Source organism: Anarhichas minor, unplaced genomic scaffold (assembly GCF_050575085.1).
Source record: "Anarhichas minor isolate MPS153535 unplaced genomic scaffold, ASM5057508v1 ptg000003l, whole genome shotgun sequence".
Taxonomy (NCBI): domain Eukaryota; kingdom Metazoa; phylum Chordata; class Actinopteri; order Perciformes; family Anarhichadidae; genus Anarhichas; species Anarhichas minor.
This window is the reverse complement of record NW_027466449.1, coordinates 15,889,954-16,032,598: the sequence shown is the minus strand read 5'-3', so window position 1 is coordinate 16,032,598 and position 142,645 is coordinate 15,889,954. Positions and strand designations below refer to the sequence as shown.

The 142,645-nt window shown below is 43.2% G+C and overlaps 9 protein-coding genes across 13 annotated transcripts; 5 read left to right on the top strand and 4 right to left on the bottom strand.

The window, feature by feature from the left end:
• Positions 1–9,771: 9,771 nt before the first annotated feature.
• Positions 9,772–12,943, top strand: tnnc1a (troponin C type 1a (slow)). Of its 2 annotated transcripts, XM_076092144.1 has the most exons (6): positions 9,772–9,795; positions 11,082–11,112; positions 11,304–11,450; positions 11,995–12,109; positions 12,605–12,741; positions 12,912–12,943. In XM_076092144.1, exons 1-6 carry the CDS (start codon positions 9,772–9,774, stop codon positions 12,941–12,943), a joined length of 486 nt encoding a protein of 161 aa, XP_075948259.1. The 2 variants fall into 2 exon arrangements, with proteins under 2 accessions (XP_075948259.1, XP_075948258.1); XM_076092143.1 differs by lacking the exons at positions 9,772–9,795; positions 11,082–11,112 and adding an exon at positions 11,018–11,081.
• An 8,711-nt stretch (positions 12,944–21,654) lies between these two features.
• Positions 21,655–25,474, bottom strand: LOC142958508 (dual specificity protein phosphatase 7-like). Its single transcript, XM_076099801.1, has 3 exons — positions 24,715–25,474; positions 23,828–24,256; positions 21,655–23,296 (listed from the first exon to the last, which is right to left on the bottom strand). The coding sequence occupies exons 1-3, from the start codon at positions 25,082–25,084 to the stop codon at positions 22,986–22,988; spliced, it is 1,110 nt and encodes a 369-aa protein (XP_075955916.1). The 5' UTR covers positions 25,085–25,474; the 3' UTR covers positions 21,655–22,985.
• A 3,528-nt stretch (positions 25,475–29,002) lies between these two features.
• Positions 29,003–32,832, bottom strand: LOC142950527 (5-aminolevulinate synthase, non-specific, mitochondrial-like). The gene is made up of 11 exons (XM_076092142.1): positions 32,762–32,832; positions 32,298–32,503; positions 32,009–32,185; positions 31,719–31,844; positions 31,400–31,619; positions 31,113–31,297; positions 30,797–30,976; positions 30,499–30,663; positions 30,144–30,412; positions 29,872–30,034; positions 29,003–29,535 (listed from the first exon to the last, which is right to left on the bottom strand). The coding sequence occupies exons 1-11, from the start codon at positions 32,815–32,817 to the stop codon at positions 29,375–29,377; spliced, it is 1,908 nt and encodes a 635-aa protein (XP_075948257.1). The 5' UTR covers positions 32,818–32,832; the 3' UTR covers positions 29,003–29,374.
• A 2,511-nt stretch (positions 32,833–35,343) lies between these two features.
• Positions 35,344–40,677, bottom strand: spo11 (SPO11 initiator of meiotic double stranded breaks). The gene is given in 14 exon segments (XM_076092141.1): positions 35,344–35,463; positions 35,953–36,064; positions 36,452–36,528; positions 36,863–36,900; positions 37,280–37,379; positions 37,453–37,562; positions 37,719–37,755; positions 37,910–37,996; positions 38,316–38,424; positions 38,539–38,605; positions 38,945–39,033; positions 39,590–39,703; positions 40,510–40,629; positions 40,631–40,677. Coding segments are annotated over 14 exon segments (1,227 nt in total).
• A 6,941-nt stretch (positions 40,678–47,618) lies between these two features.
• Positions 47,619–67,934, top strand: LOC142950495 (bone morphogenetic protein 7-like). Its single transcript, XM_076092140.1, has 8 exons — positions 47,619–48,018; positions 61,254–61,446; positions 62,387–62,389; positions 63,227–63,375; positions 65,410–65,563; positions 66,646–66,727; positions 67,366–67,476; positions 67,785–67,934. The coding sequence occupies exons 1-8, from the start codon at positions 47,619–47,621 to the stop codon at positions 67,932–67,934; spliced, it is 1,242 nt and encodes a 413-aa protein (XP_075948255.1).
• A 2,497-nt stretch (positions 67,935–70,431) lies between these two features.
• irf10 (interferon regulatory factor 10) lies at positions 70,432–75,790 on the top strand. 2 transcript variants are annotated; one of them, XM_076099799.1, is made up of 8 exons: positions 70,433–70,877; positions 72,169–72,364; positions 72,514–72,587; positions 73,044–73,101; positions 73,829–73,933; positions 74,022–74,408; positions 74,587–74,705; positions 75,378–75,790. In XM_076099799.1, exons 1-8 carry the CDS (start codon positions 70,713–70,715, stop codon positions 75,480–75,482), a joined length of 1,209 nt encoding a protein of 402 aa, XP_075955914.1. In that variant the 5' UTR covers positions 70,433–70,712; the 3' UTR covers positions 75,483–75,790. The 2 variants fall into 2 exon arrangements, with proteins under 2 accessions (XP_075955915.1, XP_075955914.1); XM_076099800.1 differs by lacking the exon at positions 73,829–73,933 and having other exon boundaries at positions 70,432–70,877.
• A 1,912-nt stretch (positions 75,791–77,702) lies between these two features.
• Positions 77,703–94,799, bottom strand: LOC142958445 (uncharacterized). 3 transcript variants are annotated; one of them, XM_076099798.1, is made up of 3 exons: positions 94,574–94,799; positions 79,737–81,473; positions 77,703–79,462 (listed from the first exon to the last, which is right to left on the bottom strand). In XM_076099798.1, exons 2-3 carry the CDS (start codon positions 81,312–81,314, stop codon positions 78,989–78,991), a joined length of 2,052 nt encoding a protein of 683 aa, XP_075955913.1. In that variant the 5' UTR covers positions 81,315–81,473; positions 94,574–94,799; the 3' UTR covers positions 77,703–78,988. The 3 variants fall into 3 exon arrangements, with proteins under 3 accessions (XP_075955913.1, XP_075955912.1, XP_075955911.1); XM_076099797.1 differs by lacking the exon at positions 94,574–94,799 and adding an exon at positions 84,212–84,452; XM_076099796.1 differs by lacking the exon at positions 94,574–94,799 and having other exon boundaries at positions 79,737–81,805.
• Positions 94,800–108,205: 13,406 nt separating this feature from the next.
• On the top strand, positions 108,206–115,520 carry LOC142948341 (dysbindin). The gene is made up of 4 exons (XM_076090318.1): positions 108,206–108,248; positions 114,274–114,423; positions 114,652–114,801; positions 115,222–115,520. The coding sequence occupies exons 1-4, from the start codon at positions 108,206–108,208 to the stop codon at positions 115,518–115,520; spliced, it is 642 nt and encodes a 213-aa protein (XP_075946433.1).
• A 6,758-nt stretch (positions 115,521–122,278) lies between these two features.
• cdh26.1 (cadherin 26, tandem duplicate 1) lies at positions 122,279–141,849 on the top strand. Its single transcript, XM_076090306.1, has 32 exons — positions 122,279–122,305; positions 124,307–124,366; positions 124,469–124,561; positions 124,661–124,816; positions 124,907–125,051; positions 125,148–125,317; positions 125,436–125,564; positions 125,655–125,840; positions 125,926–126,182; positions 126,335–126,480; positions 126,591–126,821; positions 126,914–127,135; positions 127,899–128,023; positions 128,138–128,212; positions 128,902–128,967; positions 129,197–129,271; positions 130,141–130,212; positions 130,526–130,660; positions 130,961–131,152; positions 134,977–135,087; positions 135,434–135,553; positions 135,643–135,789; positions 135,924–136,068; positions 136,166–136,335; positions 136,481–136,612; positions 136,703–136,885; positions 137,707–138,014; positions 138,098–138,240; positions 138,339–138,563; positions 138,689–138,913; positions 139,870–139,982; positions 141,631–141,849. The coding sequence occupies exons 1-32, from the start codon at positions 122,279–122,281 to the stop codon at positions 141,847–141,849; spliced, it is 4,803 nt and encodes a 1,600-aa protein (XP_075946421.1).
• Positions 141,850–142,645: the final 796 nt, after the last annotated feature.

Sequence of the window (142,645 nt, the reverse complement as noted above, 5' to 3'; positions counted from 1 at the left end):
GAGATACTTTTACAGGTTAAGGGAGAACTTTAAACTGCTGGTGGCACTAGGTGAAAAGTCAGAGTATTACCGAAGCCATAAGGATTCATCTTCTGGGGACCATGGATGTCAACACGTGATTTCATGGCAATCCATTCCATAGTTGTTGAGATATGTGGACCAAAGTGGTGGATTAACTGGAACTGCTATTCCTGAATCTATGGTCTTGAGTACTCATTTTTTGTATTTTGCTCACTTGATGTGGATTTGCAAATAGGGACTCTAAATAATTTCCCAAGGCCACAATAACATTTCTCTCCACAAATATTATACAAAATACAGGGCACATTACAAAATATAGGAAACCTGTGAGGCCTTATAATACGCACACACTGCAGGAGACAAGCAGGCCTATAATTTGATCAATTTTAGAACAATCCTCCACCTTTGCAGGCACCTCCAGCTGAGTATCATCGGCGTAGTGGTGGAAATCAATACCAGCATTGCATCCAATAGGCCTTTTTCACAGAAGAAACAATAGTGCTGCAGGGATGATGTATTTTTGACGTTAGCATTGCACTGGTTCCTTCGACAAAAAGCCAATGGGATTTTTCCATTTGGATTGTTGCAGAAAATTAGGATTATGATACTTACGCATTTATGATCGTAAAGATAATCTTCCCAAATGAACACCGCTTTTATGATTGTTGAAGCGTGAATGCAATCGTCGGGAGTAAAAAGCTATCGTCAGGATAAATTAACTACACCACGGTCACATGAGTGTGAGTATACACAACAAGGCTGTGAAGGCGGACTAGTTGTTGTGATGATATTTTGTAGTCTCGTTTAGCCACTTTGTAGCAACCGCCTTTTTTAACTTCAAAATTCACAAGAGGGGTAATTACTGATATACATTCATTCATCTGATTTGATTTCAGGTTCCTGGTTTTGTACATACTGCCTCGCTCTCGCTAATGAGAACAGAGCCATCGTTGGTGTTATTAGTAACACCTGTGTTTCTCCTACTATGACAAATCAGAATGGCTGCTGTGAGAAAGGTCTATTTGGCCAACAGCTGACATATATTGAGAGAAAAGCAGAAGCCCAAGAACAGATCCCTGAGGTACTCCATATTTCACATAAAAAAATGTTGATATATTATTACTATAAGAAGCACACTGTGGTCTTTCAGATAAGTAAGACTTTAACAACGCGACAGCCAGGCCACATTTGTTTTCCAGTTGGTCGAGGAGTACACAGTGAGGTAATCTCACATCCCTACTTTTTACAGTTCTTTGACTTTCCATCAAGAAATGTTAATGACAGTTATTTCAGAGGCTCTGCCTGTCCAGAGACGCTGGCTGTTAGATTTGTCACCCCTCAGCCTCCACAGGGGAGACCCATGACTTACCAGTCTTGCTTGTGTGCAGTCGCGACTAGTTTTATCACTCATTCCCTCCATGAGCTCCCATGTCTTCCCATGGCACTGTAAACTGTGTAAAGTAAACCGCATTTTATTTTGAAAGCATCAGATTTACCACAGGGATAGACCAGTAGCGGACTGGAAAATTGATGTAAAGTTGCCCAATTAATCAGCGTGATGGGTGTTTCAGCACATGGACAGATATTCTATTAGGGGCTTTTCCACTGGGGGCATTCCAGCGTTTCAGGGTTTTTGGACATTTGTCAGCATCTATTTTCTCTTTGCTTTAAAACCCCGACGACTCACAGCTCCCTTTCTCAGCTTTGCTTTTCCTTCCAACAGATTACTTCATACTTGACTGTTCTGTGCTTCTTTTCATGTAAATAGCGTCTTATTTTATATCTCTTTTTTTCGTCTCCTTGTTCATAACATTGTTGTGGTCTCTAATTAGAGCAGAAACGTTTTGGTGCCTTTGCACATAAGTGCAAATGCATTAGTACTCAGAGGCATGCATTCAAATTTCATTTCGAGCAGCAGCAACTGCCCTTTGGACTTCCAGTATATGTTATGTGGCGAAATTATGCTATTTAGCCTTTTGCACTGCGTTGGGATAAAGAACTTGGATCGCAATTTGCTTTCTGAGCGAAGCTGTGGAGACGTGATAATACACTGCTGTCACTGTCAGACATGACATGCATGAGGACAAACCCAGAGGTTGTGATTGCGTGCCACATGCCTGATGGTGTATGTGATGGCATACGTATATACACATCTAGAGATGGCAGATGAGCTTGTATAATGAACCTAATATGTGTGTGTGTGTGTGTGTGTGTGTGTGTGTGTGTGTGTGTGTGTGTGTGTGTGTGTGTGTGTGTGTGTGTGTGTGTGTGTGTGTGTGTGTGTGTGTGTGTGTGTGTGTGTGTGTGTGCTTGCTTGTGTCTTCCGGTAGAAACGTAAATGATCATTGCAGTGCATGAGCAGTGTGATGCAACACCTCCAATGTATCCATCTCCTAAAATGGGACAGATGCGTGAGCAAGAGCTGAAGTCACTTAATTTAGTTGTTGGCAATGGCATCAGGAAACACTGACCTTTCGTTGGTTCCTTGAGGCCAATAAGTGAGTCACATGACAGCTGGATATTTACAGTGCCTCCTGTCACTGGCCTTGTCAAATCACAGCACCCTTCACTGAAGCCTAGTAAGCCCTAGGCTGGACTTCAGCTACACAGACAGATGCAAAGGTGTTTTTTTTCCCTCTTTTGGCCCGAGCGTACTGCAACCCCGAATAATGCGGAAGAACAGGAGGGCATTAGGGGATGTGCCTGTATGTTAGTGTGTGTTTATGACAGTTTGTGTGAGTGTGTTTGCACATAAAAGCAGGAGAGAGAGAGAGAGAGAGTGAGACATACAAAGGGAGACACAGACTGTCTGCAGGAACAATGAATTTCAGGCCCATTTATCTCATGAATGAGCCTCTGGAGGGCATTCATCCCCAGACAGTTCCATGAATTGTATAACAAATAAAAACTGTACTTCTGGACCCATATCTCACAGAGGGCAAAGATGGAATCGTCCAAATTCCCATAACGGGGTCTTTTTTCCCTTGTAGTTTGACTTGTTAGATTAAACAAGCAACGTGTGCAGTAATACAATAAGACACCAACCAAGGTTCTGCTGGAGTCCACTACTCTTTATCACTTTGAATCTTTGGGGAATATTTGGATCTTCAGTTGTAGCAGCTCTCACAGTCTGACATGTTTCCTCTCGGTACCAAGGTTGAGCTAGTTGGCAGTTTTGCATGTTGGTTGCATAGACTGTACATAAGAAGTGGATGTACTCACCGTGCGTCACGTATTGGTTTCTGGACTGCCGTTTTGAAGCCTCAAGCTCGACATTTTTGCCGTCTCCATCTTGGCATTTTGCAACCAGAAGTGACACGAGAGGGTGGAGCTGCGGACATCATGCTGTATTGAAGAAGACTTGGAACTAGAGATTGGGACCATAAACTCATGTTTACTGAGGTAATGAATCTAGTGAGAAGTAGAGTCATTTTCTCATAGACTTCTATACAACCAGACTTCTTTTTGCAACCAGAGGAGTCGCCCCCTGATGGCCATTAGACAAAATCCAATTTGTTTGTATTTCCATTTCATGGTGACTCAAGCTCTCTTAGGGGCAGGGTAGGGCACAGCATGCAGAACGTTTCTATCATGTATGGCAGCCTATAGGGCACTGCATCAAGTTTTCTCCATTTAAGGGCTCCCATTAGTGCACTGCATCTCATAACGTGGAACGTAATCAATACCGTAGGGGCATCCAAGAGGGCACTTTTGCTATGTTTCTTTCGAACACGGGGGCACCATTGTGACATTGTGTATTGTGAATCTCGCCTGGTTCAGCTTTAATGCTGACAGTCTATTCAGGGCTCAGACAGTATCCCAGTTACAGAGCCATTTCAAAACATTTCTCTTGGACACGACACACAGCACAGATCAGCACTGGCCAATGACAAATACCAGGACAGAAATACAGTAGCCCGCTTATGAAAACAAGAGTCTACAGTCATGCTATCTGCTCTGTCAGGCTGTACTGTACTAAGGCACAGTGGTGCTTTGAGTTGACTTCTAAAGGCAGCATGCTAACACGCTCTCAGTGAAAACTTTGATCTTCTGGTGGCGCTAGAGGAAAAGTTAGGGGGTCCTCAATGCCAATAGAATACATCCTCTGGAAAACATGCATACCTGAACAAGACACGTCATACAATCTTTCCAAAAACTAAAATGTACTGACCAAGTTGCGGCGAGGTACATCAGTGTGTGTACTGGTAGCTCCGTTAGCTGTTTGCCAAACACACTGTCCATTCCGTAAGCAAAACACACTATGCATTACATTAGCTATGAGCCAAAACACACCACAGCCTCAGCTGTGTTTGCCGTGAGTGAGGAGACAGCAGGCAGTCAATGGCAGTATAAGACAGGCAGTAAAAGGTGTTTTGAGAAAGTGTGAGTCACAGCAGCCATGAGAGCTCCTTGAGTATGCAGCCATAACTGGCCACCCAAAATATTCAGTTTGCTGAAGCAGAATGAAAGATTAGCCTTGGACAGACACAGAGGTCACTCACTCACATGCACACATGCGACTAAATGCACGATCTTCCTGGCAGAGATGATTACTTTGTCAGTGGTCCACTGCCATGCATTTTCCAATAGACGTGGATGCACCATTCACTGATGATTTTCATACATTTGGATGAATATTTTCACATTTGTTTATATTTAATGTATTCAATGGTAACGGACCATTTACAATAATAATGTTGATATTTACTGTATTGTGTTTTATTACTGCTATGAAAGCCAGTGATTTTCATTGCCATTCTGCAGACAATTCCAGAAAAAATGAGTACTATTTAGCTCGGCAAGGAAACCGGTAATCTAAAAGTTAGGTGACAACCGTTGGAATCATGACCTGCTTTCTCTCAATGCGCTCTCGATAGAGCAAACTTTTTCAAATGTGGTATTGCTGAAGTTATACCGCTGTTCGTTTTACTTAGGAATGTCTGAAACATTGTCAGAAACCCTGAGGGCCTGCAGATTCCATTTCAGAGAGCTGCTATTTGAAGGGAAGAGGAGAAGGCAGTGACAAATCCAAAATGGGTGTGTGTGCACACAGGGAGAATTTTTACTCTTATAGGCTACATTTATATGGGCTTAAACATCCAAGTTACTGTATTCAAATGTTATACTCGCTCCATACCGTTAACCCTCGTGTTTGGTTGACATTTGCTTTGCATCCTCAGTGTTTGGGGTCTCACAGATTATTTGATTAAAACTCCTATATGCAGGAAAATACCCGACTGAAGTGGTAACTCTTTGCTTTGAGGAACTGGCTTGAACATTTGGTGACAAAATGCAGAAATGAACATAAAGCATTCATATTTCACCAAATAGTATTTCATGTTTTATATGTTATATAGACTATTCGTGAACAAATATATGTCTGTTTTGTTTACCAAAAAGTCATTCACAGACAAAGAAATGTCCAATATGTTATCCTACATTGTGACGGTACTTTTAAGGTCAATTCAAATTCATGTATGCGGAGAGACCTTTATGCACAGAAAATGTGACTTCCGGTGTTTGCAGTGATTATTTCATAAGTAAAACATGTTTAATAAAAAGAAACTTTCCAGTGAGTTGTCCTATATTTCACATGACACATTTTTTTCCAACATTGCCACAGCAAAGCGTGTTTGATGATAAATCTCGAGACAGAATCTTGACCGCTTCTTTAGCAAAAGAAACACATTTTGTCTCGTGCTCGAAGGGAACTTCTTCCGCCATATATCTGAGAGGAAATCTTTTCTGGGTGTCTCACACTATTATAGAGGTTGGAGGGGCGAGGGGTCAGGGAGAGAGGGTGGTAGGCGACTTGGTGGTCCAGTGGACTGGAAAACGCTGCCCCCTGGCAGAGAGCTAGTGCGTGGCTCTATCGGCGCTGGAGCTAATGTGGCCACTGGCTCATTAGAGCTCTGATGTGAGGAACACTGCGTAACGCCGAGTGCCTCGGCGCAAAGAGTTTCAGAAAGGAACCACTGAACGCAGTCAAGCAAAGTAAACACTACCCTCTCCCTCATCTCTAAAGATAAATCCCTCAATTTGGGTTAGACATTGTCACCGATCAGAGATTGGGCCTCTCTGATAAAGCACTCACTGGACAGGCAGAGATGCTTTCATGGTGGTGGTAAAAAAAACACTGTGCATCATTCAGTCCCATGCAGAGCATTCACAGCCTGCCACAACAGGAGCTGCTGACAGGTTGGTCATCAATGAAAGGAGGCAGAGATAAATGGATGGAGAGAGTAAGGGAGGAAAGAATAGAGAGGAAAAAAGACTGACAGGCTCAGCTCCCCTCGGCAACCACAGAGGTGAGGAGGAGGAGGAGGAGGACCTCTGCTTTAAGCTCAGCTGTACGTCAACCCAATCATTATATCACATGAGTATTTAAATTGACATGATGTATGCTAGTAGTAGATCTTCACAAATGTAGTCCAGCTGATTCACTATTGCCAGCATGAGATGTTACGCCTTGGGCATTCTGACACCGTTGCACACTTGGAATCTATAACGTTTTCTGCAGGAAACGATTGTTGGTTGATGGTGGAAATTCAGCTTTTTAAATGACGAACCAGTCAGATAAACTATTATCATGTGAAGTAGGAATCACGTGCACAATGTGCATGCCTGTGCAACTTCAAAACATTTCACATAACCTGGTTGGATGCAAGTACAAAAGAACTGAAAGCAGTGTATTGCAGCATTCAGCCCGAGACATAGAGTGTAATCATTCGGACTTGTGGATTTAGTAAATTTGCATGAATGGTTCTGCAGCATAAACAAACACTGTTAACCCTAATTGTGACCCCATATGTTTAAGCAATTTTAATGTGAGCATGTACGCGCATAAGAGGCAATGAATAGAAAATAATACAGTCGCTTTGAGGACAAAATGTGGTGGCAGGGAGGGAGGTGGAGGGTGCAGGGGGGGAAATAGCCCCGTTCATCTCCTCTCATTTTCTGCCCGCTTCTACCCAGCAGAGTTTCTATGGCAACCCCTCAAAAAGCGGTGTGCGGTGAATTGTGGATTTGAGATGCGCTGTCTGATTGCGCCGTGTGGAGGAGATGGCTGGCTCTTTCGTCAGCCTCGCTCTGTAAGAGGAAATTGGTGGAGAGCTCCAATGAAACGGCACTACATATGCTTTCTTTGGTGCGTGTGCCAGCCTTCGGTACTACAGCATGCGACTGTGGGGGGTGTGCACGTGTGTGTCTGTGTGTGTGTGTGTGTGTGTGTGTGTGTGTGTGTGTGCGCGCGCACACGCCGGTGGAAGCTTTACATTAGAATCTAGTGCCCCCTGCAGAGAGCTGCTCATCGCTCTTGGCACCCACCAGACTGCACGCAGCTCTCCAAATGAATCTGTCTGGCTGACCATGTGGACTCATCAGTATGCTTTGGGTTTCAGCTGATGGAGCCGGTGCCACTGATGACGTTTCATTCCTGCTCTGATTTCCCGCAGCGTTGTACAACGCAGTGTGTTTTCATTTACACATTTTTTTGACGAATGAGTGAGAGCACACACGGAAAAACGGCACAAAACCTAATTTTGCCTCTTGCCCCCCCGCTATACCTTACATCCCCTCCTCCCCTCACCGCCTGTCTATTTCCCATGAGGCTCCACCTTTGCATGTGACTGATGTGCACTGATGTGAGGTCTTTGTCAGGAGATCTGTGCCTGTATCTGTGTAAGAGTAGGACATGTTGTTCAGTGTGAGCTCTCTCCCTCTCTCCCCGTGTCTCTCTGAGTGGCTGTATGATGCTTGTAAGCTGTGCCAGTCCCCATTAGCATCCCATTATAAACCAGCATGATCACTCGTCACTTAGAATGCCTGCCACAGCATGCTCTGTGTGCGTGTGTGTGTGTGTGTGTGTGTGTGTGAGAGAGAGAGAGAGCTTTTTGTGAGAGCACGTGCGTGAACGTGTGTGTGTGTGTGTGAATCACACAGTCAAGTGATTGAGATGGCCTTGTTTCAAAAGAACACGCAGGAGAAAAAATGCTGCAAAGTCTTGCACTGTGTACAATTCAATTTAAATGTGTCTGCAAGTGTTTGGTTTGTTTGACCCAGATTTCTCACCTACCCCACTGTTGATAAATTGGATATCCTCGGGCAGGCTTGCGCAACAATTTAATTTAGTCGATACATAGTGAACAGCACCCTCTGCTGACTAAATCTGTGTTGCACGTGAAGGTTTAAGAATTAAAAATCCTTGTGAATCATGTAGAGTGGGAATGGTCCGAGTTGTCTTTTAGGCTAAATCTGCTGTATATGATTGAAGCATCACTGCACGTGTGATGTAAATAAATACAGGTATATTTGTGTGGTTTAATATGTGGAAAGATATTCGTATTTTCCTCGTAAAGGGTTGGTTCACTGAAATTACAAAGAACAAGAATAACTTAACTCTAATGATATCTTGTGTTTTATTTGCCCGGTTTGATACAGTTGTTTCTGAGATTTCTGCCGTCACCCCGATACAATAGAAGAAACATTTTGTTTCTGGTGCTGACATCAATGAAACTTTTTACACACGCAGAAAAAACGTTTCTTTAACCATCAACGTTACACAAAATCCAAAGAACTGAACAGTTTTTATTTAGAGGGACTATTTTTTCAGTAAAATAAGAAAAAGGTCCAGTGGAAGCTGTTGAACATTGCTTCTAAAAGAGATGCTTCAAGGTTTATAATAAGATAATGTCGTCTTCAGTGCTGTAAGAGCCAGAAACAAAATCTGATTCACTTCTATTGTATTGGGGTTGAGGCGAAAACCTCAAAACCCTGAAGGTGAGTGACAGAATGTGATTTTTTTTATTTGGGTGAGTGGGTCCTTTCTTTTTATCTTCTTTTTTTGTCTCTTTCTCTACAGACAACACGAGAATGCCCCGTGAGCTGCAAAAAAAGGTGATTTACCTAAAAGTCCTCTTTCCCGGCAGATATGTCAACGTGTGACAGCAATAAAAGCACAGGTGTAACAAATAACATAAACTATGGCTGCATTCCATTTAGGTGCTCCATGTCCAGTGTCGGGCGCTGGCATGGCTCGTTAGGAGCCTTAAATGGAATGGAACCATCATTAATGTTATTACTTACCCCTGTGCTATTCACTGTGAGATGAGTCAAAATGTCTGCCATGAAAAGTCTATATTTCACTCCACAGATTTGCCCTCCTTCTCTCTCCTCCTTTCACGGTCAGCTGGCTGTAGTCTATCCTGGCCTCCACCCTCTTACCTTCTCTGCTACCCCCGCGTCAGACACACACACACACACACACACACACACACACACACACACACACACACACACACACACACACACACACACACACACACACGCACACACACTCTCACTCTCCAGAGCCCTCTGTGTCTCTGGTCCAGGTCTGGAGGAATGTTGAGTGTCTCTATAGCTCCCTCCCTGGAGATTAGGCTTCACCATGCCCCCCTCACTTCATTCCAATCCAAAGTATGCCCCCTAAGAGCTGCTGCATTTTTATCTGAGCCGGGTGATTGTGACAGATTGGCCAAATGACACACAAACACACGCTCGTGGACACACGCCGAGGCACAAAACAGAGGGGAGGCTGGGGTCCGGGGTGGTGGGGAGGGATGGGGATGGGGGGGGGGGGGGACCAGACAGTGCCAGGCTCCTGCTATAAAACCCTCTCAGGATGAGGCCAGTGTCCTGCCCTGAGCTGGACAGAATCTCCTTCCTCTGTGCCAGGACGCCGTTGCGACAGGCAGCAGACGAGCCTCCAACATGAACGACATCTACAAGGCAGCGGTACGTCCTCTCACGACTGGCTTCCTCTGATTTTAGTTTGTTGGATGCTCCCCAAAAGAATAAATCTGTGTGTGTGTGAACTAAATTTGGTATGAGGGTGATGTTGTTTTGCATCTCAAACCCTAATCCCTAACATTTGTTGCCTACAATGAGTGACTTAAGTCTTTTACTCCGTCCTGTTTAAGTAGTCGTTGCATGGAATATTCTGGCACTTGTATATGTGTCGTATACAAAAGTCCCCCATCACTTTGCTCATCTGACATCTTACTTGACAAATTCCTGCTTGCGCAGCACATCGCCTCCATCACCAGCTGATGTCAGAGGAGCCCCGACACCATATATGTCTCTAGATGTTCTCTTACTTCAGCACCTATCAGAGCTGATAGGAGCCACTCAGGAGGTCACTGGCAGGACAGGTCGCTGGTCCGCGTCGTGCTGCTTCATTCATGACTTCAAATGGAACGGTCCCCCCCTTCACATGGCTAATTTTGGCCGGTTGCTCAGATGCTTTCGCGTCCGTGGTCCTCTGGTGCCAGAGAAGGGCTTCAGGTTTAGATAAACCCCCCGCGACTGAATTCCAGCATTATCTGTGAGCCCGAAAGCCGTGTGGCTGCGGCTGTCTGTCCATCTCCGCCCGGACGGTCAGCCGGCTGTCCCGTCCCTCACAACCCAGAGTGAGGGGTGCAGCTGAGACAGTAAAGGGAGCACACACAGGAATGTACAATTGTTTGTTTCGATGGAATTTTTTTTTTTCATATATCACAACCATGTGTGTGTGTGTATGAGTGTCTGCATGTGTTTGTGTTTAATTTATAGCGGACGACAAACAATAACTCTTACATAAGCAGCTGTCTCCCTCTCTCATTCGTGGTAGCTTTTCCAGGATTACTGTTCCATTGTTGGGCCAGATCCACAGCTATGCTAATTTAAAGCACTGTGTATTGTGTCCTTTATCTGTGGTTCCTGATCCTGTCTGTTTATTTTTAACTCCTCCTCTTACTGGCTCTCACATGATATATAGGTTCTGTCAAGGATGGCCCAGTGTGTGGGTCAAAGATGTTACCTTTTTTGACTGAAAAGTCACCAAAACAGATAATCTAGTTCAGATATCTTAATTAACTGATTTCCATAAGAAGTGCAACACTTTTTTTGAGCATTGGTATGAAATGCATGAGTAAGACATTTAAACAGACAGTTTCTGAGAATGTACAGAATATACTGAATGCCCACATTGGTACAATCAGATAACCAAAGCATTTACTACTTATACTTTTTACTTCTTGCAGGTTGAGCAGCTGACAGACGAACAGAAAAATGGTGCGTGAACTGCACAATCTCTCAGACTGTACACATGTAAATGTAAATCTCTTAAAGAATACATCAGAAAGTCACTTATTTTTCCAAATATGAATTAATTCATCTGCACATTGTCCGTAATGTTGACAGCTGGTTGCAAAAGTGTGGCTCACCCTGTCCATCGCATTCATATCATGTCCTGTGCGTTGCAGAGTTCAAGGCCGCCTTTGACATCTTCGTACAAGATGCGGAGGACGGCTGCATCAGCACCAAGGAGCTGGGGAAGGTGATGAGGATGCTAGGCCAGAACCCCACACCGGAGGAGCTGCAGGAGATGATTGACGAGGTGGACGAAGACGGTAAATCAAAACACCCCGGCGCTAACAGCACAACAAACTAAATGACTGGTTGATTGCCGCCGACCTCCTCGTCTCCACGGAGCAGCCGGCAGGTCCATCATTGCACAATCATGCGGTGCAGACAGGCTTCGGTTCAAACCCTCTGAGCTCTTAATGTCAAACGATTGTCAAGGGTCTTACACACAACAAGATGTGTCGGGCTGAATTAAAGGGAAATGCGTATCAGATGATGCACAAGTCAACTTGAATTATCTATGTGCTGTAATGATGAAACATAAAAAGTAGCATCCTGGATTTGCTTGATAAAGCTTTGAATATGTCATGCTGCAAATAGTGGAACTAAGGCCACATAAAGGGACATTTAAAGGCCCAATCTGTAGTTTTCCCCCATGTAAATTACAGGTATTTTGTGGTAGTATACAGTAAATATCGCAGGTTCCAATACTGTGTTTTGATTTCTGTTAATTGGAGTTCTGGTGGTTAGTATGAAAGTCTATCCAGTGTGGACTGAGGTGATGTGATGAAGTGCATTGTTTGTGTCCAGGGAGTGGCACGGTGGACTTTGACGAGTTCCTGGTCATGATGGTGAGATGCATGAAGGACGACAGCAAAGGGAAGTCAGAGGAGGAACTGGCGGAGCTGTTTCGCATGTTCGACAAGTGAGTTTTTAAAACCTGTTGCAAGTTTGCCCCATTGACTTTTAAAAGCTTAAGATACTGTAAACTTGACGGAGTTAAAAAAAAAAAATCACCACAGACTGGTGATGGATTTCCTCATGGAGTACCTCTAGCAAAGTATGCCCCTCATGTGCAATTATGAGTACTGACAAAATGCCAGGCGGCTCTGCAGCGTACGGCATGCTGTTTGCTCCGTAATCCTTTTTGACAGCACAGAATATTTAAAACACCCACTCGATGTGAGCCAGACACCTCGTCTTAGCATCAAAGAACTAACTTTTTTTCTCTCTCTCTCTCTCTCTCTCTCTCTCTCTCTCTCTCCCCCTCTCTCTAACAATGATGGTTCCCAAACCCTTAAAGATATGATCAGTCACATGTCACACACAAACACGCCACCTCCTCCACTGCCATCTGTGAAGCTTAACTCAGGTTTTGTTATGTGCATTAATATATTTCACTCCCTTTTGATTTTTGCAGGAACGCAGATGGTTACATTGACCTGGACGAGCTCAAAATGATGCTGGAATCTACAGGAGAGGCAATTACCGAGGACGACATCGAGGAGCTGATGAAAGACGGGGACAAGAACAACGACGGCAAAATTGACTATGATGGTGAGGAGTTTGAAATGTAAAGTGGTGAGGGGTGAAACAGTTATGTAGAGCAAATGCTCTGACACTCATTCCACCATAACACATGCCAAAGAAGACATTTACTTGATAAAAGCATCTTGTTTTGGGGCGCAGAACCTATTTGCTAACCATGTCTTCCCTTAATTCTACAGAGTTCTTGGAGTTCATGAAAGGAGTGGAGTAATCCTGAACAAGAGAAGAGCCAGAGTGTTATTTTTGTATTTTCTCTGTGACTCCACGGTCATCTGTGGAAAACTGGAAGCTGATTTGGAAATGCGCTGATAGAACCAATGGAACGACTTTGCAAGATTCAGTCGAATACTGTAGCTGAATGTTTATGTATTTTTCTACCATCTCTTGCATCGTTGTAAATACAGTTTGTAACTACTTTTTGGTGCCCGTGTATACAGAATTTGTGTAAATGTATCCAAATTACTTGTGTTTTCTATAGAGGCCACATAGTGTACCCGATTGGCTGCTCGAACTATCAACTTTGTGTTTGTTTCCGACTAAATCTTATCTCTGAAGTGCCACAGGCAGTTTACAAATGAGAGGCTGGTGTTGTTTAGCTGGACAGAACATGTATGTGTGCACAAAGCAGAACACATTCATGAGTTAACATAGTTTTACACCAGGCTCCGGTTGACTAATCATACTTTTAGAGCCATGTACTGGATCCAGTTTGTATACTGTGCATGTTCTGATGTGCACATTGTGTATGTTTAAGAGACCCTCAGGACTCTTTATCCCCCTCTCAGGCCCCCTGGAACGCCTGCATATTTCTACACGAAAAGTCAGTTTGGAATTTGCGCTCATGTAATAAACAAGATGCATTTGTCAGAGCTGTCATGTTGTCATTTTTTCATTTTGTTTGAATCATCTAATTTAAAACTTTAAAGGGAAAGTTTACCCCAAAATACATTTTTTAAATACATATTCTTCCTCTTACCTGTAGTACTATTCATCAATCTAGATTGTTTTGTTGCGAGGAGCTTAGTTTTGGAGATATCGTCATAGAGATGTCTGTCTTCTCTCTAATATAATGGGACTATATACTCAGCTTGTAGTGCAAAAAGAGCAAAATACATAAAAAAAAACAGCAACATCTCTTTCCAGAAATCATAACCCGGTTACTCAAGATAATCCACAGACCTTAAAATTTCATATTGGAGCTATTTTCTTTAAACCATACTTCCTACATGAAATTTTTCAAAACCAGGTCTGTGCATTATCTTGAGTAACCGGGTCTTGATTTCTGGAAAGAGACATTGCTGTTGAGTTTTTCTAATTAGCTTTTTTGGCACTTTGAGCACCACAAGCTGTGTGCCACCTCGTCCCATTATATTGTGGAGAAAGTAGACATCTCTACAGTCCATATCTCCAAGGCAACTCATAAAACAATCTAAATTGATGAACAGCACTACAGGTAAGAGGAAAAGTAACTATTTTGTGACTTTGTTGCGAACTGTCCCTTTAAGAATAGAGTTGGCTTGTTGCAGACATGTTATTCTGTCCTTAGGTCGGTGCTTGTCGGCAGTTGTTATCGAGAAGCAAACAACACTTTGTTTACAATCTCGTTCCTGATTCGCCTCGCTGCTCTTTGGATTTTGCAGGCCGATCACATGCTTGCCTCCTTTGCCCTTCCCTGCTGCTCACACAGCAAACAAGCAAAGGAGGCCTGAAATATCGCTGATGTGATATCAAAACAAGAAACCTTTGTGTGAAACGGCACCGTCTGCCCGAAATGCTGATGTGTCTGTGTAATTCTATAGTAGCTCTTGTCTGCGGCATGTGAACTATTCCCATGGTTGCCGTGTACGTGTTTAGTTACACAGTCTATTGAGACAGGAGCTATTTATGTCTAATCATGTTAGTGCCCATGTTAGGGGATCTGGATTGACCCACACCAGTTGACAACCTTTGTCCATATTAAGAATGCTATTTAACTACAAAGAGGACAACAGTTCTATTGTTAAAACAGCTTCAATTCTGACACGTGTTGGTACATATAGAAATATCTGGATCATTAGAGTAGAAAGATTAATCTCATACCGGCACCCATTTCATTCTAAAATGAATACACGTGAACTTTAGTGTCATATTCAGAGGAACTGCTTACCGAAACGAAACAAAAATATATTCATATGAATCCTGACATTTTCTGTTAGCCATGTTAAACTTAATTCCCAGGTGAACAGGCTGCAGTTAGCACTGCGGCCACTTGATGTCAGCAGGAAAACACAGTTGTGTCTGTTTGTGTGGCTCAGTTCCAGGACCCAGAGGATGAGGAGATTTCATGGCACAGCTACACTCTTTCCAAAAACAGACAATGCTCACTTGCCAGCCTATGAAAACACACAGCGGGATCCAGTAAGGATGAAAAAGAAGTTGTTGGAATAATATTTTAATAACAACCATAAATAGACCATTATTTGAAAACAAAATCGAAACCCACACTGAATGATGAGAGGATTCGGAGGAGGGTTCATTTGAGTCCATTTCCAAAATGAATATGCATCATTTCTAAAAAAAAAAGCATCCGTCGTTTTTTGGATCGTAACTGATCTTTTCTACATTTCCGCTGTGTGGAATGAGATCGACTGTGTTTTGTGTGAGCCAGTAAAGGCGGTGGCCTGACTGATGACAGCGTCCAAAGGCCTCCCCACCTCCCTCCATCTCTGTTTCCCCGAGGCTCCTGCTAGCTCCATCCAGTCCTCATTGTCTGTGTTACTGATGGGATTTTAAACCCCAATCAGCAGTGAAGCACAGCTGCTCTGCCACACCAATCTCAGCAGTCTGACAAATATAACACACTAAATCCAATGCACCATCTCCAGTCCACTGGCACAGACCCAAAAAAAAAACCACTGCATTGAGTGATAACATGAGGTGAAAAGATGTTCAAATTTGACGCGTTTCTTTTCTTTTTATGTCACAGATTCTGACTGCTCTGCTGCCCGTGTCCTTAATAAGCTCTGAGCCGAGCCGAGCGGTGCTTTCCCCGCCATCAATGGGAGGCTGGGCAGCAGCTGAGCAGTGTGTGAATGAATCTGGGGTGTGGCGCACTAGCAGCAAGTTGGGTGGGGAAGTGACGCAGTTATGTAAGAAGGGGCCTGATGACTCATGCCTGCTGTTATTAACACACACACACACACTGCGGTTATGAGCCACCTTTGGTAATGTGGAGTTCAGGGACACGTAAGCCGCCATAAAACCTATTTCCTCTTTGTGTGTAACACTCGTGACCCCGTAACACTGACCCCTGAAAGAGGCTGAGATAGAGGGGATTTGCATAGGTAATAGTAAGCTATCAATATTATGTAACTGGCTTCATTCAGTTTTATTCTATCTGTGTGTGTAGGTGTGTGTGTGTGTGTGTGTGCTGGGTAAAACGGGTTATTCCATTGGCTAAGAGTGAGTCAGATATGGAGCTGTATATAGAACACACACACACACACACACACACACACACACACACATCTACACACGCACACACACATACACACACTAGTTTATTGATTTATAAATCCCCCATTAGATCACTCAAGAGTCATGATGCACCATGAGATTGTCCTAAAGCTGTGTTAGTAAGTCACACCAACAGTGGGAGGTCTTCATAACCTTTATGCCAGCTCAGTATGATTTATAGACGTAAAAAAAGCAACCATCCCCGGAAGAGCGAGGAATACCCTGGACACGGTTCAGAGTTTGGAAGGCGTTGACTACTCATACCATCTTTCTGCGGCCCACGCACGCAGACCTCGTATTGAAGCCAGCAGGCTTTTTGGTTTTAGAGGATTCCTGTTTTTCTGGCTTCTCCACATCACATGGTGTTGGAAGTTGTCCAGCGCCGGATATCACAGCCTAATCTCTGGAGATGTCTCATTCACCATTCACATTCGCATGAAATAAATGAATATATATGCTCCCAAAATCTCAAGATTCATTGTCAGCTATTATTCTGAATGATTTGTTATGTTCGATGTTTTACGGGTAAAAGCATTATTTTGTGTTGAATAGCGTCCCTTCTTTAAAAAACAAAACAAAAAAAAGAAATCATGGATTTATTAGAAACAATCTTATTCTCAATAAATACAGCTTCTGGAGAGCAACTGGTCGGTTGTTTTTGTTGCCATAAATACACAATGAGGAAGTGGAACGCTTTAGACAAAGAGAGAGTGGAAGGACTGTAGATCACACTCGAACAGACAGAAGTATCACGATGCTCCATCCCACTTCTGGTGCTGAGAACACTGAAGCACTGTTTCTGGACCGCTCGGCCATAATGGCCCACAGAACAGCGAGACTACAAGACGCAGAGTTCTCAAATTCCACAATAACTATTCATTGATTCCCATGAATAACAGCGATTGTTTCGTTTTAATGTACCACTGGAGGGTTTATCTATTTTTACCACTTTCAAAAATGGAACTAGTGTGTGTGTGTGTGTGTGTGTGTAAAGTGGTGAAAGATGTATTTACATTGCATACTTAAAAGCAGCAATACTACAATGTTGAAACTATAAAACACAACAAGTAGTAATGAGCTGTAAAGGGGAACTGTGGACTCAAGTGCTAATTCTCTGTGGTTTCGTCACAACAGGCGACTCCCCTTTCAAATTTCACACAGTAATCTGTTCCGTTGTTTTTATAAAAAAAGAGTTATTATGGCCACTTTAAGTACAGCACTTTATTGCTTTACTCTAAAGTATAAATGTCCAGCTGGAGAAATAAGACATGTCTTGAGCGATAATCTGTTCGTCTTAAGCGACAGACTCTTGGAAACTCCTGCCCCCCCCCCCGCGACATGACATCACTATGTTGGTCACTGATGTTGTCGAAGCACAGACGTGATCTTTGGCTCACTCAGCAATCCTGTACTGTGAGCAACATATGGCCTTGTGTGAATGGCATACCAGACGGCAAGACTAGCTCCCAGCGCGGCCTCCTCCGTTTAGTTTCCCAAGCAAAAGAGCACATGATAGACGGATGACCTTTCCTTTGTGTTGGGTCTAGCAACACACGAGGAATGTTCCCTTTCATTCCCCTTTTTCCACGGATTAAACTGCTAACAAACATCACCTTGTTCTTGTGCTCGGTGAGCGCAGGGCTGTACTGTACATCACCGGATGGCGAGATTGGCCACGAAATGAGAGACTTCTGGTGCTAACAGATGGCTGCAAGTATTCCATGTGTCTGTGCTTTACACACATGACCCAGTATCCTCCTCGCCAAAACTCACAGTTTTTCTTCCCCCCCTGTCAGATGACATACATGTCTCTCAGAAAAGATTTAAGTCTCACAAAAGTTGGCTCGGAGGGTTGTGAGGGCTTGTTTTCGGAAGATAGCTGTAGTTTGTTCCTGGAGAGATAAGATGCTTCCTGTTGCGCCACTTGATGGATGTCGTAACAGCAGAAGTCTCAATCATCACCGGTGACAGCACTGCAAATATGCTCACTAAAGAAATAATTAGTTGTGGTGATGTTGAAGTTTACAGTATGGTGACGAACCGCACAGTTGAGCTTTGCTCCATCTTCCTCTCTACAGTCTACGAGAGCCCGTCTAGCTTTGACTCTTTGCTTCTTCCATTACAAACGTGGGGAAGTAGGAAGCGTTGCAAATGGCTTCGATGTGATTCAAGGGTTCCAACAACAGGAGATGAAATCACTGGCACGATAATGCGTGCCATTCCGATACAGTTATACATAGCTCCGTGGAACCGTGGCTAAAGGGACCGTCTGTGTTTCAGTGCAACCATTAACCGATGCCGGCTTTAAAAGGATTCAATATGTCTAGTGTCTCTCTCTGTCTGGTGTCCTGTCTCGGAAATAAAGACAGCATGGCTCAGAGGACAGCATGCCGTCCGTGATGTCACCTCCTCTTCAGTCCCATGATGGCAAAATACCAAGATTAGGATTATTCTCCTCGGCCCCTGAACATCTGCTGTAAACAAACAGAGTGAGACCACAGGGAGTCCAAATCCCTGCGGTAAAGATGGCAAGTTATTCAGATGACTTTTCCCTCATATTTATCTGTAATAGGATAACGGTGGAACTATTAGAAATATTACTGTACGGAAATACAAAACACTACTTAATTCTACTGAGACGACAAGGTGAGTTGGTCCTCATCTAGTCAGCGAGCTGAATAAATGAGCTACTCCAGCTATCGTGCATCAGAGGCAGAAGCAGCTGTGAAATTATTGTCAGTCATGCAGTATGCTAACTATGCTCTCATAACCGCAGCAGGTGTGAACCAGCTCCGACTGGCTTCTGCTCAGCCTCTACAACACACACACACACACACACACACACACACACACACACACACACACACACACACACACACACACACACACACACACACACACACACAATACACCATGCTTGCAAACAGACACATGCCAGCCCACCCCAAAGCTAAAATCCTGTCAGTCTCATGCACATCTGCTTCCCCGGCGATGCTGAGTAAGCACTGTGTTAGCCTCTGCTTCCCTTCGTGTGTGATCACAACAGGACAAAAATACTCCTGTCACACAAAACACATTGTGACAGCCAAAAAAAAAAGAAGGGCTTGTGAATCACACACACACACACACACACACATTTCTATACATGGAAATTATCTTTTTTTCCTCATCAAAGGTTTTATTTAAAAACTTCTCTGCTGCATTTCACAGTAATTTCTCTGTAATTTCTGTTCACGCGAGCAGGCGTGAGTTTCCGACTGATTTCGCTGAGTAACTTAATAACGGGATGGAAGAACAGGAGCTGTTAAGACCGCACACGTTGCCTTTTGAAGTAGGCAGCAGGACACAAAATGATTTATAATTACAGAATACACAAATAAGAAGGCTATGCTTAACTCAGCTGGTGCCAAAAAGGTAGTTGCAAGGGAATCCCACACGTCAACAGCAATAAAAAATATAATTTACTGTCAGTGTACTGTTGATGCACAGGGCCTCTCTGATTAATGGCTCTCACTCCCATCTAACCATCCCTCGGCAGCGTGCTCTTATCTATCGTGCACTGCAGCTACCCACGGCCTCTTCCTCATCCCGGGTGTCCTCTCAGTCCTGATCACAGGCTCGCCCTGCAGGTATGTGGCTTGCCGGGTTCAGTCATGCTGGAAAACCCATCACTCAGCAGCTCTAATTACCACCACGGCGAGGTGTTGCAAGTCCCTTCATGTGTTGTATTTGCTGATGTGAAAAGCTGAGGATTTCAGTTTTCAGCCCGCTGCAGATATTCTCAGTCATCTCAGCCCCGAAGCTGGAAGTCAAAGTGTTTTAGTGCCGTATTTCAGTCATCAAATCCCACAGAGGAACAGTTATTGGACCATGAACTGCTGCACAGATCAGCTACAGAACATTTCCCACCACCTATTTTTTTTTTCTTTCCCCACTTTATAAAGCTTGGCTGCAGTTCATGAAATAATTTCTTCAGGGAAGGGAATTCACTGCATCACGTTTCTGTCGTCTGGTGAAGAACATATGAATAAATCTCCCAGACGAGGTGGAAACAACACCAAACCAACAGAGAATTCAACCGAGCGGGAGCGACGCATAAATCTGACATGACACTCAGAAGGAGAACACATATTTCTTCCAGCAGCTTTGGAAATGTTGATATATTGCGTCGTCTAATCGTCCTCATATCTGCCACTGGCAACAACAGTGTTTCACCTTGTGAACACCCGAGTCTTGCTTTGCCTGGCTTTTATGAAAATGAAAACGTGTAGATTGAATATAATAAAACAATGATATCATCTTTAGGGCTTCCTTCTTAAAGCTAGGGTTGGTAATCTTGATAAACGAGCTAGAGTGTGCTGGATTTATAGAATTATCCAACCCAAAAAACTCTACCTGGTGTTGCCAACTCTTTTCCAATGACAGTAGCCGCGCTGACTCCAAAAGTCTCTAAATCTAGAGTGAGAATACACAAAGGCAGTTAGACAAGCAAGGTAGCCCGTCCAGTTATCTCATTTGGGCCGAATGAAATAATCGGACGGGTTTATTACGGTCCTGCCACATTCACCAGAACCCTTTTTTTTTTGTCAGAGCATTTGATTCATTCATTGCTGCCGGGATGCAATGAGGGTTTCAACAAAAACATCAAAAGTGTTTTTGAAGATTTCCAACCCTGTCTTTAAATTGTAAAATGAAAACACAGACTACAACCACACACACACACACACACACACACACACACACACACACTTCTCCAGTGTCTGATTCACCGAAGACACTCACCTCGCCTTTGTCTCTCTGCTGGACTGATTATATACCTCTCCTTACAATTAACATATTATTATATAGCTGTAATATATTGTACTGCATACTATCACCACACTACACAACATGGCCTCTTGCACTATATTCTATTATATTAATACAATCACTGAGTGGCATTACTTAATCATATCATATATGAGCTTGGTCTACGCTGCTTACATACACTTGTTGACTCTGCTGCTGTTAATCTCAGGCTTACATGCTTCAGATGCACATTGCACAACGCCGCCGTCATTAAAGTCGATCGCTCCCCAAGTTGCGGAGGAGAGCTGTCGGAAGTGTCTGTGGTGGAGCGCATGCTGAGTCCACTTCCTTGAAGCGCTGCTCGACTGACTGGTAGTGGGTGTGTCTGCACTGTGGTATTGAAAGATCCGGCCCTGTCACTTGTCTTTGTGTCAAGAGAGCCTGTGGGGAAACAGGAAGTCAGGCATCGGCGCGGACAGACAACAGACATCTGACCGCGACAGGAGCCTCGGTGGCCTGGACAAGACCAGAGCCACGAGTCTGAGGTCCTCACTCAACCTCATCGCCCCTTTTTGTTTAGTTTTATGAAAGTGTGACACCAACTTTCAGCAAAAAATAAAAACTCTTCACACAAACAAAGCTTTTTCAAGTAAAAATATACAATATATTTGTTGTATAAACTTGTACAGAATGTCTTGGACATTTAGCTTTACATACACTATACATAAGGGACAAAACAGGGTCACTTTCGCATCCTTCATGATTTTAAGAAAATGTCCCGTCCCCCCCATGGCAACCACATGTTATGTACATCTTTACAAACATACCAAAACAAAACAGCCCTTGGATGCACTTTAAGAGGCCGTGACGAGATACAGATGACTTGTATAAAAAAAAAATAATCCCTGAAAATGTCTCTCTTTGAGGTAAGAACACATTTCTTTTCAAACTCGTTTCCTTTCATTCCCTCTCACACATCAAACTCACTCGTTTGTTCTGAGACCAGACTGGCAACAGAGGACAGATAATTACATATCGTGTCATCGGACGGGAGTAGCTGCAGACCGAAGGAGTAAAAAATAAACATCCATTCCTTTAGACACCGATTACTCACACGTTTTTGTTCCTCTCGATCGCGGCAAAAGCCAGTGTTATACACCTCGACCTGGTAGTAACTGACATACAGTTCAATTCCATGTTATGTTAGGGTCAAGGCCTCGACAACAACAGGAAATATGACTAAAGGTTACAAAGCAAGGTTCCTGGTAGAACATAACCACATGCAAATAACGCAGTTATAAGAAATAGAATGTACAGGGGGCGTTTATGGAAAATAACATGTTTTAAACTGGATCTTACAAACTTATTTAACGTCGTGGTGTTTACCAGACGTCAGTATTGAAAACACAGGAGAAGGTACTTTCCGAGGTGACTCCATTCTGCTGCAGGTGAGCTGCAACCAGTCATCAGAAGGAAAACTGGACACTATTTCAAGGCCGGATCGCTGTGGTAGCTTACTTCTCTCAGCTAGAGTACCATCAAAACACCTCCAGATTGGTCCCCGGAAAAACATTCGGATTGGCCAAAGACCATCAAGGCAACAATCACATCATTAACATCCACTTTACAGCTGGTGAATAACAAGTAACAGTCAAACAACAATCCTAGCTGGAATAGAAAAGTTATGAAATGTCCTGCTGTTACGGTCGCACGTGACCACTGATTAATGCCATGCATGGTGGATGGCCAAAGTCATCTTTGTGCTAGGAATTAAGGCAGGCTGGATCGAATGGATCGGGTTCTCTGTTCCTTTAACGGATCAATGTCGTTCCTTTTTTGGTTCACAAATGCTATGAGTGACTTACTGCTTGTGGCAACTATTTAGGCATCTGACAAGCTCAGAAAAACCTCAGAGACACCACAGGAAATGACAAGAAAGAAAAAAAAAAAAAAGGCCATTCAATTGACACTCATGTTGACTCCAGCGTGTCCAGCTGGAAGACGTTGTGATTGGTCGGTGTGGTGAAGAAGAGCTGCTCCTCGCTGGTGGAGCGGTTGTCGCAGGGACTGTGCAGCCCCAGTGTCCTCTCAAAGTCCAGCAGCTGACCCATGAAGTTGAAGTTGGGGGAAATGTTGGACTTCTTCCTCTTGACGAAGTCGTAGGCGTCGTTGAGCGAGAGGTTGAGTCTCTGCATCAGGTACGCCACGGTGACCGTGACCGAGCGGCTGATGCCGGCCAGGCAGTGGACCAGGATGCCACACTGCTTGGACCGAGCTTCATCTGTAAGACGAAGGGGAAATCTACCGTCAAGACGAAAGTTAATAACATTTCTGTAGCTATCGATGTGATTCTGACTCTTGACATCAAGCTATGGCACAATAATGGTGGTGCACCGGTAATTACACACATTAGCAAACAACACAACTTGTGAAACACACAACCCCAGGGAGGGAAGACAACATTTCCTTCCTCAGTCTACCTCTAAACCTTTTGGAAACTAGTTCACGAAACAAACAAGTCAGCGACACGTTGTGGTTTCAGGGGGCGACGGCGAATCAAAAGTGAAATTGAAAATGTCATGTTGTGGCGCCACCAAAATACATCAGTTTCAAGATGAATGTGTCGATGCTCTGCATCAAAGACGAGATGTTGTCGTACAACAGCCAACATGTGGTTGGAGAGGGAACGTTTAATGTGTCTCGCGGTGGAAACCACCATTTGCCTAGGAATAGAAAAACAACAACACGTAAACGCATACATGTCTGGCACATGTGTCTGTTTTAAGTTCAACAAAGTTATTGACCTACTCACCTATAAAGGATATGGCCTCTGGGAAGAACTGGGACAGGTTCTGACTCCAGTGGTCCGAAATGGGGATCTGTTTGTACCTGAAGTGGCCGTCGTGCTCGAACATGTTGGGCAGATTGGGCGTGACGTTCAGGATGTACTTGATGTTGTACTGGCCCAGCACGTCTAGGTTGGTGGAGTCTTTGGCGCAGCCCAGGTAAAGGTAGGGGAGGATCTGGACGGGGAAGGCCGGCTGGTTGCTGGGGACGGGGCTCTCCTCGGACTCGGTGGCGCTGCCCGGCTCCCGATCGGACTCCCCGTCGGAGCAATCGGAGCTGATCCGGAGGTTTCCCAAACCCAGGACAGACAGCGGAGGAGAGGAGCTGGGACAGGAGCTGTCCAGGAGGGTCTCACAGTGCTCTGGGTACTCTGTGTGAAACTTCACAAATCCACCTGGACAAAAGCCAAAACACAAAGTCAACAAAGTCACACAATATTGGAGTTTAATCATTTTTAAAATAAACGCAACACCTTCTATTGTTCATTTTAATCATATTTACAATGAATGAATAAATAAACCATTCATGAAATGCATGCCTGTTCCTGCTAGAGCAAAACATGGCGCAGCCATTTTGGAATTTTAATTGAGAATCTCAGTGACACAAACTTTAGGAACAGCCTTCAAAACCGCAAAAGCCCCACAGCACGCGGGACGAGCGTCGGCGCTGAAGTGACGTCAACGTTTGAAACGTTAGATTGCAACAATAATCGAGATTAACAAAAAAAAAACCGTTACTGTCTCGTTCTTAAAGATTCAAAAGTCGGTATTTGAAAAGTTTAAAACCTCTTCCCGTTGAATAAAAAAATAAATTAAATAAATGTGTTTTTAATTAGACGGTGAAACTGTTTACCTTCCAGGTAACACGCCGTGCAGCCGTCTTCCCACAGTTTCTGGAGAAGTAGACCCAAAACGGACGCTGGAGCTCCGCTGTCCTGCCAGTCCACGGTGCACTCGTCGTACAGGAGCACCGTGTCCGTCTTGCACCGTCTTATGAACTTCTCCTTGTCCTCGTGGTTGGGGATGATGGTCCGGATCGGTATGTTGCCCTTCTTGAACCTCCGGAGCATCAGCCCCGGTATGGCCAGGTTTATGGCGGTCTCTATGTGGGACGACTCGTACAGCTCGTGTGAGCGGCAGTCCAGCAGCAGCAGAGAAGTGGCGCCGGACTCTAACTCGAGTTGCAGCCATTCTACGCTTCTACTCGGCGTCACATTAGACATATCGGACTCAATATCATACTAACACGCAAAGCACAAACACTTACTACATGGTCCACCCGAACTACATTTCACCCGAGATAAATAAAGAGAAGAAGCGTTAAACGTCGCTCCGCCGGTGCATGGCGCTTCTGCGCGAGCGAAGAGATTTCCCCTTTTTTTCCTCTTCTCTATTTCCATCAGTCAGTGAGCCCGACCTGCTCCCGGGCTAACGGAGACCTCATATGACACTTTCATTTACGAGACACGAGTTCCGATGCGGATGTTTTATAGCCAGTAATCGCCTTCATCAACTTCCACTACTCCGCATCGCACCAGGGTCCTCCATGCACATCCTCGCTTCACCATTCCGATGCATGGGAGGGTTTTTCTTTTCTTTTCTTTTTTCTTTTTTTAAAACTTGACAGTAGAGCTCCTCGAGAGGGAGGAGTTTATTCCTTATGATTTAAAGTCATAGCAGAACTATCACCAAAAAAAAAGTTTGGTCTCAATGGAATCATTCTGCCAATCACAGTTTTGTCAATTAATTAATCATATTTATAAAACAGTGTTTGTGACATCATAGCAAGTTCAAACGGACTTTTAAGGAGGTTAACGTCATCACTGACACTAAATACCAGTCCTTTAATTGGGCTGAATTGGTTCTGTTCAGTTCAACCACATGACCTTATGTAACTTTTCTGTTATGTATAATTATTTATTTTAGCATTATAAATAACCCTAACGAGGTGCGTCAAGGTCTGACAATAATCTCGCAATTCCTTTGCATAGTTGTAACTTACATAATGAGGTGGAATGGCATTATTGCACAATATGCGTTATTATTGCTGTTATCAAACCAAATTCTCCGGACCTACATGTGTAGCATTTTCTGAAGTGCTCTCGTGACACTCATTTAAAAATAGAAATCCTGTGGCATACTGTATTTTTTTCCTGTACATAACTGTGTACCTACAGTTATGTAACTTCCCATAGCAATACTAGTAATTCTACAACAATTATTAATTTATTACCAAAGCAATACAGTATTTACAATGACATCACTATTCATTCATTATTTAATACGCAGCAACACGTGCGGATTGGTGAAGCATTTTTCTAAAGAGCAGCAGATCATTTCTCCACGGAAGTAAGTTGTGATATTTCACCGGTACAATGGTCGTTATCAGATCAGACACACCCTCGAAATTGCTCACTTCCTCTATTTTTCATCACCTTTTTCTTTATTTTCCCACGCTATATTACAGGGTGTCGCTGTGCACGAGGGCCTTTCCTCACAATGCGACCGCACCGCTCCCATGGTTGGCTACTGATGTGTATCCTGATGCAAGCGAGAGGGTGAATGTGGAGGAATAAGACTGGGAGAGGTGGACGCGTGTGGTGGGAATCCGGCCATGCAGCTCATCTGTCTGCACACGTGAGTGTGTGTGTGTGTGTGTGTGTGTGTGTGTGTGTGTGTGTGTGTGTGTGCGTGTGGTTGGGGGGGGGGGGGGGGCACAGATGTGCAGAGCATTGGGATTAACAGCAAATGAGGAATAGAGCTAAACCGGCACACAAATGCTCTCAACCACAACAACACACAATAACAGGCACCACACCACCTTTTCAGCACCTGTCATTGATAACCAACACACGCACACACACACACTCACACACACACACACACACACACTCACACACACACACACACACACACACACACACACACACACACACGCCTGTCCTCTTACACCGTTGCTGTTCCAGTAAAACTCTCATCCATAAAGTTCTAAGAGTTATTGGACCTGCCCTCAGATGTTTTGCAATAAGGAGCTGAGCAGCCTGCATCAAAAGACAGTGATGGATGAAGGAATTAATGTGTGGCAATGCGGTCGGACGACGCACAAAGGACTACTTCCTGCCAACAACATCTTTCTGGAATTTTTTCTAGATTTACTGGATTCACTGCACATGAAGCAAGAGTTATTTTAGGCGTAAACATGACCTTGTTTATTAAATACAAGAAGCGAATTATGCTGTTGGGTATGACCCGCTGCATAATATGTCTCAACCTCATCCACACAGCTCGAATAACTGGAGTGTTGATTCGAGCATCTGGAGCAGAACTATATCACTGGCATGATAGAGGTGGTGATCACCTGACTGCTCCACTCCCACCTGTACACCTTGGTTACATAATGCAATCCAAACGTGATCTACGGGTGAATCACACAGAGAGTTTGGTTTGAATGTGGTCTTTGATTTACAGAATCCTAGGTTTTGCATTGTCGAGTGCTGCTTCGAGGGCTTTTTTCACACATATACTGTATATATACATATATATAGATATATGTATATATACTGGACGGGCATATGAACACATCCCTGTCACATGCAGCAGGGAGCACTGGGGCTGAGGCACTGAAGATGAGACAGGTGGGAGGGAGAGCTTCCTCTCCCTTGATGTGGGAGCAAAGGGCTTCTTATTGGACTAATTTTATCCAAACATGAAGATCAGAGGTGATAGAAGATGTCTAACATCAATAAAAATACAAATGCTATCTTGTATGAGAAACGACATAAAGTAACCAGGCTGCGACAGCGATGACAGATAAATCTGACATTTCATTTAAAATGCATCTGTAATGTCTGCGACGCTGCTGCGATGTACACAGAAGTGTACTTGCTGCATTTTTATTACAACCAATATGATCTCCCTCGCTGCATAGATGGGGAACACAATATCCTGTTCTCTACTGATACCATCTAGTGGTTCGTAAAAGCTGCTGCACCAGCTATGAGTCATCTGCAAGGGGGAAGGAGGCGTGTGGCCTCACAGCTCCGAACAGGAGAGCCAGGATGCCTCCGTGTGGTGAAAACCAAGAATGCCATGAAATGCATTTCATGAATGAACGACCGGATGCCCACAAATCTGCGCTTAAGCTGATTATACATGGAAACCACAAGGTTCTCCATTGAAAGAATTACTGTGGCATTTATCCAACATGTTGTTTATGATAGAACTACTCAATACAATCATTACTTTAGAAGTAAGATGATAACATGTATCCCACACCACCCTAGACCTAAGCCACATGCTTCTCCATCACCTTCTATCTGAGATATACGTCTACAGAAGGAAGCAATGCCACATTCCATCACATGCTATAACTGATATGAGAGAGAATCGTTCTGCCAGAGGCACTGCATGTAATGAAATAGTTCACATATACAGTACATGTATAGGGTTGACTTTTCCACTCCCGATACAGATAGCGATGGACTACCGATCAGATAGCAGGGTTTAGTTAATAAACTGAAAGCCTAGCTGCGTGGAAGCGGATCATTCTTTTATGCGTAAGGCAACATCGGGCTTAACTTAAACATTACTTTCATAACTTTGTCAAACAAAGTGTAACAAATAAATACACGGAGATAAAAAAAAACACAGAATTGTTTTGTTATTGAAATAATAAATGATGCACCAGCAAAAATCTTCAAAATTACCGGATAATTCAAGTGTTTTTTAATGCAGCAACAAACTGGTCAAATATTAAACAGGTATTAAACTTCCAGTACGTAATGTATACATAGAATTGGATTGAATAGATCGGCCTCATTGCCACAGATACCCAAGCTGTTTGACTCAGTATCCGTCTGAAATCCAACACGCTGCATCCCTACGTGTGTGTGCAGAAAATATCCTGTGCGTCGGGATGAATGTTAAATGATAAAACTGTGTGTAAGGCCTGGTTGCATTAGCGATTTGAGATGTTCACTGGTTTAGAGTGAGTGTGTGATATTTCATGCCAATCCGTTATCTCATTCACTTCATAATTAAAGCTTATTCTAGCATGAAATGTTCAGATTAGATTATTATTGCGTAACACATAATGTGCACATTAGCAGCAAATCAGTAAAACAACCCACATAGTACTCTAAGATGAAAAGGGGTAATTGATTTCTTCAGAAAGGCAGCATAAATGCTATTACAGCACTTTAACAACCAATAAGAGTTAGTTAGCTAGTTAGTTCAAACACTTTGCATTTGCTTTTTAATAGAGGAATTAATTTACATTATGTAACTTACACATGGGACAAACCAATGTTCAAATATATGTATTCATAAAACTTTTGCAGTCATAATCAATACATTCAAAAGTGAACACACAAAAGTCAATCAGCACTTAACCCACACATTTATTTGGTGCCACAGGACATTTTCTTACGCAGTGATATGTTTAATGTGAATACAATAAATAGCTTGAATGCTAGGAGGCGGGGCTTGTTGGGATTTCAGTGTTCAACGTGATTTCAAGCCACTGCTGATATCATGTGACTGAGGCCTGTGAAGTAGGACTTCTCCCTCTCACTCATCAGCTCCAAGTGAAGAGGCTGCCGGCACAAGTCACACTCTGCTGAGGAGCGAGGCCTCAGCTCCATGCCCACCTCCTTCCACGTCTTCACCAGCCGGTCTGTGGAGACGGAGCAGAGAGCAAACAGCTGAGGATACAACAATCTTTGACATAAATTATGGGTATAAGGTATAAATTAAAGCATTAAAAAGTGTAAAAATAAGGCGGTTATAAACTACAAGTAGCTACAGACTTGCAATATTCACCTAAACTTTTTCCTTTAACAGTGAGCCTGCTACTTTGCTATTGACAAGGTTAATTCCCGAGTATATTAATGACATTTTGTTCTTCTTCCAATTGAGAATTTTTCGTTCAACACGCAATTTAAATATACCTATGACTGCTCAGCGCAACAGATTTTTTTTATTCATGAGATAGGCATTATAGTGGACATACCAACAAAGAAGAACATCATCTGGGGAGTGTGGTGTGGTGTGGGAGCGATGCGCAGCAGCTCCTCCCCTTTGGCCACAGTGGGGTAGTTGATCGCCTGGACGTAGATGTTGTAACGAGACATCATGATGTCGCAGATCTTATTGTTCTTCTCTGCATCAGCCACCTGCCAAACAGATGCATCACATGTCAGATTCACATTTCGAAGTTATGCAATTAAATAGACTTGAATTCCCGCATAGACACTAATTGGATAAATGATTCATTTCCATTACCCGGACAGGTATAATGTGGCTCGAGCAGTGGACCACCGGAAGGCCCGAGTCCATCAGCATCTGCCGGAGCAGCTTGACGCTCCTCTGGTGTTTCCTCCGGAGCACCTGGCCCTCCTCACTTTTCAGGACCTTGATGGAGTCCTTCGCCCCCGCCAGCAGCATGGGGGGCAAGGAGGTGGTGAAGATGAAGCCCGCGGCGTAGGAGCGCATGGTGTCCACCAGGGCACCGGTGCTGGCGATGTAGCCGCCCACGCAGCCAAATGCCTTACCTGGAAGGGAAACCCACAACAAGTCAGAGAGGCACATATATCAGGGTGCTGCAATGGGTTTCCCCCCCTTCGTTAGTTCTACTCACCAAGGGTTCCAGAGATGATGTCCATCTTGTGCATGACTCTGTCTCTGTCCCCGATCCCGCCTCCTCTGGGCCCGTACAAACCCACGGCGTGAACTTCGTCCACAAAGGTAATGGCACCAAACTTGTGGGCAATGTCGCACATCTCTTCTAGTGGGCACACAGCTCCTGTAGAAGACACCGCGTTTATTAGATCACTTATCATAAAAATAAAACTACAAAAACCTGTTTTATCTGTTGTTTTTAAATCTTTTTAAATGTCCTATTTAACTGACACTTGCATGGAGGGCTGTGTACTCACCGTCCATCGAATGCACCGTCTCAAAGGCGACGATCTTTGGAGTGGAAGGGTCAGACTTCTCCAGCAGCTCTTGCAGGTGGTTGACGTCATTGTGACGGAAGACAAACTTCTTGACCCCACTGTTTCGTATACCCTGGATCATTGAGGCATGGTTGCCGGCGTCAGAGTAGATTTCACAGTCTAGACGAGTAAACAAATGTTAAATACTCTTCCACGGATGAATAAAGAAAATATGTCATCAAATACAATTGTTGCATCATAGCAATGGAACTTTAGGTCACATGTTGTAACATTTTCCAAGCTCAGCTGAATGTACCTGGCAGCATTTTTGCCAGAGTAAACAACGTGGAGTCATTGGCTACAAAGCAGGAAGTGAACAGCAGCGCAGCGTCCTTGTTGTGCAGGTCAGCTAGCTCGTGCTCAAGTTCCACGTGGAATTTGCTCGTCCCCGAAATATTTCGTGTGCCACCAGCACCGGCGCCGTGCTTTCGTAAAGTCTCCCTTGAAGAAAAATAACAAAGAGTTTCTTATATTAGAGTTTTACAACGAGTTTATTCTCGTACCTCATCAGGGCTGACTCTGTATGTATGTGAGCCCACTCACATGATTGTCTGGGTGACTTTGGGGTGACGGCTCATGCCGAGGTAGTCGTTGCTGCACCACACGGACACGTCTCTCTTCACGTGAAGGGACTCCGAGTAGTCGTCTGCCATGGGGAACGAGGGGGCACTCCGGTTCACCGTCTTAAAAACCCTGTATGTGTGATCTGTCTTCTTGCTTTCGATCTTCCTTTCAAAGTACTTGTCGTACTGGAAGGTGACGGCTGAAGGACGGAAAGCAGGAGGAGGGTTGTTATGAGGTTGAAAAAGCTCTTTCACTGTGAAGAAATGATTGTACATTAAGAAGAAGTTGTCTTTCTTACCCTCGGGCAGATTGTCCTTTAGCAGGTGAGACACTTTGGAAGACATGGGTCTAAAAAGGCTTTTTGGTGTGTTGGCCTTGTCTGCCTCCATAAGATCCACAACCGATAAATCCACGTCTTTCTTCCCTGTTTTAAGAAAGATGCACACTATTAATGATCTCCAAATCAATGCATGACATTCATTTCCTATGACTATTACATGTCACTAGAGTGTGTACACTCCAAACACGGACCTTTCACAACTTACATAACTGATCTACTGTATGAGTATCTAATTACAAGTTGCTTACCTGTGCGCACAGAGTGCATTTCCTGGACGTCCTCCTGCAGCTCCATACTGGCCTCCCGTACTACCCTGTTGTTGTTCTGCACCATTTCTGCAGCCAGGAACGGGCATTTAGAGCCTACGGCCTGGCCAGCAGGTGGCGTAACGTGACCCGGGGGCAACTTGACTGCATGCATTTGATCTACAGAAGACAGGAATACATTTCTAAAATCTGTCGACACAATAATAAATTTAAAAAAAATCTGCATTTATTCAATTAATTTAACAGTTAATCAATATATAGGGTGGCTCACCATCATTTGTTGGAGTGCCTTTGCACGCAGACGCTGAAGAGGACAGAGCTCTGGCCGGAGGTCTGGAGGCCAGGTCCATCATCACGGGGCACTTCTGGGCATAGCTCACCAGCGATGACTTCCCAGCCAGCTGCAGGAAAACACCGGGCACAGCGGTGAGGAAAGGGCACCGGCGGATCACTGCGTCCATATGAGATCCTCTTGACCTGAATGAGAGGGAGAAAAAAAAGGAGAAGCGTTAAAAAATATGTCAAGATAGTTTTCCTGTGGGAAGAGACATCCATTGCAAACAGTTTATACCATAATGTTCAAATACATTGGAATGCAACCTGCTAATATTATAAATAAAGACATAGCACGGGCAGTGTGGTTAAAAGATCTTCCTCAAAAATGTGACAACTGATCAGGTAAGATTTAGAAATATTTCCTACCAAAACTGCTCCCGCATAGTTATTGTTTTTTACCTGAACACATCCCAGTCCACCCGGACGTAACTGATGAAAAATGTCTTGCGAAACATGACTGATTCCACACTAATCTGTGACCAGTGAGACTGGAAAGCAATGTTATATTTAAAGCCCAAGAGACTCCTTTAATCCACTCTGCTCTGTAGTCAGCTGTCCTTGACAAGTGGAAAAGGGAAGGCCTCTCGAGGACCTGTCTGGCAACGAAGGAGACGATGAAACACACATGAACTGTAGCAGACTTGAGCCCCCGCCATCCTGTTTATGTCAGAAACAGAGGCTGGATCTCATGAGATCCGCAACGTCGAACAAGACGCTCTGCATTACAGTCTCTTTTCTGTATTGTTATTATTGTTATCAATTCATAAATACTTTGTTTCTAGAAATAAACGGCTTTGGAGGAAACTGACCTTGACCTAAAAACAAAATCATATTTTTAATTACCAATAAAAGGACAACAGATATAAGTTCTAGATTGTAAACCATAATTAACTGCACACAACAGCTAAAACCTGCCATTTACAGAGGTACATAATGTATAATAATGTAATAATAATAATAATATACACAGTGCTCAAATGATCTCACAGTATCCAGTTGCTTTTAACCATTAAAAAAAAAAAAAATGCATTTCTCCAGAGGCTTTTGGTAAAGATTGGGAGTCTGAAGCAAAAACTTCAACATAAAGATTGAGGAATTAAATACCATATTTTGTTTAATCAGTTTTGATCAATAAAAGCTTATCAAGCCAAAGTTCAATTGATGGCAGACAAAAACAGTTCCTATCTTGAAGCCAAGGGACTTCAGACTGGACCACATGGCCTGTAAACCATCCCTGTAATATTCCCTCGTGCAGTTCTTATAATAACCCACCTGGTTTATCTTTATAATTTAAATGCAGTTATTGTCTTCCTCGACAGTTTCCCAAAGGCGATTCTTCTCTCACGTTGAGGAAACTCCAGCTGCAGATATTATAACACGTCGGTCACTGCGGTGACGTAGCAGCAGTATGTTGCACAAGCAAGGAGCCACGCCCACCGGCCGTCACGTAATGCTGCCAAAGATCGTCTATTTCAAACAGGAAGCACTCTACGTCCATTAAAGTGGACACATACACTACTCCAAACAAGTTGCATAAAGCTGTTAAAATTAGCTCAACTTCGACCAACTATTTAAAGTACTGATCACGTGCATCAATGACATAATAACTGTAGTCTGGAGGCGGAGCTGTCTGAGGAGGAGCAGGAAGTGGGAGGAGCCTGGCGGGTTCAGACCTTGAGTTCAGGTGTGAGCTAATTAGTTTACCTGCAGTCTACTCCACTGGCAACCATTGTTTGTCTGAGTGAAAATGTGAGTTTTCTTTACTCCTAGTACATTTACGTTTGAAGTACTTTGATGTTTAAGATGTTTGTTTTAAATTCAGATGATTGTACATTGTGTTAATTCTTGTCAGTTATAAGATAGCCAGATATTTTCTCCTTATGTTTTTCATTTAGTGTATATTGATAATAATACATGGTACGTTTCTGTTTAGATAAAACCAGCATTGACTGGGTGTCAGCCTCTCCTGTCCTACCACCAGTCCATGTCTATGATAAATCACAACTGAAGTGGACTCTTCTGCACACTGCCCCTCCACCCAGTTAATCACAGTACTTGGTTCAGCCCACCCCTCATACAGTCCTGAGTGGGGAATATTTTAGTGCTATTATGCATAAAACTTGTAAAATTGTGACTTTTTACTTCTTACTTAATCTGAAGACTTATTTCACCACTAGTAATGGGCAATCTTTTAAAATCTCATTTGTTTTTTTGGGGTCCTCAACCCACGTTTCTCCTTTATTAACTTAATAAACTCTGATCTTAAAAAGCTAAAATATGGTTAATATTTGCACCTTGTCATTTGCAAGTGCCTTAATCATTTCAAGTGTTGATTGTAAAAATATGTTATAAGCTTTAACATTTTAGTAAATTATTTACTATGCAAAATATTTTCAGCACCATTTTTATTACTAATCATTGTGATCTACCCGTGTGTGGATATCTGTCCTGCAACGGTTAAAGTAAATGTTAAGAGGAAGCATGCATGAATAAAATGAGGTCAGATTGTATAAAAAGAACAGTAGCATGAGCTTATATATGTTGTGCATTAATTACACGATCCGCCTCAGTTACTCCAACTCCAAAACTACTGAATCATCCTTCTCATCTGCTCACATGTCGTCTTTGCACTAACATGAATCAGCGGTGTTCAGTGGTTGTAAATCATGCAACACAATGCTGAAACAATTGTATAATAATTAACTCCATGAATGAAAACCGATTCACATAGTGTGTTTGGGAGCGTTGCAACAGCAGGTCCAAACATCTCTGGGAATATAAACAAGGCCAACAAGAACAGGAAAACCACAAACCGGTTCTGACTTGTCAAAGGGGTTACAGGGTTTTAATGATAGGATGAGACATTTCACAATTACAAAACAACTTAATAATTCAATCCATCTGACGAGGACAGGCAGGACAGTTCAATGGAAGATCTGTCTTCAGTTTCCTCGTTATTCCACTAGGTGGCATCATCGCGCTCATACCCAGCCCCCGTAGCGCAGCTTGTTGGGCAGGTAGATGCTGGTGAGGAAGTCGGGGGCTATGGCTGCCAGTGACTGTATTTCAGCCTTGACCTTACTCTGCTGCATCAGTTCCATCTAGGACGAGAGCAAACACGCAGCGTCAAGGAGCATGAAGGAGGAGGCCGTGCAAACACGCGCATAAATCATCAGGTGTTTATCTCCGAGAGCCACTCCAACAACAGAGTGGCTCCTCTGCATCGTCGGTACCAGCGAGCTGAGAGTCCTCTCACGTGCATTCCTGCGCCGTGTGTCACACGAGCAAAGACGTTACAACTGTATTAAACCTCTGAGTAAAAACACTTAGTTTCCTTTTGAAGAAAAGGTTGTTTCAGACCAACATTTTCTCCAAGTAGGTGGTAGGTAAAGGTTGTGGGAAACTTATTTATTCAGACATGAGAACTACTCCCATATCTAAATACGATAACACTTGAATATGTTAATACAATTAGATAAAAACTGAATTTTCTTTCAGCATTACAACCAGTTTAATTGAAGAGATACGTTTCAGACACTCGCACATATCTTCGCCACTTCAGTCAATTCTAAAGCAGCTTCCTGTCTCACCTCTCTCTGCCAGTCGGGTTTGCTGGTCACGTATGGCCTTTGGAGGAGGCTGCGGAGTTTGCTCTCATCTCTGCCGGTGAGGGGGATCAGGGCATCCTCGGGAACCCGCAGCCTGAAGAATGAAATGGGGATTTTTTTTTTTTACTATGCATAATAACATTGATTTCCTGAAAATGGCAGCAGGCAGTTCGGTTGATGGATGTCGTCCTTTCAGACTCGCGTTGAGTTATTATGTGTATGTTTAGGGAGGAACATAGGAGGGGAAAAAAAGTGCAGACTACAATTAAATGTATGTCAAAAAGCCCCTTTTGGCCTAAATCTGTTGGAGGGGACGTATACTTAAAACTCAATATGCTCTCGGATGCAGTTCCTAGAGGGAAGAAGAAAAGTGAGGGCGACAGCAACAGAAACCAAAACAAACAATCCAGATGTCCCCAGAATATAATCCCAATTAGAGGCAGGAGGAGGAAGTAGGAAGTAGCGAATGTTGAGTCCAAACCTCTGGAGGTCAGAGGGGAGGAGCCCTAGCCACATAACGCTGGGGACGGTCAGACTGTGGGCCTCAAACGACATGGCCTGTGGAAAAAACACACACGGATGCCAAAAAATGCTCATACACATAATGTATCTCAAATAAACACACTAATCAGCACCGTGCCCACAGTGTGGTTAGGCCCAACACATGTTCACAATGACGTTAATGAACACAAGGATGATTACACAAACATCACAGACAACAGAGACACAAGATCAGTCAACGTTTTCACTCCATACGTCAGTTTCAATATTCTCAGATGGATGAGTTTTTACTTAAAGGAGGGGCATAATTACACATTGCTAACAGTGGGACACTGAACAGGCCACATTGGATAATATACAGTATAGGAATAAGTGGCAGGGCAGGACTCACCACTGATCCGTACTTGTAGATACACATGATCTCAATCCCTGAGAAAATCAGAGGGAGAGACACAGACACGCTGCAATCACCAGCATACCAGAGCAATTATCCTCCGAAATGTGTAACAGAGCTTAGAACAAAGTAAAGCATTACACATGTGTCACGCCATGCCATGGGGAAAGGGTTAGAGGTACGGAGGCCGACGGAAAGTGAGCCGTCCTGCCAGGACGAGATCACGCCAACGGAAAGAACAGTCAGACGAGGCACCATGACGTAGCGGACAGGTGCTAACATCTGCTGGCCTAGCTTTGTGTGTGTGTGTGTGTGTGTGTGTGCGGAGATGAAAGGACAGTCCGAGTGTTGTTCAACGTGTGGAAGTATGCGCGAGAGGTAAAACTGGTTTGCACTCAGACGGAGGATGAGTACCGTGCGGGTCGGCGTCCACCAGAGCGAAGACGGGGATGTGCAGCGCGTCCCAGAGCTTTCTCACCATCAACCTGCTGTTCACGTCTGGCACGCCTTTCCCCTAAAACCACACAAAACCCACCCGTTAAGCATTCGAAACATTCATAATGGGCTTTTTTAAAAAGGAAACGCACTGTGATCATGATGCAAGGAGACATCTTTGTGCAGAAGTCGTCGTCCAATAGTCTCTGGAACGTTGCGTCCTTCTCAACTATCATGACGAACTTTGCAGATGATACGATATCTGTAAACGATAAAGGAAAAGAACCCCAGACCCTGCAACTATGTAGCGTCCGCTCCACACAGAAATATACTCGATATACACGAAATACATATGACATTCTCAGAGGTATATAGTGACGATACACCGTAAAACCCTCAGACAAATCACAAAGGATACTTCTAATCCCACGAATGTTTGATGAAACTGCAACAGCCTGAAACAAAACGTAGTGAAAGAAACATATTATTTTCTGTCTTAAGCCTTGTAGTACTATCGTTTTTACAAAATATAAATGTAAAAGAAATATAAATGCACCATGAAGTCATAGTCGATGCAGAGTGTCTCAGTGCAGTACCATGAAGACTTACAGCCGAGCCGGAGCGGCAGTCGATCCTCGTGCCGTCCTCCTCCAAATAACACAGATCCCCTGAGATTAAGCCCTTTGATGTGGCCAACTGGTGACATAAAAGTTACACACACACGTTAAAGCCGGCTCTTATTAACACTGCCTCTTTGAATTCAACTTTAATTCAATTTCTGTTTGATCAAAGAACCCCCCCCCACACACACACACACACAGGTGTTTCCTAAGATAAGAAGCAGAAGAAAAATGCTTAAGAACACGGCACGAAACCGATTTCATCTGCGGGACTTGAACTAATAAAAACAAAGCATATCCAAAGGAATTCAGCTCCACGGTTTTAATGTTTGAGGCGTGTGTGTGTTTTCACACAGCGCACCGTCTCTCACACTAACGAGGACACACACGCTTACCACATGTAGTGATCTGCGAGGAACCTTCAGCATGCAGGAAATATCATCCACTATGCTATCAACAGTCTTCTGTGAGCCAAACAGCTGTGTGTTGTTGTAGTAGATGTCTCTGTGGAAACAAAACGTACATCTTTAAATCCACGAATAATTCAACGAAACAGAACATGGATTTTATCGAGCTTTCGTGTTCGTATAAAATGTGAACTGACGACAAATAAATAACCTTTTGGTTGCAAACGAGTTGCTCTGCACAAGTTTGTAGATGACCAGGAAGATCTTGACAATTTGCGCTTCAAACAGAGAAAACAAAATCAATGATTATAAACACTTTATTCACTTATCACGTCTTTAAAAAGGACTCCAGTCTGTTCTTAATTAGGATGTGCATGTGGTAAACCGACCCCTAAAAGCCTCTTTCAACATATACCGTTCTCTGCCACTTTGTCACCTAAAACTAAGTCTGACTTTTACTGCTGTTTGTGCAGTTTAGGAATGTGTTCACAATGAAAAAGAAATGAAAGCCACATGAAGTACAGTATAACTGTAAAGCCCTTTTTGGTTAAAAGGAATGTCGGTTGTCAAACACAGAAAAGAGAAAACGTAACCGAGGTCTGCGTATATCTTCTCACCAAATTTAGCGACGGACGACGGACTGTCGCTCCTAATGGTGGTGACGGAACTTCCTGAGCTCATCTGAAGCCCGACGGCACTGTCAAAGCTCAAGTGGGAAGAAAACGTGAAGCCATCAAAGAAATCTACACAAACTGTGTATGCTACATTTACTTTTAGAGCTTTTAAAATCCCCCCCCCCACCTGTGAGCCATCTAAAATTCCCCACACCCTGAGGGTGAAAACCTTTGGGGATTCGTTTGAAAGGGCTGAGAATGTGCTTTAAGCTGCGGCAAGGTTTGATCCAAACAAGACCAGAAAGCCCTTTGTAAATTTGTGTTTGTGTAGGCCGGAGCTTTTCAATTCCTTATCACGCTGTCATCTTTTAAAAGCAGCAGGAAGTTATTTCAACTTCAATCTCTCTGGTCCAAAGTTTAATTTTGTTTTTTCTACCACCTGGTTGCCCGTGCAGTCTGCTTACAACGTGTGTACAAGTGTGTATTAAACAGCAATCTGATCATCTTGTGTGGCCTATAGGTAAATGTTTATTTATTTTTTTACACAACACGACCGCGTGTGTTTATCCTTTAAAGGTCAGAAGGCTTAGACAGATGTGCAAGGTGGGTAGAACATTTTTTCATGCCACAGCGTGTTTAAATAGTTACCTGATGTTGGCCCAGCTGGATCTGTTGGGCAGTGCCAGGACAGGGGCCTCGTCTTTGGAAAGACTCGTCACTATTCCCAGGATTACGTTTTCGATGCGGGTCAAAATGTCCCTCCTGGAAATAAAGATACAGTGCGATACTTCAGCAATATTGATAAATATTTTTAGACTGTACAGTTCATTTGCTGGAAAATCTGAAACAGTCTGTGGTTAAAACAATCAAGCAGGAGGGTTTATTGAGTAATCCAGTGAATAAAATACCTATAATTTACTTTAAAAACTGTATGTAGTTTGGATTCACAAAATATGATAGGACATTTTTAATTATTCAAACGTATTATTTTAAACAATTTTTAAATGTTTTTCTTTAAAGTTTTTGTATTTAAACATAAAACTAAAATACTTGTTACTTGTATAACCGCTAAACAGAAACATATTTAAACTAAACGGTTGTAACGTGGTCTATTTTGTGTGGAGTTACTTATGCTAAAATATTACAACAAGTAAAAAGTCTTACATGCACCTGGTAATTATAAATAAATAAGTAGCGAAACATGTAGATACTCAAGTAGAGTATAAGTATGTCGAAACTGTAGATGAGTACAGTACTGAAGTAAAGTAAAATGTAAGCTACTTAGCTAATGTTACTTCTACGGCTAGCTTGCTGGGTACCCGGATGGCCGCTAACGTTACTTCTAAAGCTAGCTTGCTGGGTACCCGGATGAGCGGCTAACGTTACTTCTAAAGCTAGCTTGCTGGGTACCCGGATGAGCGACTAACGTTACTTCTAAAGCTAGCTTGCTGGGTACCCGGATGAGCGGCTAACGTTACTTCTAAAACTAGCTTGCTGGGTACCCGGGTGAGCGGCTAACGTTAGCTAACCCAGTTTAACATCACGTTAGCTTAACGGCCGGAACTTACTGGCTGATTTCTTCCTCATTACGCCGGCAATCTGTCATTCCGTCAACATTGTTCAGCAGTTCAGTACGAAGCTTGTCAACTTCTGAAAACAGCTCTGCTACACGGGATGCCATCATGTATTTTGTTTACGTAAGACGAGACAAGTGTATGTACAGAAATCATATTCATATTGGATTAATATACATGATGTTCCCGCGTAGGGATATTGTGGATATCGCGCGCGATTTGCGCATGCGCAGCTGACTGATTAGTTGTTTTTTCCAGCCAGAAGGATTCACAATTGTAAAATTGTTTTGGACATGAAAACACCATTAAAACTGAACAAAAATATATTAACTTCACTTACACCATGTTTATTTTACACAGTAAGACGATATTCATAACATGATATGCATAAATGTAGCTTATTTAGTATTTTTGAGTGGGTTTCAAAGGGAAAAATCAAGTTGTTTGTGCTTCTCATTCATGAAATGGTGAAAGTAACGTTAGATAAGTAGCCTATATTTTGCGTTACTTAGGTACTGTAGCGTTACCTACAGTTTTGACTTACTTCTACTTTACTTGAGTATCTACATGTTCTGCTACTTAATGCTGATCTATTCGACTACATTTCAGAGCTAATGTACTTTTTAAAAGATCTTGCACAGAAATACTTATTGGCACGTGCAAGCAAGGCTTTTTACTTGTAATGGATTATTTTTGCATCATAGAATTACTACATTTAGACCGAAATAAGATACAGGGCCAACTAATCTCCACACATTCAAAAATAGACCACATTATAACCTGTTTAGTTTAAATGCTTTTCTGTAAACATGTCTCTTTGTTTTATTTGTAAACACCAAAACTGCTTAAAAAAATCTCACGCAAAATAGTTAAAAGTGTCTTCAGTTGCAAGGGTCAATTGCTCCTCTATAATTAAGGCTACAGTTATATATGTTCTCCTTTGAAGTGTCTTTTCTTTTGCACCTGGTGTTTCCTCAGAGCTCTGACTGCACTTGTATTGATCCTCATGAAGCACCTCTGAGTAACTGGTACTTCCACCTGGCAGAGAATATCACACAGATCCTTATTTTAAATATTATAGAAACATTTCATTGCCACACACACAAAGGATACAATTAAGTGTTGATGCCATTTTGCCATTTCTTTAAAACATAAGTAAACTCGGGAAGTGTAGCATTAGTAATGTTTTTTTCAAACATATCCGTAGGTTTGCAGCATTTATCTACTTTCCTTCAGGGCTTTTTTCCTTGTAATGTGCTCAGCTCCACCTTTTCTCTTTCTCTCGTTCTCTTTTTCACCTGGCCTGAAGGGATCTGAGTACTTCTTCCATGAAAGGCACAAAGTACAGGGTTTATATATACACCACTTACACCCCTGCAGTAAAGTATTTTCACCTTGTGGTATTGGTGCAAATGTGCACTTTCTGCAAACAATCATTCAGCGTTTGTATATGCATGATGCTGCCTCTTCCAAGTCAAACCAGTTCTGTTGTTGTCTTCTTTACATGTTAGATCTTCTCCTCTATGGATTTGTGTGTTGAGGTTTTAGGTCGACGGATGTCGTTACAGGCGCATAGCAGCCTGTAAAAGACTGCAAGCAGCCACCAGGCTTGCTCTTCAAGCTTAAGGTCAGTGCGTATTTGCAACCTTTGTCCATTGTTAAGAGGACAAATGTGTGTGGGCCAGTTAGTACCTCATTGGTAGTAGACCTATTGCTGGTGGTGTTAAGAAAAATCCCCTTTAGCACCCTCTGTGGCACTCGGTAATGAGACCCTTCATGTGAGCTTGCTACTACTTGTCCGAAAGTGTTTCTACTGTATGTTTCTGTTTGTGTGTGTGTGTGTGAGAGTGTGTGTGTGTGTGGTGGTTTGCAGTAGGGTGGGTGGGAGGTAATTGACAGTCGTCAGAGACACTAAATATTGTATCTGTCAGCCACATGGAAGCAATTTTTATATATATTTTTGATGATGGCTGTGTGTAAAGATAATGCTGTGTCAGTTAGATGTTGTAAGTGTAACTCATTCTGTATTGGAGCAGTTAAGTTCACTATATCAGACAGTAATTGACTAATGACAGCTGTTCTAAGCTCCAAACATGTCAATGACATTACATGAATACGACACCTCGAGGGAATCCCACATATTGCTTCATCGACAACCTTTCAAAACCTGTTTCAGTCTCTTTGTTGCATTATGTTGCAGTCATGTCAATCTATTGTTTGAACAGAGAAATGTGCTTTAGATTCTAAAACTATTAGGTCATCCAGAGTCCCCACCTTCAAGAATTGCTGGCAGGCATGCTGTGTGTGTTTGCTGAGCCACTGCGGTCTTTCTTTCACAGTGTGAAGGCCTGGCCAGAGTGTGTGGGAGCCAGGATCTAAAGAGAAGAGGTCTGTGCCCCTGACCTGACCCTGAATATTTCCTAATGTGCAGCTTTACCAAAGGTTCCCCTTTCCCCTGAGTGGCTTTGACAAGCTGCTTCCGTAGTAATGGCTCTTAATTTCTGAGTAATTGCTATCTCTAAGTGATGAGGGACAACCCCTCACCCAAGCTGGAAAAAAAAAATTGTAACATGTGGAAGTTTGTGGGGGTCCTTTTTCTTCTGTTCCAGAAAGACTGAGACCCCTGCTGTTCCTTTGGGCCGGGAGAGATTTGTGTCGAGTGTGAGGCCCTAACCTGAGGAGACAGAGTGCAACGAGTCATGTGCTTGTCTCGGGACGAGTGTTTGTGCTGGGCAGGAGGGGGGAAGCGTAGGGGGCTGCAGGGTCAGAGGAAAGAGAGTGGGGGCACTCGCTGCAGGTGAGGGGGATTAGCTGCAGCTAGAGGCCCAAAGAAACTAAATACAGATCTGTCAACCTAATCCTCACAAATAGAAAACAGAGCTGCCCTCCCTTCACAATCCACATAGTTCAGCACATCCACCTCCTGCTCCTCTGCCCTCCTCCCCACTTCCACTTTCTTCCTCGGGCTCTCCAGCTCCTCTGTTTCTCATCAGCTCTTGGCCTGGGCCAGTCTGGCTATTCCGCCTCCTCTCTAATGGCTCCTCAGGCCTGCATCCAATAAAGAGGAGCTGACTGATCACCCAGGGTCCTCTCTGATTGACAGAGCAGCACAGCCTTACAGAGTGGTGAGAGCAAGAGTCAAAGGGGCAAGGCCTCTCTCTCCGCACAGACGACAATCTAAACGAGACCTCTGCCTTGAGCTGCATGGACCTGGGTAGACCTTTATCAGGCCCTCACACCTCAGTAATGGATGCTGATAAGTATGTGGCTTGGTGAAGAGACCAGCTCAGTGTCAAGCCTGGACTCTGTGCCGATGACACAAGTGACAGAACGCCTTGAGTGATAACATCCTGCGATGGATAAGCTTTACTAAGCCAGGCATTTTGGTAGGCTTAGCTAAAACGGTATCTCTGACTGTCAGTCACACCAACTATGACTGATGGGTCTGGCTGGACTGCTGAGAGCTATGAATCAGACCCAAGCGTCTCTGGTGTTCCCTAGTGCCATATCCGACTGCAGACAGACGCAGGTGTGACAGGACGTACCGGATACAGGCCAAAGTAGATACTGAGTGATGGCAGGGAGGATTACAAGGTGCAGCATTTCAAATAAGAGAATCGTGTATTCCTCAGCAGAAAATCTCTGTATGTCATTTTGACATGTGAACTCATTTGTTATAGTAATGCCAAACCAATAATGCAGAAAAGGAGAAAGGGAACGGGATTGGGTTGCATTTGCAATTTCCAATTTGTATTTGCGTCTGAATCTTAGTTATAGTTCAGAGTCTAACAAATAACTCTTTTCTCTTATCTATTTCCTCTTATTTGTATAATAGTTATACTTAATAGTTATATTGCTAAATAAGTAATCTACCTTGGCAAAACTTGAGTTTTTAGTTCTTTAGAGGAAGTGATGTGTAACTTGAGTAAATGCTAAATCGATTTGATAAGGGGAGAGCACATGGATTCAATAGTTCAATAATGGATCCACATTGTGTAAAATGCTATCAGACCCCAAACCTAAATGGAATTCGCAAAGTGAACTATTTTGAAGCTGTTTCATATTCCCACCCCCTCTCTTTCTTCTGCCTGTCTCACAGCTGCGTCTCATATGTTCATGAGGCCTCTGGAAGTGTGAGACACCAGAAGGGGGACATTTGCAATAGCTCAGCTCCACCTGGTTTGGCTGTTTTAACAGGCCGCTGGTTTGTGCAGTGCACACAGTGGGGTTACACCAAAAATGTAGACAAGGGCGGAGAGGACAGGCAGACAGGGTGGGGAGGAGGGAAAAATGTGCTTCCACCCTCTCTTGTCCTTGCACCCCGACCCCACACTGCTTCATTTGAGGGTCAGTTTACCCTAAAGAAAGTTTTACTGTATCGTCTGTGGGTCTGCTTGGTCAGACCCCCCTCCACGGAACCTCATCCGCCCCCCCCCCCCCGCTTACACAGGCCTTCAAAGGACTGCTGCCTGCTGCTCTCTGAGGCAACACATGAAATAAATATTAATCTGACCTCTGACCGCGTGCTTTGAGCTCCTAAATAGAGATAAGCAGGCAGAGGGGAAAGGCACCAACTCTTACCATAGAAGAGAAAGAGAGAAGGATATTATGTGGAGATGAAAAGTGTTATCTTGAGCTCTTGTTGAAAGAGGGGGTTTCGCTGCTCTGCTGTGTGGTCTCCTGTGGAGCTTAGTATCGTGCTCCAACCTGTTGGAGTGGGAAGGTGTGTATTTGTGCTGATTGTCTTAGATCATTGTGGGAAGAGTGTAAGTGTTCACTCAAAATCCCCGGGGCAAAATGCTGAATTTGAGCTAAATTTAAGATAGAAATACAGCCTACAGAGCACAGGAAGAAGCAACCGACCATAAATATGACATGTAAAAGTTGTGTGAGCTCACCTTTGTAAGCCCTTGTAGTATAACACTTCACAGTCATGGTTATACAGCTGTCCAATTCTCCACAGTTCTGCCCTCCACTCTCATAATTTGCCGGGCAGTCATTATCAGTCTAGCCTATGTTTTATTTTACCACTTAATCGTCTTGACAGTGTGTATCACTGCACGTCTAAATATGTCAGTGGTTGTCTGTAACTCAGACAAAATATTGAGTTAAGTGTGAAATACTTGAGAGAAATCACGTTTTGTTTTGCTGTGTGTGTCGCCGACTGAAGGTTCAAATGCCATTTGTTCAGATTTTCTGCTTTAGTTTTCCTTGTCGAAGGCCCCTCAGCTCACCCAGCCTGGCCTCAGCCTGTGCCCACTGTTTACTGTGACTGTCATCAGGCCCATGGAGGCCCAAACAAAGGGGGGTCTGTTCCTATTATTCTGCCCCAGGATCGTCAGCCCCTCTCTGGGCACAAACTGAGCCAAGGGCTTGTGGTTGTTGCAGGAGCACCGGGGGGGGGGGGCTCACCAACCTTACATCAAGGGTGAGAGAGCAAGAGAATGAGTGTACAACAGCGAGAGTTAGAGGGGAAGATGTATAGTTATAACTGAAACCAGGACCTTTTCAAGTCCCCTGTCGGAAACTGCTGTAATGTAAACACCTGCGGCCATTAGCTGATTCTATCTGGGGCACCGGATAGAAATGTTTATATGTTACAGGCTACTACTGAAAGGCCATTTAAAAGCAAATACAGGATTAGATATACAGAATGAGACGTGGCAGGCCATGTAAGCTTTCAGGCTTTAAGCCATGTTGAATTGTCATTGGAAAAAAAGAGGAGTGTAAGGCCTTTGAAGGCAAGAACAACCACATTAAATGGGCAGGAAGGTGAGCTAAGTGTAGAAGACCCCAAGACACGCTCTGCCTCCTTTCCCTTCCTCTGTTTGCAATCATAGCTTAAGTCGTCTGGCAGCCTCTCTTGCTGTGCCATTGAAGTCTTAATTTTATTGTCGTAAAAATCACCTGGCAAGCCGTATAGCCCTAAAACATTTCAACTACAGAGGCTTTTAAAACTCCACTCCCTGCGCAGTGAAAATCTTTTAGGAGGTCTAGATAAAGCAGTGCATCTGAAAATCCCTCCGCTCGCGTCGCCCAACAGGGTCAGGAGCGTTCCATTAAAGTGTGGTGTTTAAGAGGTGCTGGGGCCAGGAGGGGCAGATGGAGGGATGAAGCAGCTGCCAAACATCTGCACCCCTGCTCTCTCTCTGTGCACCGCCGCCTTTGTCACAAACTTCCTGCTCCAGCAGTGGGGATAGGAAGCTTGGATATCTGCAAAAATGCAGCATGAAATGGCTGTTGCGAGGCTGTAATACTGCACCTTTGACATCAAAAGAAGGCCGACTCAGAGAAGGCCGATTCAGAGAGTGCACCTGCAGATCGCTGAGGGCAGCGAGGTAGGTTGCAACTTGCATGTTGCAACCTCTCCCCCAGTAATGAAGTATACTCACCCACACAGGCAAATAATTACTCACTCATATGTAGTTATTTTCCATAAGCACACTAACACTGAAAGGCCTATTTTCACTGTCCGGACATCTGCCATTCTTGAATCCACACAAACACGCAGGCCCTAGGAATTGTGGGAAAGAAATGACGAAATATGCTTTTATCATAAACTGGAGCATCATGATACAAATCCCTTCCTGATCCTTTTTTTGTATTCGTACAGCCACGAGTCTTTCTCAACTGGTAACAAAAGCCAACTTCTCCCTGTCCCCATTAGAAACCACAACACACACACACACACACTCTCTCTCTCTCTCTCTCTCTCTCTCTCCCTCCCTCTCCCCCCTCTCTCTCCTGCTCCTCCCAGCTCACAGCGCCTCCTCACAACTTGTCCGTGTCTCTCCCGGTGAAACGCGTCTGCCCGCAGCCTCCTCTCTGCAGTTGCACGCTGCACTACAGTTGGTAGCTGTTGGCCGCAGGCTGCGGATGAGGACAGAAGTCCGCGCGAGCACAATTCTGCCCAGAAAACAGATCAACAAAAGGACTTTTGAAGTGAAGTTGATGTTTCATTTGGGAGCACTCCCCTCAACATGAGGGTCCGTACCTGACGTTGGATATTGAACACAGGCCGCCTGTTGCTACAAGTTCAATATCCATTTTTTCCCCAGAATCTCGGCGAACAGAACTGAGCGCAATTACGCACGGCGAGTACCATGGCACCGATCCTGGATAGACGTGCTCCCGCTTTGCTCTTGGTTTGGAGCTACTGCGTCCTCGCGGACACCGCTTTTACGAACTTTACGTTGGATAACGAGTTCCACTCCAGTTTCATCCACCGTCGGCTGAAGAGCCAGGAGCGCAGAGAGATGCAGCGGGAGATCCTGTCGATCCTGGGGCTGCCGCACCGGCCGCGACCCCACCTCCACGGAAAGCACAACGCTGCCCCGATGTTTATGTTGGACTTGTACAACGCCATGTCCACAGAGGGGGACGAGGACAGATACTCCTATCCCTACAAGCCCGTCTTCACCACCCAGGGGCCCCCGATAGCCAGCATGCAAGACAACAACTTCTTGAACGACGCAGACATGGTCATGAGCTTTGTCAATTTGGGTAGGCTTCTTATTCTCTCACCAAAAACTGTGAACATTTTACAGGATTTATAGACGTAGATGATGAAAAATACTAAAGTCACTGTTATGCACCACTCAGTCCAGTCAGTCTTAATTCTCATGAAACATTTTAATAATAACATTTTTATTATAAAAAAAATACCACACTAAACTGTATTTTTAATCATTAGGTGATTCTTTTTGACAGAAACATTAGAGGTTCCTAAAATAGAAATACGAATGATTTTCTTATGGACACACTGTTTTTACATTGTTGGTTTGAGGGTTTCTGTAGCTGTTATTAAATGGGTTGCTACATCTCTACAGGCCATTGCAACAACTTGAGAGCAATACTTGCAGTAAACACACTGCTGGTTTTTAGGACATATCATTCTGTCAAAGGATATCTATGAGTCAAAGGTGATAGTTGTTGGTTTTTATCTTGTTACTTCCACTTGTATTTTTCTGATACATGCACACACAGGAGACCAGCACAACAACCACTTTTACAACATAATAATAATACCAAGAGTATCACATTCCAGTGTCCATCTCTGTTAAACAGCTGTGCAACCAGCTAATGTCCAGGTGCTGCAGATGATGAACCAGCCAGCAGCTAATATGTCAATGTGTTATCTAAAGAATGAGTAAGTCAACAGCAGAATGGGTTCAAAGTGCACTGGGTCCTCCCCTCCACTCTAATCTGGAGACATCCCTTTAGACACTCAGAAGACCAAAATAATGCAAGTCAATGACTCCAAAGTTAGTTTAGTTAGTTTCAGTTGGTCACATTGTCCACTGTTGGGTTGTGAGAGGCACATCACTCACATTGAATAGTTTTGTTTCGTTATTGATTGTTAAATGTTGTTCCTGGAACCAATGTGCTTATCTCATTATAATGTTTATTGAAATCAAACAGTCTGACAAATTTATTGCTGTCAGCAATAATCAGAGGTTGTTAAGAGCAAATAATCCCAACATTAGCAGGCGGTGTCAGATTTATAGATGGATAAACACATCGTTGCCCCATTTATGTTCCAGATAAGTAGCTGTGTTTCATTTTCGTGTATTAACCGTTGCTATATTTTGGCAGAGAAAATAGCAAATGCAATTCCGAGCAGGTATTCTGCATTTAAATGTTTGGTGAAATTCTCCGAGGACTTTGAAGTTTGCGTTCAATCCTGGAAAGATCGTTGTTGGAGTGTCTTGGCTAGAGGGAGGGAGGTGACACTGGTTCCTCCACTCACTGCACTGTGTAATTACTGCGGGAGCTGCTGCATTGTGACTATTTCTGACAGGCTGTGACACAGATGGATTTGACCACAGAGACTCGCAAAGTCGAGGGCCGGGGCCACAGTAAGCTGACAAGGAAGAAGGGAGCTTTTGAAAGAGAGAAAGACAGACGACAGATGGTTGGGACTCGGTCAACTTTCTTTTTGCAAGGATGATGACAGAGAATGAGAGGAAAGATGGGTCACATCAGCTGGAGAGAACATTTAATTTAATATATTAGATGGATAATGAAAAGAAAAGTCACACAGCTTTTTTCCTGTCGAGTCTTGTGGGTAATGTAATTACTGATGGCACTTGTCCAGGCTGAGTCTTCCTCATAATGGCACACGTGGAGTGTTTTAAAAATGCATCACTCATTTAGATGTGAAGTGGGCATTTTGTCATTGAATTGTGTGCACTATCTGCCACGTGTTGCATCTGTCAGTAGGGTTCATTGTTAGGTTTGTCATCAAATGTGTGTCCAGGCAGCTTGATTCAAAACAGCAGATAATAATCTGTTTCATTACCCTTCACAGGAGAGAAAGAGAGGGAGACACAGAGAAGTCAGCGATGGCTATCGAATGGATTGACTTATTTCCTTTCCAAAATTCCTTCCTCTCCGCATTTGCTCATTGCGGGTTTGTTTTCTTATTTAGGTCGTCTGAGAGCAAAATGAGTGTGGCTTTTATTTAAAAACTGTCCCTCAAAGCTCTGCATGTCTCCATAACTGCTGTGCCAAGGTGCATTACTCAGACTTTGTACACTGGTTGCTGCTTCCTGAGAGGCCTGCTTTCGTGCACTTGTAATTGTATATAAGGCTGAATACTATGACAATATATTTGATTTTTCTATAGATGCATCATAAAGCCACAGTGATAGAATGTAAACTAACTCAAAGAATATATCTCGGTCCACCACACTTGTTATTAATATTTTTAATCTTCCTCTTCCTTCCTGAGTGCCACTGCTACACTTTGTTGAGTGTTGCAGACTCCAGTCCTGCTGCCAGCTAAGGCGGGCGTGGGGCTTTGGGACAGACCCCAGACCAGCGACGTCCTCTCACTGAGTCACCTCAGTTTAAAAGCCCAGCTGTGTAAATGGCTTACAGCATACATTCAGAATGTTCGCTGCTACACGAAACACAGGTCACCCGTGGCACTGGGTGTGTGCCGGACGTGCTGTGATGACACGCCAGCAAGTGAACGCAACACGCACATTCCCTGTCCCTCAAGTTGGCGACAGAAAAGTATAAAAACAAAACAAAGATAAAATAATAAAAGGGGGCATTTTAACATGTCACTTGCCACATTTATAAAAATCTGTGTGTCTGCACACACATCTATGCTCACACACATACGCATCCTTCTTGTAACTATTATTTAATGTAGTCCCAGTGGTCTCTGGCAGCATTAGCCCTCAGCCACTGTGAATTAAGGCATTTCCTCTTTAACAAACCACAGCTTCCAGGGTTTTTGGTCGCTTCTTTTGCCAGTGCTGCACTACAGTTCAGTTCAGTTCAAGTTAAACTCTCTCTCAGGCCAGCCACCATCCAGGCACACGCATAAACACTCACAACGCCCAACCTGAAATTCCCATTTACACCTCCCAGACCACAGGAAACGGCTGTGACTTGGACGTCTGCTATTTGCATCCTGGATGACTGAAACGGTAGCAGCATCGACACCTGTGTTTGTGTGGGTGGAGTTGTTTGTAGTCTTTTACATTAAAATGTTAGCATGAGATGTGTTAGTCACCGATTCCTTACTTTGTCTGTACTCATGCAGTCTGGCACAGATTAACGTAGCTTGAGGTGAGTGTGAGGAAACGTTTGTGTGTGTGTGTGTGTGTGTACCTATTGGGCTGGTCCTTAATTAAGTATATGGCTTATTCATCTTCAGCGATCTTATCATGATATTGTTCTAAGTTAAAGGATAAGAAAGCAACAATATACATATTGCGTGTACATTATGTATATTATTATATTGCCTGTCACTTAGTACTCTCTTAATCTCTGGCATTCAGCCCAAAGACCATTTGTTTCTACTGAAATAAAGGAAATAAATCACTTTAATTAGACATTCCACATTTTAATAACAGACTCTTATATTGTTCATATTCTATTGTCATTTTTTACATTGTTATTTTGTCTTTATACTATTGCTCTGTGTTTATTGTCATGCACCAAACACCAAGTAAAGCTTACTTGGCAATAAACCGTTTCTGATCCGGAATAATTTGTTGACAAAAAGAGAGTATATAGAATATCATCAGACTTTTAAAGATTCAAGGCTGTAATTTCAAACATACATAATTAGAGTTTGGTCACGTTCAGTGTGCAATTGCCATCACAATGTTGTAAATTAAAAGTGTTGAAAAAAATATCAAGCCATTGAAAGAAAAAAAAAGTGCGCTACCCGGGTGCATTTAATTGCTGTGTTGCTGCTGTTAATCTGCACCAGATGTGATACATTTCACTAAACGGAGTTGAAAAGCAGCACACAAACAAAGCTCCTCAGCTCTCCGTCTCTCACTGTTGCAGTATTCAACATTTTGGTCGTTATCTCACCAAATTGGAGACACGATGTTGCACATGGTGACCAATTTATAGTTTCAGCATTGTGTCGTGTCGAAGCTTTGCCCTTATTTAACTGTTGAGTTGAGGCTGTGATCGGAGAAGGGAGAGGTACCAGAGCAGACTTGGCTGCGTGACTCAGTGCACTAGCAGGTAATTATCCTCTGCGTTACCTTGGTGACCTGACAGGGCACCACCTGGCCCTCCACCATTCACGGCCCCTCCGTCTGCTCCCGTAGGAGCCGCCACACAGCTTGTCTGCCAGTTGTCTCTGCTCTACAGAACGCGTTGACAGGAAGGAGACGGAGACCTGAGCTGCAATGTCCAACTGCTAGATTAGTTTGGATTTATTAGAGGCTTTGGCAGCATTGTGTCACCGGCTCTCACACACACACACACACTCGCAGTGCTCGGAAAGCAGTTGTGTCACACTGCAGTCACGCTAGAGGCACGCAGCTTTATTCTCGTATCCTCCCGTTCATTCCCTCCCCACCATTCTCTCTGGTGCTCTTCGCATTCCTATTCACGTGGTGCTGAGGTTAATGCAGATGTTTCCCTCTCGCTGCAGGCCAAAGCAGCTGTGCAGAGAAACTTTGTCTTTTCAGAGTCCAACTCATCTCGACCTCCACCATCAGCGTCTGGCCCTGTCTCCAATCCGTCCCACACGCAGGACCATCTGATACCAAATTTCCCTCCCTACCCTCCTGAACAAACAGTATTGATTATCAGCACTGGCCTCCCAGTTTTAATTAGTTAGTTATCATACGGTCCCAGTGGTGTTGTGTGGTGTTTAGTCTCCAACCTCCTGCTCTGGCCCTCTACCTCCAGGGGTTTGAACCTCCCGTGCTTCCAGACATAAAACATTTCAACACTTTCTCAAGTTCTTTTGTGTGTTTTTCCACTCCCCACCTCTCTCTCTCTTTCTCTCACACATACATGCTCTCTCTCTCTCTCACACACACACACACACACACACACACACACACACACACACACACACACACACACACACCCACACACACACTTTGTTCTGAACCCAAAAACACAGCTTGTCCTTCCTCTCTACTTCATTCCTCACTCCTTCCCTCTCCCATAAACCCACTCGCACACTCTTTTGTCCATCGTTGAGCTGGTGGACTTGTCCGTCTCGTTCTCTGTGTCTCACACTAGAAGCTGCTTCCCCTAATATGTTAGAGTTCTCATCACATGAGGAAGAGCAAATTAAAACACTAGTAGTGTTGAAGGCCAGTCATTCCACTGTGTGTGCAGCCTGTCCTTGGCACTGTTCGCCTTTCTCCCTCCCTTAGATTTATATAATCGCTTCTGTATACACTCCTAGTGAACCTAAAGCACATGCATGTGTATGTACGCGTGCTCATATGTGGAGTGAAACGCACACGCTCTTTTGTTTTGCCCAAGAGGAATGCTTCTGGAGCTAATTAGTATTATTGAGTGCATGTTTTATTGCCTTCGGCTGGACATGGAGTGAGCAAAAGCAGAGGAATGTAACAGTTGGTACAGATAGCCTTCCTGTCAGGTAATTTCTCTTAATGCTCTCCACAGTTTGATGTATTACGCTGAAGTCTGGGGTGGAAATAAATAGCACAAATGGAGACAAAGAATCTCTCTTAAGCTTCAGGCAGCTTTACAAAGTCCTCAGCCGAAGAGATTCAGGAAAACGCTGGTTTCTTTCTTCCCTTTATTGTCTCTCAGACTCACCTGTTGAACCCAGGAGTCCAGAATGACATCTGGATGTACATAGCAGAGCCTCTGTGCTCTTGGCTAGGCTAAGGCGCTTGCTGTGAGGGATGATGAAACACTCTGCGGGTGGGACTTGACAATGTGGCAAGTGGTCAAAAGGCCCAGATGTACTAAGCAGCGGGCGTTCTAGCTTTGTGATGGACGGAGCTCCTTCGCTGCCAGGAATGTTGGGCTCGCTTTAGTTTTTCTAATGATTTCACTCTCCTGCTCTTACTTTTTATTTTGTTTCTGTCTGTCTCCAAACGTAGCTGGAATTTGGTGTTAAACAGTTAGACAGTATGCGACCGCTGCAGAATGCATAGAGAGAGCATTGATACTTTAAAGTCAGCTGTGAGATAACAGAATGAATAATATTCCCACCCGTTTAGCCACTTCTCTTTCATCTGGGTTACTTTGGCCTTGCCTTATCAGTGACCGGCAGCCCATAAGACTCCCCTGCACTTCTGTGACGGCGGGTACCAAGCAGTGAAGCCCAGAGAGCAGATGTGGGCCAGAGCGCAGCCAGAGATCCTAGGACCAACGGCTCCACTGCTGCAAAAACAAATACAGCACTTTTTGCTTGGTATTGGGGCACTGAAAGGGTTTAGGGGAGAGGAGGAAGGAGAGGAGAGGAGCAGGAAAGGAGAGGGGAGAGGGGAAAGGTGGATCAGGAATGTATGCCGCTTATTTCTTTAAACCGAGTGCATTTTTGTGTTTATTCCTTGTCCTTGTGGGAACGTAATGTGCTTCAGAGCATTCGTTACGTGTGTGCTTGTGCATGGCAAAACACTATTTTAGTGCCACTTACCCTGCCCAGCCACCAGCTGCACTGTGTGATGTGTGTTAGTTGTCCTAGCGGAAGATTGCGTTAGCGGAAGCCCGTAATACTGACCAGATTCCTCAACAGGTTCCAACAGCCAAACCAAAGCTTGTAAAAGTCAAGCAACAACTGTATGTAAGTGATTTTAATAAGTGATGAAATTCTGCGTCTGTGCAGCGTGGAATATGAACTGCATGTGGCAGTTTTCTGTTTATTCAGGCAAGCGTACAGCTGTGTTTCCTCTTGAGTTTCCTCCACAGCTATTTTGTTTATTTAAAAAAAACCTAAAAAAAACAGGCTGTAATTAAACAAAAATAAACAACAAGCTGTTAAAAATCAGGGTGCCAATGTGCCCGTCATGTGTGCCCATGATGCCATTCTGGGATGCAGGAGGAAATTGTAAAAAAAGTTTAATGTCGACACCGGGAAATGTGTGTGTGTCTCTTTGTGCCAATGTGCGTATTGTATGTGAATGTTCCTGAGGTCTATAATAAGAGGCGGCTTGGCTGGTCGAGGAGGGTGTGGCCCCTGTGGCCACAAAATTAAAGAACATAAAAAAACAAGGGGATGAGGGGAAGAGTGAGAGGGGGAAACGGAACGGCTGTGGTTCCACGTCTCTGAGTTGTTTTATCCTTTAGTTAAGAGGAAGTGCAGATGGTTACTGTGGCATTAGCACAGAGAGATGCCTCGCTGCTTGGCACAGATCTGTCCACACCCCTTCATCCCTTTCTCTCAACACATTCTATCACGCCGCAGAACAATGACCGCTGAAGATTTAGGATGTGGCTTTCTTTGTTGTCACCGGTTGCCTTTCACTAAAGCGCAATCTCCCTTGACAGACATCTCAAGGGAACATGAAGTTTCCAATCTCGGAGATGACTCAATTTGTCCTGCAGGACCTTCAATCACCGTAGAATGGGCTCTTCAAACTCACCACTTTGGCTTACAGTAAAGAAGAGGTTCATCCCATACATTAAAAAACATAAAACGTACCACTAATGGTATCAAAGAAGCCTCGAGTTAGACGTGAACATTGGTAATACTCTCTTGTCTGTTCGTGAAATATGAAGCCAGCAGCCAGATAACTTGGCTTATTACAAAGACTGTAAACTAAGCTAAACACTGAGCCTGAATGGATCTGTAGGAAACAAAATTAGCTTGCCAGCACCTCTAAAGTTCACTAATTAACACGTCATGTTTCATTTGTTTTAATTTGTACAGTTTGGGTGTCTTTATAGGGTGTTATGTTATTAGGGATTGGCTTATTGGAGTCTCCACTGGTTGCCTGGCAAGTTCAGCACATAAACCCCTGCAAATCGTTTTTACACTGTTCTGCACGGATTAAACAAACAAGATATTACTTGTTTATTAGTAAGCTTTAGAGGTGCTGGTCAGCAGATTTTGACAGAGTCAGGCTTTGTGCTAAGCTAAGCTAACCAGCTGATTGGTATGAGAGTGGCATCGCTCTTCTTATCTAACTCTCTGCCAGAAAGCGAATACGCGTATTTCCTATAGTGAAATTATTCTGCATGGCTAGGTACCAGTAAGGTCATTTGGGATTTTGTGGTTTGGATGGACCACACCACAGCACAGCTGCTGCGCTGGTTGCTCTGTCAAGGACTGAGGTGGAGGCTCTACAGTCGGACACATTCCTGTGAGTTCCAGGCTGTTGCGTATCCAGTATAAATCTCTGGTCCATGATGCCCAGCGAAGCATGAGGTGGAACCCAGCACTACAGTTTACGGGTGTAGAGGGCGAGCATGTTTGATGGCTGCTGTGAGAGGGAGAGAGAGAGGTCACCAACGCTGCTCAGAGTATAACCTCAGACCTCTCATTGGCCCACAAGCTAGAAAAGTTTTGTTTGACCACAAGTCTTAAATGTAAAGACTCTTCTTCCTGTGGTTACTGCTTCTACTTGCACACAGGCTCAAAGGCATGTGCACGTGATCATGCGCACACGCACACACACACACACACACGCTGCGGTGAGTTAATGATCGTTAAGTGTTGGTAAGTTATAGCATGAAACTCCGCTGACCCTTTCCCAGGGAGCCAGCGCTGTCGGGCCTCGCAGCAGCACAAATACATCACACAGGCATGATGTCATCAGTAGTCGCCAGTGGGCAGGATGTTTCCTAACGTGGTAATCGCCCTACTGTGGTATAGTCACCCGGTACCCGAGAGATCAAACCCTCTGTACTCTTTGTAGGATAAACATCTTGAGCACTCTGCCCCTTCCTTGCACTCCGTTTTTCTTCCCCACTCTCCATTTAGCTTATGGAAACTATGACTTACTTGTTCCCAACACTGTGCTTAAAACATTGTTGAAAGGAAGACAGATTATTATGGTGCATCAATCAATTTTGCATGACTTTATGTAGTGTTACAGTCCGCTTCATTTACTTCCATATGGAATGATCTGACCCCAATTTGACTTATTGCTTTTCTAGTTTCTGGTTTGTGAATCAGGTGTGCTGTTAGAGTTAATAGGCTCTACAGGGATGCGGAATGAGGTGCAGATAATGGTTGCACAGTTATCTCAAGAGAACTGAAGGTGGGATGGGAGGAGGGAGGGGGGGGGGGGGGGGGGGGGGGCTGAAGCTGTCGGTTGAGAGAAGTGAGAGTGGTGCCAGGGGTGAGATCCCCCTCCTGCAGAGCAGCGGAAGCGTGCGAGGCTGGACTGAGAGGTGTGAGGGTGCCGAACAGACGCTTGGGCTAATACGAGCCGTCAGTTTTGGCCGCTGCAGCTCCGGAGCTTGAGGTGTTGGAGAAGTGTCTTAGGTCTGCTGGCCCGGGAGAAAGGAGGGAGGAGGAGGAAGAGAGGGAGATGCAAGTAGAGAGAAAAGGGAATTACAGTATGGTTATATTTTTGTAAGTTCCATAAAACTAAAACCAACAGTGTGTTTGTGCGTCTCTGTATACTTTCCTCTGCTTGTCAGTGGCCTCATGCTGCATTTGTTCCTATTGAAGAAATGGGTCAAAAGTTTGATTTCGTTTTTTTTTTTTAAAGGCTAGATGATTTCCCTACACAAATAAGAATTATAGTATTTTAACAAATGTTACTCAAACAGAAGTAAATAGTGTATTTTTGGGGACCATTTTCAGCTGCATATTTGGTGCGTTAGCGGGTTTTTGCAGCAGTAGGATGGTGAACAACAAACTGCGGTGGCGTAATCATGGGAATGAAGGAACACGTCACCCACTATATATATACAGTATATTGTTTTTTTTGGCAAGAGAAATAAGCTCTATCATGCTTTGGCTACAATAACAATACTTGTAAGTAGGATCATATATGAACATAGTATATAGTATACAACAAAGTACAGACATGTTGAGATGGATTTTGATAACTAAAAAATATGTATAATATACAGAAAAATGGCAGATTTGTTAGCAGGCAGAGACTCTCAGCAGTGAAGTACGTGATGAGGAAGCCGTAGGCCTTAAAGCGTAAATCATGAAAGATACTAACGCAGTGTTCACACCCTTAACCCTCTGGTGACCAGGTGCACTGTAGGTTTAAAGGACCGAGAGGTCGTCATCATCCCAACATCTCTGATGTGCGCTGCTGTGCACGTGTGTGGCCCACACAACTCAAATGATGTGGGCTAACTGTGCACTGTCAGCAGTTTGTATAAAAAGCAAATCAGGCATCAGACCAAATGATAAAAGCAGCTCACTGTGTGTCTGTGCATGTTTGTCTCTTTTGCATGTGTGTGTGTGTGTGTTGCATCTCTAATTATGGATTACAGAAAGCCATAATGATTGAGTTACCGTGCTGTGACGCACAAAGCCTCTCGCTTCACAGGAAACACTTTGTGATAGCTGTTTATGTGTGTGTGTGTGTGTGTGTGTGTGTATGTGTGAGGCGCAGCAACCGATCCGGACGCCGTCTCCTCAGAATGAAGGGCTCATAAGCCATGAGAGGGTGTGTTTGTGGTGTGCGCATGTTTGCGACACAGGTGGGGCGATGGCTACTCACATCCTCCCAGAGGAAGTCATAAATGCACCCGCTTGGCTTTGACTGTGCCTCTCCCCCTCATCTAATGACTGCCATACTGCTATAATGTCCTGTAAGAGAAAGAGAGACAAAATTGTGGCAGAGGCGATACACTCTGTGGGCTACACTTTCCTTTTCTCCCAAACTGTAGAGATGAAATTCATACAATGAGGAGTGGAAATGGAAAGCAATGCAAGAGAAATAGTTAGTGTGGGAGTTGCAACGCGGCATCCAGCTGTTCTCACAAGCGAAAAATAAAGAGCTTTTACAGTGAAGGGGCGGCAGGTCTGGCTTTCTCCCCAGAGGGAGTGCACCTGCGCTCAGCTGCAGGAGGAGGGAGAGGTCCCTGGTGTGGTGGAAGACAAAGCCGGCCCTGGAGCAGCGAGGTATGAGGGAGACAAGAGAATGTGTGAGACGTGAAGTAATTGGATGGATAAATAAAATAGAAGTCCTTACTTAATTATATTCATCTTTTGAATAGAGAACATTTGATCACAAGCCCAAAAGGTTGGAAACCAGTGGACAAGTGTTCAAGTCTAATGTTGTTCAGGGCAACATTTGGAAGGAGGGGGATTTGATGAAAACTGTGATTGACGGAGTGGTCCACAGCACAGATTTGGTACAACTGTGGACAGAAAGATTGGTATAAGTCGAACTCCATTGTTTCCAGAGTTGAACAGCTTTTCAAACCAGTCCAATGTGTCCCCCGTAGCAGTGGGAGCCTAAAGCTAATGGCCAACAGAGAGAAGAGCTGTCCCTCATAGTAACTAGATCCTTTCTTTACTCCTGCTCGGGCCAATCATCTCTCAGTGCTGCCTTTGTACAATGTCCTGCAGCAACTGGGTTTAATAGAGACATAAATGAAAGGGGGTGTAGGGAAGAGAGTCCACAGGGAAAACTACACAAGAGTGAAGAGGGGAAACAGGGCTGAGGAAGACAAAGAGGCAGGTGTGCAGTGAAAGAAATGACACGCACTGAAAGTGCAGTGAAACACGCATAACATTTACATCATTGCACACTTATATTACTAACAGCTGGTACGCTATGGTCAGCAAATTCTTTGGAATTGTAACGTGTGTGTGCGCGCACTAGTGTGATGACAGCTCGGCAAAGATCTTGCCAAGTTCAGATACAGTCGACTCCGATAAAGAACTTGTCGAGTGGCAATGGATGGTCGATGGTCGGCTGCTGGAGAGGGCTGTCCTCATACAGTTGATGTCTTTACTGTATTAGGACAGTAAACAATCATTCTAATGGCTCTGGGGATGGCTTTGTCAGTCTGTTGGTCAGTCAGTCTGTCCACCACTTTGGTTCAACAGAAGTATCGCAACAGCAATGAAATGTAAAAACATTTGTGGTCTCCAGAGGATGAATCCTAAAAATTTTGGACTTTTGTTTTTCCAGTAGTAATGTTCCCTGTAGGGTGAACTGTTATAACTTTGGCTATCCCTTAACTTTTTTGTCTAGCTTTATTATCAGGTCTAAATTTTTGCGCTAATTAGCAAGATGGTAAAAACATATTGAACGTTATACCACCTAAGCATCAGCATGTTGGCATTTTAATTGTGAGCATATTAGCTTGCTGATTTTGAGCATTTATCTCAAAACACCGCTGTGCCGACAGCCTCAGAGGGAGTGTGGCTGTTGACTGTTTTTCTTGTTTCATGTAGTCAATCATTTGGATATATAAATGTCAGGTAAACAAATATCAGATGATATTTAAAAAAATAAAATCACATTTCCCCAAAGGCCTAGGGTGATGTTTTTAAATCGCTTGTTTTTCTGACCCCCAAAACTCTAAGATTAAATTTGCAATAATATAATTTCGATCGCTATACTATCACTTTTCCCTTTTAAAGCACTTTGCGATGTCTAGTTTTGATTGGTGCTATATAAATAATGGAGGAAGGGAATTTCTAGTCTAACCTATAGAAGTTGGACACAATCGAGAAAAGAAAGAAAAATAAAACAGCTCAAAAAGCCACAGATGGTCTGGGTAGATGATGTAGTGTTGTTGTGTTTTTTGAGAAAACCTATAAATGATTTTGTGTGTATGTATCTGTTTGTATATGTGTGGGCGGTCTGTCTGACAGTTGATAAAGAGGGAGGTGAAGGGACAGCCAGGAGATGTTGAGAGACAAGGTGCTGACCCCTGGGATGTCCTGCTGGGACATGAGAGGAGCAGGGTCAGGGGGGCCACGTCTTGCGTCTGCAAAGGGGGGCTCAGAAAGCCGGGATGTGCGGATGAGAGAGAGGAGGGGACGGGGATGGGGTGCACCAAACACGGAGCCCCCAACTCATGAGAACCAGATGAAGGGCAGACTGGATGACTCTCTGGGGCTACGAGAGGAAGAGAGCGAGAAGAAAGGGGCTCATAAAGCTGTCAGAGTCCGCCTGCATCTCTCTATCATGGCTCAGTGTGCGCCACATGCATTGCTCCTAGTGCTGGTCCTCATGAATCTTTCAATCATAAGCCAACATGTGTACTGCACATCTATAGATGTTTTTAGTCTGGGACTGACCCACAGTCTGACAAGCTTTATCAGCTCCTTGCTGACAGCTGTGGTTGATGGACTGTGTAAGGATAATATGTGGAAAATGTGAGAGGAAAATACGTTGTTTTTTTTTGCAAACATATTTAGTTTCTTTGTGAGATGCAACTCAATACTACACAGAAAACTTTTACCCCCCCCCCCCCCCCCCCCTCTGTATCTCCCTGCACACATTTTGAGGTTCTGCTCATGTGGAAAGAAGCAGCATTCTCTGCATACATGCAATCCGTCTCATTTTTGTGGTTTAGTGTTTCACTTTTTATTTTTCATTTTGCAGTGGAGCACGATAAGGAATTCCTGCCAGTGCGGCGACATCACAGAGAGTTCAGATTCGACCTATCACGGATCCCGGAGGGCGAGGCGGTCACTGCTGCTGAGTTTCGTATATATAAAGACTTCATCCACGAACGTTTTGACAATGAGACCTTCCGCATCAGCATCTACCAGGTGTTGGAGGAACACACTGATAGGTGAGCATGGCTATATGGATTTGTGTTTGTCCGTCAATCATGTCCAATTTCAATATTGCAAACTAACATGTAGATCTTTTTTTATGTTTCTAAGCAATAACTCTCTGGAATACACTTTAAACTATCTTGAATTTATTTATGACCAAATTCCTGCAAAACTAATGACATCAGTCTCAGTTTAAGTTTCGGTTCAGTGCTAATTAGCAAATATTAGCATGTTAACTCCTGAATCAGGTGCCAACCTCTGGACCTGAAAAGTGAAGCCAATGCTTTACTTTAAGTGCCCTAAACCTGCATTCTCTCTAATGGCCATCAGGGGGCGTCTCCTCTTGTTCAAAAATAAATCTGATTGTATAGAAGTCTATGAGAAAATAACTCGACTTCTCACTTAATGTAAACATTGTAAACATGAGTTTATGGTCTCAATCACTAGTCAAATAGACCATAAAGCAGGGTATGCTTTAGGGCGGGGCTACCTTGTGATTGACAGGTTGCTACCGCTACCAGAGCCATATACAGCGTTTCTACGTCACTCCTCCACAGTCCAAATATAGTCACCTCCGCTCACTAGTTGCAAAAAACCAAGATGGCGACGGCCAAACGCCGAACTCAAGACTTCAAAACCACAGTCTACACACCAATGGGTAACGTCACGACGACTACGTCCACTTCTTCTATACAGTCTATGACTTGAACCCAACTAAGATGGTAAACATAATAAACAATATACCTAAACGTCACCATGTAAGCACATTCACGTTACCAAGACCCAAACCCACACCAGCTAAATGGAATTCAGCCATCGTTCATTTCAGTATTTACATCTGTGCCTTTCTCATATTTTATAGACAATAATACCTTTGTTAAAAATCTAGATATTCATCAGTGATTAAAATAAGCATAAATTGTAGCCCTTATCTGGAAATGTCTTCAATCGAAGGAGGTCTGAGCCCATGTGTCTGTAATCTGGTCTGTGCAGAAGGTGTATGTAACTCAGGAATGGCCCATGTCCTGCTCTCCTCGACCCCTCCTAAAGGTTTCTCTTGTCCAGGGGGAACAACACAGGCATTTATTCCTTTGCCAGAGACGGGCCTGCATGGGTACATGAATGAACCAGAGCTCTGTGACACACTATCTGCCCAGTCAGAAAATAGGTCGGGATACATGAATGGCCACATGAAGAACAAGGGATTTTAGTCTCCGATGGTAAAAGAGTAGAAAATCCAGAGTTCAGTGTCGGACAATAGGACTGAATTGGATATGCACTATTTCACTTGCTACTTTTCACACAGTATTTTCTCTCTTTCGCAGCTGTGTTTTTCTCTCGCTCTCTCTCTCGCTCTCTCTCTCGCTATCTCTCTCTCTCTCTCTCTCTCTCTCTCTCTCTCTCTCTCTCTCTCTCTCTCTCTCTATCTCTCTTTGGCTTTGTGGCTCTCCCACAAAATTCCAGCCAGTGATGGACTGTGTGTAGTGTATGAAAGGACCCGTCGTTTATAAAGCCATTATTGTCAATTAAGAAAATGAAGTGTTCCCCTGGGCCTCACCATCTGGAGCCCTCCCTCCCTCGCTCTCTTGCTTACTCCATCTCTCTCTCTTTGTTTCACTCCGTCACACTCCTCCGACTCCCTTTCTCCACTCCATTACTTTGCGCTCCGGTCACTTAGCTTTACACTCCGTCACATGGCTTCAACCTATCTTTTTTAATTGTGCATATAATCCCTGTTGACTTCTGTTCATCTCTGACTTTAAAAGTGAACTTCTCTTCTGTATCCTTCTCCAGAGAGTCGGACCTGTTTCTGCTGGACTCTCGGGTGATCTGGGCAGCAGAGGAGGGCTGGTTGGTGTTTGACGTGACGGCCACCAGTAACCACTGGGTCCTGAACCCTGGCAGGAACCTGGGTCTACAGCTTGCCCTGGAGAGCACAAAGGGTGAGTGTCACTCAGATCAGGGTATTCCCTTGGCACATAGGAAGGTGCTCTTTGGCGTGACAGGACTTGACGCTGGAATGGATGGCGGCTTATATACAATAGAACGTTTTCAAATAACAAGCATTTGTTTATAGTCTTTTATTAAAGATCTTGTCAGTAATTGCAGAATTGAAATTCTCCCCCATTAAGTAGGCCACCATGACCCCCTCCCTGCCGACGCCTCAGTGTTACAAATCAATCATCCTCAAGGTTAATGATCGTGGGCCAGCTAGTGAGCCTTTTTGACAAGTGCAGACCTGACTTTAGTTTGCATGTGTTGAACCCCAATGATCTGACGCAATAAGAAGCTGTGACATCTCCTCTTTTAACCCTCCTTGGGTGATAAAGATGAATTTACACCCTTCTGACAGTGTAAACAAGAATTATAAGATTCGTAAAGCTATGATTATTGCGCTGTTGTTGTATTTGGTTTGTTTTGCATTGCATATATATATATCTTAATTAGAAGTATTGTAGGTATGAATTAAAGTTGTTAATTCAATACCAGGAGTTATGCCCATGCGGCAACCTCTGGTTCTGAAAAGTGAAGACAATGCTCAAGTGCCTTAAACTTGCATTCTTTCTATACGCCGTCAGATGGCGACTCCTCTGGCCTGAAATAGACCTATTGTAAAGAAGTTCATGAGAAAATGACCCTATTAGTCAATTAATTTATTACCCCAGGAAACATTGCAAACATGAGTTTATAGTCGCAATCGCTAGTTTCAAGTCTTCTTCAATACTGCATGATGTTCACTTCGTAAACTATGGTCCAATTTGGAGTGAAATAGCAGGGTATGCTTTAGGGCGTGGCTACCTTGTGATTGATGGGTCGCTACCAGAGCCATATACGGTGTCTCTACCACAGTGTCACTCCTCCGTATAGTCCAAATATGGTCACTTCCGTTCACCGGTTGCCAAAAACCAAGATGGCGACGGCCGAAATGCCGAACTTGAGGCTTCAGAACGGCAAAAAAAAAAAAAGTCTCAAACTAAATGTGAGGTTTGCTGTATGTATCTATAGCTGTGATGTGAAGTTGATGTGGTTTGACGTCTTAACAAACCTGAAGGTCTGCATTATAATACAACATGCACTGACATCGTGGCTGTTCTCTTAAAGGCCCCAGAATCAGTTGATTCATTCTGAAAGCAAAGATAAATCAAACCCTGCTCCTCATCATTCATCATCAGCCATTCATCCCCGTCTTCCTCCGTGACACCCTCAGCATCATCAGCAGGCTTTCAGAAAACACACTGCGTTATCCTAAGGATAACATCTCAGCTGGAGTTTGTCATCACAAGGCTTGGGCTGTTAGTCAGTGGAAAACTTTATCAACAAACAGTGAGGTACAAGAGCCCGTTTGAGAATATTATCTCTCGCTGGATGGCAGGATGTTACATGTCAGGTGATTAAAACAGACACTGTATTGCTTTCGTGTTGTGGGAGGGGAGTGTTGGAGAGGCTGTATCCACGAGTGTGTGTGTGTGTTTGTACGAAGGGTTATGGGTGAGCATGCACAGACAGGCACACGGGACATCCCGTCGCCGGAGGCGACCAGAAGCCTTGATTTACCTCACATTACCACACATATCAGGCACACATTCTTCTATGCGAGAGGTAGATAGACACTGCTGGAGAGCGCATGCACGAGCATGCACAAACACAAACACACCCACACGAAACACACACACTCCAACACAAGTAGAGAGGCTTTGATGTTCAGCGTTACGTTTTGTTCCCGGCATTTCAGAGGTGGAGAAGGGATGAGGAAAAAGGGAAAGGAATTCACAGAGGGAAATCTCATTTGTGAAACAGACAAAAGTGTGGTTGCAGTGAGGAAAAAGCGGAAAGACCACACACATGCCAAATATACACGGACACGCCAAGTGGGCACACGTTTATTTGATTTCAAGCGCATTGCTATGTATGCCTAAAATCAAGATGTGTGGGACGCCAACACCTGTTGAACTGTATCTCTCTGTCTCCCCCTGCAGGAGAGAGCATCAATCCTCGTGTGGCGGGGCTGATTGGTCGCAGTGGGCCTCAGAATAAACAGCCCTTCATGGTGGCCTTCTTCAAAGCCACTGAGGTGCACCTGCGAAGCATCCGCTCAGCGCAAGGGGGGGCCAAGCAGCGTAACCCCAACCGCTCCAAAGGGACGAAGAACCAAGAGGCACTGAGAGTGGCCAATGTTGCAGGTAAACACGCAAAGTGTGTGTGTGCGTCGGATATACGGCCAGCGCTGATTCACACTTGTGTATATTTCGTTTGTTGTTGACTGTGTGAGGATGACTGGTCGGTCCACATGAGAAACTTACAGTGCAAACTCATTGCAAGCATCCACGATTACACAATACTTCCGGGCCAACAACAGCGCGCCGTTGGACCTGATGTGATTCCTTGCACGACAAAACACGTGATGCATGCTTTGTTTTAAAGGTGTGAGAGGGCTGTGTTTACGTGAAGCGCTGAAACATTAGACTGTAATGCCTGAGCTTCAAAAATCCCTCTGCTGTCTTTGTTTATTTGCACGAGCATTACAGAGCCGTCGGGGCCAAGTTCCCTGCGTGGAGGTGAGGCAGCGCAGGCTTTTATGGCAAGAACACATCTGCGTTGCGCTGTAGGGCAACCGGGGCCACAACACATGGGCCAAATGGGCCTGTTTGGAACTTTGGATACCAGCGCTCTTTAACTGGATGATGAGAACCAGTTGCTCATGATCATTTCCAATGTGAACCACTCTCAGGAATTTAATGTAGCGCAGAGCCCCAGAGGTCACCAGAGGAAGCGAGAGAGAGATACCATTAGATAGAAAACAGACGATTTTTTTTTTAAACACGTGGACGGGTGTAAAGGAGAAAATAAATGTTTGAAACGAGCGAAGAGAAAGGAGGGAGAATGAGTAAAGACTTGAGTTATGAAAAAAAGGGGACGAATCTACTCTGTGTTGCACATCTGTTTCATCCAGTGGAAACTCAAAGCCCAGCAGAGTGACCTTTTAAGCAGGGTGGCCCATTCATTTGAAACAATTACCAAACTGCTGCTGTATCTGGACGTGATTTCCTTCAGCTGTTGTTTAAATGTTGATGTTTTATTTGTGGATATTGGCTGTGCTTAGGTCTGTTCTTTATCATCTCTAATTGGGGTCTGACCACAGAATAGTCACTCTTGTAGCTGATTAATGGATAATAGCACATGTGTTGAAGTAAAAATCTCTCTCTGTCTTCTTCCTCAGAAAACAGCAGTACTGATCAGAAGCAGGCCTGCAAGAAGCATGAGCTCTACGTCAGCTTCAGAGACTTGGGGTGGCAGGTACGGAAAGCATTCCTCTCCCAGGTAGCCCAAATTCGCTTGCCCCAACAGAAGCCGAAATCCGTCACTTCTGGTTGCAAGTCTTATCCAAGAATCCTGATAAATGGCAAGAATCCTGATAAATGGTGGACTAGAATCAGTCCACATAATACTTGAGTCCAAGCGTGTTATTTCCAGCTGGATGTGCTCACTGAACTTTGTCCTCTCACTGTCCAGCTGCCACACAAGATGCGCTCTTGTGTCTGGTAACTGTACTCTCAGAGCAATAAGCTCAGGGTTTAATAAGCCCCGGGTTTTCTTTGTCTTCTAAGGGAGTAAACTTGACTTTTGGTCAGCCAGAACAAGCAACTGAAATATTTCCACTTGAGCACTTGCATTTTTCCACATTCTCCTGACATTTTATAGACCATTAATCAAGAAAATAATGGGCAGATTAAAAACTAATGACAATATTTAGTATTTGCACCTTTTAAATTCATTATTTGATTAACAGCTGACAATGTACTCTACTGTTTATTTAGTAAAGGAGCAATTACAACATAATCTATCATTAGAAAAAGCTCATCAAGGGATGAAAAAAAAATACCACTTTCCCAGTTCTCCAAGCTGAATTTCTCTCTGCCCCCCCCCCCGCTCAGGACTGGATCATCGCTCCAGAAGGCTACGCGGCGTACTACTGCGAGGGAGAGTGTGCCTTCCCGCTGAACTCCTACATGAACGCCACAAACCACGCCATTGTGCAAACCCTAGTGAGTAACCATGAAAGAAAAAAACAACCCAGCAGTCATGTAAAGAGTCTAATCATCTCATCAACTGTCAAGACAATGTCGCCGCTGTTGGAACTTCTGCATTTAATGATCCAAAGCAGACGCAGATTGTATTTTAGAGTAAACTGTCATCGGTGATGTGATACAGGATGACAGCTTAAAGGCTTTTATTCCCACAGTACTTTGAGTCAGTGTACGCGATGCATCCTTTTTAACCATTTGTCGACATTGATTCGTGGTGTAATGATAAATTTTAACATTGTATCTCCCCCCCCCTCTGCTCTTCCCAGGTTCATTTTATTAACCCGGAGACGGTTCCTAAGCCCTGCTGTGCGCCCACACAGCTCCACGCCATCTCGGTGCTCTACTTCGACGACAGCTCCAACGTCATCCTCAAGAAATACCGCAACATGGTGGTCAGAGCTTGTGGCTGCCACTAGACTGTCAGCATCTTTCACATAGAGACACACACACACACACACACACACACACACACACACACACACACACACACACACATGAGTAGAAAGGGCTTCCTCTTGCTGTCAGGCACCATTTGAAACATTGAGAGTGGATTACAAAGTGTAGTGCATGTATTTTTTATGGACACTCTGAGAGTTCAAGAAAGTCTGTGTGGGAGAGACTCTCGTTACACGTTTAAGGTTGTCCTGAAGTTGACACGATGACGTGTAAAACGACGTTAAAACTCCCCGACGCCAGTGCACACACGAACAAACACGCACACACACACACACACACACACACACACACTCACGTTTGTGCTTTCTACTGTGTATACAAGACATTAAAAGCAGTGATTGTACTCATTCACAGTCAACAATCTTTTGTTTATCTCAATAATTGTTATTGTAGTTGATTCTTTTACTGTAGATTTTATTATATATATATATATATATATTTTTTATGACCCAGATGGATGTTCTGAATTTCTTCTATGTACAATACTGTGTAAATATTTTTTTTTTTCAAACAAAGCAAGAGCTGTATTTATTTCCTAGAATGTCACTTGGGGTCGTGTTTTCTCCCGTATGTAACGCTGCCTGTTTCCTTTCACACGGTAGTGCTCGCAAACTCTGAGAAAAACAAAGTTGACAGAAAACTGCTTTGACACGAATGTCGAGTTCAAACCCGATGCGCCTCTTTCTGCCTCACGAGTGCATGTACGCTGCACGCGGAAAGCGGGAGGCAATTTACGACAACTTGGACCCGTTCAAATGTCTACACATTTCATCAGTCGACGCTGTTCCATGTACCTGACGCACATTTTATAGCAACAATCAGCTGAACTATCAGAGAGAGAGAGAGAGAGAGAGAGAGAGAGAGGGGGGAGCTTTGTACAGAGCATCTTGTTCTGTGTGCTAGACATTTTCAGGTTTATATTCCTCTGCTGTAACACAATCTGTCATATTTAAAAGGTCTATTTATTGAGAGCTGGCTAAGGTGTTCTACAGTGTGCTCCAATGTCTCAACCATGTTTTACTGCTGAACTGGTACAACAATAAACTGGGAGAAAAGCAACAAAGCCTCCTCGAGGTGTTTAATCTGGATGAAAAGCAGAATTAATTTGACATGCTGGTCGTGCACTTTCTCAACACTTAAAATGTGTGCTTGGATTATTGCTTCATCCTGTATCTGCTGACCTGAGATCTGTGTGAGAAGTGATTCAATGTGCAAAAGTCAAGCTGTGTTTTCACAGGTTTATGTTAAGGTGTGTGTGTGTGTGTGTGTGTGTGTGTGTTTTTGGTTTACGCTTGTGAGGTGGATGTGGGTTTTTACGTTTTTGGCTGGGTGGATGTTTGCACATGCATTTTAATGTATAGCACAGCTTCCGTGTTTCCTGTCTACTATAAAGCCATTTATAGTTATGTTATTTTTGCCGTTGACGTGACAGAATTTATACAATTTTTTCAAAAGCCCTCGTTGAGGGTCTTGGTACAAATCCAATACAACAGTCCTGTGCTAATTATCCTTTTATCTTTATTATTTTTAATTGTTGACACTGTTCTCGAATTGATCGGGTCCTCCATCTGATGCTAGATGAGTCCTGGATTTGCATAACAAGCTGGATGTGTTTGCATCCTCCTCCGTACAGCATGTTAATATTACATATTTCACAACACATTCTGCCTCTAGTACAAAGTTGCTTTGTTTAAATTAAATCAGGCCACTCTGTGTGGGAATAGGCAGTCACACACGTTTACACTGCCCTCTGCTGGGGAAAACTACCCACAGAAAGTGTCCCACTATGAGAACTTTTTTATAGATATTTCTTATCGATCTGAACTTTGGAGTTGTATTGTCCGCCTGCTCAGTGTCTTAACCTGATCTGAAGAAACGAATACACCTTCAGTTGGCACCCTAAAGCCGGTGAGGAGGAGGAGGAGTTCATGGAGGGAAAAATAATAATCCCTTACACCCACATTCATTTTCACATGAGCGTTTCGGTATGAGTATAACTCTGTGTGTGTGTGTGTGTGTGTGTGTGTGTGTGTGTGTGTGTGCGCGTGCGTGTGTGTGACACGTTTTGGGAGGAAATGAAAATAGAATTTTCAAATCAAAAGAAAACATAACTTTATTTAGCAGGTTGTGGGCTATACAGGTTAACTGCCTACTTGTATTGATTCACTCTTTCACTTTATAATAAGAAATATTTAGGCGGCTGAGTTTTGTGATTATTGTAATAATAGCCAAAAAGGGTGAAGACATGCTTTCTGAAGTGTTCCTCTAATACAACAAAAACCTGGTTATGTATTCATGACTTCTTTACCCTTAAGGACAGTGTTTCTCTGACCTAGTCCATCGCCCCCCCCCCCCCCCCCCCCCCCCCCCCCACCCCCTCACACACCTTACTTAGAAAAGATTAAACTTTCGCTGCAACGCAGTTAGCAGAAGGAAACCGAAAGTATTGAACAAGCCTAAAGCTTTCGCTTTCGCTTCCAAGAGCGCATTTAACTTTAGTTGCGACTTCTACGTTGAAGTTTGAGGTCTGTCTATTTTTTATTATTATTTATAAACCGCTTTAAATTATTAGTTTACAGCACTGCGATTAACCCCATTTTCGAAGCTTGAGCAGCATCAGAATAAAATATAGAATTGATTTGTTTCGCTTGCAAGGTGGGAACGTCGAGCCACATGCATCTCTGACATTTGAAAGGTTTTTCTTGTTCCTGTCAGACACACCGGTCTGTGTGTCGAAGATGGAAGCTAAGATGCACATGAAAGAGTGGCTGGTAGCTCAGCTAGAGAGTGGGAAATATGAGGGGCTGTGCTGGGAAGATGAGAGCAAGGCGATGTTCAGGATTCCGTGGAAGCACGCAGCCAAGAAGGACTACAAACAGACGGAGGACGCGGCACTCTTTAAGGTCGGCGCTCATGTCATATTCTCTAACGTGGAAGTTTTGGGTCAAGTACATTTTGAATTTATTATGAGAAAGAAATTGATCCAGAACGTCAGTCTAAATTTGTAAAGGCGGTTGGATAAAACCACCCCCCTATTTAGCTAAATGTATTTATTTATTTAAGGCCAAGTACATAAATTGACTGATGAAAAATAAAACCTCTGCACATTGTACCATGTTGAGCTACTTACTTTGGAAACAGGTTTATAGGCTAAATGTATATTAGTAAGTAATTATACTCTGGCCTGTTGTTAAGCAGAAGTGCCTAGTTGTCTCCTTGAAGTCTCCCACACAGAAGCAACATGAACTGCCTAACTATTCAGAACACATATTTGCTTTTATTCCTGATCTTTTGAAAAGGTTTCAAATAGCCCAAAGACAATTTTACTTGCTGCCCCACCAAAATGTATTAGCCTCTGTCCAATAACTTTTTATTCATTTGTTAATTATTAATAGTATTATTATTTCACTCTTTTTCAAAAAGGCTTAAAATATAGTTGGAACTGTGGGTTGATTGGAGAAGATCCATTCTGTTCCTTTCTTATTATGAAAGTGTCTTTTTCTTGTTTCTTAATAATGAGGAGTTACCTCTTTCTTGCAATGCTGTTTTTCAAGGCTGTGTTGCGTAAGTGTTTGGATTCTATTCCAAGAATAACCAGTTGGAAGAAACACTGTCAAAAGAAATGTACTGGCACCGTTCTGTTCATAGCATTAACATGATTGTCGACATTTAAATTTAGCTGATGAGTGAGGGAATGAAAGAAAGAAGACAAATGTGGTCGAAAGACTTTTGATTCTGCTGGTTTAATTCACTTAAAGGTATTCAGTATACTGTAAAACTAAAATGTTATATCTTAGAATTAAATACATTTAAATGAATCAGAGCCACTTCAGAACTTATTAGCATTAGCTAAAGTTGTATCAAGTAACAATGACTAGATTTCCAACTCGTTCATCTAAATTAATTTAAGGAACAGATGATAACAAAAAGATTGGTGACTAATATTTACTGCTTTCACACTGCTCTGGATGGAGCTTTAGTTAAAGATAATCAATAAAAGAACAATATATATATTTCAGGTATATATACCCTTTAAAGAAAAGACACTGCTAATACATTTGCTGCAACAAAATAGTGTTCACATGTTGAAATATATGTGTTTAACCAGTTTTTTCATTAAATCATATTTGTTTGTTTTTAAAATTATTTAATTTTAATTATTTAAGTGTCTAAAATGTCAATGTTCACATTCAGGCCTGGGCTGTATACAAGGGCAAGTACAGGGAGGGGAGGGATAAAGCCGACCCCACCATGTGGAAGACCCGTCTCCGCTGTGCACTCAACAAGAGCACAGACTTCCAGGAGGTCCCTGAACGCAACCAGCTGGACATCACTGAGCCTTATAAAGTCTACCTCATCCAGCACGACAATGGGCCAGCCAGGCCAGCAGGTAGACATGAAGACAAACGCTCCTTTCCTTTCATATCGAAAGGTTGCATTTATATAATGAGCTTTCCGTTATCAACTTTTTGCCGATATAAAAAAGTGGCCCCTTTTTGAATTGCTCTTATTTGTGTTCTCACTTGTTGCTCTCCTCAGAGTCTCCCCAGACTAAAGATCAAGTGATCCAGGATATGAGGTCTCCAGGGAGCCCTGCCTTTCTGGACAAACAGGTAAGTTAAAAACACAGAGCCAATATGCTATGAATTGACTAAAATAACTTAGAACTTGCTGAATACTTGACAGTGACTTAATGCTAACAATCAGTCTCTCATAAATAGGTCTCATTATTTCTCCATTTCTCAAAGAAAATGGCAGTGAAAAGGTTAGCGGAGGACCATTTATTCCCAGTGTCTTCTGGTCAAATTTGCTTGACTTTTTTTTATTTTATTTTTATACCACTATGAGTCACCAAAAAGTCCCTAGGAGCGTGCAACAATGTATCGTTTATGTAATTGCTTTGAGGGACTTTGTATTAGTGTCCACAAAAGGACTTCTTCAGACTGTTGCAGCAGAAAACATTTGGGATGTGGCGGGAAAATCAAACTGGTGTAATCCTGTAAAAAGATCTGATCCTTAAACTCTAACTTTAACTCCATGCTGTGTTAACCGACATTTTGTTTTTGTAGCTTCGTTGTCAAAAGGAATCATTTCACAGAAGGAAAGAAGAAGTAAAACCATTCACTGGTGAGTGTTACGCACACAAACTGATCCCGTTCTACAGAATGTTTATGGAGGATCCAAAGGAGGAGCCAATTAGCGCTCGCATCTAAAAGTAGTAAACAGTTATTGACCAATCACAGACGAGAGCTGGTGCAGCTTGTTGCTGCAGTTACCGACTCTGGGTGTAGTTGTTTGTGTATGTTGTAAACAGATTCAAGTTTGATGGACACACATTTAAACAGGAGAAAACGAAACGGACTGAGTGTTCAATCGGAAAGTTTTTCCCGGACTTTCATTTCACTTTGGCTGGGAAGTAATCCGACACGTTCACGTTAATGAGTCCGTCAGTCAGCGATGGCTGAGCCTCTATAACACCCACGTGGTCATAGTTTTGTTTTGGCCTGACATTTGGATCCCATTTGAGCGGTCCAAACAGAGCCTGGTCGCATTTGTCCGTTTACCTCAAACATGGGAGTGGTCGCAGTGAAATCTCTCAACAGCTATTTGGTGGACTCACAGTGTCGCTAACATGGCTGCAGACTCTTGTTTGTTGCTTCCTGAACTCAGTAGAGTTTGTTTAAGGTGCTCTTTGGATAAGGATACATGTCGACAGGAAAATCAGAAGAAAACTCCAAAGCGCTCTCTTTTAAAATATAAAATGCAGCGTTTCGGAATCAAGCTTTTCGTCTGTCCCAGCAAAGAAACAGTATGGATAAAGTTCTGATTGAATAATGTCTCTATTCTGCTTTAGATGATCCAATGAGGGAGCACATGTATTGTGAGCTCACAGGAAAAAAGACTCTAAATCAGAGCCCCGCTACTATAACCTTCCTCAGCCCTACGCTTACTATATCAGGTAAACTTACGGGATTATGCACAGAAAAAAAACTCACTGGCCTTTGCGCTGTACGAACCTGAACACAAGTTCCCTTTTGTGTGTGCAGACTTTCGTATGCAGGTGACGTTGTTGTACCAGGGCCAGAGGGTGCTGAAGGTGACCACCAAGAGCCCAGAAGGGTGCTTCATCCTGCAGGGCCGCGTCCCCTTGGGAAACGAACGGATCTACGGGCCCTGCACCGCCCAGCAGCTCTCCTTCCCCTCCCCGGGCTCCGTGTCCCTGCCGTCATGGATGGCTGAAGCGATGAGCCGCCTCCTGTGTCACCTGGACAGGGGTGTGCTATTGTGGGTGGCCCCGGATGGGGTGTTCATCAAGCGGTTCTGCCAGGGCAGGGTGTACTGGAGCGGTCCCATGGCGCAACACGCCGACCGGCCCAACAAACTAGAGCGAGAAAAGACCTTCAAACTCCTCGATATACCCACATTTCTCAATGGTAAGGCTGTGAATGCATGAACTAAAATGTCAGCCACTAAAAAAAGCAAAATATGATTTATTCAAAGAGAGGCAGATTATTTGCGATGCTTTATTGCTCACATTATTGCTCTATGCAAAGAGGGAATATGTCTGTATGATCGCATCAGAATATTCCAATATGAAATGTTTGTGTACAGAGCTCCAGAGCTGTTTACAGGGGAAGAGACCGACGCCTTCTTATGAGATTGAGCTCTGCTTCGGAGAGGAGTATCCAGACCCCAACGTGCCTAAAACCAGGAAGCTGATCATGGCGAAGGTGGGCAACTTTCATTATTTTTTTCCTCTTCCATATTTACCCTGAACGCATATGTGCATATTTTGGCTGTAGATGAATAATATCATGTTTAAATTGATGATTGACTCTCTGTTAAACGCTCCCTTAAGAATTTCTGTTTCATCACATCAAACTATGTCCAACATTCTGAAGTCAATTTGATCCTCATCGGGTTCAGATTATTCTGTGGAATTACGATTACAGTTTTGTGGATTTAGCACCCGTGCAAAAGGATGTGCGTGGGTTTTCCCTTTCGTTCTAATTCTAAATGATCTTGCATTGTAATGTCGTGGTGTGAACAGTGTGTCAGTGTAAATTAATGATTTACTTACTTGGACTCACAAAGTTCTATTTGATTTTTATAGCATGTTGAAAAGCATGCCAACTCTGTGATTAGAGATGCACCGATACTGATCAAAGATATCGGTCTGGTGCTGACTCAAATAGCCAGATTACGATTAAGATTAAGCCCGGGCTGCAAAAGTTGGATCGGTGCATCCCTATCATTGACGTGCAACTATCCAGTTGGACGCTTCCTATTCCTGTGTGAATGCTCCCTGTCAGTGTGAAGCACAGCTGTAGTATTTTCAAACACCAGCAGAGGTCCTCGTAATCATACTGATGGTGTACCACGCTGTGTGTCCCGTTGGCCAGGTGGTGCCCTTGTTTGCAGAAGAGCTGCTGCAGAGGTTCAACTTCGGAGAGATTGAGGAGAAGCGGCCGATTCTCACCTCCAACACAGAGAGAGAGAAGATGTAGGACAGGGAAAGCTTCCTGCCACCTGGGCCGCCATGAACAATGTACAAGTGGATTACTGAACTTTCATTCCTTTTTTCATGAGAGACATCCTCAGAGCTGAGCAAACAATACAGAGCATCATCAGTGGAAAATGTATACACGATGACGAAACAATGGAGGTGTTGCATTGTAGTCTAGACCTATTTGTGATGCATAAAGGGATTTTTTTTGTTTTCTTATATATTGTCCACAATAACTAATGGCAATAGGTATTAGCTGTTGTTAAAGCAAAACTCTTCTTTAACCCAATAAAACATGCTGAAAACATCTGTCTATGTATGCGTGTGGGCCAAATGTGAGTGTATGCAGGGTTGTCCCCAGGAGACCCCGCTCATCTGATCGAACCACTTCACACTTGGTGGGTTCATTGCTGGGGACCCCGAGGGGGTGCCTTGACGAATTTGGTGCAATTTTGACTCATTCATCTGTGTAGCAGCAGGGGGGGGGGGGGGGGGGGACTTCAGGGAACCTGACTCCTGGACGGTGTTGCCAGATTGGGCTGGTTTCCCCCCAAATGGGCTACTTTTGAATTAGGGCTGGTTTTGTTAACATTTGCCTTTTTTTTTTTTATATTGTGAAAATAATATCACCAAACAAGCTGTCATTTTATGGCAAACAAAAACAGATCAATGCAGTAAACCTTGTCCATTCACTCACATTATTTAATTTGGGAAATATTTGATGGACAGGAGTTGTATTAAATCGTCATTCGGGATAAATGAAGACCTGCTTAACATGACATCATCATCATTAATCATGGGAATTTGTGTATTTGTTTGCACTCTTTGTGGGCTGCTATAGCCTATTCATCTAACATTTTATCTTTGGTTATTTGATGCAGATATGAAGCTTTGTCTGCTTCTGATTAATGGTTTTCAGTTTGACACGGATTTCCGGCACGTTTATGATTTGGGCTGTTTTTCTTTCTTTCTTTTTATTAAATTGGGCGGGTTTTTAAAGTTGTGATTGGCTGATCTGGCAACAATGGTCCTGGACCAGAATGAGTCCAACATGTCACCTGCAACGGGCCTAAACAAACTAGTTCCCTGTTGCTGCAGGATACTTCACACAGATGGTGGATAAACTGCAGCATCAAACCAGAGTGTATTTCACCGGTGTGACCGTGAGTAAACTGATACTTGTATTTTTTTTTTTTCCTGTCGGATTGTATTTCCTCATCACACTAACGCTCTGACGTTACCGCCCGCAAAATACCTCCGCCACTTAAATTAGTGCTCTACTTTGAAAATCGCGGCGGTTAAATCAAAGCAAGCGACTTGGACTGTTTGGAAATGACCTCCGCTAAGTGAAGGCTTGATTTCATCGATGTTTCTCACCGCGAGTAACCGCGATTTGGGTGTGTTTTTCCGGGATTTGGTGTTCCCAGACTGACGTCATCTTGCTTTACCTTTCGCCCTTTTTCTCCAACTGGAAATGTGTTATAGTTTTACTTCATATAAACTCACAATACCAGATGTTTGGATACATGGGAAGAGTGAAAGTGACATTAGGCACAATGTACAATGATTTAATAAATAATAATGCATAATCATATTTTATTTGTTGTGTTTTTAGAGTCATGATTCTGTCCAGTGACATTAAAGGTAAATGTAGTAATGTTGACTTCTAAAGTAGAAGTATACACTAAGCAGTAGGCTGTATAGTGCTTTTGTAAGTTATATTGGAGTATAGTGAGTTAGAATAGTAACATATTTCAACACTTTTCATATCTAAATATCATAATACATCTATTGCTGTTGGGGGGCCTTTTAGTTTCGAGCTCCAGGCAGTTGCTTATCTCGCCCCTTGGCAAAATCTGGCCCTGGTGTTTCCTCCTGTGAACCAGAGTGTATTTCACTGTTGTTTCTCACCGTGAGTAGCCTTTGGTGTGTGACGCAACTCTGTCATGGTAGCTGGATTGCTCAAGAGCAATGGAAGGTTGTTGGTGTTGAGCGGGAAGTTGTTTGTTTGAGCGGTTCTTGAGAATGCTGCAAGCAGCAACACCGCAGGCCAAAGTTTGGCCTGTTCTGAACCGGCATGTTTTCAATGGTATTATTAATTAAACATTGTGCCTGTTTTTTTTTTTTGTCAACCTTATATTCAGCATCTGTATTAGATGATATATTAGGTGTTTAATACTTTACAACACATGCAGGGAATAAATTCACACCTCTAATTAAATCTATAAAGCTTTTTTTCCTTTATTTCTAGCGAACATCATAACAGATTCACAATTTTTAAAAATATACATTTTTGTAGCTATAACATTTAAAAAGAAAAAATCAACAGGTAAGGTTTTCTTTTTGAAAATAAAATACAAAAAAAACTAAAGTGAGATTGTGTGCTGAATCAGAGGAGATACCCGTATCTGAGTTTAAAATACTTTCATCATTTTCCCTGCCTTCAAACAAATACAGTACGTAAAAAATGAGATGGGAACAGAAGCGTGCAGTACACGGGGGTCAAGAGTATTCACAAAGCATCATGTTCCAACGTGTTATTAGCACCATTACTCCTCAGCCATGCTGCACTTTTTTTTACTCTTTCCATCATTCAGTTTTTAATGGAAAAACACCATGAGTGTCGAGGCGATGTGGCACAGACCTGTCTGTGTGGGTGGGATTGTCTGTTACGCAGTTTTCATTAGTGTTCTCCCTTTCTCAGAGATAATGTTAAGAACATATTGGAGGGAAATGCCTTGACGAACAATCAATTGTTTGAAATGACTCCCAGTGATGAGAATTTAAAAAAAAAGGCGAAGAGTTGCTCATACATTCACCTTGCCTGCCTAGGCCGACATGTAGACATCGGCTCAGAAGCAAGAAAATAAAAAAATAAAAATAAATGCATTGCGAAATTGACAGAGAGATTGCATTAAATCTGTTTAGCATATTTACTGTATATAACATCTGTAATGTAATATATATATATATATATATATATATATATATATATATACACTTTTGTTCATATATATCTGCACTTCTTCAATAGCGTTTACTTTCATAACACTGATTGAAAATCGATACCCTGCAGAAACCACTGTCAGTAAGTAGGTGTGTGGGACAACCATTACAAAAACAGAGTGACCACAGACAAGTGCTTGATTGTCTCACTAAATGTCTTCAGTGTGTCAGTAAGGAGCCATCTAGAGATCCTTCAGCTGCTGCTCCTCTCAGAGCTGTTTTAAGTGAGGTTGAGGGAAGGAAAGGAGAGGAAAAGGAAAGGAAAGGAGGATACAAATAGGGTCAGACTAGGATGGACTAGGTTAACATTTCGGGCAGCAGTGTGGACACCCGTAAATTGCGTTTTCTATTGTTTTTTTAAAAATTCCTTCCCTGCAACCCTACCTTGAGGTCTCTCCATTGTTTGTCTTGGTGGGTGCAACAGAGACAAGGAGGGTGTGTATGTGCTTATATGTGTGTGTGTGTGTAAGTATGCATGTAGACGTATGCATTTCCAAGATTCTACTGCCACTTCATTAGCTTGGAGCCATGAGGTAAATCCAGGAGGCTGTTATCAGTTCCAGTTGAGTGAAGGGTATCCGGGGCAGACCAGCGCCGTTTGCGTGGACGCGGCTGCTCCGGGGTGGGAGGCTCTACAGCCGGAGCACGAGGAGGAGCCGGCGCAGTAGGAGCTGGGTGGTGAGGAAGAGGAAGAGGGGGAGGAGGAGGTGGAGGCGGCATCTCCTCCCTGTGCGATCTGCTGGGTTCTCCTGCAGCCTTGGTGGGGAGGAGTTGCGTGCGATGGGCCCTGGAGCCGGAACGCGTGTGTGTCCGGTGGGTTTGGGTCGGGGTGGGGGTGAGAGCCAGGCAGACATCCCCCTCCATGAGCTGGCGGCAGGGCAGGCCATACAGCTGCGTGGTTCTCTGGGGGCAGCAAGAAGACCAGCCTCGGTCCTGCACAAAGAACGGATACTCCACCAAGACCTTCAGTAACTCCTACACAGAACCACAACATTGTTACATACTCAACCAAGAGGTCTCTCATGACTTTCACTTATCATCACCACAATCTGACTTTGGTGGGTAAAAACATGTGTCAAGTATTAATTAATTCCACCTGAGAACACCCACAGCATAAATTGTGACTGATTTGCATTAACACTCATCTTTATCATGCAGTTATTCATTAAATTATGTCTGATTATGCTTTAATGTAGACATCTGCCTCTCAAGTTGTAAGCTGGAGCGAATAACTAGAGAGAAAGCTGACCTGAGTGTTGCGGTCTGTGAGGTGGACCTGCAGATGGCTGAAGCCTTGAGCACTGCTGGGGGAAATCAGCAGCACGGTGCAGGTGCTGAGGTGGAACTCTGGGGAGGTATCTGCGCTCCTCAGGAAGTCCTCGGTCCGCAGCTCCTCTACCCGCTTCAATCGACCGCTGGCCAACTCGATCAGAGAACCCTTGGTGAAGTGAGGTAGGAGCGCGGGGGGAGATGGGTGAAGGGCCGGGGGTGAGGTGTGAAGATGAGAAGGAGATAGCTCCCTCCCTCTGTCTCTTTCTCTGTCCCGTCGCCTCTCGCGCTCACTGTCTCTTTCTTGGTCTTTGTCATATTGTAGGTGCTTCTCTTTGTCTTTAACTCTGAGTTTTTCTCTGTCTCTTTCTTGGTCTCTGTCCCGGTCTCTTTGCGACCTGTCATGGCTGTTGGGTAGACCCAGGGGTGAGTGTGGTGAGTTCCTTAGATTGTGCTGCCTGGGTCCTGGCTCCCTGTGCAGGTTGTACAGAGCTGTTCCTGAGGGGCTGTAGAGCGGGTGGACCTGAGGGCAGGGGTGGCACACCGATCCCAAGGAGTAGTAGATCTGGGCTTCAGCTGATGTAACTCCGAGGGGGTCCAACAGTCCCCCTCGACCTGCCCTGGGGACTGGTCCGAGAGGATGGGGACTGGTGGAGAGTAAGCTGGTCTTAACTATCCCATGCGAATGTCTGTCCTGCAGTGAGGAATGTGGCTCAGGGCCTTCCTGAGCTTGAGAGTCTGGCAAAAATGGCCCTCCTGTATGGACACGGGACGTTAGATCCTCCTGCTGTCTCCGTCCACCGTTGGTATGGGAGCTGTGTGGACTGATGTCCAGCCTGGTTCTGCTGCTATCGTTCCCATAGTCTCCTGTGAGCAGAGGCCTGGAGGTCGAGGCAGTCCTGCTGCCTGGCCCATCCAGGCCGTTGGGCCTCTTGCTCAGGTATCTGTGTCGGGCTTCAACAAAGCTTGGATCTTGAGGGTAGAGAGAGTGGTGGCTATACAAGTAGGATGGGGAGAAGAGAGAGGAGCTGTTGTCCCGCCGGCTGCTGTTAATGTAGGACCATATCTCTCGAGAATCGGCCGGGAAGGGAGTCTTGAAGGAGGAAGCGGAGGAGGAAGATGGGGAAGGTGGCAAGGAGAGGGGCCCTTCCCCTCTAAGCCACCTGGAGTGGTGGGGCAGGGGTGAGGGGAGAGGATCATCTCTCCATGCGGGAGACCCTGAGCCCCTCCTCTCGCCGACCTGCCCTGGGAAAAGGGGGAGAGAGACAGAGGGAGAGTAGCTCAGGTGCCATGGTAGGGGCAGGGGCAGGGGGAGGCCTGGTGCTGGAGCAGGAAGGGGTGGAGGAGTATGTAGGAGATGGGGGTTTGGGTTAATCAGAGCTCGGCCCCTGTCACTGGCCTCCCTGCCTCCCTCCCCTCCTCCTCCGCTGGACCGACTCCGGAGCGGCACGGGGGGTTTAAACTCGTCCAGAGGGATGTGGTGTTCTACCGATCCTTGCCGAGACTCCCTCTTCTTAGGAGGGAGGCACTCTTTGCCGCGGTCGGGGCAGGGATTCATGGGTGGGCTCCAGCGGCACTGGGGGGCCCCCTGTGTGTGGGTGTAGGCTAGGTCACATGGGCCTCACGGGAGAATGAGGGGCGCAGACAGAGGGGAAGGCTGCGACACAGCATCACTGTCAGATCACTGTTGAGTCTGTTGTACTGAAGCACCACTCACCTAGAGAACGGATGAAAGAGGACAGGAACAGAGATGTTAAAAAAAAAAAAAAGGAGGGAGAGGATGGGGACAGAAGAAAGAGAGATTAAGTATGAACATAGAAAAAAGGACAGTCTGTCAGGTCCTGGCATCAGCTGTAGTTAAGACCGTCAATCTGGTCAGACATGCAATAAAACATTCAGCATCAAACAGATGGCGAGAAATCAGCCAGTGACTCCCTCATATAAACTACTTTAAAAAGGTTAGAAACGCTTTGTGATAGCTGCCACTAAGTAGTCATTACCTTTTGTGCACTGCGGTGGGACTGAAACTACCCGACTTACTCGTTTCATTCAAACACATTACTCCCACATGTGGACTAAAAATATATATTGCAGCCAATGAAGTTCAGAGGCAGTGCAGTATGTGTGAGTGTGTGTGTGTGTGTGTAAAAGCATAGACACACACACACACACACATAGAGCGCTCACAGCAGGAGAGTTTTCATCTCTGACTCTCAGGGGATGATTGGAATATGTAGATATGTTTTTGTACCACTTTCATGAACCACCCCCACGACACCCCCGGGTGTTCTCTGTATTCTATACGAGCTTACTACTAGCAGCCCCCACCCCTTCTCTTTCAGACGCGCGCACGGACAGCAGCAGACACACAAATACTCCCTCAGGCGGCTGTACTTACTCCCCCAGTGAAAGGCAAAGCTGGTCACCGCCCACTCAAAAGCTGACAGAGACACTGTTGATATTACCACCAGTTGTTGTGGATACAGGATATGTCTTTGCATATTAATTATGTGTCACAGCAGGGGTGTGTGGAAATGTGTGTGATTGTCTCTGTGTGTGCATGCATGTGTAATTTTCTTCTTTTTTTTTTTTTTCCCCGCGAGAAGTGTGTGAATGTGTTTATTTGTTTAGGTCTCCGTGTGTGTGTGTGTTTGTGTTCGAGTCCTCAAATGTGTCAGGGATTTTGCAGTCTTGTTTCATTCAGTGAGAAGTGCGGGGGAGCTCTACTTATTCTTCTCCAAACGTTTTAAATGAGCTCTTTTGAAGTGATGGCTGCCGCGCCGCCAGCCCAGCTATTCCTTCCCTCCACCACCACCACCACCACCGCCACCACCACCACCGTCGTCGCTGCTCCCGCCACCACCACAACACCACAGCACCATGCTGCCACTCAGCCCCGCACTCACCCGCAAGTCTGTCTCAACAGCCTACCAACTCCCTGCCGTCTCACCATCCGCCACACTGTCTCCATGGCAACTGTGTCCACACACACACACACACACACACACACACACACACACATACGCACGCACACACAGCCACTCTGTTAGAGAGGTTAGATGGGGATACTCCATAGAGAGGCGGGTAAACTGTTGCTCATCAAGTGACTTGGTCCAAAAACAGAATAAGTGTTGGAGTGGAGCAAGCTGTTTGTGCATCTGAGTGGAAAAACTGCAAACTGAGTGGTGAGAGGAGGGGAATTAATTGTCCCAGACACTCGCATGATAGTGTGATGGAGTAGAACGTGGGAAACGCTTGTGACGGACAAAAAAACATGTTGCTGTTATGATGTAAAACCCACATCAAGTCCAATTTAATTGATATTTTTTTGGGCTTGGCTGAAAGACAACATGGCCTTATGTGGGCTGAAAACAACATTTGACCTCTGGGGTTCATGAAAAATTGCTGCTCTCGAGAAAAAAATGCCCGCTGACGGCTTCAACAATCGGAAATCCTTCCTCACGTAACCCCTGCATATTTTTTCCATCATTTTCTTTCGAGAGTAATCTGTTTTTCATCAATTAATTATGATGATTTTATCAATCTATTAAATGTGACAGCCGGTTAATATCGTAGGAGTATAACATCCAAACGTTTATAGAAAACTAAATGGAAAAGAAAAAAATACAAATTAATTATCAAAACTCAATTTGGCCAATTGAATACTTAAAACAATCATACATGTAATAGCTATCTTAAAATATTCCACAGAGTAATCAAAAGGTTTTTATCACAACTCTACTCTGCTTTGGCTGCACAAGAATAGAATCCAGATTTCCCTACAACAAAAATCTAGTTTCAGTATTCGTCCTCAAATGACTCCGACACCCTTGTTTTCGACAGCCTGTCAAAAAAGACCTAATATGAACTCGCCAAAAAAAGTAGAAGAAAACAAAGAACATAATTGTGCATGTGGAGGAGTTTGCAGAGAAGTGTCTTCGAACAGAATACTCCTACACTTTGCAGACATGCACGCAGAGCTGGAGTGTAGCTGGAGCAATAGTGCATTTAAACATATAAAATCATACAGATCTCAGGCATGATTATATTACACTCTCTTTCCAAGGTAATACAATTATAATATAAATGCAATATGTCTTTTAAATTACTTCAATTTTTTTAAGCTTCAAACCGCAATTATAAAGTGAAATGCTCACATTCTTCAACTTTCTCTCATGTAATTGTCAATTTTGACACCGCTCCACCTCATCCCGCCTTTTCTCTAGTTGCATTTCTCAGGAACTGTCAAATGCACTATATACTCATGACTGCAAACCTCAAAAAAGCGGAACTACAGAATATCAAACAAAAACATCAACTGATAGTTTAGAGATGCTGTTTGCAAAAGAAAAGCAGCAAATTACCGCTCCTTTAATCCGAAAGAGCAGTTAGAGAATGTGGGAGCAGGTTGATGGAGTTTCTACAGCACTTGCTGGGATGGGATGCGAGACTGACCTGAGTGCGAGCTGAGCAGACGTCCCAGTCTTGGCAGTCATTCATATTCCAGTCCTCCCAGAGGGTCAACCCACTCCTCAGCTCCCCACTGTGCTACACTGCTCCTCAGCAGCACTGCCACAAGTTCCAACACCCGCAGATATCTGCAGCCTCCAGCTACACGCTGCCTCTGATCTCTGCATGCATGAAATAACACCAGCGAGCCCAACAAACTGAGGGAAAGAACTGCGAGCCTGATATCCGTCGCTCTCTCTCTGTTGTGTATGTGACTGTGTGCGTGTCAAGTGTGTGTGTATGTAACTGTGTGTGTGTGTGTGTGCAAAGGGCTGAGGAAATGAGTAATATCTAGCAGTGAGAAACATGTCTGCTATGCAGAGCCACACAGGCAGACCAGTTGCTGCTGCCGCCCACTTGCTTTAATCACTGTGAGGGATACAAACATGCACACACACACTCAAACACACACACACACACATATACACACATTCACACACAGACGTACACATACAAACAGTCAAGGATGCAGCACGTACAGATTATATACTGGGTGGTATATGTTGACTATATGCCCCCTTTGTACTGTCTGAAAGGTATGCTTTCCACTGAAGTTTCACCGGTTGAATGACTCTTTTTATTTAACATAAAAAAGTAATTAACAAATAAATTGAATCAATCATAAAATCGTTAATCTATATTTGTGAAAGACATGTTGGCACATAAAAGAGATGGAGTGATTGGGGGGAGGCAGAGAGACAGTTGTTGAGAGACAGGGAGGGACATGGTAGGAGGCTCATCATCCTACACACACTCTCAGACTTCGGCTGCCTCTGACTCAAAACCAAACCTCACATCCATCAAGCACACACACACACACACACACACACACACACACACACACACACACGCATATATATATACACACAATACTTGTTCTTTTTGTTTATCTGTAGTTTTCGTCTGAATTTGTGTCCTTTGTTCTCATCAAAGCACTTTGTGACGAACCTGTTGTTAAAAGAGCTTTTATGAATAAATTAGATTTCACTTCATATTCACGCACACACACAGAAACACACACACATTGACACAGGCTCATACGCTAACAGGAGCGCCGCAGGAGTGCTCTGAATGATTTGCCTCAGCGATTCAGTCGGTGCGAGTGAAGTGCGTCGGTATGGCTTATTAGGGCTGAATTGGTGACAGCGGAGCTCATTCACGGCAAGAAATCAGAAGCCTGTCAGTATAGAAAGCTACAAAATGATAAACGGGCACAAGGTTGAAAATGCAACTCTATTACCCCGTCGGCAAAGACACGAGGCCAAACATCGGTTCAGACACGCTTATGTTAATTATTGCTGCAGAAATGCAATAAAGGAAAGAAAAGGTAAATTGGAGTACGGGGAGAAATAGGATTTAATGAAGCAATCAAATCATTACTGGTAGTGAATTGTGAGGAACAATATATATATTTTTTCTATGAGCAGTTCAGGCAACCCAACCTTGCAAAGACAGAGCAGAGTGCAGACTCGTATCCAACAAGGTTTTGGAGCTGGAGGTTAACCTTGTCTAACTTCTCAACCTCAACAGAGTGGAAAGCTAATCAGATTTGGAAGTGTGTGCAGACACATCAGCTTGAAGGCCACACTGAAACGTTCTCGGTGAGGTGGCAATTGCCAAGAAAGTCTCCTCTGACATTTAGGAGAAGATTACTTTTTTTTATTTGAAGCGAATGCTGTTTGAAAATTATGTGCGCTGAGGTTGTGTGGGCACAAGCGCTGTCTGCTCTGGCATTTGCTGTTTTTGAGTGGGTTTATTGCAAGTATCACAATTAAAAGAGTATACTGATTTATTTTTTTTTGTGTGAGTTTTGGAGTGTTTTGGATTTAGATTAAATCGTATTGTGAGATTTTGCTTCCAATAGTCAAGGGCCACATTGTGATGCTTAATATTTGTTAATGTCTTAACAAAAGTAAGAACAATGTTAATTGTTAGGCTACAAATAAATTAGGACAAAAATCTTAAAGATATCAAGAAAAAGAAAATCTGTACATAAATGCATTTATTTATGAGCAATAAAAAGGAACAAAAGGCCAAGAATTCAATATTTTTTACTTACAGTTTACAAACAGGAAATTGTTTCTGTTACTGTAATTATAATTTGTTTAAGATTTACAAACGTTAATAACTAATTTGAAAGTTGACATTATTTAAGAATAAAGCTGCCACTATAAAAAGTGAGTATTTAAAACCCATTACTCTTCAGGTGACAGAGTTGGATTTTCAAATGAAAGTGTCCAACACACGATCATACAAGATAACAAATATAACATTTTATAATCAATATTTTAAAAGTCATGGTTGGTGAGAAATCATACTTTGTATATTAAAATACAAGGTACTGAAATAGGAAATAATAAAATGTAGTAAAGCAAATAAACGAATCAGCCTTTCGTGCTAATAACAATAATTCTACATAAATCATATCAGCGTTCAATATAAATTTCGACTTAATAGTCCAGTCATAAAGAAAGAGGAGGAAATAGAGCAAGAACCGGGTTCATCAAAGTTTGTTTACTGCTATAAAGAGATATAGAAATGACTGTTGTGCTCTACTTATGCATGCACACTTTGATATTTAGCATATTGAACACACACACAGATCAACACCAGCAAAAAAATCAACACCAGCAAATACACAGTGGAGTCCCACTATGCTGTCAATCATTTATGTGCACCACTGAGACTTTTCCTCTCTCTCTCTCTCTCTCTCTCTCTCTCTCTCTCTCTCTCTCTCTCTCTCTCTCGCTTTCACAAACACACACACACACACACACACACACACACACACACACACACACACACAGACAGGGTCGGGCCTAGACAAGAAAGGTCAGATGAGTCACCCAGCAAACCAAAGTGGTGGAAGTGTCAAGTAGCAGAAGGGGTCAAAGTAGACTTCTACAGGTTTGACTTGACATCGTCTCCTCAGCAGATTTTATTGAACATGGGAAACGTTTAACGGTTTTAGCTTCTGCTCCTTTTTTCTTTTTTTTTAAACAACATTTTGCCTCTTCTTTTTTCCCCTTCCTAGTGCGTAGCCTCGTATGGGGTCTGATCACGTTTCAGGCTGAGCGGGGGATCTATGATCGACGTCTGATGCAGCAGAAATTTGTTGCTGAATGTAACGGATCTGAAGAGAGGGGAGAGGAGGGGGGTGGGGTTGGTAGAGGACACAGATAGACAGATAGATAGTTGGAGGGGGGGGGGGGGGGGGGGGGAGTACTACTAGCCGTGTGTAGTGGCTTACTCCACAAGGAGCAGGGCTAAGCTGATAAAGGGACAGGGTGATACGGGCAATAGCTTATTGGGCAGAAGGCCAGGTCAGCCTTCAGGGCGCTGGCCCATTCTTCAACAGGATGAGCCAGCAGCCCGGCACGCAAAGACCCAATTTAAGAGTGACTCTTTCTGGATGTGTGCTCAGTCATGAAAAGACTAGCACACTTTTTGCCTTTTGATGAAGGATATAAGATCAACAGTGGTGTGCCATCAGTGCAGCAAAGATTATACAGAACAGACCGCCTTCTTGTTGTAAACAGAGGACGCTAAACATTGCAGAGCTGATTGGAGGAGAGTAGTACAGCGTGAGTGATGCAGACGAGAGGATGACGGCTGTAATGTATTGCTGGGTTAATCCCCGTGAATCCCAACTGGTACGGCCTAAGGAAGGCTTAGTATAGTTCTGGGAGGAAATCCCCCTGTGAAGTGGTACAGGCCATTAGTCCCTTGGGTATAAATAGTGCAGCTATGGCTCCTTAAGCTGGCTTTTACGCAATATCAGTTAAAAATATGACTTGACTAATTACATGCAGGTCAGCCAGTCAGCAGAAGCAAAGAAAAAAAATCTCCTCCTCTTCCTCTGACCAGACTGCTGCAGAGTCTCTCTTCTTCTACACACGTGCATGCACTGCACATGCGAGTGTGCACGCAGAGGTCAGCAGGGAGCAAGTGGAAACGGTTAACAGGTATTCTGCAAACCTTGTGGGTAACATTTACTAAGGCGGGTTGCTTGTCGTTGTCATTCATTGACATTTAGGTGTCTACTGATGAGGAGTTTCATTTTTGCACTTTTCCACTGCCTCAATCTCTTCTGCGGCATTTGCACCAGCTGCATCTTCAACCACAAAGAGATGACTTGGGTTTCATTTCGTAGGCTTCATAAGCATCACAAAGTAAAAAAAAAAAAAACATAAACATGACACAAACATCACAAACAAGAGTGCCACTATTGGTTAGGCGACAGCAATTCTTACGCAACTGTAGTGATGTCACATTCTGCTGATGCACAGTCATGCTTTTGTGTTTCCAACCTTGCAGCTCACTAGTTTTGTCCGAACTAGTTTCCCCTGCTTTTTAACGCGCTCGTCCCACAGGTGACAGTCCCTCTCGCTAGCTTGTGACATGATTAGGACAAACTCCTAGCGCTTGATGCGAGTGGTACTCTCACGCTATGAGATCAGTGGCTTACAATTGGGGGGAGAGAGAGAGAGAGAGAGTGTGAGACAAAGTCTGATGGGGGTGGAAACAGCTCGAAAAGAGCGAGAACAAGTGTGTGTTTGTGTGCGTGTGTGTGAAAGAAAAGAGGAGGGGGGGGGATTACTTTTCATTACAAAGATTTGTTGTTTTTGGCACTGTCCCCATGGCGACCGACAGTCAAACTGGGTTTTCTGTTAGTTCTCTAGTTTAGCAGCAAAATGTCAGCGAGCTGTATTCATACACGGTGATGACTTCTCCACTGAGAGAGCATGGCCGGGTCTCTCCTCTGAAGCTCAAGTGCCATTCATTTGCAGCGAGACTGTCTAGACTGGCTTCACAGATGCTGTCTGGATTACATTTAGCACTGCCGAACATTCAAGGCAACATTGCTATACACTGCCATTATTGCTATTGCTCTGCAACCCCTCCCACATCAGATCCGCTGGCCAGCCACACACTTGTTTACTCAACGCGCGGCTTGTGCTGTTTGTTACAGAGGGTGCTGCAAACGATATTGAAATAGGAATGAGTGGGCTTAATGCTTGTTTTTAAAATGAAAATAGGGAGAGTCCCACTTGAGAGAGAACCTTTGTCACGCAGCTATTTATTAATCTCTGCTCATACCAACAGAAAAAAAAAAGTTGAATTAAATTAGAGGAAGATGTTTTGCTGAGTGGTTTTTATGTTGCGAAGGTTTAAAAAAAAAGTGAATAGAGAAGCAAGGGCAGGGAAGGCAATACTTCGACTTCAGGACACTATTGATGCTATAGGCTACAGGATGTCTCAGATGTTACACTTTCTGTACAGCGATACCAAAACCGATACAGTGCAATGTGTTGCGTTTGTGCACGCTGGGTCTGTCTGTACGAGGGAGCAGATCTACTGATCCACTGGGCTCCGGCAGGCGGAGAGGCTGAACAAAACTGTGGGTGTTAAGTGGTGGGTGGCGGGGTTGAAAGGTCGTTGACTCCTATCGTTGATGAAGTGTGGAGGAGGAGGAGAACACACTGCCTGATCATAGGCAAGGGTTGGCAGGTCAGGGCCAAATAAAACGGTCCGTGCGAAAGATAAAAACTTTGATAACTGACAGATTGCACTATGCACACACACACAGCGTACACATATCTTCACAAAGTACTTCACACGTATCTGCGTCTGAGCGTAAATGCATCATATGAAATGCCACTTCCTGCACCTCCCTCTCGTGGGACACCCCCACTGACAGGTGTGTCTGTCACCTTAAAGTAGTCTGGCACGGTGTCAACTGTATTCAAACACCTGCCTCTGTTTTGGATTATTCATCACACTCCTGGCTCCTCGGCTGAGCTCCCGAGCCAATTCTCATACCCTTCAACTGTGAGAGTGCTGATCTGGGAACAGTTGGTATGGAGGTCCTCCTTGACTCATGAGCAAGTACCATCAAAGAGATTTGTGCAAAACAATTAGACTGACTACAAGAAGGAGACGTAGACGTCTCGATGTCACCCGTTTGTGGACTGCCGTTTTGAAGCCTCGACTTCGGCATTTTGGCCGACGCCATCGTGGTTTTTTGCAACCAGTGAACAGAATTGACCATATTTAGACTACGGAGTGACGTAGAGACGCCGTATACGGCTCTGGCAGCGACCTGTCATTCACAAGGTAGCCCCGCCCTAAAACATACCCTGTTTTATGGTCTATTTGACTCTAAATCATTTACTAAATGAACATCATGCTGTATAGAAGAAGACTTGAAACTAGCGATTGAGACCATGAACTCATGTTTACAATGTTTACTGAGGTAATAAATCAAGTGAGAAGTAGAGTCATCAGGTTCACTTTTCAGAACCGAGGGTTGCCGTCTGGCAATACCATCGTGTTGCTATACAGTTTCCTAAATAACTTGCAGTACGCCGAGTTAATTGTGACTATGGAGCCATGTATGCGTCTGTTGACACACGGCAGCTATATTACATATTGCTTGATTTGTCAGTTCACATTAGTAATTCAAAAACTATGTGAGCTGCACTTTTCATTTTAATTAAATGAAGTACAATACGAGCTTGTGTTAGGGCGGCACAATTTCCAGAAATGTTGCCGAACTTGACTCCCTCTCCGTCGTACGAGAGGATGACGCGCAAGACATGTTACGTGTTGTTTTGCCCTTACTGCAGGTGTGACTTTGTGTAACAGTGAGAGTGATTATCCATCACGCATCCTGCAATGACCCCTGCGAGCGGGAATAGGAAGAGGGTGATACTGAATATGAAAACACAAGTAAGGTTACGCGGGGTCATGAAGCCTCAAACAGGTTTAAAAGGGGTGGAAGACGGGAATTTTCGTAAATCATACGGCCCTAAAAACACATGCACAGATCCATGTGATCATGCAAATGTGGAGTCTCTGCGTGAATGTACCCTTCACTCTCGAAGTTTTCCCTCTCTGTCTTTCACTTTCAGTCCCCCCCCCCCCCCCCCCCCCCACCCACCCACTCTCTGTCTTTCCCTTTCACTCAACTGGCTGGCTTTTTGAGAGCACACACTCAACGTGGGTGAGAGTGCTAGAGTATATGACTGTCGACACAAGGTGCAGTGTGTGTGTGTGTGTGTGTGTGTGTGTGTGTGTGTGTGTGGTGCTGTAGGTGGAGAGGCACAGCAGGGCGTAAAGGAGCACTGTGATAATGACAGACCATGCGTTATATAACATGCAGATTGCATAAGGAGAAGATTATTTTAGGTCCAGATATTGAGGATGTATAAGTTATTTCTTTTTTTTTGTTACGTGGGTGTGTACAGCACTATGTGCACCTCTAAGTGCAAGGATGTGTATTTGTGTGAAAATGTTCTGAAATGTGCTTTTTTTTTTTTTTATGGTGTCTTTCGAGGAGTGTGTGGGTGTAAGTAAACTAAGTGTATTATGTGTTTGTAAGATGGGGGCATGAATGTTTTCAGATTTCTTTCATAGCTATCTGCATATCAAAACAAGTATGTGGGAATGTTGGCACATTTGTGCACAGTGTGCATAAGGGTGTCTTTATTGCGAGCTCCCACTCATTATCACTTTTAGACTTCAGAGAGATTCACTTTAAAGAGACTGATTCTCCTTGTCGGGCGCAAACCTTGTAACTTCCAGATTTAATGATTTTCGTGTTTGAGCTTGCGTTGAAAAAAAGAATAATTTAAAAAACAAGCTCCTCTATGGGCTGAACAAGTTTTGTGGATCTCTCTCAGGCACAAGTAGGAGTATAGGCAGTCTACCGGTTTCATCACAAGTTTCATGTTTGGCTATGATTTGGCAACACCGTCCTCACAGTCATAAACACACATTTTGGTTTGGCAAACACACCAGAGCGAGATACGACACCTGATGAACTACGTCACCTCCGCGCAGGTTCTACTGTCTATGGTTACGTACAGGCAACCTCCGTTTCCGTGTCACGGACTCTCCTGCTTTTCATTTTGCTTATTTGCTTGCTTTATTTTTGGCTGAGAAAAAAATAGGCTAATACGTCCACGCCGAATCTCTAGATGAACCCATGTGGCCCATGTGTCTTTTGTACACTACCGTCCCAACAGCGTCTACTCCGCACACTCTACATGTAAAAGATTATGTCAGCTTTCGGTTTCTTCAGAGATGTAAAAAAAAATTAATTAAATACAATATTTATTTTATGTAATATTCCCATTTTGGATGTGTTGAAAATAGGGGGGGGGGATAAATAATAAAACAACAGTAAATATGTGTACAAAAACCCTTATTTTCAGCCCCTTAATATTCTTTATGGCTCAGCAATACACTCACAACTCAAAACAACAGCATGGCTTTTGCGTTTAAATCTGAATGAATCATATCACATTTATATTATGGGGCAGGCTACTCCTCCCAAAACATATGTAGGACTAAACCTCATTTTCTATTGTTATTTAGACCAAATAAACACATCAGTTTCTTCAGATATCTTTCCTTACATTGCCATTAAAAGAGTGTAAAGAGATTCATGTTTTGTATCTTTTAATTTCGTAATACCGTGATGTAATACCGTCAACGAAAAAAAAAAAATAGAATAAATAACCCCAGTGATATACATTTCGGGTCACAACCGTCACAAGGTTATGGTCGTACAGGGTGTGTTGTGTGGAGTCACAGAAGTGAGGCAGAGCAGATAGTCTCCGTGTGCCACTGCCTTCTCTTTGCGCCTCGCTCCATGCATGAGTGTGCCCCTGTAAAAATAGACCTCTTAAAGGGCCAGCAGCTACTCAACCTTCTCCCACAAGCCTGTTCTGCTCTTCAGGGTGACAGTACTCTAAGAAACATGGGATGGGAGAACATGCTGTATTTTCTCATTCAGCCCACAGAGACGAGTTGTATTTCTGTTTCCCACGAGATACAGAAAAATACCCACATTCAGTATTTTCTTTATGCTCACCGTTCATGAGGGAATTCTCTGCTACAATACCAGAGCCCTAAAGCAAAGCTCCAGGTCTATATAAGTAAGTTACTATAATACACATATTAAACTCTATTCAAGATCTGGGTTTTGAAGCCACCTGACTACAGCTAGGAGCCCCACCTTGGCACAAATTCTCACTGTTACACCACAGAGTGTTTGCTCCAAATCGGGTAGAAATTGCTCCTTTGCATATGAGTCACACTTTGCAATTGTGCACTCAAAAGGAGCATTTCTTGAAGCAATCTCTCTAAGTGACATAGGACTTCCTGTACACATCCGAGGCTCGTCGTCGTAATTGCGATAAGTGAATTAAGTCTATAGCTGGGAACTCTTTGAACCTGTGAAGTGTTCCTATATGCAGCATATGGGGGTATCACTGCAGCAGAAGGACAGCGGCTGCTGTAGCAGAAATAGACATACAGAAATCATAATCGTGCGCACCGGCGTAGTATTTCTCCTGCGAGGATGGCGAGAAAAACGAGGAGGGCTTCGAGCGGAGTCGGTAATAGAACCACAAGCGATGCAGGAAAAACAAGACAAATTCGTCCGCTGACCATGTGGTGTGAAGTTGTGATTACAAATTATAAGTACATCTCCTCTCATGTATCTTGTACACTGGTTGAATAAGAAGTTACAGTAGATATTACAGATGCCTGATGCACACCTGCACATCCTCTATTTTCATTGCACGAGACTTGCCCCCAACATCTGCACCTCCTATGTTCTCTCTCCTCCTCCCTCATTTCCCACCTCTTTCCAAATTCCCCCCCGCTGCTCGACTAACCCCACCCTCACCAATCTCATATCTGTTCCTCCCAGTTTAAGCGGGCTCCTCCAGGGCCCCTGGCTATCTCTGGACCAGGGCTATTTAAGCCCACTGCTCTAATTCTGAAAGTCCTGATCTGCCGTCATGCTGAGTGATGAACCTCCACCTTTCTCTTTCTCTCTCTCTCTCTCTCTCTCTCTCTCTCTCTCCCTTTCTCTATGTCTGTCTTAGTCTTCCTCACACACTCCTTGACTGTGGATCTGTCACACTCTCCCTCTTGTTCACACTCTCTCTGTTATGCCCTTCCACACGCACAAACACTCCCACACACAGGTGCCGATTTACATGAGGGTATACGCTCATTCACACACACACACACACACACACACACACACACACGCACACACACATTTTAGGCATATTCTTTCTCCCTGTAATCAACCCAGCTCACTCTCGACATGACCTGATGACAGACACTCCTGAACCTGTTTCCTCAGAGCATTTAAACACACACAGCTTAGTGTGTTTATCCCTTCATTCAAAGTTGCTAACACACCTGCGCTCCCTCTCTCCCACACACTCACACACACACACACACACACACACACTCAGAGGAGGAAGCGGTGTGGTCACATACCTCGCCGGGTGCCTTCGCGTAGCAGGTAGCAGAGAGTTTACTCATTGGACCAGTAAGCAGCAGGCACGTAGGAATATCCAGTTTTGAGTCTGCAAGCCTCTTCTTCCTCTCTACTGCTCAGCCTCCCCTTCCTTCATCCTATTCCTGCCTCTCCTCCTTCTCACTCTCTAAACGCCTCTTTGCTCTCTCTCTCTCTCTCCCTCTATCTCCCCGCGAGTGCGCTCTCTTTCTCTCTCTCCCCAGCTCGCATGATCTCTCCAACCCCCTCCCTCCCTCCTCCTCTCTTGCCGTCGCTCTAACTGACACACACACACACACCTTCTATCTCACCCCTTACAACTTCAATCTACACTCATCCCTCTGAGTAAGTCTCTCTGACACACGGTGACACTTGATAACTTTTTTCCTTTCCCCTACCTAATATGCTCCCTCCGTCCCTCCCTCCCTCCCTCCCTCCCTTCCTCTCTCTCTCCCTCCCTGGGAGTGTATAATTAGACAGAGCTCAGTGGTAATACAGTCAGGCTCATTGTGGGAGCCTTAGCATTGCTGCTCATGTTTGGCTGATAGCCCAGCGGCTTCACTCATTAACCTCCCTCGAGCTGCAGAATGGGCCAGCCCACGGGCTCGTGCTATTTGCTGCAGCACCTCAGCCTCTTAGCCTGTCGGCCAATCGCAGCCCACGCGGATGATGGGGGGGGGGGATAAAAGGTGTGTAGGTGAGGGAGCTAAACATAATCACTAAGCATTGACATGTTGCTGCAAGTGAAGTGCAACACCAGCTGGTCAAATCTTGACACATCAAGGATTTAGTTCGCAGTCATAAGGAGTCACTTCTCTTTTAGCTTTAATCACTTGGTCATGATCTGCGTGCAGTGGCATCATGTGCTTTTCTTTCAAGCGTGAAACCACAAAAGACCACTCGCACATCTTATTGTGAAACCACTGCGAGGTATGGGAATGTCCTGTGTGTGTGTGTGTGGGTGTAGCAATAAGTCATATGCTCTCTTCACTGTACTGCCTCAGTGCATGACAAATGACCTGGCGTTACTCTTTGAACAATTAAACCTTTCTATTAGATTAGTTTATGTTCATTAGAGTTAATTTATATCCAGTCTTGTCTGAACTCGCCTGCTCTGTGATATTATTGATTTCACAATTGTCTAACTCGCTGACAAATATTTTCTTTTTGACGCCACACCTGGGCGAGTGCTTTCGCTATCGTTTTACCTTCATCATCGTTGGGCAAAATATTTGACTCAGGTCCAGGAGCTGGAAGCGTCAGGAGAGGCCGGGCCATGAGCAGCTTTCAAGGCTGGGATCTCTTTACAGGTCAAAGTCAAAAGGAAGTTAGAATCTGTGACCTGCAGTGAAGTGTGACTCTTTGTTTGCCTGTGATCGCAGTCCTCCCTGCTGGATTGAGCAATTATCCTTTTTTTATTTCTTACTTTTATAATTGTTCTGTTTCGTTTTTTTCTGTGGCAATTGTAACCTGGAAAATAAATAAATAAATACAAGTGGTCTTAACTACTTTATGTATGTCTACTTAAAAATTATAAATTAAAGTTACGGTGAAGAACTTTCAACTGGTTATCAAACAGAAAGTGCTCACACTCTGTTTAAACACTAAGGAAAATACAGTACTTTGATTAAAACAATTGTTGTGTAAATACGAAAAAGTTCCATCCAGTAACATGGTTCAAAATATCTAATATCTCATATTTCTATTACTGTATTTCATTATGTTTTTTGTACTTTGACAGGCATCTTGAGGTTCAGTTGGGTAACTTTTAAAATAAAGATAGCTAGATATTCACACAAGTGTCAAAGCCATCATGGCAGCTTCATGAATGCCTCATAACCTGCATAGATCATATCGTCTTTTAATCAGCCTTGTAACAGTCATAGCTATAAGCTATTCGATCTTTAGACTTTGAGTCATCTCAAGAATCATTTTTGTTCTGTCAGCCAAACATTTAACACTCAACATAGGAAAATAAAAAATATCGTAAACCTTTATTTCAATAAAGGTCATCACTGATTTCATATCAAGTAAGCATTATCTTTCTGAAAGTTTCTGTTTGACTGGAGCCCAGGAGTAGGAGGGAAGATTGTGATCAAACAACATGAAAGAGTGGGAGGGTGTGACACTAATCAAGAGATCACATGGTGTGTGTTTGTGTGTGCGTGTGTGTGTTTTGCTCTTGTGATCATTAGGCACCTCGCAGGCTGAACGTCTTGGTATCGTTTCCTCTCTCCTTCTCTCTCTCCCATTCTCACTTCTGCATTCACACTACAACATCCGATAAACACCGATGTAAATAGAACTGGGAAGAAAAGCATTACTCTGCTCGCTGAGGGAAATTTAGTTTAACGATCAAAAGTTTGAGTTGGTTCTTCAGCGTGTTGATGATGCTTCTGAGTCTGATGGACCACCGTGGGACCTTATCTCAATAAAAAACATGTACGGTAGTCAACATGTAGAGACAAATATTTATTTCATCCCATTTGAATTGTGCCATGAATTACACACCTGACGTTTATCAGTTTAAAACATAATTTTGCAAGAGAGTCACATTTTGTCGTAAAACTGTACACCCAAAAGGCCCTATTCACAGCAGCCATGTTGACATGTCACAGCAGGGTAAAAATAGGTGTAATTGATTCAATTAATTATTAATTGTTTCTATTTAAAATGTCACAGTCATTCCAGTGAGTCAGCATGCACAGTACCAGAGCCCTGGCCCACCTAAATGGCTCAGGGCCATAAATATTGTTATAAATTAATTACACCTGTTTTTACCCTGAGGTTGTGAAGAGGGCATATAGTCATGTAACTGACAGCTCTCGGTGATTCTACGGTGGCCCACAGAGCTCAGAAGCCCGTAAAGGGCTGATAGAGGACTCTGTTCCATTGAGAGAAAAAGAAGTAAGTGAGCTCATAGAGGCACAGTGTCTGTGTGCATGTACCTCAAGCCATAAAGAGGGGAAATCTTTGACTGTAATTTGTGTGGATAAATGGAACGACACAAACCGAGAAAGAGAGCCAAGCACATGGCAGCGAGACACAAACCCGTGATTCCTGCCTAGACACACACACACACACACACACACACACACACACAGCAGTGACAAGGCCACCGTGAGGCAGTTTCACAATTATTTGTGTGTGTTATGTGCCTTTGTATATAAAGTATATGCATGTGTGTGCTTGTATGCGCATGAGTTTGTGTGTGTGTGTGAGAAAGTGACTCACCCCGTGTCAGTTACTCCTCTACTAAAGTGTCCTTTCCTTTTTTACTTCACACCTCTACAGTTTGCTATTTTTGGTCTATGTTAGCAGAACTAGTAGTATCCGGCACTCACACACACGCGCACACTACAACATGCAAAGCCCATTGGGAGTGTTTTGGAAGAGCGAGAGTGAGAGAGAAAGAGAGAGAGAGAGAGAGAAGTGCATCTTTTATGGTGCACTGGTACAATAGCTGATTCTGTGGAGCAGACAGAAATATCCAGGGTTACTCGCAAAGTGAAAAATATCGTATTGCATAAGATGGTGAAAGGACCTGACCACGTAAATGCAACAGTAGCTCTCTCCTACAAAGGCAAGCACACACACACACACACACACACACAGACACACACACAGACACACACACACGCAGTGATGTCCTAATAGTGTCCTGCAGGCAGGCGGGCAGAGGCGGGCCAGGGTAGAGAAACTGGAGCTGAGGCAGAGTGCTGACTCAGGGAACAACCAGTGAGAGAGAGAGGGTGTGTGCGTGTGAGAGAGAGAGAGAGAGAGAGAGAGGACATTGTGCTACACAGAGGCCTCACGACTTGCGTGTGCAAACCCGAATGTCCCGACCAATCTGAGCACTTTATGTTGTTTTAGCCGTCACTTTGAGGTTAGCTGCCTGCTGCCGTGGAAGAAAACAAAACCAAAGTCTTGTAAGAATTCTTCCATTGAGAAAAAGGAGAAGTGGAAAAGAAGAAGTCTCTCTTTCTGTACTCTTAGTTGTATTATTTCACTCCTCATTTGCTCTTCTGAGTAAAATGCTTTGTCAGTGCTGTGACTCTTGTTCACAGAAGTCGGACGCAGCACGAAACACGAGCAGTCAGATGATCAGACAGATTTAGCCAAACCGTGTTGAAAATGCATTTTGATGGTGAAAGTATTGCCAACAACTGTCAATTGTAAAAAATCTTTGCTTCAAAAATTATTTAAATGCATCAATGGATCATTTTTGTCGAAATAGTTGACGCCTAATCGGAAATCAACTAATCGTTTCAGCCCCAGATGTAAACATAACACAGTTTATATGCCAGCGTTTACCTGGCATTTCTTGGACACCTTTTTTTCTGTGTAAATTGATTAAAAACATGCTTGTTCAACAGGTTTCTTGCCCCATCGGACTTTGCTGTAGCAATATTTCCATGTTCCCAGAATTCCAGCAATTACTTTGGTGAGAATAACGTTCTCACAGTTAGTTGAAATGACGCAAGTTTTGATAAACTGGAATTATCCTTATATCTTTTGGCAGCCTCTGAACTGCCGACATCAGTGTGTCTCTGTATTTAAGTGGGTGAGCATGACCATGAGGTGTGTAATACGATGTATATAGACTGTGCTCTAAACACAAGAGCAGCAAGTCAGCAACATCCAGGTGGTTTTGGTTTACCCTCCGATTTCACTCCCCCCATCTCTCTCTCTCTCTCTCTCTCTCTCTCTCTCTCTCCATCCCCTTGTTGTCTCCCTCTGTCTTTCCTGCTTCATTATTTGTCCTTTCTCACCGGCTAAAAATACATGCTGCCCTGTCACTATAACAGATCACCTCAGAGTAAATTTGCAGTGGACAGTGTTTGATACAGCAGCAGCGCCACCCACCCCACTCTCTCTCTCACACACACACTGAAAACACACATGCCATGAGCCGATCATAATGGTGTCAGTGGATTATTTGCGACTGTGGGCTGACTAATATATAAAGTGTGTTTGCGTGCGTGTTGGAGACAGGTGCAGCAACCTCAAGAGGCTGACCGAGCTGTTGGAGGGTCAACCACGTATAGGTGCAATAGCTACACTAGGTCAGCCTCATGAGGTACGGAGGCTGGATACTATCTCACTCACACACACATACAAGGTGGCACCTGTGCTTCGCTATTTCAAAATAACAGGAATATATTGTGTGAGAGAAGTACCGAGCGGACTGATGCAGACAAAGAAAATATGTGCGAGCCAATGTCCACAAGGCTTTCGTGTGAAAATGTTTTGTTTTTTTTATATACAGGAGCGGGAAAGAGAGAGAGAGAGAGAGAGAGTGCGAAAAAGAGTGGGGCTGACGGGCCACTCGTAAGACAAATTAAATAAACAACAACTTCTCACTCCTGCTTTCACACTTGATGTGCAACTCAAGCGAGTGCGCAGGAGACGGCGTAAGGTGTCACTGTTTCGTGCTCAGGATCATTTTCCTTCGTGTCTCCTGTTCCCATGGTAACCGAGCAGCGACCTGCGATGACCCCCACCCCCCCGAGCACCAGAGAGGGACGGAGGTGAAGTTGTCATTTAGCAGAGGCCAGTGGGCGAATATTATTGCATTCATCAGTTCTTGCGGGTGACTGCTGAGGTCGATAATCAGCCTGGGACGTAAAGTATTTCTCCCTCTTTCCTTCTCCCCATCGCTCTATCTGTGTGTGTGTGTGTGTGTGTGTGTGTGTGTGTGTGTGTGTGTGTGTGTGTGTGTGTGTGTGTGTGTGTGTGTGTGTGTGTGTGTGTGTGTGTGTGTGTGTGTGTGTGTGTGTGTGTGTGTGTGTGTGTGTGTGTGTAAAAGCATGCGCCACAGCCCTGCTACCTGTGTTTCAACAGGCCCTGTTGTCTCATTATCAGAGTGACATTTGTGCAGTCCTGTGGAGCCATCTGGATGCGTCCCACACACATGTGAGAGAAACCAGCCTGGGTTTGGATCTGACTCACATCAAACAGCCTCTCTGCCCACACACACACACACACACACACATACACACACGCTAACACACAAACACCAAATACAGACGGCACAAATAGAGCAGTTTCCAGAAGACAAAATCTGACATTTAACGAATAGTGAGGTGACAGAGAGATTGATACGAATTTTCCAACTGACACTTTACATCTTCACAGTTTCCAGTCACAACAATGGGGGCTCACTGATATAAAGCTGCAGAGAAAGTGCTGACAAAAGTGACCTCTCAACTAGTTGTGTCCATCTAAGTGGAGCTATCTCCAATGTGTGTGCATGTGTGGGACGTCCCCACGACGAATGTGAATGCATAAGAGCCACAGGTTGGAGTTGTGAAACTGCCTCAGTGGCTCACTGGCACAGAAGAAGATGAACATCAGCTTGAGGTTAATGGGCTGCTTTCTTGTCCAGGAAAGTCCCAAAAATCAAATGAGATCAAAGCTGATGCTTCACTCTTTGTTTCAACAGTAAATGAGAAATAATATGGTATCGAAAGGAACAAGACAGTGAACACCTTCTACAAGTGCTTTACAAAAGTACAGACAAGTTTAATCATTTAAAAGTTTACTTCATTATTTATTATACTTGATTTATTTTTTATTGATCCCTCTTGTTGTTGCACTGTCCCCTATGCTGCTGTGTTGCTGCATATGTCCCCGCTGTGGGACTAATAAAGGATCATCTTTTCTTATTTTAAAACCAAATTAATGATGGAGATGACATAAAACCGATTAATTAAAAGCTGCGGAGACGAAAACAGTCATTAGCTTTTTTAGAAATGGCTACAGTTGGAGAATATCTTTGTTCCAAAAAGAGCTGATTCCGGCACCACAGCTGAGGGCACCACTTTTGAATTTAACTCTTGGCATCACTAACGGACCAGTCGACAACAAAGAAGGCAATTATAAAAAGCCATTTTTGTGTTGATGCTCAATGTCATTCTCAATTCCTAGAATCACTTCTAAATTGCCTCAGAAAAGCTGTTTGTGGTGTAATATGTGTATGATATACTGTAGTTAGGAGTGAATAGGACAAACAAAAGGCCCATGTGACTCAAACACAGAAGAGTTGTGAAGACTGTTGATTCTACAACGCTGCTTCTGGACTAATTTTATATCCTGGTTTCGGAGCAAGCTGTACTGAGAGGACGCTATGACTGTTGCTCGACATTTGTGAAAAGACCCGATGCAGTTTCGCTATGACTGTGTCAGCGCGGCGAAGCCATAGGAAAGCACACACACACACACACACACACACACACACACACACACACAAGTGAACCGAAGGACTACAAAGTTAGCATACTGAGTCATTAGCAAATAAATGCTATTGGTGCGGTGAAAAAGGTGCATGCATGCTGAAAGGTTCTCTCGGTTCCACGCAGAATTCTGGGCCTCGAGAGTCTATTTCCTGAGCAGCTCTGTGCATGCAGGTTTTTCGCCGAATGCCACTGTGATGTTCGTTGACGTGCTAAAGCTCGGCCGCATGCAAGGTAGGCCCCGCTCTATCCCCTTCATCTCGCTCTCTTTCCCCTCTCTCATCTATAATTGATTGCTCCCACTGTACCAACTTCATTTGCTGGCTGTGAATAATGAATGAGACACAGAGTGGAGGCGATTTTTCTTCTCCGCTGGTTTGATACCCGATTAGCCGTTTACAGTGTTATCCGTGCTATCCGTGACCAGGCCTGGGATTCCCAACGTGTGCCAAGAAAAGCTGCTCTGCCTCGGGGAGAAAAGGCCGGACAATCATCTGTTGATTGTCATCATTTAAGACCATTAAACTATAGCATATTATACTATAGCATGTTGTTTTAATGCATGATTCAAGCAGGTGCTTGGTTCGTTGCATGGAAATTAAACCTGTCACCCTCGGTGAGTGCATAATTCCCATTATAGCAATCTCGCACTCCGTAAAGCATCTTCACACACACACACGCACGCATTCACACACTTTTTTTCAAATGCACACGCCAATCTGCACGCACAGAGACAAACTGTTCTCCGTCACGGTGTGATGTGCTCCTCTGAGGTGCACGCCATGTGATGCACACTCTGCTCCCCCCCCCCCCCCCCCCCTTCGACACAGCTCAATGGACTTTTTCAAGCTGCGTCCACTCACTCACTCACTCACTCACTCACTCACTCACACTTAACCAGGATTAATAATAATGTGTTTCAGTTCCACAATGCGCTGAAGAAGTGCAAGCAAAGCAATTCAGCGCTCTGGGGCCAAAGATGACGTTTTTCTTTTTTTACTTGTGGGTAAAGTTACATCAACCCCCCCCCCCCCCCCCACGTGGCTCCTGTACCTTCCTCCCTTACTATCTTAGGCACATGCCCACACACACACACACACACACACACACGCATATCCTCATTCATGAAATAAAAAAAAAAGAGAGATTTGCTGACACAGACATGCACGCAAACAGATAAAAGAGCCACATTGTTGGCAGTCTGCTGTTGGAGAAAGTTGCAACCGACAGAAGGGGCTCGGTGTGGGCAGCAGAGAGCTGACGACACGGCGGCTGTTCCGACTTTCTGCAACCTGATGGAGTGAGCGCGTTTGTGTCACGGAAGGCCGTCGATGGCGACGAGATGATGATGATGTGGAGGAGGAAGATAGCGGAAGAAAGCGGTGAGGAGAAGGTGCGGGGTTGGATATGAGGATATCGATGGTGACTCCGTCCTCGGCTTCAATACAAGTGAAATGCTTAGACGTCTGAAAGAGCACCAGCATCCTTTTCTTTCCACCTGCACCCCTCCATTCATCTCCTCCCTCCTTCACCTCCGCTCGTCTGTCTGTCTCTTTCTCTGGCCACACATCGACGCGCTGAAAGAGACAACCCCTAACACAGAGAGAGACCCTGAGTGTCTGTCTGAACCCTATAGAGTTAGAGACTGTCTGAGTCTGAATAAGTCTTGATCTGCAGAGGTAGATGCACAGAGGCGCAGTTATAAAGGGAGGCGGAGGAAGGGCTGCGAGAGAAAAAGACGAAAGAACACAGGAGAGCGTGAGTGCGTGAGAAAGAGAGATGTACTGTAGGGAGCTGGAGGGAGAAAGAAAGTGAGAGACGGAGGGAGAATGAGCATGAGAGTGTGTGAGAGAGATAAATAGAGACAGAGCGAGCAGGAGGAGGGGGGGAGAGTGTAAACAGCAGAAGGTTCACTGGGTTCAGTGTGCAGTAGAGGAGCTGAAAGATGGGCATCAGAACTCGAAGCCCAGGAGGCTGGATAGTGGTGCGTGACTCACATACTCATGCATATATTCACGCACACACACATATGCACAGGCACGCAGAAACATTCAAATGCTATTTTATTTCCAATCATGAACCCTAACACACACACACACCCAAGGGAGACATTAATAATAGAGCCATTTTAAAAGTGTATCATATTGACACCTTTTTCTCCATCTTTTTATTACCGTACCACCCAACAAATTACTCTCACTGTTTGTCATTAGTATGTTGATAAATTGACTAAATTATTTTCAGGAAGATTGCTTCATGGCAGCATTCAGCATCACTGTTACATAACGTAAACGCCTTGCTATGATGGACTCTGCTGTGTTTTGTTTTTGTTGTTGTTATCACACACACACACACATGATCTGACATCTTCACCGACAAGAAACACGAAATTTGTTGGCGTTTATAATCACATGTCACCCTTTCCTTTTTACTGTGCGGTTTGCCTTTTTTATTTTTTTTTATTTTATTTTGATCTGACAATGAATAACATCCACAAGAAAATACTTGGTTCACTGCTGTATATCAGTGGCACGGCTCAGCATGACGAGTCAAACCGATACTGTCAAAGCAGCCTGTTTTCTCCACATGAGTCACTGGATCTCATTTAGACACTGAAAAACACTGCACACACACTTGCAAAAAAAAACAAAAACTGACATCACAAACATCACGTTAACCCAGATCTGAGGCCTGCATCAGTGCATGCTTTCACAGCTTGTCGGCGGAGACGCACAACACGCTGAAAGAGCTGCGACTATTTCAAATTCCAGACCTCACTGAGTGAACTACAACACGCATTGCCCAGAGAGAGCAGGGCGACGACACACGGCTGAGACATGGCGCTGAGCTCGGTGCTGCCAGAAAGTTTACATACCATAACAAGGTGTAGCCTACTGTAACAGAGGGTTTTATATCAGCTGTTCAAAGACGCCGTCGCTCACAATGCTGCAAGACAAAGCTCAGTTTCACACAAAGGGCTGTGCATGTCGGAGCTGAAGCGAGAGGAATCCTGACAACTTTGCTGTCTCACAAGGCCTGGCTAATTAACACCTTGACAGAGATGCGTTCTCCCCTCTCTGAGAACAAAGGCATCGCTACTGTCGCCTCTCCGTCCTGCCACATTTAGCGCACGGCATGTCTAACAGGGAGGCTAAGAGGCATAAGTTGGAAACGGCGGCAGGCAGGTGTGCACATCTGCTCGTTTGGCACCTGGATGTCTGTTGCCATGGTGACCGACAGAATATCCCTGCACAATGTGATATTTTTAATGAAGTTTGAGTGCATCTTCACTTCACTGTCTGGTGCGACTGTGAAGATGTGAAGTGAAGATGTGAACTTTTTTTGTTTTGTTTTGTTTGTGGTGTCTGTCACTGTGTGTTGTTCACCAGAGAAACTCCAGCAGCTTATGTCAGCAGCAGGCTCGCTGTGTGTTGCTCAACCAAAGCGTAACGTGAAAGGCAAAGGGAATACTAACTGTAGTGCCCGTGAATAGTGTGTGTGTGTGTGTGTGTGTGTGTAGATGTGAAGACACGTGTGTGTGTGTGAGTTTGTCCTCCTGTGTGTGTGTGTGTGCATGCGCAAAATGTGTATATTTACCACAGTATGACTCACAAGCCACATCAGAGACTGTGCTGCAGAAGATTGAGACAACACAGTTTCAAAGAGGAAGCCAGCACTGATAGTGCTGAAAGAGCAACAGGCACAACACACACACGCACACACACACACGCACACACACACACACACACACACTCATGCACACAATGACACTGTGGAAATCCCCTTTTGTTCACCTGAATGAAATAAACCTGGGAGTGCCTGAAACCTGCAATATACATTTTTAATGCGTCATTACGATTGTGTTCCATTTCCCGATGAAACATCAAATCAAAAGCGAACACTCGATCTGTTGTTAAAATACTCATTACACCAGTGATTCTTATTCATGGCATTTCTCTTACAGAAGTGGAAAAGTCATTTTTGTATTACAAATTGTTGAGGTAGTGCTGGTACAGTGTGGCACGACCATACTGCACACAGCAGGCGCTCCTTTAGTGTGAGCTAAAGTGTAATACACAATGTCCTCCAGCAGATGCCAATGTTGACTCACCAATGAGGGTTCAGATTTACTCTACAATCTACAGTGGTGCGGGCACATGCGGTGACGGGGGGGGGGGGGGGGGGGAATCTTCTCTCACATCAAACGTCAAGTAGAACAGGCCATGAATCATCTCATATTACATGATAATCATTTAGTTTTCCATGACATTATTACACTGGAGCAGCCTCCTCCAACTGAACATGTGATGCAACTAGCTGTTTGAAGCCTCTTATTAAGGAAAGTGGGGAGTCGGGGGGCCTGCAAGAATCCATGCTGCTAAGTGCCTATTAACCCCCCCCCAAGCGTGACAGTTACAGTGCGCTTCTGCAGCAGTGTGTGTATTTGTGGAAATGTGCATCGTGCATTTTTAATGGTGCGTTCGTGTGTGCGTGTGCTTAATCACATGTTAGTAGTAGATGCTTTTGTATGCTGTTGTTCACGCCTGCGTTAAGAAACCCTTTTTAACAAAGGCGACAAGAGGGATCGGTTTTGATTTGCACGCGGCAAAGAATTGATGTTATTCTTTTTATTGAGTTCTACAAAAGACATGCAAGCACAAATCTCTGCAAACTTACCCAATAGTTTAAAAGATCAGCGCGACCTTCTGCTGCTATTAATACATAATTGATGACGTTCTTTCTAATAACACATCAAGCCTAAATGTTATCAAGTCATTAAAAGAGGGCAATGACTTTCTCACCTTTTTAATTAGCTGTCAAGTCTGCAGATGTAAATGTTAACAAGTTGTGCGGATGCTCTGCTGCTCTTTTTCACATGGTAAGTTTGTCGCACTGACCATTAGACTGGTCTAAATTAAAACATTATACAGAAAGACCAGAGGAAACCAGCAGATGGATTTTTCTACAAACTGGGATCTCAAAATGCATCTATGGTTCATTGTTGATCCATTAATTTAGAGTAGCTGATTGGTTAAACAGTTAAAGGGGAACCTCAGTGATTTCACTCAAGCACGGAGAATGAACTCCATATGGAAAGAGTCGTTTCATGTCTTCTGTGGCTCTGGAGAAGCTGAATTATGGGAAGGATCCAGATTCCCCCCCCCCCCCCCCCCCCCCCCCTCAGGATGAATCATACTGACTTTGTGATCCTATTAATATTATACAGATGGCTGTAAAATTTGCTATTCAAGGTCCCTCGAGCACAAATTTTAAAAACTTTGGTGGTTAACCTGACCTTTACTCCTGTTCCATAACCAGGCCAAATCAATTTGCCCAATACTGAAAAATAAGTGAAATTCCCACCAGCCTCAGCTGTACTTTGTTTGGTGATAATTAGCAAATAGCATGCTAACAGTAAAACTAAGATGTTGAACATGGTTCACATTATACCAGCATTTGCATGTTAGCAATTCCACTCTGAGCCTGTTAGCATGGCAGTGTTAGCAACACTGTGCCTATAAGTACAGCGTCACAGAGCTGCTAGCACGGCTGTAGGAACGTAACCTTGTTCAAGATCAAGAATTTATGTACGTGTGTGTAAGTATGTATGTGTGTACTTATGTGTACATATGTACGTACATATGTATGTGTGTACGTATGTGTAGGTATGTATGTATGTATGTATGTACGTATGTACATCTCTCAGATTTTTTCCCCCCTATATATTTATTAATATTAATATGCAGTGCCTCCTCTCTTATCACAGTTGACTTCTAAAGCTTTCATCCTACAAAGTGAATAAATAAATAAAATTATATAAAGCAAAGGGGAGGGGGGTATTATGTAAAAAAATAAATAAATGGCACATACACTTCCTTATCCTGTTGACCCCCTCGTTATCACCAGTTGGTACAGGCCACAATGCCGTAGCCCACTATCACTCCCCCCCCGTCCCTAAGCTGCACAGTTCCCTATCCTACAGAGCCTGACAGAGAGAACAAGAGCGTGTGTGTGAGTGTGTGTGTGCGTGTGTGTGTATGTGTGAGACACAGCGAGGCAGCCGAGATGAGTGTGAAGCAGTGAGAGGGAAAACCTAGAAAGAACAGCAAAGGCGATCAGAAAAGGGGGGGGGGGCAGCGAACAAAAAAAAAAGGCAGTGCAGATAGAAGAAAGAGAGGAGAAGAGGGGAGGGAGATAAAGTGTTATGTGAATGTACTATCTTTGATAGTCCTGGTGCCAAAGTCAAAAGATGTAATGACTACATGAACAGCCACTACACACACCAGCATCCTGTCCTGGAGCCTTGACAGGAGGGGACAAGAAAAAAAAGCCACACACACTCATCTGTCTACACCCGGGTCCCACATCCACGGGATCATGTCGTCTACTGGGTCAACCAACCACAACAAGCGTCTGGCATGTAAGTAACCACCAGTGTCAATAAGTTAACAGAAAAGTGGTACTGAGCAGACTTGAAGTACTGCACAGTATATAATAACTTAATGCCCTGTATAGTTTACCCTGCATCGTTTTTGTTATTTAATACTTTATGTACTCTTTTTTTCATTCTGTGCAGGTATTTACTACATTCATTTATACAGTCCCTTAGGATATATATATATATATATATATACATATGGTATTAATTGCCTACTACTGGTTCGGCTCTACATGGGTCATGATTCACCATTCACAACAAAACTTATCTTATTATGCAAGCAGTTAAATTCAGCGTTAGTTGGACAGGATAACAGATCAACAGTACTTTATGTTACATTCAGAGTGTAATTAAGTACTGCATGGCTGTTACGTCATATTCTCTTACTTAAAACGGGATCCGAGGATTCATTATATTATTACTCACTAAAAAATAAAAGCTGAATTACACATGTTCAGTTTGCCCGTTGACTTCATGGTCCAACCTTGTTAGCAACTACTGTAAAAATCGAATTATCTCATCTGTTCTAACCAAATTAGGCTGACAGCCTTGATGGTGGTGCGACACTGCTGGTGCAGATGAGGTTTAATCACAGTGAAGAGATAACAACCACTTCTTGAGAGTCTGACTGAGCTACAGGAAGAAGGTCTTTATATAGAAACAGGGAACACAGGCCAACAGCTACCTGCTTGCCTGAGAAACATCATCTTGCTTTCTAATTCAATACATGACCTCACCAAGAGCTGTTTCTAAGTGTCAAGAGAATAATCCGCCTGCTGCTTTTAATGAATAAGGTTGTGTGCAAGTGTTTGTTAATGTGTACAGACTAGAGGCAGAGCACCACACATGAGCTCTGTGGAGACTACTGAAAGCCCTGTTGTGACTGACCTAAATTGGGAGCAGTGGGCATGGCTGGAGGTCATCTTTGCATTTAGCCCCGAGTGAAGTGCCTTAATGGCTTTGGGAATGGGAATGGGAATGGCCTGGGAATACACAATCTGATCAGACACTCGCAGAGTAGGTGGTCAGACGAGGTTCAAGATATAATCACAGCACTGGGATCATAGGAGACTGAAGATGAGAGTGAAGTAGTGATGAAGACTTGATTTAGACAACGTGTTCATATGAAAGTAAAGCATTTACAGTATGACGACGATGACGACGGTGGGTGTTGTGGAACAGATGGGTACCATGGTATCATAAATGAGCTGTCTGGATTTACTTTCCACTACATGGCTGTGTGTTTCTGGATATATGTGTGTGAGGGGAGTGGGGAAGCATGGCAGGGGAGGTGGCTGTTGTGGTGCAGTGATCTCACTCATAAATGATTTATGCTTGATGGACTGCTGTGGCCACGAGGCCGGCAGAGGAGAGCGATTGGCTCGGTAAACAATAGTAGTAATACCTAAAAATGATGCGGCTGTTATGCTGCTGAGAGCCGGTTGACACCATCATCGGCCCCAGGGGGGGGGGTTAGGAGCTGCAGGAGAGTAAGGGTGGAGTTTGAGATTGATGGGCTGTCAAATGAGACTGGCCATGCAGTTCAACTGCCTTACTAGCTCTCTCTCTCACCCAGTCTCTCTGTTCTCTCAAAAACAGAAAGATGATCATGGGATTTCTTTCCACTTGCCACAAGGGGACTGAATGCCTCACCATGTGACTCCTTGGTTCAATGGGAACATTTGTTCCCTGCTTTGTTTTGCAGTTCCCAGGACTCCTGATGTATGACTGCAGCATTACAATGACACAGAGCTGGGCTGACGACGCACGTTTAATGTTTTCATCGCAGAAAAGATGCTGATAAGGTCGACAGAAAAAAAGACAGCAGAGAGAGAGAGAGAGATGAAATGCGCATTGCATGCTGGGGCGAAATATAACAACACGAGAGAGGCCGGTGTGTGATTTGGAATGTTATGATGGGAATGTAAGCAGAGCAGTGGAAGTCGCTGAGGGATCAGACCGTGGAAGAATAATCGGAAGGATTGAAAATATCATGTGCTACAGCTCAGCTGTCACCTCTGGCCATGGATCAACCCCCCCCCCCCCCCCCCCCCCTTCCCTCACCACCACCACCTTGACCCGCCTACAGTGCTGCACATGTATTTTCTTGTCTAGATAAGAATAAAGCAGCACTCTAAAATAACCTCGTCTAACATCACTCATTCACTCTTGCACAAACTTGTCTTGTACATCCCCCTTTTGTATACCTTCAGTGATGTGTTATCCAAAAATCACTCATTATCTCATCATCACTTTCTCTTTTGGAACGCCTTTTAGAGACTTAAACCTATTTAAAGGGGGAAAATACTTTAGTCGATGAGCCAAACAAACACATAACGATCGTTAACAGTCTCACAGATTATGGTATGTAACCTTAAGGGGAAATGATTCTATGTGCATGTCCAATCAGGGCTGATGGTAAATGTGGTCCACTGAAGAAATAAATTCCCCAGTGCGTGCTAATATTGACAGGTAAAGCTTATCTCTCCTGCTGCTGAGCTGTGCCAGGATACATTGCTTGCCAGCTTTGATTTTGTCACATCAGATAACGAAAATAAACCTAAGCCAAGAAACACAACCGTACACTTTCCGAATTCAAGTTTCTCTTTCACACCAAACTACAACAGGCTTGATTGCCTTGTTATTTCATCGAATTACACACTTCATTCAAACTGGTAAGTCTTTTCCACTATTCAGGTTTGGGCGAAAAAAATCGGATGTGAAAAAATGCTATAGCTCTACACGCTGTTTTAAGAAGGTCACCAGCACATCTGTGTCTGATAGTAATGCACACACGGCCATCCTCTCTCAGGGCCGTCGTCAGCGACAGCATCCAACAAAAACTGCCAACGCTGACTTTCATCACAGCAGAATGATTCTGTTTCTGTTGGCATCGCTGGGCAATTTGAGCAAAAGGCTCCACTGGTCTGTGTTTGCTCTCGGCAGCTCAGATTCTGGAGGGTCCCCGAATATCCGAGTCAGCCAAAATACTGTAAAATCTACACTGTAAAAAAAATCCTAGTCCATAACATCCTCTGCACTCATATTTTGTGATGACATTTTCATAGCTTCGAGAACAAGAAGAGCCTTTCGCCCCATAGCTACTAAAGCTGAAGTAGCACTCAATAGGTTACAGTGTTTTTTTCCACTCGGTTAGGTAGAGATCAGATTAAGAATCAGCAAATTTTCCTTTTAACCAATTTGCATGGAGACCTCCTACACGTCTTGCGCAGCAGGGTGGTAGAAAACTCAGAGGTTATCTGGATGAGTCAGCTTTTGACATACATGTTTTTCCCCCCACGCTGGGGCAGACAGATGGAGACATGCCGCTGAGCTGGTGCGTGGGTTGTGCATGTCCACTTGAGTAGCAAAATTGAATTTTGAGAGAAAGAGAGAGAGAGAGAGAGAAATAACCCCATCAGGCCAGCAGGCAGAGCCGAAGTTTACGTAAGCTTTATGTAGTTCCATCATCAGTAGCCTCGTCATTGCTGTAACAGCCTGTAGTAGCTGGTTCATTTGTCTCAAGCTGCCCACTGCTACCGAATAACAACCGCTGAATGATCACAGACACTGGCAGGTGGCAACTAGATAGCAAGGCAAGAGGTCTTGGCAGGTTGGCATGTTGAGGCAGAGGGTCTGCCTAAAGAGTGTGTCTCTTAAATTTGATGACATAGCTTGATCCATAATGCCAAATACTATGCAAGAAAATCAGGCACGCTGTTCATTTGGCTGCATGTGCCATCTTGCTGGACTGATGGGACACGGCTGGGGCAGAGGACTTATGCAGTGGGGGATCTATATTTCTTTTTTGTGTGGCCAACAGTCCAAAACAATCGTCTTCTCACCTTTGAGAATTTGGAGCAAAAATCTCCCAGAAAATCGTTTTGACTGAAGCTGGATTGGTCGCTTGTCTCCAGCTGGAATTTTAAATATTAAATTTAAAAAAATCCCCAATGTAGCTCAGAGTTAAGTGATCCGAAGCAATAAGATAAACATCACAGCATGTTCTGCTAAATCAAATTACATAGTTATTATTTTCACGTTTCACGTCAGGATACTGGTTTATATTTAAAAACAGTGAATGCTTTATGTCATTGACTGCGTTAACAGTTACTTCACCAACTGGAATATCAGCCAGGGTGACAGTGGACACACACACACCCCTCCAGGGCCGGGGAAGAGTGACAGATGGACTGGGTCTCCAGAGATGGAGCTGTCTGAAGGGGGAGGCTGGGTCATACAGACCATGGATGAAAGAAGAGAAGTGAATACAGCGTTTGAGGCGAGCTTCCCGTTCAATCCTATGGAAGTTTCAAAGAGGCGCATAAAGCAAAAAAAAGTTTAACTTCCAAGTATAAAATTCTGATTAAATATACCCAGATCCTCCGGCGATCTTCCTCATCCATGGAGCCCATGGAGCAAGCACACTAGAGTTTCCTTTAACCCCTCCTACAAGTCCTTGACCCAGTTCTCGCGCTCATTCACATGAACGGAGGAGGGAAAATAACTCTGGACTCTAATAGTGCAGTTTACAACTTTAGGGACCTAATGGTTAAATAATGGCTAGCGTGTGTTTGTTGTAGGAAGTTGATATACCTGAGTTACAGACATTTCATTCCCAATATAAGTCTTTGGGAAAAAGTATGTTTGGGGCCCCGTGGCATCACATGACGGACCCGGAGATTGTAATTCTATCATTTGGCCACGTTGCTTTAAAGCCCAGCGCTCATAGCGTCTTGATTAGTGCTGGGCAACGATTACAATTTTTAATCACGATTAATACTATACTGGACCGGCCGTGTCACCCGGTGGGGGGGAGAGCGGCAGCAGAAGGAAGTGACGCCACACACACAGCTGTTCACCGCTCGCTGCCCAATTCTTGTGTTAAAAATGTCTGCTAATAAAAATTAAAAAATGTGTTAATGCACGATAAAATAATTGTCGGCGTTGATTAATTAATGCGTTAAGGCAATAATAACGCGTTGACTTGCCCAGCACTAGTCTTGATACCAACTTGTTTGTTTTCAAACAAGAAGAAAAGTAGCACTCAAATGGTCTGTAGATGAAGTAATGTGAATGTTGTTACTGTGCATGCTGGATCCATCTGCTGGCATCATGTAAACAAGTTAATCATGGAAGCTTGATACACACACTGGGTGAGAAAATGAGCATAAACTAAATGCATGCATCAGCAAAAGCATGAATACATAAGCACACACTCGTACAGTTTTTGTGAACATGCTCATACATACACTGCACACACACACACACACGTTGAAACACTGGTGACATGAATCAAAGTGTCAGCTCTTGGAGCCCAGTGGGAGAAGGCACAATGTGTGCTGAGAGGAGGATGTAGCACAGTTACACAACCACAGCTGGTCATCATGGCAGAGGTCGATGCTGGAGGTAGACCTGAGGACAGATGCTCTCTTGTTTTTCATAACATGTCTGTATCGTCACGCATAGAAATAAAAAAATGTCAAAAATGCTCTGCAAACAAAGATGACACATTTCAAACAAAGATGACTCATTTCAGCCTCCGCCAATGGCTGGAAATGGTATACACTTCCTGTTTACTACGTGGCCGTGGTCACGACGGATTCGTTATTTGCATAATGTATTCTATTTACTCTTGCTAACATTATATATCAACACATCCTACAGCCATATTTAGCATGATGAAGTTGATGTTATCCTCTAATATGAAACTAAAGTGACAGTTCCTCAATATAGATTAAAAGAGATTATTTTTACTCCACATGCTGTCAAGAAAAAAGCTTAATTTTTTTTTGCATTCGGGGGGGAAAAAGACCACAAAGCACAGTGCTGAGCAGCTACGTGAAACAGGAAGTCTGCAGTGCATCTTTGCTTTACACTTTCTGCGTATAATGCAAGTAAATGAACAGAAACTATGAGTTTAGTCCTTTTCGGTGAAGAACGTCAGTGAAGAATGTTTTTTTTTATGTGTTCGTTTGTTTTGTATGAATCTCGTTTGGGTGGTCAGCGGAGACAGACAACTCCCAGCGGGTGCTGGACAATGATTCTGCGCAGCACCTGAAGCTGAGGGAGAGACAGCGCTTCTTTGAAGAGGTCTTCCAGCATGACGTCGACAACTACCTGCCCTCTGCTCACCTGCAGGTCGACTGCAGGAAACGTGAGTGACTGTCCAGTAAATCCTTTTTAACATTTTTATTTACTACTTTCTGATGGGCAAGTAATTTAAATCTGCTTTGCAAACTATTTATAGGTTTAAAATGTTTTAAAGTGTCACTGTTTATTAGCTCAATTTAAAAAGACCTGAACATTTACAAAACTATGATTCAGGTGACAGTGACTCTGGTGTATATTCATGTTATATTCGCTGTCCTGCATGTATACGCAGCCCCCATGGGGAGCATCTCTTCTATGGAGGTGAACGTGGACGTCCTGGAGCAGATGGACCTGATGGACATCTCTGACCAGGAGGCCCTCGATGTGTTCCTCAACTCAGGCTCAGGAGCAGATGAGGGAGCGCTGGCATCTCCACTCCCAGGTGCACTGAAGGCCTCTGAGCCTTTAATCGACCCTCCGTACCTTCCTAAAGACATTCATGATATCAACTTACACATGCAGAGTTTTACAAAAGCAGGCCACTAAACGTGCCCAAAAAAGTGGCACAACTCAGAATGTCAAGGTTTTTGGCTGATATTCTGTATTTTATATTTTTTTGTTATTATTAACTATTTCATGAATCAAACTTAATTTTTTTATATCAGGTACATCGAGACAAGAATGTATATTTTTACTTACTAAGACAGCTTGTGTCTCTGTTGTATTAAATATAAAATGCACAGCACTTTGCTGCATTGCATCAATGTGTGGGATTAATGTGGAGTTCTATGTATAGAGGTAAATAAACATTTTTAGTTAAATCAGTAACTCCGGTTTAAAAAGGTTTTGTGTGAAATTTTAGGTGACGACGAAGAAGAAGAAGAAGATGAGGAGGATGAAGATGCGGAGGTTGTGTACAGGGAGCGCGCGCCTTTGAAACGGCAAGACGAAGTTCCCCGCGGCTCAAAGCCCCGCATGTCCTCTACATCATCTGGTTCCACTGATACCAGCGGGGGGGGAGTCGACACGCCTGTGATCCAGTCGGACGATGAGGAGGTCCATGCCGACACTCTGCTGCTGACCTCTGTTCCCCGTGCCAGGGATGAAGAAACGGAGGAGGAAGACGAGGAGGAAAGATGCCTTGTGACTAAATCTCCATAAAGACTGAATTTTACTCTCTTGGGTAAAAACGTGGGTAAAAAGAGTCGCTCTACATTTGCAATCCTTTCTTTTGGGGAAAACCCTAGCATGGTTGATCTGGCTGTGATTTGCTCCTCCCTTTTGAATGTTTCCCTGAGTTCATTGGAATTTGTTTGTTCAATCTAAAACCTTTGTTTGTTGAAACTCTTGGTGTCATTAGACTCAATATGCAAATCGCATGAGTCATCCCGCTCCCATGCACGAACATGTTTTAACTTTTCCTTACACCTGAACTCTGTGGCCCTCGGATTTCACTCCTTTTTTATCGGCGTTTAGATGACAGTACCTGGCATTCCTCTAATAGGAGTTACCGGACATCACAATGAGAATTTGAATCATTCAGACTGACAGCCGTTTGGCTTAAAGAGTGACCGGACTGGAATGGACCGACTTCAAAGGAGCAAAGTTACAGTTTTATTACGTATCTTTTTTTTGTGTTTCAGAAGATCAACCTGAGGCAGGAATTCATGCACAGTGAGCAAAACCCAACAACAAGTTGTACTTGGATCTATTGCCATGTGCAAACTAGTTACAGTATCACGAATGGAACTGTGTTTGTAGATGCATGCCATTTCGATCTTGTTAGTGACTGCATTATACATTATCAATCATGTAACAACTTTGCATCACTGTACTAAATACCGAGTTACTCCTCTCCCCCGTGTGAGGTGTGATTTGGAAGTTTGATATATTTGACCATGTGGCGAGTGAGTAATTCAGCTGAGAAATACTTGTTTGTTTCTGCACAGCATATCTGTTTGTGTGAGTATGAGGGATTTGTGCGTGTGAGTTGAGGGTGTGGATGGTAAATATTGCAAAACAGGTATTCCTCTGGTCGAGCCTACAGCATCGTTCAAAGCCACCTTTTTACAGTGTTAAATGATGTGTCGAATATCTCTTCCCCACTTGAACTGAACACCTATATGAACTAAATAAAAACCGTTTAAAGACTTTAAGTATTCTGTGCTGCTGTTTCTCTACCTCATTAATAGATTGTAACAAACACAATGGAATGCTAAACATTTCGGCGACAATTCAAACAATGCTTGAGATGTCCGTGTACTTAAAGGATTGCTCAACATATTTTGCTGATGTAATCATTCCTCATGTTCATACTGGATATTGGGAGGGAATTTTACAAACCAATGAGGAAGTGCCTTAAACCTGGGGCGACTCCTCTGGTTGCAAGTCTGATTGTATAGAAGTCTATGAGAAAATGACTCTACTTCTCTCTTGATTTATTACCCCAGTAAACATTGTAAACATGAGTTTATGGTCTCAATCTCTAGTTTCAAGTCTTCTTCAATACAGCATGATGTTCATTTAGTACATTTTGGTCCCATTTAGAGTATGGTAGACCTAAGGTAGACCTTATAGGGGTGTATTAGAGCCTTATAATGATACTCCGTCTACTGCGTTTTTATTGCTCCGTTGTCCAAACATGGTCACTGCCGTTTGCTGGTTCCAAGATCCAATCCAAGATGTCGATGGCCAGAAGACAAAATTTGAGGCTTCAAAAAAGCAGTCCACAAACCAACGGATGACGTCACATTGATTAAGGCCACTTCTTATATTTAGTCTATGTGTGGTGGGGAATGCTCCCCAGAGAATGAGGCGTCGGGTTGTGAACACAGCCATCAGTGCCAGCTTATAAAAGGCACCTGTTGGCATTACCTCATTCCTTTTTTGTCCCCTGTCCCTGTGGTGGCTTGTAGTGGTAAATATCCCCGAGGAGTCCAGACACTGGTGGTGGTGGCTGAAGGTTCTGCAGGAGTTGGCTGGAGATGCTGATGGAGTGCTGAATCTGCGAAGACGGATGGTGCTGGGGAGAAGGAGGGTCGCACGAAAGGGCTACAGCCCATTTAAAAAGAGACAGCAGTAAAGCTGATAGGCTAACGATGAGGGGGTTTTGCCTCTGTTTTGCCCCTGTTTTGCCTCTGTTTTGCCCCTGTTTTGCCTTTGTTTTGCCTTTGTTTTGCCCCCTGTTTTGCCTCTGTTTTGCCCCCTGTTTTGCCTCTGTTTTGCCCCTGTTTTGCCTTTGTTTTGCCTTTGTTTTGCCCCCTGTTTTGCCTCTGTTTTGCCCCCTGTTTTGCCTCTGTTTTGCCCCCTGTTTTGCCCCTGTTTTGCCCCTGTTTTGCCTCTGTTTTGCCTGTTTTGCCCCTGTTTTGCTCCTGTTTTGCCTCTGTTTTGCCCCTGTTTTGCCCCTGTTTTGCTCATGTTTTGCCGCCCCTGTTTTGCTCCTGTTTTGCCTCTGTTTTGCCCCTGCTTTGCTCCTGTTTTGCCCCTGTTTTGCCCCTGTTTTGCTCATGTTTTGCCGCCCCTGTTTTGCTCCTGTTTTGCCTCTGTTTTGCCCCTGTTTTGCCCCTGTTTTGCTCATGTTTTGCCGCCCCTGCTTTGCTCCTGTTTCGCCTCTGTTTTGCCTGTTTTGCCTCTGTTTTGATTCATTTATTTGAATATAACCGTTCGTTCATTTTTACGAAACACGTCTCTCTCTAATTTCAGTAACGAATCTGTGTGCCTTAACAATTCAAAAAAATAATATCTTAAGGTTGTTAAGCTTATATTTCCTGGGGTGTCAGTACCAGCTTATAAAAGGCACCTGTTGGCATTACCTCATTCCTTTTTGGCCCCTGTCCTGTCCCCGTGGTGGCTCGTATTGGTTAACGTGTTACAGTGGTTTGAGTGTTACTTCATCGTCCTGCCGTCTGAGTGACTACATTTCAATCAGGAGAGACAAGTGAATGGTTTGTAGTTGACGTTTATTATGATGGATGAAGCATTAAGAGTTCGACAGAAATAAGCTGGTAGGCTAACGATGAGGGAGTGGCCCTGGGCTATTGGCTGGATGCCTCTGTTTTGCACGGGTGCTTGATTCTTTAAATATAACCGTTGGTTCATTGTTACGAAACACGTCTCTCTCTAATTTCAGTAACGAATCTGTGTGCCTTAACAATTCTAAAAAACAATATCTTAAGGTTGTTAAGCTTATATTTCCCGGGGTGTATTTTCTCCAGGTGGCGTTGTTGGTTCCCTCACTTCCCCCTTAAGACCCCGCCACATATGGAACAGAACAAGGACTGTGGGTTATGTCCCCCATCACGTACACTGAAATCACTTCAGGAAGGGATCTCTTCAGGGCCAGTAGGACTGGAGGGATGATCACAGTGTCCACACGGGAGCCTAACTATAGGTTTAAAATGTACAATTTGATGAATCATTTCAGGAGCTGTTTATAACTGCTCAGCGTTCACCTGTATCATAGTGCAAGGGACAAAATCAGTTTCTCACAGGAACAATTTTAATGTCAAATGTCCCTAGGATATAAGGCACTGACTCATACTCTTGTTTCTCTCCTCTCTCTCTGTATTGAGGTTTCTCGTTCTTCTAGTTTCACAAGTTAGCATTTTCTTAGATACATAAATGGTAATTTAATCGATTGTATTTGCCATATATCATGACAAGGACTGCTGAAAAGCTATGAGACGCTGCATTGTGCGCTACTACATGGTTCGCTACTACATGGTTCGCAAGAGGGGCCCGGGGTTCAATCCCGGGCTGGACGGCCCTTCTGTGTGGAGTTTGTATGTTCTCCCCGTGGCAGTGTGGGTTCTGTTCGGGTTCTCCGGCTTCCTCCCACTGCAGTCCAAAGACAGCAGAGGTTCATTGAGGACTCTAAATCGTCCGTGAATGTGAGTGCCTGTCTCTATGTGTCCTGCGATAGTCTGGCAACCTGTCCAGGGAGTACACTGCCTTCGCCCAATGTCTACTCTTAAGTCTTCCAACAGGCACATTCAACCTTTCCCTCCACTATTGTCAGTAAAAAATGAGTCCAATGAGCTCCTAAACCCAGAGTCAACAGTAGTTAATTCCTCCTTTCCAGATCTACAACTTTGCCACCTCTCATTTCTTTTTCATCCATAAGCATGGACCCAGAAACTCCCTCCCTCCATCACTGAGGTCACCCAAGCTGAGACTGAGAACATTCTGCTTGATGAAACAACCCTGTTGTGCCTTGAATCCTTAAAAATGCATAGACTCCACAAACTTAAGTACTGGGTATACCTCATCATTATACTACATTCCCAGAAAAGACTTAAGTCAAATAATCCTAATTGACATTAAATTAATTGACAAATTTGTAGCCTACTGTATTTTGGCAGCAAAATCCGCTTTGGATTATCATTAAGAAAGACGGTGTGTATTTGGTGACTATATTCACAAATGTCATTTACCCGAAACTAATGGCACTAATGACAAACTGGTTTTCTTTAATCATGCAGTGAACTGTTACAGACGGCAATAGGCCGTTGCCTGCTCCATGCGTACAAAAGAACTGAGGCTAAATCCTGAGGCTAAATCCGTTAAAAGAAAGCTGTTGAGTTGATCAGGAATATGATTTTATTATCCACATTGCCAGGCAACTGACTAGCAGAGCAGGTTTGAGTTTGTTGTCTGAGTCATTTAAATTTGTATTCATTCAAACATATTAACATTATACATAGATACAAAAATCAACAACAAAAAATACATTCAGCACTTAACTGAAAGGCCGCGGGTGTATGTGGGCTCTGACATTGGAACACTCCAACAGAGCCTGGAGAAAGATTGGCCTCTTTGTTACGTTTCCAACATTTACTGTCCTGCATTAAGCCCATTTCAAACAGTTTTTAGGTGTGTAAAATAATATCTATGCACAATTTTGTAACGGTTAAACGTTCTTCTTGCATCCCTTGTAGCCCAGCCTACATTTTAATATGATCTCTTGCCATAAATCTTCCCTAATCTTATTGCCAAGATCATTTTGCCATATCAGTCTCAGGCCTTTGCACATTGTACTTTGAATATTTGACATTTTCTATAAAATATGAATTCTCGGACAGTATTTATTCTAATTCTTTATGCTGAGATTCCAAATCACTTACTATTTTAATTTGCTCTCTTTTTTTCTCCTAATGGAATAAGCTATGATTTAAGAGGCCTCCCATGCTCTTCCAACTTTATCTGTTGAACCGTTGTTCCACAGGAAGAAATGGTCAATGTTTAAAATGTTCAACCTTATCAACAGATGATCTATCCTGGAGTGAGATTTGTGACTATAAGAGTGGAATGTATATTCCCTTTATCTTGCGTTAACAAGCCTCCATATATCCGTCAATCCAAGGTCAATAGTTTAATTGCCATTCAATCTTTTGGCATATTTAGTTAAAGAAGGAGTTGTTTTGTCTAGAGCCCCATCCAAAACTTGATATACAATCTCCAGCTGTGTGCCCATCAACTATGCTCCCGCACTAATTTATTTATTTTATGAAAAAAGCCTGGATCTTTGATATTTGGCGCATAGATATTACATAGATACATTTTTATTCTGTCAATTTTGAGCTTCCAAACATATCATTCTTCCTTCCTCGTCCCTGTCTTCTAGCCACTCCATGTTTTTATACTTTTTAAAACTTTTTTTTACATGAACAATAATCTCTGAATTGATCAAGTGAGTCTCTTCTACAAAAGCCAAGTCGGCTTGTTAGGATTTCAGACAACTAGATTAACAGATGGTTTTGTACTCTCCATATTGAGATGATAGCTGGCACATGAGCGTGGAAGCGGTCAGCAGAAGAAAAAAAAAAGAGGTGCCACCTATAGCTGCATATCAAAACCCAAGAAAACATTAACACACAATACAACTGTATGCTTTGGTGATGTTTTTTAAATAAAGTTTTCAGGCGCCGTTGTGTCCATATATAGCTCGTTTTATTCATCATCAATCATATTTGTTTAATTGTCTGGGTTTTTCTCCCTTCTGGTTGATTCTTGCCAGGCTACACTGAGCGGACATTTTTTTTAGTTTTTTTTGCAGCATAATACGTACAGATAAACAGAATGAAAATGTAAAATAAATAATAAGAGTTAGATAAAACTAAAACAAGAATAGAAGTAGGCTGAAACATAGAGACTATGCGAGAACACTTAAAGACAAGACTACAAGTTAAATATAGAGAGGTATGATTCATTTTATAGTATGATATAATAAATAATCTTAATATAATAAAATATATAACAATATACAACAAACCATCATTCCTACTGAGAGACAATGAAGAGAACATTTCATTCCAAGTGACGTATGACAGCAGAAGTATCTGGATCCGTATGGCGCTAATCAGTAAGTGCATGGAAATATGCTTGTGCAAAAGAACATAATGTACTGAATGTATGTGAGGTGACAGTGAGTGTCAGAGTGACTTACACTGCACCAGTGGGTTTAAAATGTCCTTTCAGTCACTATAAAAAAAACTCACAGGATCCATGAAATTGGGCTACTTTTGCGTGTGATGCAGGTCAGTCATAAATAAGACATGGTAACGTGAGCTATGGAGCTGGAGGGGTGTACACCTGAGCCGAGCCCGGTTTGCTCAGCACAGCCGGAAAGCCCAATAAGTCACATTATCTTTCACAAAATATATTTAGATATAGAAGCAAGTACACAGGTATACAGCTCCTACTGGTCTTGCCCTACTAATATTTAACTGTAAAATGTAAAGCATTTGACAGATCACACCGCACAGAATTGCACTCCGGGACAAACAGCCTTTTGTTAACTGCAAAGTCAGCCAACCTGTTGCCTGCAGGCATTGTGGGCTGTCTTCTCTGCACTCTTACTCAAGCTGACTTTGGCTCTCCTGGATCACTCCCACACAGGATATCAAGCAGAGTGGACCGAGATGAGGACCATTCCCCTGCTTCTGTTGGTAGGCATGACATTCTTAATTATCGACAATCATAGTAATAAATATTTTTACAAGCAAATATTTGATTGACAATGAACGTGAAAAACAAAGTAAATGTTAACTTATTTGTTTTAATCACAAGCTGTTGAGAGTTGTTGCTGCTTATGATTACTTGTAAGCGTGAGAATGAAGGCACATGCAGCTATTCAGGTTAAAAAGTCAGCAAGCAAACCTATGAGTTGTGTTGTGTAAATGCAGGGCATTGCAGCTTAGTTCACTGGGACATGGCTTCGGTCTCTGCCTGAATGAACTAACCATGAGCATTAGGTAGATGTCACACCTTAAGTTCCAGTGAAATTGGTTTTGTCCCAAAATTCCTTCACAAAGGTTTTTGTAAACACACACCTACTCCAGTAATACGCTGACTAATAGATCGACATTGGAGTCAAGAGGGGAAAGCCACATTCGTGAGGATTATACCTCTGAATCTCTGCCAACATCTTCGATTTCGTTCAACAAGTTTAAATAAATGAAAACAAAACTTTCACTTTTTGGATCACTTCTTAAAACAGACTGGCTTTTATGTGATGTTGTGGCTTTAGTGCTTTATTATATTATTGATTTTACTAAATTATTTAACTAAATCATCTCATTTATGTATTTCTTAGTTTATTTTTATCGTATCGATTTGGTTTTATTGTTTTATCTATTGTACTGTTTTATCAGGGTTTACCTCTTACCTTAGTTTGTCTGCTTTGTTGGGCCTCACTGCTGAGCTTTCTGTTGTTTTAGTGCCTTTTATCTTGCTTTTGCTGCTTTGTCTGTCAAAGCTCGTTGTAAACTTTGTTTTTAAAGGTGCCATATAAATAAAGTTATTGTTATTGTTATTATTCACTCAGATTATCAGGCATAAATATGATGTTTGCCCTGTGATCACAGTGCAGTGAAACACGTATACACTATATGCTACACTTCATGTCAGTCCAATGATTGGTAGCTTTTATCCAGAAGAAGGCAACATCTAGTTGCTGGTTGCCGTCCGGCCTGAGACCTTTGTTGTACGTCATTTCCCATCTTTCTCTCCCCTCTCCGTTCCTGTCACATCTCTACTGTCAGCTGTCTAAAAAGAAAATAAATAATGATAGAAAATTCTGAAAATCAAGGCTCACTTTCTAATTTCTTTTTTGAATTTTTGACCGTCGGCCATGGAGTTCAGCTTTAAGAAGGCCGTGCGATACGATCGAAAGAATGTAAAATATAAAAGTGTACGTGATTCTCACATCACTGTCAGTAAAAGCATCAGTTAAATATGTAGTGGCTGTGGGGTGACACTGTGGCTTAGGAGTTAAAACGCCCAGAGCAAAATCCACAAAGTTACCGATTTGTATCCAGGCGGGGACATTTACGTATCTCTCCTTCCCTCATTTCATAACTACCAAATTAAATAATCATAGAACTGAACAGAACAATAAGAGCAGTGACTCACATGCTTTGCTGTCATTGAAGTTTTGATTGATGTTTTTGTCAGTTGTAGCTGCCTTAGGGGTTCATTGTCACTGTCCGTAAGACTGATTTCAACAAAGTTAACTAAACTGCTGTCATTTTCTCTCAGTGCTATTACCGGTAACTGCTGCGCTAAACATGATGCAGTCCTGCTCAAAGGCAAACTGTGGGAAATTGGTTGGCCGCACTGGTTTCCTCCCAGAGTCTAAAGAAGCGCAGTTCAGATGAACAGCAAGCTTGAGGTTGTTCTAAGTGTGTTTGCTCTGTGACAGAATGTTCTCCAGCTTCCCATGACACAGAATAAGAGGGGATAGAAAAGGAATGAATGGACGCATCTACGTTCGTTATCCCAGGAGCGAAATATAGTGAAGGAGAGTCAGAGAGACAGAAAGGCAGACAGTGAACACGCAGTAATAAATGTATCACGAAAAGAAAAAAATTAGAGTAAACGAGTAGTGAATAAAGCGTGACATGAGGTACCTGTCATGGGTGTTTTATTATCCCCTTTTTCTGTTGTAGGTTGCATTAACAGCCCTGGCAGAGTCTCACCGCGGCCAACACATCGGGCGTGCAAAGCGGGTAACTTCCTCATGTTTGGAAATCCAAAGTCCTGCCAAAATGTTTTCCTTCCAACAGAAAATTTAACAATTTTATGTTTGATATACATGCTGGTTTCAACAGGAGCTTTTGGTGCGTTCCAAAAGAAGATGGGTTTTGTCTACAATTGAAATCGAAGAAGAAGATTCTGGGCCTTTCCCGAAGGAAATTTCGAAGGTGAGGACATCAGTTAGTAAATTAAATAACCAATCGATATCCTGGCTGGGTGAAATGAAGCAAACAGTAACAGCTCCATGGTTTTTGTCTTGACCCCAGATGTATAATGACCAGACGCATGTTTCGGGGGAAAAGTACAAAATAAGTGGGATGGGTGTGGATAAGGAGCCTTTCGGAGTGTTCACCATCGACGAAGACACCGGAGTCGTCTATGCCCACAAAGCTGTCGACAGAGAGGAACACGAACTCTACCATGTGAGCTACCAATCCCTATGATGATTAATACATTTTATGAAGATTCCTAACCATTAAAAATAATTTTCACATGTGTCCCTTTACCCACAGATCCGGTTTGATATGTTAAGCAAAGAGGACGACGAAATAATAGACAGAGAACTATCTTTCAATGTAGAAGTAAAGGACATCAATGACAACCCACCAATATTCGAACCTCACTTGCAAGCCGATGTGGAGGAAAATATTGCAGAAGGTGAGTCGCACAAATGACTCATAGAGTGCGCATATCATCTGCCTGTAGTCACTTCTAAAACACATTCAACCTCTTTTGCTTCCTTACTTCTTGAAGGGAGCCCTCTGATGCCGCTGTATGTCACGGACAGAGATAAGAAGAACACGCCCAACTCTGAATTCACCATCAGTATCGTTTCGCAGAACCCGCAAGAGCCCAAGATTGAATTGGTCATGTTGTCTCCCAGCATTGCCCAGCTCTCCTTTAAAGGATGTTTTAACTATGATGTGAGACTTACTTACATGATACCTACATCAGTGGGCAGCTGTATGTACATGGAAACACACACACACACACACATATACTGATTTGTTAATCTAAAATATCATCTTTTATATGTTTCAGAAAGTAAAGAAGTATGAAATTATTGTTCAAGCAAGAGATCATGGAACACCGCCCCTCTCCTCCACTGCCACTGTTACTCTCAACATTATTGACAGAAACACTCATCTGCCGACGTTCAACAAGGAGGAGGCACTGATTTTTTTTTAAAAATTATTATCATTAATGAAGTTGCTTTTTAGAATGTTTGATGTTAAATATGAAACTGTTCTGCCTGTCCAGTACAAAGGTGAGGTGAAGGAAGGAATCACCAAGGACGATATTTTGAGAATTGCGGTAGACGACAAAGACACTCCCGAAACTCCCGGTTGGCGTGCCAAATACTTCTTCGTTAAAGGGAATGAGGGAGGAAACTACAAACTTGAAACTGACCCCATCACTAATGAGGGTATTCTGAGTGTCATCAAGGTAATTCTGCTTCAATTGTTGACAGTGGGCCAAGTTAAAAGTACAAAATATAAACAGCAACCTAAACTTGCGTGTTTCTTTTCAGAACAAGGACTTTGAGAAGACAACTTACACTGACCTGGTGGTCAGAGTGGAGAATGAGGAGGCCTTGTTTCTTTGTGGCACAGACACACCTCCAACTCCAAATACAGTCAAGATCAAAATGAAAGTGATTGATATCAATGACCCACCTCACTACGAGAAAAAAGTGTATACGGTGTACAGGGTAGAGGAGGAGGAGCCAGGAAAGGTGCTGTTGAATCCGAAGGTTTACGACGTCGACTCCAATGTAACCCGTATCAGGTTGGTGTCTACATACTGAATTATGCTTCCTTGGCACATTGTGAATAGAGGCCGACACATGCTGGATTTTTCAGGTGGTTGCCAATATAGCTGCAATTAATGCTTTTAAATAACATGTTCTGCTCCTGTTCCCCCTTTCCTTCTGTGATCAGGCATGTGCTGTTAGAAGAAACAGCTGGCTGGGTGAAAATAGATGAGAAAACAGGAAAACTCACAACAATTAAGAAGATGGACAGAGAGTCACCTTTTGTCGATGACGATAGCGCTTACAAAATCGTCATCGGAGCCATAGATGATGGTATAAAGGAGCCCTACTGGTTATTCACCATGATGATGTGTTCCACTGGTAAACTTAATGCGTGGATTAATTAAGTGGTTGTTTTTGTTGCCTTTGCTGTGGCTACACAGGTGAGCCTTCAGAAACAGGTACAAGCACTGTTCTGGTCTACCTACGGGATATCAATGACAACAAACCAGCCCTGCTCAACAAGGGCGTGATTTTGTGTGGAAACAAGGTCGACAAGGTCATGGTGTCTGCCGCGGACGCAGATATCAGTCCTTTTAGTGGGCCCTTCACTTTCTCCCTGGGTGGTGATGACAAAGCTGTGACGGAGCGATGGAAACTAGACCCTACCTTTGGTCAGTACATATCTGTGAACCCTCATTACTACACAAACAGAATTCTTAAAATTGAAGTGACACTACACACCTCTCTTTACACCCTTCACCAGGTGAGGAAGCTGGGCTCGTTAGCCTGATGACACTTCCTTTTGATAACTACTCAGTGCCCCTGGTCATTAAGGACCAGCAGAGCTCGATTGGACTTCACACCGTGGAAGTGATGGTGTGTGAGTGTGGAGAGGGAGGTGTTTGCCTCGGCAAAAAGCCGCCTTCATCCAGCCTTGGGCCAGCGGGCATTGGACTTCTCTTTTTGGGACTCCTCTTATTGTTGCGTGAGTATGTTAATCATTGGCAACATTTACAAACTCATAAAGTTCATGGTCAAAATGCAAATCAACTTCTCTGAGGAACTAAAATTGGTCGAGAATGTTTTTGTTTGTTTTTTTAATTTTGGGCTATTTTGCCTTTACGATAGACTCGACAGATAGACTAGAAAGGGGAGAAAGTGAGGGAATGGCGCGACTGTCAGTTAACTAATAGATGGGTGAGGATTCAGTATTTATGACAAACCAATCAATAGCTCGATTCAACCATTACAAGACATTTCTTTTTATAATCTTAAGATCAAATTGAATTCTGTCCTCGCAATTTTTTACCTAATGGTTAAACAAAATGTGTGAATTGGAGTTGGTGTGCAGGCGTTAAACAAGTTATGACTTAATTTATGCTGCTCTTGTGTTGATGTGAATGTAACTACACCTATCATTTCAAGCGGTACATTTTTTTTTTAACAACCTTTATTTGGTCGAGGAAGTTTCAGGGACGCCCTGACCACAATCAAACATTTACACCCATTCACACCTGGAGGCTCTCCAGCATGACCACAGTCTCGTCTGTTGACATAAGCAGTTTCACCGCTTAAGGATCTTGCTCATGGTGGTAATGAGGGAGGAGCAAAAGCTGATCTTTTACTGTCCCCGTCCCCCCCCAGCTTTATCTTAGCGGTTCATTTAGGTCGACTTGGCACTTATGTGTCGCCTCAAAAAACAGTGTGTACACGTTTTTTAACAGTGTCATTTTAATGTGTGTCTGCAGTGCTGCTTCTCATCTTTAAGTGTCACTGTGGAGGGAAGGATTTCCAGAAAATAGCCACGATGCAGGATGAGGGCAACCAGACCCTCATCAAGTACAACCAAGAAGGAGGGGGGTCCGCAAGCATGGTGGGTTGTGTTGTGTGTGAGCAAATTACAGGGAGTAAAACAGTGACAGTATGTTAATAAACCAGTCACACCCATTTCTGGGATCTATTTGTTCTTTCTCTCTCTTCTCTGCAGAGTGAGCCCATTTTGCTCCTGACTCCTACAAACAGGTCATCTGTGACAGATGGCCTAAAAATGGGCACCATGCAGGTACTCCTCCTCTCCCCCCTCGGCCTCTCACTCCCCGTTTTTGTGGTTGACTTTTTCTCAGGCTTCAGGTGTGTCAGTATGGGCGCAAATGACAAAAGGGTGTGTCGAAAGGCAAGAGTCTTAAAGCACTCAAGAGAAAAACAAACAGCATATTGCTGAAAAGTTAATGACAGCTATAATACAGTTACTTCGGTACTTTTTTTTGTCTAACCGAAGTGACGACAGCATAAATTGCAGGGTTTGCACAGCGTTGTGTAACAAGTAGCTCAGAGGTTGGCTTTAAGCAGTGCTACGATACAAAGAAGACATCTTGTATTGCCTGGAGTAGTTTGCAAAAGGGGATTACCTGAGCTATTGTGAAGGCACATATCACATTTACTGCAGTTAGCCGCAAAGCATTATCATAGTTTGAATGTGACATAAAGTTTGGTTGTGCACCAGCAGACATATAACTGTGTCAGGAGTTGATTGATGTAATGTCTTGATGAAATTTCAGCAATTAAGAATTGCTTCATATGATTCACGAACCTACAAGTTTTATTTTCCAAGCGTTGATCTTGTGGCTAGATTTCCCTAATCAAACACAATGCTTTGTTACATACCGTTTAAAAAACAAACAAAAATAGAATGAGATTTTTACTCGCCTCTGCTTGCAAGGTTTCTTTATTATTTTTGCATCTCTCACCTAGGAGACCAAGATGGCTCCAGTAATGACCCAGGACATGTATGCGTACAACAGCCCAGCGCTCGGCATGGTGAGTACCAGGACTATAAATAGACTCCTTTGTGTGTTTGCAATTCTACAAGACAAAGAGTTACGACGATTTAGAGTCATGTTTACAGCAGCTGGCTGGACTAGTTTGAAGGCTGATTTCCAAACAATAAAGTAGCTTACTGTGGTGGGTGTGGATAGGACTTACAAACCTGTAATTGGTATTAGGCAGGGCCTGTTGCTGTCCTAACCTGGCTGTATGTCCTCTACAGATGAACTCTAACATGAACTTGCAGGGCATGCAGCACCACAGAGACACAGTCAGAAGCCACGGAGGGCAGGACATAGTGAGTGACTGCAGCTGTGATTAAAAAAGTTGCCTTTTTTTGCCAAGTTTTCCTTTACAAATGTTTTATGGCGTTGCTCTGATAGGTGTGTTTTGTAGAAAGGCTGCACACAACCTCCTGAAATCCACAAGGAGGCTCTACCGGATTTGTTTTTTGAGGCGACCGTGGCTAAGTGGAGAGCAGGGCCGTTTTTCAATCAGAGGATCGGCGGTTTGATCCCCGGCTTTGGCTCTGCTAGTCACATGTTGATGTGTCCTTGAGCAAGACACTTAACCCCAAAACTGCTCCCGTAGCTGTGCCTATACGGTGTGATAGAATCTGAATTGTAAGTAGCTTTGGATAAAAGCATCTGCTAAATGACTGTAATGTAATGTTTTAACGCTCCATGAGCAACGACTGTTTCCCACAGTCCGTATTGCACAGATACCCCCGACCGAGTACGAGCAGGAGGCTTTTTATGTGGTCCCATTTGTTTGAATGTTTGTCTTTTTTTGTTTCTGAGGTTTTGAAAAACAACCTTACCAGATTTCTTATGATATACTGTATCTGTTTGTTTTTTGTTTTTTTAAATCCACAAATACAGTGACTGTAAGTGAGGATCAAGTGAGGGTAGTGAAGACTGAATCTGTTTATTTCTTTAATTTCAGTACGCTACATGGGCTTCAAACACGATGAACACCCATCAGGTAAATAGTGGTCTTCATTGAATTAGTATATTTTAATAAGTAGGTCAAATATAAACATATTTGACTGCACTGTAAACACTTTCTAATGCTTATACAGTATTTCAATTAAGAAGTAGGAAGCTAGTACATGTACATTATATGTTTACCTATGGGTACACATTATAACCTCCTCTCTCTGAGCAGGGAGGCTCTTCGAGATACAACCGCTCTCTAAGCCTGCGGTCAACTCAACACATTTCAGACCACATCGAGAAGGTAAGAGAGCCACATGTTGAAGTGTCTTTGGACACCGTAGTAAGTCCGGCACATTGCATCTGCATTAAACTTCAGCAATGCTCATATACAGTTTGTAACATGGATGAAAACAAAATCACAATAAGGTTGTTTAAATCTGCTTTAAGCAATGAAATAAGTAGAAAGTTACTGCGAGGAACCTTAACTGGTCTCAATTTAGCACTGATGCCTCTGTATGATTTGCATAAGTAAACATGACCATCAGCGAGAAGATTGGCTATTTCTATAAAGTTATTCTTGATAAAAAGTCATCGGTGCCACCGATCAAAATCAGATGAAGTCATGCAGGTTCACCAGAAACTGCTGCAGCTCGGACTCCAGCAGCGACCAGCTGACCACGGACAAATACAGATCCGGCTTCACTGCCACCTTAGACAGCATCGCCTCGCTGCTCATCCGGTCCCTGCTGGTATAGCCAACAACGACGCCGCGCTGCTGGAGACACATGCTGTATTGCTGGGCCCGCTGGGGGGGAAGGGAGGCACGGCAGAACCAGGACTGTGCAGGGAAAACATTCTGCAGTAAAATGACACAGGGATGTTCACAGGGACTGCCAGAATCAACACAAAATGAAAGTTCCTCGTAGTCACTTTAAGTCCCATGAATATAAAAGTATACTTCCAGACTGAATGTCTTAATATATGTATTTTTGATGTATGTTTTTGACAAAATGACCCAGAAATCTTTTTTTGATTCCTCAATCCCACAGAGAATGCAACAGATTGATGGAACCCATGTAGGCCGGCCAGAGTACCAACCCTACGCGTATGCCTACGAGGGACAGGGCAGCAGATGCGAGTCGTTGGATAAGCTGTCACTCAGCAACCTGGGGGATGATTTGATGTTTCTGAATGATTTGGGGCCAAAGTTCAAGACCTTGGGAGGCATCTGTCACCGGACAGTTCAAAAAAAAAACATACAGCTTTAAAGGCCACTGCTGGACTGAGATTTTTTTTACCGGGAAAGTTGCTCTTCGACTCAAGTTTTAGATCGTGATTATGGACTGATCTGACTAGATCTTTAGAGAAAAGATGCACCACAATGGTTGGATTCTGTACTCTGGCATTTCGGACTTAAACATCCCACATATTTAGAGTCAGATGTTTGTATATTAGCATCAACCCATGAAACAAGTATTATGTGGTAGTCGCTGTGTTTTACCCGCTTGAAGAGGAGATTAACGCACTGAACAAACTGTCATGCTTTGGTGATTTTGAAATATTGGGCTTTGACAGAAACAGGGTGTGTTTGCTTGTTTTTTTTTACTTTGCTGCTTTAGGAATGATTGGGTGTCAGTGCTGTAGGTTGTGTCATAGCACTATTTTTTTTTTAAATATTTTTATGGAAACTGGAAAGAGAACCTTTTTGTTAATAAAGACCAGCAGAATTCAGTTGGAATCAGTCCTGTTAATCAGTAATTGGCCAGTGGTATTGTTCCTATACTAAACTGAGGTACCATGTCTGTGGCCTGCTGTTAATACTCTGATACAGTGGTGCGGAGTTTATACTGTGTATCTTGCAACAATACATAGTCCATTACTTGCTTTGTTTTCTTGTATGCATTTTTTGCATCTGCTGTCTGAAACATGCATTCTTTGAAATGCTGTATTTGGGAGGAAATTGGCCATCACTAAAGGATGTGCTAGTAGCAACCTTTTGGGGTGAAATCTTTTTACTTTTTACTATTAAAATAACTATAATAAAAATATACAAAAAAACATACTGTTTCAGTAGTTACAACCGATGTTTGGGAGTAGTAATCGAATTAAACTAGTTCACTATACTTTTGCAGTTGCTTGCTGATAGTTCAACTACTACTGGTTGTATAAAAATGTCTTATTTAGCGTTGTACTTAGCTCCAACCGCTCGTGTCACCGCTGGTTGCAAAAAAACGATGGCCAAAAACCAAACATGAGGCTTCACAACGTCAAGACCACAAACCAATGGGTGACGTCACGGTGACAGCGTCATCTTCTTCAGCAAGTTGTTGAGATTGCACAAGCCTGATGTTACAAACCTGACAAGTAAGACAACGGGACGAATGCTCAAGTTGAAGGTGCAAGTCATTTCTTTCTTTCTTTCTTTTGGTTTAAGTATGATTCATGAACAAGAGGACACATTTAAAAACTAAATTAAGTGGCATTTGTTGCTGACATGTGACTTTTTTTTCACCAGCAATATAATTTAAGAACCTGTAGTTGGTATTAGGCAGGGCCTGTTGCTGTCCTAACCTGGCTGTATATCCTCTACAGATGAACGCTAACACTCGCAGGGCACGCAGCACCAAAGAGACACAGTCAGAAGCCGCGGAGGGCAGAGCATGGTGAGTGACTGCAGCTGTGATTACACAAGTTGCCTTTTTTTCTTGACGAATGTTTTATCGCGTTGCTCTGATAGGTGTGTTTTGTAGAAAGTCTTCACACAACCTCCTAAATCCACAAGGAGGCGCCACCACATTTGTGTTAACGCTCCATGAGCAACGACTGTTTCCCACAGTCTGTATTGCACAGATACCCCCGACCGAGTACAAGCAGGAGGCTTTTTCTCCCGTCCCATTTGTTTGCATGTTGGTCTTTTTTGTTTCTGTCTATTCTTTACAGGACGACAGAGGTTTTGAAAAACAACCTTACCAGATTTATTATGATATACTGTATCTACTATCAGAACATAAAGCACGTGACTAATAATTGTCTTTCCTGAGTGCTACCTGGTTCCAGTTTGTTTTTATTTTTTTAATCCACATATACAGTGACTGTAAGGTCAAGCGAGGGTAGTAAAGATTAGGTTTATTTCCCTAATTTCAGTACTCTGTACACTTTACAGTCAGATGTTTCAAACCTGACAAGTAACAGGACGAATGCTCAAAGTTGGTCAAACGATCTGAAAAGGTGAAAGTAAATATGTTTATGACTTGTGAACAAGTGGACAGTTTTATTTTAAACAAATTAAATTAAGTTGCATTTTTTGCTGGTATGTGACTTTTTTGCATTAGATTCTTTTATATTATCACATCACATGCACTTTGTCAATTTAATCTTTTATTTTTTTTAGCAAAGTAGTATAAACTACATTTTCTAAGTAGCTTTAATTAACCAAACTATATTGCTGTCCAGGGCAGCTTTGCCTCCAGTGTAAAGTTAATTGGTACTGTTGCTGATAGTTATCGTAAATGCCCTTCAGTCTTTTAGCAGAAGTGGCAGAACTTGTTTTTTTGATTAATCTACATAACTGCATCAAATAGATGCCAGATGCAGTTAAGGCGTGGCATAAGAGTCATCAATATAAAAATCTGACGACCTGACCTCATTTGATTCGCACGCATAACTCAGTAACAAAGGACATCCCTGGAACTATACAGGATTTTGGAAAATATTTTCTGCAGCAAAACAGCATAAAAACACAAAAAAACATAAAAACATAATTACACAATAGAAACACAATAAGACATTGAAAATACTGGTAGCAGGAAATACGAAATATATAAGCGGCAAACAACAAAACACATTATAAAGACTGATGAAAACCAAAATACACAAGGAGGCATGGAAGTAATTCCAAGAAACCTAAAGTCCACTTTCAGTTTTCTTTGGTATTGATGTAGCAAATACTGGTTTTGAATCACCCACGCAGGGTGTTGTTCGGTCACAGTTCCTGCCTTTTTTCTTGAGAAGAAATACCATCGAGGCTGCAGGTAAAGGGTTTCGGATCTGCCTTGCGCAAACAATATCCTACAGTGTACAGTAAAATGCTGGCTGGAACCTTAGACTGTACAAAACATGGCCGTAGTCTCCTCGAACCCACAGGTTTCTGAAGAGCCAAAGTGAAGCTCAAAGTGGGCGGCTCCAGCCGTCGCCATTTTAGCCGAGACAACACAGTTTAATCCCAAAAAAAGGGCAAAACTATCTCAAAGCTACCAAGCTAGCTAAGGCTAACAATCCAGGATTGAAGTGCGATCCCCTCAGCTCGTTGACTTTGTGCATTAGCATTAACGTTATTCACCATAAAGCACACGCGTCCTCCTTTCTTCTTGCCAGAATCCTTGCATGAAAGCCCACACATCGGCCACCAGGAGTCTTATTATTTGTCCGATATTTGCATGAAGAATTCTCCAAAAGGCACCGTCACCACAAAGTCACCACATTTAACATGTGAACAAAAGAACAAGAAAAACTACAAAAGTAGTCTACTTCGTATACACGGAGTCTGAGCCTGTGCGGTGTTTCATCTACAGTACATTGAGGCTGTTTACAAGCTTTCGAATATTTTAGGGGTTTATGGAGACCCAAAGTGTTCATGTCATTGTTGTAAAATCATCCCGATTATTTTCACAATGACAAAGTTCCGGTTGGTCAGAACATAACTGCTCTGTCCTGTTTTTCCTATTGTGATGAAACGGTCCTTGGGGGAGAAAAAAACACAACATATACAATACATTGTCATACTATATACTGCATTTTATCATATATTTTATCTGTGCTTAATCATATGTCTTTCTCAATGTTTTATCTATTGAGTTAATATTACTCTTACAGACCAAACTGCATTATATGCATTATATTATATTCTGACAGACACACACACACACACAGTATTTTGTACACACCCAGCTGCTACAGGCCAGACCTATAAAGGCTCAAGTGAGATCATTTATGATAACAGGCCCTCCCACTCACAGGTACACTGCAGCCAGAACCTGCATTGACATGCAGTTGATCTTCCATTCAGCTGCATCCAAGGACTAAGCTATCAACTAAGGAACTAACGACTCTAAAAACACATGATCTAGATTCTGGATTAACTATGGAGACAACACACCTCGGGCTTTTCCTGTTGCTGGTAAGAATGTATCTTAAGTGTCAGTATTTCTGGACAGAAGGGTTGAAAATATAAAGTTTTTTTTTGTGTATGTCAACAGTCAGAACAGCTTTAAAGTATAGTCAATTTGGAAAGTACAAATGAAATATCAATCAATCATAATGACAACCAATGCAGCAGACCCAGGTTTGTCTGTCAGCGTTATCGATTATAGATAATATACTTGATCTCGTCCCTTTCACCGAGCACTGCTCTAGAAGAGGTGTTGAGTGACTTGAGTTTAATTACAAAGTGTCTTTGTGAATAATTACTCTTACAAAAACCTCCTAAATGTACCTAATCTGGCATGAATAATGTGTTTCTGCAGTTTGTGGGAGTCCACGCGTCATCTTCAGAAGTTTTGAAGCGACAAAAAAGAAGCTGGATCATTGATTCCTTCAGTATCGATGAAGGCTACAAAGGAGTTTTCCCATACGTCCTGGGCAACGTGAGTATCTATCTGTAGTAGGCTACATATGACAAGATGCAGAAAGATGATTGCAAAATTCGCTGCTTTTGTGTTTCTACTCCCTACAGGTTACAATTGAAAAGAGCATCCCCTTTTTCAATATACACGGTGAAGGTATTGAAAAGGAACCCAAGGGCATATTACAAATCAACAAACTCACGGGCGTGATTACAGTCCACCGCCCTGTCGACTTTGAGAAGTACCAAGTTATAAAGGTTTGAAGGACTTTACTAAAACAGCATTATTACTGGACCTGTGTGTGTGTGTGTGTGTGTGTGTGTGTGTGTGCGTGTGTGTGAAGCACAGTGGAGGGTTTCATTATTTCACAATTCTCACATTTGCATGACAGCTAACGTTCCAGGCACTTGACAGAGACAGTCACGCCATAGACACGGAGCTGGGCATTGAGATATTGATCATCGACGCCAATGACAACACTCCAACGTTTGACCATGACAAGCAGGAGATCAGCATAAAAGAGATAACATCACAAGGTAACCTGCTGTTTCTTTTTCTCATGTTAATCTCTACTGCAACTGTTATGAAATGATAACATGAAATAAAACAACTAATTTCTTCTGATACCGACAGGCACAGACCTGATTACCGTTCGGGTAACGGATAATGACAGAAGTAAGAAGTATCAATTATTTGATTTACAAATAGTCTCAGTCCATCCTGACCCAGCTGATCTGGAGTTCATCATAACCAAGATCGATCTAAGCGGAACCATTTCATTTAAAGGGTGTCTGGACCATGAGGTGAGAGGACACATTGCACAATTCTCTAATCAATAATATCAAATCTGTTCATCACATAACTTCCATCTCTTAAATTTGAATAATATAGCCAAATCAAATGCGTTTCATGATATTTTTTTCATGATATTTTTTTTTTACCGACCAGAAAGCAGAGAAATACACCATTATAGTGGAGGCCAAAGGCTGTGGAGAGGGACTACAGCTCTCCAGCTCCAGCACCATCACAGTCAATATAGAAGATGGGAATAACCATCTCCCTGTGATAACAGGACAAACAGTGAGCCATTACTTCTTCACGGGGAAGGCAATGAAATACTTGAACAGTTTCATTTCATAATAAAAAAAAGCATATATTTTTTTATTCCAGGGTTCTGGGAGAGTGAAAGAAGGAGAGGAAAATGTTCTTCTTAAACGTCTGCAAGTTACGGACAAAGACAGCAAAGGAACAGCGGCCTGGAGAGCCAAGTATCAAATTCAAGGAGACACAAACAAGAACTTCAGAATCACGACTGATCCTGAGACAAACGAAGGACTACTGTATGTGGAAAAGGTATGTTGTCTTCTTTTCAAGCTACAGTCCATTTGATTTAGTAAAAGTACACAAAACCCTTTTTTTTTAGTTTTTAAAGCACTCACCGCTCTTAAAACCTCAGTTCAATTTGGTATCTTAAAACCTCAGTTCAATTTGGTATCTTAAAAGAATAAACACTAGCGAATAAAGAACTGATACAATACGTTCTACTCTTTTGATAAAGCACATTCAATCACACTTTCTAGTGGAGTTCCTGAGATTCCTGAGTAAGCTGCTTCCCCACAGATGCCCTTTGTTGATGTGTGTACTTCGGATATTATGCAGTACTCAGTATATTTGCTTCTTGCTCTCACGAAGGCTTGAACCACAAAAACTATGCTCCACTGTACCTTTCTTTAAAATGGTAAAGCAACCACCATACGGCTGCAAGAAAATATCGACTCACAATTGAGTATCGCAATATTATGTTTAGCGATACTGTATCAATTCTCAAAAACATTATTGATTTTTAATGAACTTTAAAAAAGGAAAAGTCTGTCCATATATATACACTACTGTACTATATACAGTACAGTAGTGCTGCCAAAGAGAGTGAAACTTAAATGTATTTCCTTGAATGTGGTAATTCATACGATTTTAGTTTTTTTGCACTGATCTACCAGTTCATCACTACCAGTTCATCACTACCAGTGATGAACTGGTAGATCAACTGATCTAGATCACTGATCTACCAGTTCATCACTACCAGTGATGAACTGGTAGATGAACTGTTTTTCATCACTACCAGTGATGAACTTTATGAATTTCAATATATCTCTACTTCACTTTCGTTTTTTTAGCATCTGGACTATGAAGACGGTCACATGCAGAATGTGACTATCAGTGTGGAGAATGAGATCCCATATTCCTCTTGTAAGGTGATGGATCGCAGCGACGCTGGTCTCTGGAAAATAAACACTGAGACAGAGAAACTTGGTACGACCACCCACCTCGTGACAGTGACAGTGATTGTGGAGGATGTCAACGAGCCTCCAATCTTCCACCCGCCTAACAAACAAGTTACGGTGGTTGAGAATGTCGAGGCCGGAAAGCATCTGGTAACATTTACAGCTAGCGACCCTGACAAAACCAGTGCCAACACAATTGTGTAAGTCATGAAGATACATCTCAACAGTATTCCACATTAATAGAGAACTTGAAAATGTCTAACACCACACGAGTGTGTTTCAGTTACAAAAAGGGAGACGATCCAGCTGACTGGGTTTCAGTGGACCCCAAGACTGGGAAAATAAGCACTACAAACATCGTTGACCGCGAGTCAGTCTTTGTGAAAAACAATGTCTATACGGTCCCAATATTTGCTGTCGACAATGGTATGAACTACAGGAGTATTTACACAGTGTACGTGTTATTGATCACAATTTCTTTATCACATTACTGAAAGTGCACAACGTGTGTTTTTGGTCACCAGGTCAACCTGCATTGACAGGCACTGGAACCCTGGAAATCCTTATTACAGATGAGAACGACAATGCCCCATCCCTGGCTGCAAGCAACATAGACATGTGCCAATCTGATGGACTCTCGCTGGCCAACATCACGGCCGTGGACCCGGATGAAGAGCCCTACGGTGGACCGTTCGCCTTCAGGCTCCTGGATCAGAAGAAGGGCAAGTGGAAGCTTGACCCTTTGCAAGGTGAACTCCAGCTCAGACAAACATAGCCGAGATCATTGCTAGTATAGAAACCAACCTTGAAGTCTAGTTTATACAGTATGTCACAATGATTCTTGACAATGTGTCAATTTGTTTTGGATGTACAGGGTATTCAGTCAACCTGCTGAAAGAGCCCACAGTTCCTTCAGGACAATATGAGTTGTTGCTGGAAGTGTTAGACCTCCAGGGCCAGAGATCTGCACACAACCTGTCAGTTACTGTGTGTAACTGCAAAGGCCCAGCGAGGCCAAACTGTCGCCTCCGTAAAGTAAGCTCCTCAATCAGAGGAGGAGGGATTGGGGCTGCTGTTTTTGTAATACTACTGCTTGCAGGTAGGACAAATCTTCATAATTGTGAATATTCTGTGAGGATTATGTTGTGGAATATTTCTTATGACTAGTCGGGAGAAGAAAATTGAGGTTTTCTATCAATATAAAGTAAAACAGAGTTTTGATGAACGATCAAGGTTTATAAAGTCAATTTATTTGCTTGCAAGCAAAGAGAACAGTCTCACAGACACATCGCAGTCATCTGTAACAGTGCTCTCCTTAACAGTCAGAATGCATGGACTTTTATGCTCAGACAGCTTCCTGTTATCTGCTTAGCTAACAAGAATACACAAAGAACACAACAAAAGGCAGGTCATCCTTCGCGCCTTAGTATATCATTTAAGACAGTCAGGAAGATGCTTTTATCTCCTGTTTACAAATCCCTTTTGTTCACAGTTTGCCTTACACTAATCAGTTTAAACTCACAACAGATGCTTCTTTTGAAGTCACTGTGACAACATAAAAATGACCATTTGCAGAGACAGAACAGACATTCTTTACCCTCACCCATCCCATCTGCATGCAAAGGTTTACGCCTTTACAACTTCAGATAACACGTCATCAAGGAAGTTAAAAGTATTTCAAACAGAGGATCTCTGTTAATCAAAGCCTCTCTGTGTCTCTGTCTTACGAAGAGTAAACAAAAACAGTGCACAATGATGACAGATAACAAGACACCTGGATACTAAACTAATTAAAGTCATCTACTGAAACTACAGTTTGGTGTCTGCTCTTTTAGGACTTACATTCCTTAAACCTTCACATTAGACTATGACATATTTTCCCATTACAATTATGAGGTCTTTTTTTTCAAAGTTGAAATGTTTTCACAGTCGAACACTATATCTTCTAATTTAAACTGACATAATGTTTTTTTACATGTTGATCCTTCCTCAGGTAAAAGATTAATTTCAGACATGAAACTGTACGGTTTGATTTGTGTGTGTTTTTTATCACAGGTGTGCTACTTTTGGCTTTGCTGCTGTCATGTAAGAAAAAGAGCTTCGCAATCACAGATACACAACAAAATCTGATGAAGAGTAACATTGAGAACCCGGGAACTGACTGCGAAGTAAATACTTTTAATGCAGAGTTATCATTGTCTAATACAAAATACACACTCACACACACACACACACACACACACACACACACACTTGTTTTTCACACTTATTTAACGCTTATTAAATCATTTTTAACTGTAAAGTCAAAAGTAATTTTCTTTCGTATATTCTTTCTTCACATCTTTATATTTTTTCCTATATTTTCTTTTATAAAGTATAAATATAAGTATGACTTGTTGTTGTAAAATCGTAAGACAGGTATTTAAATTGTCAACAGGTATTTGAGCCGTTAAACAAAGGATACGGCCAAATGCCAGCATTACCAGTAAGTGATGGAACATACACATTCATTTAAGCCTATGAAGCAAACTTTTCTTAATCTGTTATGCATCATATAAAAAGGGTACTACTTATTGTTCTTCAGTTACTAATGTATGGTCTTGACTTTACTTGAAATTGCCTTTTTGCAGTTTGTGTCAAATGGCCAGACGGAGCGTAGAATGTCCCAAACTAAAATCTCAACAGGCCAAAGGGACTATTTGAATCAGGTACAGAAATTATTTTTATCATTATTTTTATTGTTGTGATTTCTATTTTTATTTTGTAAAAATTGGCAACATAGATTAAAGGAAAATACAAATCCCATTGAAAGAGCTCCACCGTTGCTCAAATATAAATCACATTGCACTGAGTGACGTAACAATGAACATGGGTACTATGGTGTACTTTGAGTTGATCCGGCAGACGCCGTCCTGCTGCTGTAAATACTCTAACACACCAAAACCTTCACTGATAATAATCTTTTATATATACTATTTACTCTCGAATAATGTTTTAGGAAATGATTTAGCCTTCATTTTAATAAAAAGTTCATATTTGTGAAAGGTTTTCAATGTTTTTTATTTACATTTTCATTGGGAATGAATGAACTTGGGGCTTAACACTAGCACACTCTTTGTTTTGGTCTTTTCATTAGATTTGTTGACAGCTAGAAAATTCTGGAATAAATTGCAAACCTTATGCTTATGTTGTCGAGTGACAAAAGGACACTATTTAAAATGATTTTGAAAGTGATATTTTTTTTCCACAGTTGCCAATTAACTCACCGCTGGAAGGACACTTTAAGCGTTCGACCTCTTCTCGTTGGGTACTAAAATTGTTATTATTGTTTTTATTGTTATTATTGTTATTATTATTTTATGTGAGTAACTCGCCGAAGTTTAAAAAGACAAATATCAAGAATTTTAGTCAGCCGTGACATTTGCAGTTATTTAAATTCTACCTTATTTGATTTTCCAGTCAACAGGAACGTCATCGAGAATGAGGAATTCGCACAGAAACTCTATGCGCGGGGTATCTGCCATCTACACTACTACCAACCCTTTTCCTGTGAAATGTTCCATTATTTCATTTATTTCAATATATTCATAGAACTTTGACATTTTAAGTTGGATCTCTATCTGCTTCTGATTTCCCAGACTTGGATTGGACGCAGTGGACATTCAGCATATCAAGAGAATGCTGTATTCAACTCTACAATGCTGCCCAAAGTACTAAATATGGTAATGATACGAGTTGAATCACTCTTTCAAACCTAAGGTAATGCTTGTTCTCTTTAGAAAACACATTCTCCTTTTTCTCCTCTGCATTTTAAAGATGCTGTCCAACCTGAAGGCACAAGGAGATGAGCTGGGTGATTACGTTCCTCATGTGTATGCTGAGGAGGGAGACACAGGGAGCGACTTTGAGTCCGACGCCTCCTCCATCCCTGACATTTCCTTTGACCCAGACTTGGACTTGGACCTGGATTCCAACTTCAATACTCTGGCCTCAATCTGCATGCCTAGTGGAAGCGCTGCCCACAGGAAGAGTTGAATATGAATGTAGATCAAAACTGCACTGATTTTATCTGTAATATATTAGAGGAGACAACATGTCTCACAATGCAACCTGGTGGGAAAAATGGCTGCGAATTGTATTAATCTTTGGATACATTTGGATACGTTTGCTTAGCTGTCAAACTTTCAGTTTGTTGAACTGCACAGTTCAGTTGAACTGCTATGGAGACCTTTGTTAGCGACAGAAACATTTCACCCGGCATGTTACTCAACCTGTTTTTCTCAAGTGCGGTGGGTCTCAGGTTAAATGTCATTCCTACTGAAAGTCGATGAAATTTAGGTCAAAAATATTCTGGTGTTGGGCAGGGAACAAGGGATTTCAAGTGTAATGTGGAGAATGGAATTAACTGCTTTTAAATGTACACAAAACTTTACTCTATACCATATCACGAGGCCATTTTTTCTTTGCAGCAGCACATGATGTGCCACGGATATGTAACTGGGTGTGTGTGGGGCAGGGCCATGGTATGCGGAGATAGGATTTCAAACACTGCGTCTACAATGAAGACACGGCTGTAACAACGGTTGCTCGAAGTCAAAACTTCAAGCAGGACATTTTCAGTCAACGTGGTAGACGGCAAAAGTGTTTTGAACATTCAATTGAACATTGTTTTCTTTGAGATATCTTAAGACTGATTTTAGGACGTTTTTTTCATGCATTCTTTTAGCCTTTATCGTTGCTACATGGTACCGTCTATCCGTCTGGTCATGTAGTCACAACAAATCCATTCTTGACATGCTGACAATTCTTTTCAGAGGGGGAAAAATCCAAT

Coding starts and splice junctions, on each gene's coding strand:
- irf10 (XM_076099799.1), top strand. CDS start 70,713: ATGGAAGCTAAGATGCACATGAAAGAGTGGCTGGTAGCTCAGCTAGAG. Junction 73,934..74,021: donor CCCTACGCTTACTATATCAG/GTAAACTTACGG, acceptor TTGTGTGTGCAG/ACTTTCGTATGCAGGTGACG. Junction 74,409..74,586: donor TATACCCACATTTCTCAATG/GTAAGGCTGTGA, acceptor GTTTGTGTACAG/AGCTCCAGAGCTGTTTACAG.
- cdh26.1 (XM_076090306.1), top strand. CDS start 122,279: ATGAGGACCATTCCCCTGCTTCTGTTG. Junction 136,886..137,706: donor GACTACTGTATGTGGAAAAG/GTATGTTGTCTT, acceptor TCGTTTTTTTAG/CATCTGGACTATGAAGACGG. Junction 138,564..138,688: donor GAAGCTTGACCCTTTGCAAG/GTGAACTCCAGC, acceptor TTGGATGTACAG/GGTATTCAGTCAACCTGCTG.
- LOC142958508 (XM_076099801.1), bottom strand. CDS start 25,084: ATGTCTAATGTGACGCCGAGTAGAAGCGTAGAATGGCTGCAACTCGAG. Junction 24,257..24,714: donor CACGGCGTGTTACCTGGAAG/GTAAACAGTTTC, acceptor GCTTTTGTCCAG/GTGGATTTGTGAAGTTTCAC. Junction 23,297..23,827: donor AGAGGCCATATCCTTTATAG/GTGAGTAGGTCA, acceptor TTCGTCTTACAG/ATGAAGCTCGGTCCAAGCAG.
- LOC142950495 (XM_076092140.1), top strand. CDS start 47,619: ATGGCACCGATCCTGGATAGACGTGCTCCCGCTTTGCTCTTGGTTTGG. Junction 63,376..65,409: donor TGCCCTGGAGAGCACAAAGG/GTGAGTGTCACT, acceptor CTCCCCCTGCAG/GAGAGAGCATCAATCCTCGT. Junction 65,564..66,645: donor AAGCAGCGTAACCCCAACCG/CTCCAAAGGGAC, acceptor TCTGTCTTCTTC/CTCAGAAAACAGCAGTACTG.
- tnnc1a (XM_076092143.1), top strand. CDS start 11,018: ATGCCCACATTGGTACAATCAGATAACCAAAGCATTTACTACTTATAC. Junction 11,082..11,303: donor ATACTTTTTACTTCTTGCAG/GTTGAGCAGCTG, acceptor TGTGCGTTGCAG/AGTTCAAGGCCGCCTTTGAC. Junction 12,110..12,604: donor CTGTTTCGCATGTTCGACAA/GTGAGTTTTTAA, acceptor TGATTTTTGCAG/GAACGCAGATGGTTACATTG.
- LOC142948341 (XM_076090318.1), top strand. CDS start 108,206: ATGTCGTCTACTGGGTCAACCAACCACAACAAGCGTCTGGCAT. Junction 114,424..114,651: donor GCAGGTCGACTGCAGGAAAC/GTGAGTGACTGT, acceptor ATGTATACGCAG/CCCCCATGGGGAGCATCTCT. Junction 114,802..115,221: donor GCTGGCATCTCCACTCCCAG/GTGCACTGAAGG, acceptor GTGAAATTTTAG/GTGACGACGAAGAAGAAGAA.
- LOC142950527 (XM_076092142.1), bottom strand. CDS start 32,817: ATGTTTCGCAAGACATTTTTCATCAGTTACGTCCGGGTGGACTGGGAT. Junction 32,186..32,297: donor AGGCACTCCAACAAATGATG/GTGAGCCACCCT, acceptor TGTCTTCTGTAG/ATCAAATGCATGCAGTCAAG. Junction 29,536..29,871: donor GATGATGTTCTTCTTTGTTG/GTATGTCCACTA, acceptor CCGTCTCCACAG/ACCGGCTGGTGAAGACGTGG.
- LOC142958445 (XM_076099798.1), bottom strand. CDS start 81,314: ATGAATCCCTGCCCCGACCGCGGCAAAGAGTGCCTCCCTCCTAAGAAG. Junction 79,463..79,736: donor TCACAGACCGCAACACTCAG/GTCAGCTTTCTC, acceptor GGTTCTGTGTAG/GAGTTACTGAAGGTCTTGGT.